This window comes from Callionymus lyra, chromosome 19 (assembly GCF_982586985.1).
Source record: "Callionymus lyra chromosome 19, fCalLyr1.hap1.1, whole genome shotgun sequence".
Taxonomy (NCBI): domain Eukaryota; kingdom Metazoa; phylum Chordata; class Actinopteri; order Syngnathiformes; family Callionymidae; genus Callionymus; species Callionymus lyra.
In genome coordinates, this window is record NC_141836.1 from 13998102 (window position 1) to 14142280 (window position 144179).

General features: G+C 39.3%; 7 protein-coding genes across 8 annotated transcripts; 4 read left to right on the forward strand and 3 right to left on the reverse strand.

Moving 5' to 3' along the window:
* Nucleotides 1–1387: 1387 nt before the first annotated feature.
* On the forward strand, nucleotides 1388–88572 carry LOC148059619 (cadherin-4-like). The gene is made up of 14 exons (XM_087781935.1): nucleotides 1388–1636; nucleotides 9784–9975; nucleotides 38740–38895; nucleotides 44062–44206; nucleotides 48713–48885; nucleotides 51508–51645; nucleotides 57885–58070; nucleotides 63969–64225; nucleotides 71558–71700; nucleotides 78152–78391; nucleotides 79129–79365; nucleotides 81835–81974; nucleotides 82054–82218; nucleotides 85168–88572. Exons 1-14 carry the CDS (start codon nucleotides 1427–1429, stop codon nucleotides 85372–85374), a joined length of 2589 nt encoding a protein of 862 aa, XP_087638061.1. The 5' UTR covers nucleotides 1388–1426; the 3' UTR covers nucleotides 85375–88572.
* Nucleotides 88573–103629: 15057 nt separating this feature from the next.
* Nucleotides 103630–109583, reverse strand: LOC148059620 (transcription initiation factor TFIID subunit 4-like). Its single transcript, XM_087781998.1, has 15 exons — nucleotides 108885–109583; nucleotides 108054–108196; nucleotides 107744–107845; nucleotides 106830–106964; nucleotides 106641–106763; nucleotides 106485–106574; nucleotides 106183–106398; nucleotides 105956–106088; nucleotides 105722–105818; nucleotides 105390–105559; nucleotides 105179–105309; nucleotides 104394–104519; nucleotides 104258–104314; nucleotides 104077–104196; nucleotides 103630–104003 (listed from the first exon to the last, which is right to left on the reverse strand). The coding sequence occupies exons 1-15, from the start codon at nucleotides 109312–109314 to the stop codon at nucleotides 103842–103844; spliced, it is 2235 nt and encodes a 744-aa protein (XP_087638124.1). The 5' UTR covers nucleotides 109315–109583; the 3' UTR covers nucleotides 103630–103841.
* Nucleotides 109584–110995: 1412 nt separating this feature from the next.
* On the forward strand, nucleotides 110996–112691 carry lsm14b (LSM family member 14B). Its single transcript, XM_087781557.1, has 8 exons — nucleotides 110996–111207; nucleotides 111268–111416; nucleotides 111470–111596; nucleotides 111658–111855; nucleotides 111928–112011; nucleotides 112078–112236; nucleotides 112296–112425; nucleotides 112488–112691. The coding sequence occupies exons 1-8, from the start codon at nucleotides 111087–111089 to the stop codon at nucleotides 112639–112641; spliced, it is 1122 nt and encodes a 373-aa protein (XP_087637683.1). The 5' UTR covers nucleotides 110996–111086; the 3' UTR covers nucleotides 112642–112691.
* A 772-nt stretch (nucleotides 112692–113463) lies between these two features.
* On the forward strand, nucleotides 113464–116773 carry LOC148059622 (calcium-responsive transactivator-like). Of its 2 annotated transcripts, none has more exons than XM_087782034.1 (11): nucleotides 113464–113547; nucleotides 113878–113954; nucleotides 114033–114117; nucleotides 114313–114421; nucleotides 114696–114815; nucleotides 114879–114977; nucleotides 115048–115137; nucleotides 115204–115296; nucleotides 115932–116063; nucleotides 116513–116631; nucleotides 116723–116773. In XM_087782034.1, exons 1-11 carry the CDS (start codon nucleotides 113479–113481, stop codon nucleotides 116765–116767), a joined length of 1038 nt encoding a protein of 345 aa, XP_087638160.1. In that variant the 5' UTR covers nucleotides 113464–113478; the 3' UTR covers nucleotides 116768–116773. The 2 variants fall into 2 exon arrangements, with proteins under 2 accessions (XP_087638160.1, XP_087638161.1); XM_087782035.1 differs by having other exon boundaries at nucleotides 115959–116063.
* Nucleotides 116774–117125: 352 nt separating this feature from the next.
* On the forward strand, nucleotides 117126–120136 carry mtg2 (mitochondrial ribosome-associated GTPase 2). The gene is made up of 6 exons (XM_087782033.1): nucleotides 117126–118114; nucleotides 118188–118335; nucleotides 118412–118527; nucleotides 118605–118823; nucleotides 119287–119425; nucleotides 119492–120136. Exons 1-6 carry the CDS (start codon nucleotides 117917–117919, stop codon nucleotides 119887–119889), a joined length of 1218 nt encoding a protein of 405 aa, XP_087638159.1. The 5' UTR covers nucleotides 117126–117916; the 3' UTR covers nucleotides 119890–120136.
* Nucleotides 120137–126529: 6393 nt separating this feature from the next.
* cdh26.1 (cadherin 26, tandem duplicate 1) lies at nucleotides 126530–135570 on the reverse strand. Its single transcript, XM_087781936.1, has 19 exons — nucleotides 134283–135570; nucleotides 133675–133731; nucleotides 133495–133587; nucleotides 133269–133424; nucleotides 133060–133201; nucleotides 132512–132678; nucleotides 132324–132452; nucleotides 132068–132253; nucleotides 131716–131981; nucleotides 131261–131403; nucleotides 130753–130980; nucleotides 130457–130678; nucleotides 130121–130245; nucleotides 129983–130057; nucleotides 129679–129729; nucleotides 129324–129407; nucleotides 129139–129186; nucleotides 128856–128921; nucleotides 126530–127924 (listed from the first exon to the last, which is right to left on the reverse strand). The coding sequence occupies exons 1-19, from the start codon at nucleotides 134307–134309 to the stop codon at nucleotides 127706–127708; spliced, it is 2484 nt and encodes an 827-aa protein (XP_087638062.1). The 5' UTR covers nucleotides 134310–135570; the 3' UTR covers nucleotides 126530–127705.
* A 138-nt stretch (nucleotides 135571–135708) lies between these two features.
* Nucleotides 135709–143182, reverse strand: LOC148059625 (dysbindin-like). Its single transcript, XM_087781937.1, has 4 exons — nucleotides 142940–143182; nucleotides 138502–138636; nucleotides 137278–137427; nucleotides 135709–137166 (listed from the first exon to the last, which is right to left on the reverse strand). The coding sequence occupies exons 1-4, from the start codon at nucleotides 142980–142982 to the stop codon at nucleotides 136874–136876; spliced, it is 621 nt and encodes a 206-aa protein (XP_087638063.1). The 5' UTR covers nucleotides 142983–143182; the 3' UTR covers nucleotides 135709–136873.
* Between the last annotated feature and the right edge of the window lie 997 nt (nucleotides 143183–144179).

A 144179-nucleotide genomic window follows, 5' to 3' on the forward strand; every position in this document is an offset into this window, starting at 1 on the left:
TCCATATGGTCCATCAAGAGTGACTCTCATCTCATCATTCCATAAAACCTTTTTCCATTAAATCTGTCTTCAGATATTTCTTGGCCCAGTGTTGTGTGGCTTTCTTACCTTCGCCATGTCTCTGAGTACTGAACACCTTGTACTTCTGGACACTCCAGGTAGGTTGCAGTTCTGGAATATGACGGCACTGGAGGATAATGGGTTCCTAGTAGCTTCTCGCTTGATTCTCCTCACATGTTTTGCAGTTACTTTGCATCTTGTTTTCTCAACACGTTTCTTGCGTCCTTGTTGGGAATTTGCAACAAAGTGTACAGAGTACTGCATCCCTCTGCAATACATTTTACAATTTTGGACTTTTCAGAGTCTGTGAGATCTTTCTTCTGGCCCATTTTGCCTGAGGAAAAGAAGCTGCTTTCACACCCTCTGTTATTATACAAATTCACTTCACCTGGTGTGCTTCAATCCAATTGGCATTCAAGTTTATACAGATTAGAGCTGGAAAATATATATACAAAGGACAATGTCATCAAAATACTGACTTGCTTAATAATTCTGCACACACTGTAGATAGATAGATAGATAGATAGATAGATAGATAGAAAATTGTGCAAAACCTTGTGCTTGTAACACAGCAGTAACGCGGCAAGATAGAGCCATCTGCTTTCATTTCCTTCTGAAAGTCTTTGTCATATTTCTGCATTGAGCCAGTTCTTTACGCTGCCGTCTCCGACGTCTCACCATTAAGTCATTCATGACGAGCTTACTTGCTACTATTTTTTCACTTTTTGATTAAGGGTTATTGACATCTGGGTTTCGATACATTGCGCCAAATATCATCTTTGCATAATAATTGATGTTTTGGCGTTTTGCATTCCTGCTAGGTCGCCCCCTGTAGCCCTGTAACGCTCTAATAGTTATTAGCTAGATTATTGATTAGGAGTTCAGAACTATGTTGAGAAAAGTTAAGGCTTATAGTCCAGAAGTAATGGTAGTTTTTGAACAAGAAACAAAACTACTAATGAGAAATCAAGCTAATTCAAAACGACCTTTAAATGTATGTTGAAACAAAAGCATTGGCTCAACTCATAAGCAGTTCTAATTTCAATATATTATAGCAGAATATTTCTCTTTTTTTCTTCTGTTTAACTATGATGTTTTAACACATTTTGCGCTAATGACGCTTGTTTTATGTAACATCATCTTGCTAATAACCATTTCATTATCATGGCTGCGATCAGCTCAGCAGAAAGCGTCGTTAAGACCACTTGCAAAATATTTAGAGACGGAAAAAAAACAATTATCGCGTCCTCTGGTGATTAAGTACAAACAATTTCCACATTCTCCAGGATCCATAAAAAACATATTTTATTCATACCGCTGGTTTGTTTTCTGCTCTCTTCCCTCGACAGTGAAGTTTGATGACTGCATGGGGAATGAAGACGTGACGTTCAAGAGCAGCAGCCCAGACTTCAGCGTCCGGACCGATGGTTCCGTCTTTGTCCTGGGAGATGAAGCCGTGTTGGCAGAACCAGTCCAGTTCAAGATCGTAGCCAGTGGGCCGAACACGCATGTCTGGGAGACCGTGGTCCAGCTCGCTGTGTTTGACCAGCCTTCACGGCAGCAAGACGGGAACGAGGTAAGTTTTGAACCAGATTTTTATTTTTTGAAGGACTATAACTATTAACCACTACATGTATATCAATGAATATGTATCAGGAAAAAACATGCAGTAGTGTTATGAGCTCTGATATTGATTGATCGCTAGAGGCGCGAGTTTGTCTCTTAAGGCTAAAACGGAAAAAAAAAGTCCTTTTTGATAAATCAAGTAATATTTAATAATATTCATCCAGTCATTTAGCAAAAACTTCTCGCCCTTAGGCAACCTTCAAATATGAGACACGTGGTTCAGTGGTGGGTCATTCAACTAAATTAAAAATGTAAAAGTAAGTATAAATATATTTGTATTTTATACATTTTAATATAGCAAGGGCGCTCAGTTAGCTTCTAGGCATTTGGATGTTTATCAAATGTGTCTTTTTCTAACTGAGCTCCAGTCGCTACATTAAAATGAACAAACATTTTTGTCTAAAACTCTAAAAAGGAACAAATTAATCTGAAAATAATCCTAAACCCTTAGTTGACATGAGGGTGAGTAGAATATTAGTGAAATTTGAATTATGGGCGAACTATTAGTTGTCAGTTGTTTATTTAATCTCAGGAAATTTATATTAACAATAACCAACTAACATCCATATAAATTGCATAATTTCTCATGTCATTTTAAATAATTAATTTACTAAAAGTATGATTAATTTGGACAATACTATGTTATATTTTTTTGCAGCAGCCAAGGTGTCAATTTTTCCATAAAAAAAGACCAGAGGTGGTTATCAAGGTGACCCGATGGTGCAAAAAGAAATGTGTTTATGGTATCCCTTGTGTCACCGGGTCACCTTGACCCTTAGATAAAACAAGGGTTAAAAAGATTTTAGTGGTCGAACACCAAACAAATGGTTTTGTTAAAATACTTTATGTTCTTGAAGTAACCCTAAGTAGAACTTGAAATATGGACGTTAAGTAGGGAGTTTGTCAGCAAGTACTTTCCTGGCTGAGCAATGCCTTACACATCCATAATCTGACTGGGCTTGAATTTTTTTTTTTGGTTTGTTTGTTTGGTTGTCCGGCGTTATATGCAAGTCTGATCCAGGGACATGGATATGATTAGAGCAGGAATCATACACTCCTCGTTGGAACAAACACGGATCCTGCAGGACTGGAAAGTAGGGCACTGAAACAAAAATGATGTTTCATTATGGAAATGGTGCTTTGTGGAGCTTTTTTTTTTTTTTTTCCTGTTGAATAATAACTTCCAGATGTCTGGGTAGCCAGGGGCTGGCTGATATCAAAGTGTGCAGGGTTTTTGGGAGGCTGTGGAATGGGGAACGACTGGTACCACAGCCAGCTGGCTGAGACTGATGGCATTGGAGAGGGCGGGGGTGGGGGGGTGTGTGTGAGGGTCTCTGCATCTATTTCACACTGCATGACTTCGGCTCGCATAACATCAGCGCACATAAACACAAAGACTTATATGTTCATAGCTTTGGGGGATTTTTTTTGGGGGGGGGCCACGAAGGGCACTTTTTATTAGATTCCCACAACTGTCTACGGTCTGTAAATCATTTTCGAACTGTTCACCGCAATTATTTTGAAGTCACAACAACAAACCAAAATATGTTTATAATATTCCCTCAAACTTATTTTAATTTTTCTTTGTCATTAAATATTCAGCTTTTATCTTTACTTGTGCTTCAATTTCCTTTCTCTGATAAGAAGTGCCGCTTGTAGTTTATTTTCCAGATTAATTTATGCTCTTTTTTTATCTTGATTCTGAACGTGAAAGAAGTCCAGTTTCAAGCGCTATCTCCCGTCCCTCTGCTAGTCCCCCTTAGGTGCTTCCTTTCTACCTGTTAGCGCATGTAGATAAAAAGATCTGAAGCATAACCTAATAAGGAAACAGAAGGGTTGCTGGGTCACATCTGCTTGGCTTCGCCCCTCTTCGCTCCATCCCAGGCATGTCTCACTGCGACTCTGCCTCTTATCGCTCTGGTGGGATGTAGGGCAACCGTTCCCTTCAGTCACCACCGAAAATCTCTTCACTTTTCTCCGAGGAGGAATGAAACATTTTGAGCGGGCCGCGGCTCGCATCTGTCACATCCTGGTGTGCACGGAGGCGTGTTGTGCTCTTCTGAATATGGACAGTGCGCTCAAGGATTCTTGTGTCTCGTGTCAGCAGACGTGTCGCACACCAGAGCGATCACGGCAGCGTTTTAAAGGTAGCTACAATTGTTTGTCTCATGTTTCACCACAGGAAAAACAACAGCCATACAGGTTTGTCTGAAGTTCAAAGTTCTTTGAAAGGAAATGGCTAATCATTTTAAAATGGTATTTTCATGAAAATAAATATTTACTACTACATTGGACGTTGGGGGAGCTGAGTGGACCCTTGTTGCGTCTAGCAAGATATCGGACCTCAAAGTCTATCCCCAGGTTCTCAAACTAGGTCAGCTGGGACAAATGGTGTCAGAGGAAGGATAGGGGAGCAAGAGTAACCAAAAATCGCAACAAAAAAATGTTGTGCCGCAGTTATTTCCCCCCATGTGGCGAACACAACAACTGCAAATCCATCAGAGGACTCGAACGAAAAGTGGCCCCGTCTTCTTTTCCACCGTGTAACGCTTTTTCATCCAGGCAAGAAATCAGTTATAAAAGTAAAATTTGATTGGTGAATTTACAAAATATAACAATGACAGTCTTACTTGACCGTATTGGTTTTATTTCACGAGTCCCCAATTTTGCACAGTCCAGTAAAAGGATTGATGACCTGTTCCAAATCGTGCACTTTTTGCACTTACACACATTTGTGAGTCCCAATGAGCAGTGCGTGAAAACGTAGTGCACAATGAGCACTTAATTGGTCAGAAAATGTAATGTGGATCAATGGACACTGCCATCTTAGAGACGTTGAGGGCGGTAAACGGAAGCTACGTCACTGACGACGCATCTTCGGAGCAGATACCGGCGTAAATGTATCGAGAAAACACTCATTTTACGACAAAACAACACAACAACAATAATAAAACGATGAAACACAACTTAATAACTTATTTCAATAGTGAAAAGCGCTGTGATGGCGATAGGATAGAAGAAGCTATAGAGGCATTTCCAAGTGTGTAGCGGCAGAGTTTGGTTTGAGATAGTACTACCCTGACGAAATTTACAACCCGCTCAAGTAAGTAAACTGTCTTACCCTGTACTGTAAAACAGTACGCTTAGAAAAGCATGTGATTTGAGAGACCGCACAGGAGTACCAGGGAATGACCCGTGAGCCGTGGCACATTTGGATCTATGGATTAGGAGATGTCTGCATCATTAATCAATCATTCTTTTAAACAACAAATCATCTCTTTTGATTGACATCGAGTTGATCTTATGACATCTTTTAGGGCCTTAACTCAAGAGGCATAGCTCACTAACTAGTAGAGGGTTGAGTCAATCAGCAGGACCTTTGCAAACATAGTTATCTAAGACAGTGAAGTGTCAATAAGGTGTTAAAAAATGGCGGTAACAATTGCCACACTGTCCTGCTTGCTAAAAACACATTTTTATAGTATATCTATAATGAATGTTGCCTTTGGTAACCCTCCTCTGACATTTTAATACTTCATCCACCCGAAAACATTTCATTTACAAATCGGCGCGGTTGATGCGATTAAGCATTCCACCTTCACCTCGGCTCGCTGACACCCCGCACCGCCACTGATCCACACAAACACAAACCCACCATATGCTGTGATGCTTGACACTTTTCCATTAAAGCTGCCTCAAAAGAATTTCCTCCTGGGCATCTGTCTAATGAAGTCAGCCTTGAAAGCATTGTTTCTGTTGGCAGATACAAGACAACCCTCTCAGGGACCTCGGCTGTGCATGAACAAACAGTTTTTAAAAGAGAGAGACCAAGAGAAAACCCACTTCTTATCGACTGCAATGCACATAAATGTTTGCATTAAAGTCAGAGGCCACTGACTCACCTTTATTCCCAGTGTATTAAGAAGTCAATCTCACTGTTTTCTCTAATCCTGGGCTATTTACGATGGTTCCATGACATTTTTCTGTGTTTGATACCAAGTCCACAAAGCCTTTTCATCAGTTTCTAAAGCAAATGTATCTCTCTCTGTTCTCTTACCTACGCCATAGACCTTTTAACATATAGTCATAGTTCTCCGACGTCCCCTGTCACCTGGTTTATCACGATTATGAAGCCTTTTTCGTAGCAACAGCAGGGCTGCTTAGATTGTCAGGTTTCTTCTTTTAATTTCTGACATGGCTGTTTCCTCTATAGATCCCTCGCAATACAATCTAATCTTTGTTCTGATTTCCCCAGTTTGCGACTGCGATTTTGTTAAAGGGAAACTAATGTGAAAACCCATATTTTCTGACTTACTCACATGTTCCAAGTCTTTCTCTTCAAGATGCAGTAAGTCCTCCATCATTAGCATGTTTTGAAGTTATTTCTTTATAAAGTTCTCCACAGTCTGAAATCATGGCAAACGAGAGGTTATGAGAGTGGATCCCATTATGACATGAGATCGGGCTTCACTCCTCCTCCAGCCAGCTGTCGTCACAGCCCGCTTTGTTTATATAACGAGACCCTTGCAGGTGGTGACGTGCTGTAACAAACCTTAATACCTGACCAATTATAGCAGAGTGGGTGATTATGAGATTTCATCTCCAGAGAAAAGACGTGTTTTAAGTGGGCGGGGCTAAATCACATTATCTAATGTCTTATATCTAGTGTCCTATCTTATTTAAATGAAAAGAGAGTTTTATACAAACAGACACATACTGATGATACAAAAGAGTCCAACATCTATTTAAGACACACTTAAATCAACAAGTTAGTTGCCCTTTACTGTCTTTTATTTCTGATTTCATCACCGCTCTTTTTTCAAAAACACTTTGTGGCAATTATTGGCGATTATTTTCCCCATTTCCTTGTCTTCATTGGTTTAATGACAATCCAGTAGGAGTGAACAATTTGTAACTTTACCGCTTCTAACTTTTGTTTCTCTCATCAAAGTGATGCACATTATCTGCATTCTCCCTCCAGAGTAAACAATCCCTTTTTTTTTTCTTTTTTTTTTAAAGTGACTTTCTGTGCGGCTGTCTTACCTGCTGGTGCTCCATCACTTGAGTTCAGCGCTTGAGGAATCACGGTTATTGAGACAAGCTGTCAGGATCAACTGACTGGAAGAAAAACAATAACACAGCGAGAGAAGGGCAGGGAAGAGCAAAGAATAGCTCAGGGGAACAGGACCGAAGCAAGCGAGTACAACTGATGCACAGCCTAAGTCATGATGGTCGTGACTGAAATCCTGACATGTTTCCACTGGCCTGAAACAGCCCAGAGTTCCTTGTGTACAACCAAGAATAAATCCCCAGACTGTCAATTTAATATAACCTATACATCACTTACATACAGCGCATCAATTGTGGCCCTGAGGACAGTGTTATAGTGTTGCCAAAAAAGTATGAGCTGAGATAACAAACCTCCCATAACCTTGACACATACGCATTAATATGTGCATTATATTTAAACACAAGGAGCAACACATTATATCAAGCACAGTCTATTGCCTTCTGCAGCCCGGGGTGGTGAATTAAAGCTCTCCTGCTGTATTATAGATGACTCAAGTTTGTTTTCAGAAAATGTGGGATAATGTATACAGCACGGAAACACTATAGGTCCAATTATTACTGATCACAGCATCTCTGGTGGCTGCTGGGCGTGTTAGCGCTCACGCGGAGATGAGGGGGAAAAAAAAGTGGCTTTTTAAGTCCCTCATTCAAACAACTCTCCGGAAGACAGTTTTGTGGGGTCATTTTTTTCCTTTTTCCCCTCCCAGGGGGATCCTGTGAAGGGAAGATACTTTTTGATTGAGGTGCATGTCTGTGAATCAGTTGTCAGGGGGGGCCGCGTAATAAAAGAGGTTGTAAATCTGGCGTTTCTGTTAATAAGCTTTTTATCACTGTGGTAAATGGCAAACTCCGTTGTTTATTGTCGCTGTCACCTTTATGAACATATAACGCACCTGCCGGCATAAACAAACATCGCAGTCCGACCACTCGTCTCCCTCAGAGACGTCGGTGGAGGACACTTGACAATTGACGCTCGTGGCGAATTCACAAAGTGTCTCTTCAGTCAGATTCCACACGGTTTAGATGTATTGAAATGAGATGCAAAGCTTGATGATATTTCAATTAGATTATAGAAAAGTTTCTTAAAAACTACCATGTAGAGCTTCTAATAAAAACTACAGCCGACATCAAGTCCAAAAGCTGGAAAATGTATCTAAAAGAAAAGATTCAACTTGATTTCAAAACACTAAGTGTTTGATAGAAGGAATCCAGAGTAAAGATTTTCTTTTGTTAGTTTAATTGTATGCTGTGTTTTTAAAAAGACAAGAGGAAATGTGGCCTATGGGGGAGGTATGTGCTGCCCCAGTGCTTTTCTAATTCAAAAATAATCTACAAATTATATACAAATCTAAATTATGTCGTTTTTTTGTTTGTTTATAATCGGATTGTACAAATTTAAACATTGAATTGACTTTATTGCTGTTTGTTTATCTCTAAACAAGATGTTTTTTGGACAGTACAACTTTCTTCCTCAGTATCAACTGTGTTGTTAAGGCAAGTTCCATGACTACCACCTGCTTATCGAATTAGCTCGTTCTTATTACACTATAGTTCGTATAAAATCCTACAAAATTAATTTACGTATGCAGCTGAATCAACTCTCATATACACATTTATTTTATTGGCATTGAAAATATAATTGCTAGCATTAAGATAAAGTAGTAGAGTTATAGAATACACACTTCGACCAACTGTAGAAGTGAAGAAGAAACTGTTTTTTTTTTTTAATGAATGTAGGACAACGATGAAGGAAATAGGACAATATAGATCATGGGTGGGAAGTTACATTTCCACAGGGGCCACATTATACACAGGCACTGTTATAAAGGGCCAAAAAAAGAAAGGGGTAAATTAAGAATGAAATATGATGAGAATACTTTTTAAATAAAGCTTAGTGTTTATTTTATTTCATCCTTTCATTCATTTTCTTCCTCTTTATCCCTTGTGGGGGTCGCGGGGAGACTGGAGCCTATCCCAGTTTCATTGTCGAAAGGCGGGGACACCCTGGACAGGATGCCAGTCTTTCGCAGGGCACACAAAGACAGACAACCCTTCACACACACTTATACCTACGGACAATTTCCCCAAGTTCTCAATCAACCTCTGTTTGTTTTTGGACTGTGGGAGTAAACCCACGCAACACGGGGAGAACATACAAATTCCACACAGAAAGGTCACAAGTTGGCTTGGCCTGGAAGCAAACCAGCAACCTTCTTGCTGCGCCACCCTTGCCCCATTTTATTTTATAATATTTAAAAAAAAAAGTTTAAATAATTCTATTTATGTGTTCCAAGGAAAAATAAATAATTCATAAAGTACTATTTAAAAAAAAATACAATTCAAAAGTGTTATGCTACAAAATAAATGATGTAATATGTTATTCTATATACATTTTTTACGATATAAAAACAACTTTTAATGTTTATATTTTATTGAGTATTGTTTTAATTGTTTAGGCGCTTTGTGACTTATGTCTGGAAAGCGCTATTACTTACTTATAAGTAAATTATGAACCAATACCATAAAAAAAGGAATAAAAGAGGGAAAACGGATATGTATTCATTTATATGTAGAGTTGAACTACTAATAAAGTTGTTAATATTATCTTAACTTCTTTTGGGTCGCATAATTTGACATTGCTGCTTGACGGATGTCTCAGGTCTCTGAGTGCTTTTTTCTTTTTATTTATGTTTTTTATATTTGCACCTTGTCATCCTTTGCACTTTGTTCTCTTTATTGCACCTTTTTTCTAGTTCTGTTTTATGAAAATATCGTCTGCCGTGAAGTTAAAACCCAAATTCCTGAAGGTGATCTCCAGAGGGATTAATAGTTTTTGTCGTTTTTCTTTTTCTAGCCACAGTTTAGTTTTGTCGACTAATTTCGTTTTCATTTTATTTGTGTAGCTGTCTCACGGGCCAATATGTGTATATGTTATACTGGCGTTATAAATAGAAGTTGACACAGTAACATGTCTTGATCGCCAACTCAAACACTAGTGAAATATCCCAAAAATGTTTTCCTCCACAGGTCACCAACAAAAATGGAGCAGGAGTCGGAGCGAGCAAGGACACGGTCCGAGCCCCGCCGGCCGTCATCAGGTTCCCCACCTCCGCTCTGAGACCCTCCAAAGGTCTGCGGCGGCAGAAGAGGGATTGGGTCATCCCGCCTATCAACGTGGCGGAAAATTCCAGAGGACCCTTTCCACAGATGCTTGTCAGCGTAAGTGACAGTTTTCATTAGCTGCATCAATGGTTTTGGTGATGGGATTACTGCAGGGATTAGTTTGAAGCACCTCGCGTCTCGTAATCGCCGTGTTTGTGATGAATGGTGATCAATATTTGGGGGAAGATTAATTCAGAGTCGAGTACAGAATCCTGCCTGTAAAAACCCAAGCAGAAGATAAATCTTTTGTACTTGACAGGGCGAGCAATTGTGGTGTTGAACTTCCTGTTTCGACTTCAAAATTAAACCGTTTTCTTTTTTGCATCAAAACAATAAAATCTTGACTTTTATTCGAGGAATGATATAGTGAGATTCCGTTACCGTTTGATACATTCTCGTTATCCGGGATGTCAAGCCTTGTTGCTTTCCTCACTCTCCTAGTTGACCTCCTCTGAAGCATGTTCCAGCGCAAACTTTGCCTGAAGAAATGCTTGAAATAAACTTTCAAAACTCTTCCTTTATAGAAGATTTTTTTTTATTTTATGTTATTGCTGAATTGCCAATATGGCTCTTCCAGCTAGAAAGTTGCACTGTCTTTGAAGTTGCCAGAGCAAAAGAGAAGGGCAAGAGGACAGCCAAAAAAAAATGAAACGAGGGGGGAGAGCATAGTTAAAGGAGCATTTAAAAATATAGCATACAGACACACGATTCACTCGGAGCAGTAAATAGGTCCGTCAGGGGCTGGTGGATCGGTGAAAGTGTTTGGAGCCGCAGAGAAGTGATGCGTGTTGATGCCTCCGTTGGCTTCTCGGGCTCCCGTCTCTCTAATGATGACTGCAGGGCAGGAAAGGCCAGACTGAGAAGTGGAGATTTTAACAAGGAGACATCTCTGTAAAGTGGACGGCATGAGGGGGATTTTGCTATACTTATTGTTTATTTGTTTAGTCCGTGTTGGTTCAACTTTGGGGAATTGAGGCTTTTCCTGTCTCTTGAAATCTTGTGCTCGGCTAATTATTTCCTCCTCACAGCTCTCAACTCTTCAAATCCTATTTTTTGCTTAAAAAAAAATAAAAAGATGTCCGGATTATACACTTCTAAAAAAAGGGACACTTTACGATACTGGCCTCCTTTGATATTAGTTATCAGCGAGTAGTGTTTAAACCGTACGTAGAGTTATTCCTCCCACGCGTGTGAGTGGGTTTACACACTGATCTTTTTTATGGGACTATTTTCAAATCATGACCTGACATATGAGTTAAAATGCGTTGAATTCATTTCTGTGGATATTTATTTTTACGTGCAGAAGTGAAGTAATAAATGAGCACAGGATCTAAACTCTAGATTCAATTATAAGTATCCGCCGATATTGAGGTCGTATATAATCCTTTACATCATTGCTCTTTATTATTTAAAAAAGCATTTTATTTACTCCTATTTAATTCTTTCATTCCTACATAGGACCTTTCTATGTATGCTTTTGAAATTTATAATTTAAAAATAAATAAATATAAATAAATAACAGAAAACAACATTTTGCTTAAAAATTTAAATAAATAAAGTAAAAGTTTCCTATGTATATCTGTGCTATAAATTTTATATTTGTATAGTAACAATATTATTATTATCCTGTCCTTTTATTTCATTTTTTTATTTTTTGTGTATTTAAATAGATAGTATAGTTAATTCATTCAAAATGCTGCCTTTTTTAATTTTAAAATGAGAATTTTGAGTTATCGCATATTTTTAATTTATAATATCATATATTCTATAAATGTCATATAAAAACGTGTTACCTTGCGTTTAATCCTTTTCAAATATATTTTCTGAAAAAGTACGTATTATTAATATTTCTATTCTTCTTGTATTACGAATGCCTGACAAGGTTTTTCTAGTGCAAACCTCACAAACGTGCTTCTCTTATTTTGGTATTTGGATTAAGCTTTTCATGTTTGGTATTCCAAGGCCCTAGATTTTTTTGTTTTTCTAACATTTTTACATATTATTTAAGACATTTAAAGCATTTAAAATAAAGTTAATACACAGTAGGAGTGAAGAAGAAAGAGGTTCTGCTCTCTATACAGACATAAAGCTGATAGCATGAATACTTTTTGTTGTATCTCTTAACATTTCTAGTGTTTTTTATGAAACAAACACATTCCCAGTATATAGCATGACCCTTTGCTGAAATTTCAAGAACTTTTGTTTGTTTTTTATATTAAACATCTCCACAGCGTCAATGTATCAAAGCGGTTTCACAATCTATTCCCCATTTCACATTCACAGTTGGAGCGTTTTTGAAAACGACATTTCCCTATATGAAGTTAGCTGTAAACAGCTCCCGCTGTGCGTCTCTCTTCTCTCCCTCATCTCCCTTCGTGCCATTACTCAGTGTTTTGTGCGCCGAGGCTGTGTGATGCCTCCTCTAATGGTCTGTGAAGTCAGTCCCGTTCCTAATGGGCTTCTCTGTCATCTGGCATGGCACTGAGTGACATGCAAGCAGTGGTCTTCTCGCCCATCACGCCGCCTCCCCCTCCCCTCCTCCTGGACCAAGTGGACGTCATCACGGGTGACAGCGGCCCTCACCTGCAACCCTCCGGTCGGCGGCGCTGTCACTTTGATCAGGCCCGGGGCCCCCGGAATCCGGAGCCGGACCGACTGGCCTCTGAGCTCTTGGCCCTGACACGGCTTCGGGGGGGGGGCGTTGAGATCTGTATTTCAAGCCGCCACAGAGACGGATTTTTATTAATAGCAGCGTCCAAATAATTGCGGCCACGCTTCACCGCACATCAATGGGTTACGAACTCCAGTCAACTTCCCGGCTAAATTCTTGACCTTTCCAAGTCCCAGATCGCTGGCTCTAATTGAATCGAATGTGGCGACAACAGCAACATTTTTTTTTTCACCAGGAGCAAAGTGAAGCTCTAACTAGTCGCGGCAAAGAGAGCAAACCCCCGAAAACCTACCGGAGGAAACGATTGGTAGAGCCTGAACGAAAGAGTGCATGGGATGCGAGAGGGGGTAATTTCTCACAATAAACAGGTGTTCTTTGTCGTTCCCCTTCTTCTGCAGCAATACAGCCATCAATAGCATGTAAGGGACATTGATTTTTCACGGAGGCTTTTTGAAACCTTGCATTGATCCACACTTCTACTGCAGGAGAGTCATTGATTTCTTTTGCTGGGGTAAATAAAGACTCGCACCCCCCACACCCCCCTTTTCTCTCCTCCAATTCGCTTTGCCTATTAGAAATAACCATCTGCAGCAAAAAGGCAGCAAAATTGAGATGAAAAAACACTTCAGTCATGCCTGAAGAAAACCCGTAAATAAACAAAGACTCGGTTTAAAAACCATTTTCATTGCTGTCCGGGTGAGAAAAAGAATCCTTTTGTGCTCCTATGATGCTCTTCAGGTTCTTTCCTTATGCTCTTTTAAATTCAATTAAACCCCCCCCCTTTGTATAGAACTGATATTTATTGACTAGCAATTTTCTTTTCTGCACTTATTTCTCATTGTTGCAATCGATCCGTGGAATTACGAGGAGATGGAAAAATGTTAATAGTTATGTACTTCACTGTATTTGTCCATGTGAGAGTAGCAAAGGTACCTGGAGGTTCAAGAAATATGACACTGAGTACTGCCTAGGACTTTGTTATACAAGATTTTATGAAAACATCATACAAAATATCAATTTCTTGCACACTAGCTGAAAAGACAACGCAGATGTGTCACATTTTAGAGAGTATTTTGCTTTCATCGTGAAACCTACGTCGACCCGAGACTGTGAGGATCTAAGACCAAGACCTAGACCAGGAGTCTCCGACCTTTTTCTACTACTGACAAGTAAAAGTGGCTACAACGCCATAATTTTAGTAAAAATAGTAATAATAATACGAGGGGTAATGACTGATAATTATTAATAATGAATTATTTACAAAGTAATGGTAGGAACAGATGTTAAAAATGGTTAATTTATTTTGGTTTATTAGCTTCAACGTTTAAAAGCAAGGGATCTTATCCGCTTCAAATATCTATAATAATATTTTACTAGTCCTCTTCAGGATCAATATTTCCGCCCACTGCCATAAACCAAGGAACAAGACCATTTGGAGGCTTGTCTAGACTTTTGCGTATGTCCCGGGGCCTCCTCCTATTTGGAAATGCTCAGCAGGACCAAAACCAGGTGACATTTTAACTGACCAAGACCATAGATGTCGGAGATAAGACAATAAAAAAGTGGTCTTAAGAACTAAGTCTCATAAAAAATAAAACACTTTCTCACTTCAGTGAAAGTTTAAATTGTTTAACATACCTGGGCAAGTTAGTGGGAGGTAAAACCTTTAACAAATTTGGTTGGAACATCAAAATATCAAAATTGTAAATCTCGTCTAACCCTGAATAAATGATAAATGTTATTTTTTTAACCATTCTGTAGACATATTAGACACATGGAGTATTAAAGCAGGTGAATAATTCAAATCAATTATCGACACTATCGCATTGAAAGTAGTCAAAATGGAGTAGGTAAAATGGACCTGGACGTCTTCCTGCTGTGCATTTCCAGAAAGGGCAGTTAAGCATCGTGGATCTTTCATTATATTTGTCAAGATCCATGTGACTTGCCTCCATTTTAGAATGCAGTCTCCATTCCAGGAGTCACTCGTGAACTAAACAGACCCTAAACAGCTGATTAATTTCCAAGTTAACGCTCAAGATCTTGTAAAATATCTTGTGGCGAAAGATTGGGTTTCATGGCGATTTCTGATCGACTTCCTCCCGCAACTCCCAACGTGGCTTTTTTTTCCTGTGCCGTGGCTCCTCATCCTCTGGTTTGGACATGAACTCGCAAACACACAATCTTAATCACAAACAAGCAAACATATTCACACACAGGCACAGAGTGGAATGACTTGTCCAACACAGTCGGCAAACAAAAGATCAGCGGCACACGTGCCACATCCCTGATTTGGTGTGTGTTTAATTCAGGGTTTTGTTTGGTTGCATCTCGGCTCCATCCCCGAGCAAAGAGAGGGAAGCTTGGGAAAGCAGGAGCTACTTTTTCGACGTGGTTTTCAGCAGAATGGTTAAGCTGTGTGACAGTTTAAAGACCAGCGTGGAGAATTGTTTCTGGCGTTAACTTATTTTGCGTCCAAAACTTACTCTATTGTATCAACGGATGTATTGTTTGTGGATTAAAGTTGATCTGAACTTTAGATCCTGGCTCTAAAAGTGACCGCCTTACTCACTCCCGGTGCAGAGTCATGAAGGAAAAAGACAAGGGACTACATTGAGAGGGGGGTGAACCTCCCGCAGAGCGTGAACAGGAAGCAACCCGGAGAAGCCGGACCTTGATCGGCTCACAAGGGAGCGCCGGGAATACTCGCGTCAGCATTCCATTCGCTGTTTGTTTTACTCTCAAACACATCTTGGATAGTTTTAAACTCTTACTTCTTTGTTTGATTCCAGGCTCAGAGTATTCGCAAGAGGTATTTTCTTTCCTGGAAGCCCAGCTGCGAGTTTTCCTCCAGAACAAATAAATCTCCATCCGCGGAGACTGTTCAAATATACCTGACGTGCTTTTTCTGGGCGACGCCAGATTGAGTCTGATTGTTTGATTTGCTCCGATTAATCATCTTCTTTCCCAATTTGTATACATGAAATGTCAAGATTGTTTGCATAAGAAGCAGCCTTCAGCGCTTGTTTTTGAAACAGACATGGCAGTCTGGGATATAATTTACTGACCAAATAATTGTTTCATTAAATATTTAATTTATGTTGGCTTTATGTTCCTGCAAAATTATACATGTGTCAAAAAGCATAGGAACCAGAATTAGCTGGGGAACTCATCTTATTCGCTACACCTAATATTTAAAAATATACAATATTAATATAATATACATGAATTATATATCTTAAATGGATCTTGGACCTCTATTGTATCATAAGTGTGTGTCTGTTTGTACAAAATTCTCTTTTCATTGATATATTTACATTAGAAAATGTACACAAGCCCCGCCCACTGAAAAAACTTTTTTTCTGAAGTTGAAATCTTGTTTACCATAACCACACCCACTCTGCTGCCATTGGTCAAGCATCTTCTGTTATCACCACGCGTCATCAATCCTAGAAGAGTCCACTTCCAAAGGACTCGTTGTATAAACAAAGCGTGGGTGATTACAGCTGGCTGGAGGAGGAGTGAAGCCATTATTAAGTCATAATGGACTCCGCTCTTGTAACCTCTCGTTTGCCGAGATTTTAGACGGAGGAGAACTTTATAAAGTAATAAAGTTGGGTTTTCATATTAGTTCCCCTTTAAAAAACAAGGCTGTAAGATGTCAACAATTAGTCTGGAGATGTTAAGAGAAATATTGTGGTCTCTCAAACTCTCTTTTTATAAAGTCATCTGAATACACATTTTTAGTCCTTTATTAAAATCAAACTGAATACTGACTGTATGATGTTGAAGTTGTAAAGTAAAAGAATGTCAAATGGTTTGGAATCCTGTAAATATTCAGGTCCTTGCGTGCCACTGATCTTCACATAAACATTGTTCAACTCAAACTGATATTATACTTGTTGGGCTTATGTCAGTTAGAACAGGTAGAAAAGTAAGAAAGGGAGAAAATGATATAAAGTGTATGAATTAAATGATGAAAAAACCTGGTGAGAATTTTCAGAGCTTTACAATGTTGTATATAATACAATATTTATAAATACACAATTTTTCGAAAGAGAGCCACATTTTGATTGGAGTGAAATCTGAATAAAAATCTTCTGTTATATTTAAAATATTTATTATAAAAATTCTGGAGGTTGAATAATACAGTTTATAGCTGAGGCTTCGAACGTGCTGTGTGTAATATACTGTATATATGTGTGTATATCACTCAAGGATGTAGGTGAAGGTGAAATGAAAAGATGTACGTGCCGTGAACGAGAGCTTCTGGGGATTATATGAGGCCACAGTTCTAAAGCCTAGACTTGGTCCTTCAACAGTGACCCACAACTCCTTTCAAGGATTTATTAAAGCAGAGAAAACATGGTACAAAAGCCCGGCTGAGCCGCCCACTCACTCGGAAAGCAGAGACACATGTTTAAACAATATCCCGCAAACTCTTCATCCTGATCTGACACTTGGATGTGGGCTCCCTTCTGGGCAGACTTGATATTGAATTGAACGAGATATTGTCTAACTGAAAGACAAGTTACGCCCGAGTCAAGGGTAACAGTTCCCTTTAATATAAGATGAGGGGGACTTCATGAAGGAGACAGATAAAAGCTTAACAAACAACCTCTGCCGTTCCCCGAAGGTTAGCTTTAGTGACCCGGCGGGATCGGCGAGATGAAGGAGAGTCAAGATTCTCCATTTCTCTGAAGACATGAAAAAATAATGTGCAGTGAAATTGGAAAAAAAAGATATTCGGATGGGGAATTGGGGAGGCGGGGGACAGTAAATGAAGTGAGGGCAAGAGTGGCAGTGATCGTCGGCGATAGGAGACAAGGTCAGTCAAATCAGAAGAACAGATTGAAAGTAGAGGGAAAGTGGGAAATAATGCAAAGAGATATAGAAGGGAGGAGGAAGAAAGACAGGCAGGCGTCGCGGCCTCACTATCGGGTAATCCCCTCCAAGCACCTCTGCTCAATAATGTCGGTGCATGTGTGTCAGAGAGGCAAACAAACAAAGTAAAATCTGATTTAAAGGAAGGCTACGGCGTTGCAGGCAATGAGAGGAAGAGGAGTAATGACAAGGGGAGAAGTCCTTGAGCATGAGATTAAATTTAATTGGAGCTATTTCAGATGCAAGTCGTGTGTTGTAAATTCCTAATCTTTCTTAATGTGCTTAGATTTTTCCACTTTCTTCTCTGCTGCTGGAGGTAAAGGTAAATCAAGATGGAGGCCTGTGATGTAACGTGTCACACTTTACAACCCAAGTCCACACCAATTTAGTCAAGAGCAACATAAACAGAAGCTCTTCCTTATTCGCGACTCCTACCGCGATACTGCAGGAACAAGGATATATATTTAGTATTTTCAAGTACTTGACTCTGGTGTGACAGAATTTACAGATCACATGACTCTTGAGGAACTCGTAACTGCTTTCATTTGTTTTTAAACCAAAATAAGTCCAAACATAAGCTTTAAAAGCTGCTGGAGTCAACTGTATCCTCTCGTCCTCAGTCATCGCCAGGATCTCGCAGAAGTTCCATTATTTCTTTAGCTGGCGAGGACATAATAGTTTAAAGTTTAATAGCAAAAGAAATGAACAAACATCGTAAATATTTGCATCTTAATGGTAAATAGAAAAAAGGATTGTGAAAAAAATATCGCTGAATCACCCTACACCTCACAAAAAAATAGTTTAATCAAGCATCTTTCATCTCCTAGATAGAAGTTTGAGCTCGCTTCAGATCTCAGAATTCAACCTCTGTTTGAATAATTTCCTCTTTCTCATGTTCAAAGCTGCAAATATTGATTTAAAAAAAACTCTGCTAGGTAGAAAACAAACATGCCTTGTCCAACTCCATTAAACAACGGGCCAAAATGTTGTACTGCAAACTGGAGAAGACTTTTGGCCAACAATTCTTTGAATGCTAATTCAAGCATAAATCGGGGAGCTCGAACTTGGCATTTGCAGCCTGTGAGATGATTTTCTACGGCCCTCGATTTCGGTGTTTGGACTACAGACCTAGTTAGGGAATCCATCTTTGTAAAATGTAAGATGGTTAAGGAATATCATCGCATGAAGTTTGATCATTTATATCGATTTATATAAAGTTAACATGGAACTGATTAATCTAAAATATATATGGACCAAAAACAGGATGAAAAAACTGTTGAAAGACCCTCCAGTCTGGAGCCAAGGCTCAACAGGAAGTGAGTTTGAGAGCCGTGGGATTAAGCATCTCTGTTGTTTTTGTCACAAAACATAAATTGTACTCTCGACTTCATAATAATGATGTTACTTTAGTTCAATTTCCACTTATCCTCTGTGTTATTTTACAATTCCCGATTTAACATTTGTTTGTCTAATTCCTATTAATATATGTAAACAAATTAAAATACAGATTTAATTCCGACCTTCAGTAGAAATATCATTTCTTCTTCAAACTTTAAATTAGGGTTATTTAATCACTTTAAAACAGTTTAGAAAGAAAGAATTATAATTACAGATCAGGTCAGTTTACTTAACCTATGTTTTTGTATCATAACTTAAAATAATTATTCTCAATACAATCTTATTTATAGATGTTTGCTCTATGGAGATTACCAGTTCTAATCACAACTAATTTGAGTCAGCACACAGTGCTCCACAGCGCCATCTACTGGGTCAACACCCAGCCTACCCCTAATGCAGACCCCACTTGTAGTAAAGTGTCTCTCGCTTAAATAACAGAACATGTTTATAGTTAGTTTCACATGACATAAGTCGTAGCAAACGAAAATTCGCTTGCCTTCAACTCTTTGAACAAGTGAAGATTCCTCAAGTGTTGTCTCCTTCAGTTTGCAGAAGAAGAGTTTCCAGGTGGGTTTTTGAGGGCTAATAATAACTCCACATGCATCTTCCTTGAACCCAAAAGTATGAACAAATGTGAGTCTGCGTGTACTGTCTGGTACTAGGTACTTATCGTCTCAAAACAAGCCAGTACTATTGGTTACAAATACACATCAGAGGAGATCTTGGTTATTTTCTCCACTTTAAATGACTCTTGTAACAGGCAGGACGCATAAAACGCTACAGGCCGTATTTGGCCCCCAGGCCTTGACTTTAAGATGTTGTTCCATGTGAGGGCCTTTCATAGCTCACTTTCATGCGTGGTAATCTTTCCGAGGATAAACAACTAGATAAAAAGTTCCAGTGTTTTATCGCTCATCCAATCTTCTCCCTTCTCGCCTTTCCAGCCAATAATCTCTAATGCCACTTTACACATTTTAGTTGCTCTTTTTCTCTCCCGGAGAAAAAGAAAAAAAAAAAGGACATTTCCTCCAAATGCCCAATAAAAGCTTGAGCATCCCACGTTGTTCATAAAACCAGCGTGATGCACTGCTCTCCACACACGGCTTGGCACAGCAGCATACAGAGGACGATGTTATGGTTCATTTGAGGCTTTTTTTATATAACTCTTCTTTATGTAAGGTGATTTGCACCGCTTGCTCTGTATTCAGTATGTTTTCTAAGAACAAGTTTGGACGCCGGGAGAAACAAATGGTCCTCCTTGCTCTTAAGATAACGCCGAGCAACATAGAAACTGACCTTCACTTTATCTGAGGAAATAGAAAGTTGCGAGTATTAAGCCGGTAAACAACACCTGTTTGTCATCGGACGAGACGCTACAGGAACGGCATCAACATTGACACACCGCACATATGCATGGCTGCACAAACATCCGTGTCTCACTCTTCCAAGGTTCATTTGTCAGTATGACAGCTGGACTCGTGCAGAGCCCCGGTTTGCCAGGCTGATTCCTTTTTGCTTGGTTATCTGGAGCCAGAACATCCTGGGAAGCATTCTGACACACACTCGGATGCTGTTTGCGTGTGTGTTTACCAGCTAGTCTGTCTGCATATGTACACCTTGAAAACAAGAAATACAAAGGGGTCGGCACTTGGCAACATTGGTGTGGAACAGACATTTTCGGTTGACATAACCATCGACTTTTGCTTACCTCTCGATGCTAAAAGCTACCCCAGAATGGTGTTATGTAAGCATTGTATTCAAGGACCTTCAAATCAAAATATAAATGGCTAAATAAATAAATTGTGTAATGAAGGTATCCTGGACCTTTTTTTATACCGCGGTCCAGTTGAATGTCAGGATTAAGGACTGAAAAATGCAATAGCATGACATGTGTGAAAAGAACATCTCACCTTAACGTTGAATCAACAAGAACTCTTGACTGTTTATAACAATATTTTGTGTATTTGTATCTATGTATATTTGAGTGTACGCCGACGATGGTGTTCTGTATGTGTGTGTCTCGTAGCTTTTAGAGACTTAAGCCAATAAGTGTGGAATGAAACAAACATGTTTGTTCTAGAGTTCAAGTCAAGAGTCACACAATAATGTTTTCTTTCTATAAAAGTAACTATTTTGAGGCATTTATAATAATTAATCTTTCTGTGTGACCTGTTAACAAATATCTCATGGTTCAGGACCGGTCCCCGGACCAGAGGTTCAGGACCACTTGTATACAGTTTGTGTTTCACTCATTTTCACTAGTTTACAGGTTTATTTTTTTTAGTAAACTTGACTTTAAAAACCTCATATTTATATCATAACAATTCAATGTTATATTATTGTTGAAACATTTAACTTTAGATTTTTAATGTTGTTTTTGTGGCTTGTGCTTGTTTCAGACTTTAGTTCACGGTCTCATGGTAGCAATGCCTCCGAGCTATATTTTTCACTCCTTTGTGTTTCCATGGTGTGTTTGTGGACATTTTGTTCGAAAATGCTTGTCCTTGTTTACCTCTTTTAATTGTTAAACACCACCAAGAGTTCTGCTCTGCTCAACCATAACATCTGTCAGTTTTTTAAGAAACATTATTTTTATTGATAAATCAAAATCACATCGTGTTGGTGTTACTTGCATGTGATACATCTGTCAGACTGATCAAATTTGGATGATGATAAACAGGAAATTGTAGTTTTTCCAATGCAACCTAGAGCATCATCTTGTGCAAAATGCATTTTGAATTGTATACTTTAAGGGAAATAAATAATTGGTATTATCAAGGACGCATATTATGAAAGCAGCTGAATTAATGTAAGACGACAGATATTTTACTAGCACTAATAATTGATGAACATGTTTCCAGAATGATCTAAATTATTTCACGTGATTTTTTAACATTCAGACTTATCTTAAGAAGCAGCCAAGCAACCAATTATATCCTTCACCGAGTCCTGTGATAATCAACTGTTCCTTAAATCCTTTTAGTAACATTAAACTTATGTTGGCTAAAGATGGGGTTCCATCTTGCCTTGTCCTCGGATCAACCACTCTCTTAGTCCACATTAGCAGCGTTGAAATGAAAAACAATCCTGAATAGACCCATCCAAGCATAGAAGAAAGCAACCGTAGAACTGTGAAGGGCTCTTCTTCAGGTGCTTTAGTTGAAGCACCTTCTTCATTTCCGCTATTTTACTTTAAAAAAACATTTGTTTTGTTGTTTATACCATTCTTGTGTCCTTAGTTGACACCAGTATACTTTTTTATTTCATTTTGTTTACAACACGTCACTATAATCGTAGTTTAAAATGGAAAAACTGTAACGTGTACGATGTACACACACTGATGTAAAGGACAAGATTCAAACCAATCGCACAATAATGTTAGATTTCTTCATCATCCTAACAATAATAATGTGGTTAATGTCCGTGTAAAAGCTGCGATGGACTTGGATTTTAAACAAGACGCTGCATTTACAGATAATGGAGAATAGATAAGGAGGTTGAAAAGTGTTCTCAAACAAAAAGCATTCAGCAAAATAATAACGAGAGAGCGAACGGGTTGGACAAAAATAAAGAATAGTGTAAGAAAAGGTCCAGAGGAGACAGAAAACTGCAACAGCAGCGTCTGTTGCTTCCTTTAGACAAGATCTTCTTCTTCTATCAGTTCAACAGATCTCCAGCAGTAATTATTCAGATTGAATTTTCAGGCAGTGGGGAGGTGGGGGGGGGTCAGAAGAGGGGAAAAGTAACAAGGGGCTTTTAAAACGCTCATTGTCAGAGCCTCGGGAGGCTGAAGAAGTCATGAATGCATCCATCAAACTACCCATTTCACAATTTAATCAGACCTTTAATAAAAGGGAAGTTGCATAAAAGCTGGTGGAGGGCAGCATTAGGGGATAACATTGAGATAGTAGCCCTCACGCTCAAGTCAGTGGAGGGGGGTGCGGCGGTTCTTTGTCCACGGCCACAATAGCCGCCTGATTTTAATTCTCTCCTGCTGGAAGAAGAGAGAGTGAGGAGAGCGAGTCATTGTTACCAGCCGGAAGAATAGTAGTTCTAATTTGCTGTAAGTCTGTGCTATTTAAGGTCCATCTTCTTTCAGAACTGTAATAATTGGAAAAGTCATTTACTTCTTAACTGCCGTTCCTTCTGTTATTCTCGCTAATGTAGAGGAAGGTCTTTCAATGGTCCACGTCATCCCTGTTTAACTGACACCCAAGCGTATTGACGGCGTTATCTCTCAATTTCATTTCAGCCATGGCGACTAAATCGGATCAGATTTGCATTTTTCTTTTTTCTTTTTTTTCGCCTTTTGTCCCTTTTTTCACATGATGAGAAAATGCCTCAAATGCAGCAAAGATCTGTCGTGTGTAGGAGATATCGCAGGAAATATCAGTGCGTTTTTGAGGGGTCGTGCAACAGTTTATTTGTTAATTTCTCTGCTGAGTTCCATGAGTATTATTTTTAAATTAAGTCCAGTTCAGCTTCTTCCTATAATGTGGTGCACAGTTTTTAATGAGAGAATCCTGCACTTCCTGGTATTTGACTAATGAAGCCGACTTTAAACCAGAAGATAATGAAGATGCTCTTATCAGAGGTACCTCTGTAACGCATCATGTGACCTCGCGACCTCATCTGTTCCTCCTAGAGAAGCGACTCCTCCTGATACCTGGCTCTTTTTCTATCACAAATCTGAATCATATATATTTAATAAAACCTCATATTAGGTTTTCCATGACCCTCGCACAATGAGAAACTGTCAATGGAAACCTTTGACTGTAGCAAAAAAAAAACTTTTTAAATGGGGCATAAAAGAAAAGGTTTACTGACGTTTTTGATATAAAATATATTTCATAAGTGCAATAGAAACACTTTCTTTTTTTTCCTGCACTTGCAAAACATGTCATAGTTCAATCTGAGAAAACATGACCTTTTAACTGTGAGACTTTTCTTAGTATCATCCTCAAGAAAAGTACTATTTGTGATTCATGAGGCTCCTTTAAAGAAAACGGCTTCAAAGCACAATTGACTTAGTTAAAATAAAACATGTTTAAATATTTGTGAACATTTTGCAATACCTCAACTATTATTTAAAAAGTGCATCTATATATTTAATTATTCAAATACATTGCATTAAATCAAATACATTTACAACATTTACTTCACTTTTCTAACCTTTTCTACAAAATAAATCTTAAATGAAGTCATTAGCTCGACGATATATCTAGTACATCTCCACCCAGGCTAAAGATGTATGGGCTTATTTTTGTATCATAAATATGTGTTCATGCACAGAATGTGATCTGAAAATATGGAACGGTTTCACGTGCGTTCTGATGTCCACACATTCATATTTATGTTTAATATTTGTAACTTGTGTTTTTGTATACATTTGTATTTGTAAATATATCTTTTTAATTCGCAAAACAAAAAATTAATTTCTAAAACTCAAAATGACGTGCGTGAAATGACATATACATGTGGATTAGCTGTATGATGTGTTTACAAATACATCATGCCATGAAAGTAACCCCATAAAAATCATCTTAGGGTACTTGTGTTTTTATTTTTGTGTCATTTTGGAGTGTGCCAGTGTGTATTAGGTCATACACAAGTGTCCAAATCACTTCCAAAACACTCATCTAATGGCTTTTAAGTCCCAATCGTCAATAATTGATCCACTAAATTGGCTTAAGAAAAATAAAGTTTTGCCGTTTTCCGTTTTTGAAGATTGTACATATTTCTTTTTTTTTATAATTTCCAGAACATCAAGCCCGACCTGCTCTTCAAACAGATACAACTCTCTTCATCAAAGTCTCAGCTCGAGTGTGTGTTTTTAAAAATGCCACAAGAAAGCTCTTAATGCTTTGCTTTGCTGACTCTCAGCAAAACACGCAAGCTGTCCTATTTCTTTCTGTGTGCGTCTGACAGATGGAGCGGGTTTGAGATATGCAGCCTCAGAACCGTTCGTCTCGGCGGCTCCTTCTCTTCAGAGATAGGCAGCCCTTTTTTTTTTTTCTTTTTTTTTTCTAGGAGCCCGTTGTCCGACACCTTGGTTTCTTGTCTGATTCACTGTAGCGTGCAGAAGCATATTTCTGATTGTTACCGATTCTTGTTGTATTTGGACTCGGCATGCTTGTTTGATGGGATTCCGAGTCATGAAAGGTCATGTGTTTATGTCTTTAGGGGATTTCTGTCTGAAATTGACAGACTGCTCACACCGCCCTGCTCGCTGAGGCGTTTCTTTTTTTTTCAGACACATCGGGGGAAAAACAGGCTTCATGTTTTTGTCTTATGTGGACTTGGAAATATGAAACGGTCACGTGTCGCGTCTGACACGTCGCCGGCTGGTTTCGACAACACAGTGTCTTTCTTGTGGAATGTTCTGTCACTCGATGCGAGAAACTATGGTCGGTCCAGTGTGAATGAAGTTTAAAGTCTTTTAGCGAATCGGAAAAATGTCTGTAGATGGTCAAAAAATTTGAAGAAGGATAAAATGTTTACCTATTGTTTGGTTTCACATCCGAATTAATCATTTTTATCAGTTATCTTTGCTCAAGTTTAAAGGATAATTCATTTAAACATGTTTTTATTAAAGTATGCCTTTAAGAACTATTGATATTTAAGAAATAAAGTATATCTTTTTAAATATATAACACGGTTTTAACTATTCATAATTAATAAAGTGTTATATATTCCTAAACATGATCATTTACTTGCATCATACGTTTTATTCAAACTGATCCAAAGACACTCTTCTTTATAAAACAATAAGACTGTTGTCAGGTGGGAAGGACATTTTAATTGAAAAGTGTACATGCTAGCTTAGCTCTTTCTGAGGTATGAATAAAATATTTTATAATGCAATTTATATTATATTAATGTCTGTTTCAGGTCAAAATAATTATAAGAAAAAACACGTAACAGGGATGTATGCCTGAGGTCAGAAAATAATCTTCTCTCGGGTCATTTATTTCTTTGAATAAAATGTGTAACTGGAACCGGTTTCATAGGATAACGCAGCACCAAAATATAAAATGACCTTTTTTTATTACATGCAAATAAAACTATATATCCATTAAATTGAAATGTACATTCCTTTTGACGAAAACTCTACATAAAATGCTGCAACACCACTCATGCGACTTGAAATCCATCATCCTGAACTTTAAATTTCACAGCCAATTATTGCCGATGATAAGTAATATATATGGAAATGAACGCAATTCTCTGCATGCTAAAAGGTAGATCACCTTAAAAGTAATTGCTTTTCACTCAAAACGGATAAAAGCATTTGTAACGTGTCACAACATGTGCGCATGATTATGACTTCGGAGGAGCGTAGATTATGTTCTATAGTACAGTGTTGAAAATCTCCCACGCGTTTTGTATAAAAGAGATGTTTTGCAGTCGACTTATTTGAAGTTGTCGCAAAAGTAAACATGAAACATGAAAGAACACATTTTCTAATAAAGTCAAGTGGCAAAATCAACCAATTAATCGACCTTGAATCTTCTATAAACTTTTTCCGTTTTCAATGAGCGATTCTAAACCGTGACTCACGAGGTAACAATTAGCCGCGCACATGCTCAAACACACTTTTACAGTAAACGTTTTTCCATTTACCGTGATCCTGGTGCAAAGTGTGTTAAGATGGATTGATCCATCCAAATTTCGAGGTGATGCACGATTAAAATTATCCCTTAAGAGCCTGTTCTGACTAGTTCCTAAATGCAAGTTAATGGTCTGGATTAAGGAATCGTTCAGAGAGACAGATGGGATGGTAAGTCTGTAAAAATGGTTGTTAACCGTTATCCAAGATTCTTAAGATGTAAGTGCTTGTAGCCGTCAGAGTGGCAACTGATGAAATCCTGAAGGAGCTTGTCAACAACAGGAGTGGATTTAAGAGTTCCCAGGTGGATACAGAAATTATGTATTTTCCATTGAAATCAATTAAAGTCTCTGAAATGAAATATATTTATTTTATGTCTTTCTTGAGGATAGTTTTTTTTTTAGATATTGCAATAAAGTGCAAAACCACTCTGAGAAAACATTACTAAGATTTTTCTTAAAGGGCGACCAAAGTGTTGATTTAAGTGTCCATTAAATAGATGTTGGACTCTATTGTACTCATCAGTATGTGTCCGTTTGTACAAAATTCTCTTTTCATTGAAATATTTACATTAGAAAATGTGCTTAAGCCCCTCCCACTGAAAACACTTGTCTTTCTGGAGATTAAATCTTGTTTAACATAACCACACCCACTCTGCTTTGATTGGTCAAGCATCAAGGTTTGTCATTGCGCGTGTCATCAATCCCGGGAGTCCCCCCTCAAAAGGATTTGTTGTATAAACAAAGCCAGGAGTGATCACAGCTGGCTGGAGGAGAAGTAAAGCCATTATTGCGTCATAATGGAATCCGCTCTTGTAACCTCTTGTTCGCCAAGATAACTTTTTAGTTATAGGTAATAGTAAAAGTAATAAGTTCAAAACATGGTCATGATGAGGGACTTACTGCATCTTGGAGAGGAAGACTTCAACATTTCAAGGCCCTCCTTAGGTCTTTTTTTTTATCTTCCTTGAAGCATCAAAAAGTACCCTCAATATTTTAGCTATGAATGGAAATTAATTATCTTGAAAATGATTTTCTTGAATATTTCAAATGAAACAAATTGTCACAGAAAATATCAAACTTCATAGTGAAGTGTAGTTATACAAAACATGCTTTAATTACTAAATTTTAATTTGACAATGCAGGTAATGAAAACATCCTTTCATAGCTACAGAGGGTAGACATGGTTTTCAATATGCGCAATATTGACTTATTATTGTCATAGTAACCAGCTGATCTATACAAAATAGCAAAACCCACATCAAATTAATTTCTTAATCAACAATATCAATACGTTTTCTTCTAAACTAAGTAGCCGATCATTGTCGACTAGACAAGAGTAGAAGTGCTTTATGTCATCAAAGGAACGGATGAGTACCTGAGGATATAAACAGAGAAAAGAAGAGCAAGATAATCATATTTATTATTTTCGTTCAATAAATTCTCCGCCACTCCGTACTGGGTCAAAGCCAAACCCATTTTAATAATCTCATAAACCGAAGCTATCGACATCGAAGTTCACAGAATTCCGAAATTGACAAGACTTTATCTACACAAAAGACCAAACTTTATGAAGAAAATTCCCGGCTAAGAGCCCAGAAACACTGAGACAGAAAATGTTGGCTGGAGGGTTTTCTTTTGTTGGCTGTAATATCACTAAAAGGAGCCAGCGTTCCAGTTATGTGAGTAATTGTCAAACTGGATGGAGATGATTCATCTCCACTTAAAAGGAAAAGTCCGATCAGAAATACTTAGTAAAGAATGAAAAGAGATTGATTTAATAATTAGTTTGACTCGCCGTCCTGATGTTGGTGGTGAAGTTGGCTTCAAGAATTGATGGAGATCAATTCTGTCGGATTCTTGATATATGGAGCTTTAATTTATTGTTTTGGGTTTGTTTGTTTTTTCCCCAGAAGGCAGAAGAAATACCTTTTTTTATTATTATTATTATTATTATTATCTGGACGGACACTTGGAACTACTCGGCTTGTCATTCATACGCCAGCACACGATGTGTAATGTATTATCTAGCGACCACAATGTTTTTTCAAAAGAAAAGGCGCAGCTTTAAATGTGATGGATGTGCAAAGGAGGATTCAAAAGCGAAGGGGGTCACTCGTTTAAAAATCATTAATCTTACAGGCTCACATTCACCTCGCCATCGATCAGCCCACACTCACACGTGTCAAACCCGTGTGAGGGTTTAGAAACATTTCATCTGCTTTTACATCATTTCTTTCATTTTTCCTTATTTATTATCTTCTATTTATGCAAGCTTTCACTCAGAATTGCGTCATATTTTCCAGTAAATAAATATTCAGCATAAAAGCAACGTGAGATTAATGATCTCCTACATGCAATCTTGCTATCGCAGTTACACTATATAACCACTAGAGGCTTCTGTCTTCATTCAAATGCCTCCGACCTAATCCCATTACAGCAAAGCCCTTCCAGTAGAGACAATATTTATTCTTGTGGAACCACTTAATATAGATTCTAAATTATAGTCTATAGCTTAAATCACAAAACTTAAAATGCCGTATATATGAATCTGACCTTAGACCTATCTTAAAATCTGTCAAATTGTTTGTTGACCACGAGCCGCATCGTAGTACTACTCCGTGAGTCACATTCGTCGCAGTCAAAGTCTCGAAACCTCATTTAAACCAAAGTCTCCCTACTGTCTCTCACATCACATGACCAAAAATTAAACACCTCATTGGTCAACAGCGGTATAAATAAAAGAAAATATCTAATTTAAAGATCATGCAATTTTTGGTTTAATTAGTTAAAAATGTTCTTGATAAAAGTTGCTGATAGTTTAGAGGTTTTTTTTAAAGTTAAGTTTACTTTAAAAACCTCTTTACATGTCAAGAGATACAGGCTAATTTACTTATTTTACTTTTTGTCCAAAGAAAAACGTTAGTAATAATCAATAAAACAGGAATAATTGAAGTAGTTTTTCTTTTTGTGTGGACCGGTAACAAATACCTCACTCATGAACCGGCATAAAATGTTGATATTAAGTGTAAAACAACGTAAAATAATGAGAAATACAATTAAGTTAATGTCCATAAACAGGTTCTGCGTGAACCTTGGGTCTTCTTATCCTCAGCCTAATCTTTTAAGTATACATTAATTTCCCATAATTCCCTAAATGCACACTTACCAGTTAATCAACTAAACATATCTGAGTTTAATTATTTTTCCGTGCCGCTAATGTTCAAACACACGATCACACATCTAAGCGTTTCTTCGAATACGTTCAAACATTCCCATAAATATTAGAGCGATAATTAATTCCTCAACACCCCAGTGGCTGCGATGAGAGAACGCCGCTTCTCTTTCTTACCCTTTCGTCGTCTCTTCCCCGGCTTTTTCCCCGGCAGGCCCCGTGGCACCATCGTTTCACATTCCATACAGTTCTTGCCTGGCAGAAGGCAGCGCAACAATACCATCTTCTTAAGAGGCAGACAAGTTGTCAGTAATGAAGTGAGCAACTTTGATCCGTCAACAAATGGGTCATTAAGACGCGAGTTTCTGATGCTGGGTGTCGCAGTCGCGACTGTCACACTGACTTTTTTTTTTTTTTCCCTTTTGCTGTTCATCATTACTTCTTTTCTTCCACTCTGTAAAACATTAGTGTGAAAAAAGAAAGACATTTGTGAGAGGGAAGAAAATAGATGTTTTTGATTGTTACAGCGCATAAAGATTCAGAACGCTCATGTGTTATGTTCGAGATGAAAGGCAGGACTGTCTGTTCCTTTCATGCTGTGAATTCTTCCACACATTTCCTCAATTCCTCAAGTAAATATGTGGGAATGACAGTGGCGGTACTTGTCACAATATCCCCGATGAATAGAAGACGGTGATGGAAAACGCCACAACAGACAGCTGATTCATCTCCTGCAACAATTCTTCTTGCTTAATTATTTCTCGGGGACTGATGGAAGCGCACACAAACATTAGTCTGGAACCATTAAACAAACACGTGTTGTGTTCGCTGAGATGTTTAACTGCGAACTATGAGCCCATCGAGCAACAACTAGGAGCTGTAGTGGAGCCTCAGAGCTGTTGAATACGAGTCTCTCGCCCTGAGGCGGTATTTCTTCATGTCACGTGAGTGTCATGAGTGTTTAAAGAAAATAACCTGAGCCGCCAAGAGGTGTTTGGAGAGTGGGAAAAGAAGATTTTTGTCTTCTTTAATGGTAGATAAAAGGGATAGAATTTTGCTCCTCTAACTTCAAACTCCCCCCATATACTGTATTGACCTATTTTTTAAACGTGACAGCAGGAAGTTGTTTAGAAACTTAGCAACAAAAGACGCACAAAGTACCATATTTTCAAAAGTTGACATGAGTAGCGACACCACCTTTGTGTGTGAACCGACTCTACATCTAAACAATGCTGGTGGATACTAGGCATGTCTATTGTTAAGAATCTGGATATACAATTTGTATCACGATACAATGTATTGCAATACCGTAGGATATATTTGTAGTACTGCTCGAGTATCTGACTCTGGCCTTTTAGGATTTAGAGACCACATAACTCTTGAGGAAGTTGTAACTGCTTACATTTAAAAAAAACCATCAGGTTTAAAAGCTGCTGGAGTCGACTGTATCCTCCTGTACTTAGTCATCTCCAGGATCTCGCAGGATTTCATTGATCCTGTCACTGTGGAGGATGAAAAAAATGCTCCCATCCAGCGGCCAGAAGTTTAATTGCAACTCAAAAATGAACAAAGGCTGGGAATATTTGTATATTAGTTGTGAATAGAATACTTTGAATTATTTTATTTTAAACACACTTCATTGAAATGTCTGTAACCATTAAATACTTTTAATTGTTTTTTTAAAGGAAAATATTGCGATGTATTATCATATCAACACTCCTAATAGATGCTTCTGTATCATTCCCATCACTGTGTAAACTTTGTTTGATAAGTGATTAACAATCATTTTTGTCTCTTTCACAATTTTTCCCATTCCCAACCAATGATTGGAATCTTAACTCTTTTCTAAATTATTCTTTAAGAGATCCTGCAGTCTGATGTATTTGCTATAACCAGAATATCCAGCATTCCTTGATTTTCTGGAACTCCTGTGTTATCAGTTTTATCTTGATCTTTAAAGTTTATACTTTATTGAATATTGTTTTGATTGTTTAAGCGCTTTGTGACCCTGGTCTAGAAAAGCGCTATATAAATAAGAATTACTTACTTACTTACTTACTTACATTCCATCCATTACCATGTTACATGTTGTGTTTCCTGTTTTTTTCTTTGTTTTATCAGGTGTAATGAATTTCTGGCCCAGAAAACTGGCTTCTAGTGTTGGTGTTGGAACAGAAGCTTGATGCATGTGCTGTGCTGTACCCGGATTATCATGAGTACTCTGACCGACACCAGATATTGTACCTGTATGGGTTTGGTCTCAAGTATACCTTGCAATCTCAAAACTCGCACCAAAAGCCTTTTGAGATAGATCTCACCACAAAAAAAAGCAGTTTCACTTCACTCAGTCACATTATTCTTGTTAAATCTGGCTTTATTTTTGCTATTACGCTTGAACTTTGATATTTTATTCAAGAAAATTTACAACTTTATTGACAGAAAGTCATTTTGGTGGTACAGCCCTCCACTGGTTAGAACCAACAGAAGTTTTGCCCACGAACTGCTGCTTTCGTAGTTTCAAAAACCACTAATAAATTCATAAAATATTCTGATTGGATCACCTGGGACTCCTTTATACCAGTCCGGAACTGGTTTCAAAGAGAATTTCGAGACTCCATGCTATAAAGCTATCATCATCCCTAGTTTATGAGTTTTATAAACTTCTTGAAAAAGAGCTTTTTTTTTTTTTTAATTGACAGAAAATACTTACATTTTACCACTGATTTCCTACCTAAGCTATCTTACCAACATAAAGTCAATCCTATTTTAGTGCCATAGAGCTTTCATTGTATAGATGTGCATTAGTACTAGGGATGCACCAACTTTTATGGTCTGTATACTGATACAAAATATCTGGTCTTTGATTATCAGCCGATACCATTATTAAAATATTAACTTTTTTCCCTATCGATAAATAAAACTTCTCATGCTTGTAATAAAAAGCAAAAAATACTACATATAGAACAACAAAGTGTGTATTTATTCGTAACGTAATGTCAGCACAAATATAGTTATAGTGTTTCGATAGACGTGTGGATCACAGCTTTTATTACCGATACCTGATACGACTTAGAGAGGCTGGATCGGACCAATATTCGATACCAGTATCGTAACATTGTATCCCTAATTATTACTAGCAAAAATACTGCAATGGGTGTGTATCTTTAGTCTTTGCGATGAAGATTCATTTGAGTATCCTTGACCAGACTATACAAGAGTATGGACTGAAACAGAAATTAAAACTTGATACAAGGACTATATTCTCCCAAGATTACACTGAGGTTTCCATCTTTATCCCCTCAATCCATCATGTTTACTCTGCCTCCACCCAGTTTCTTACTCAGTGACATTAAAAAGTTGTGTCCTCGCATAAAGGTCGCTCTAATTAGAGGTTTTTAAAAAAAGCCAAAACCTAGAGATCCGAACAATGCTTCTCGCTCACAAATATTTAGCGGTAACTGATTGGACTGAGGATCCTGGCACTGCCCACTAACAGTTTTAAAAGTGCCTCTGCAAACGTGGTGGGAGGGAAAGCTAATTGGCTGAAATGAGTGTGGAGAAGTGCAGCTGAATCTCTCTTCGCTCGAAGCCAACGGTGAGAAATCGGGGGGGCGGGGGAAACCCAAATGGAATTATAGAGAGCTATCGCTTCCTAACGGGTGAGGATTTATACACCACTGCCAAGGCCAATGGATTGAAGTAATTTTATTTTTTCATGCATGCCTTCAGTCCCCGCCGAGACCTTTGGTGAGATGGCGTGATGAGAGAGAGATGAGAGGAAAGAGGGAGGAGCAGAGTGCAGGGGAGTTAAGAGGAGAAAAAAAAGGGGAGGGCAAAGGAAAAGGCGAGACAAGGAGAGGGGTGGAGAAGGGTTGGAGACAGCTGAGCGTCTAATGATTGTCTTTGCTAATGCGACGGGAGAGGTTGCTGCAGCCAGGCTCAGGCGTCGCCTCGGCCTCCAGCGGCGCGTTTGTTGGATCACCGGTGTGGGTTTAAGTAACGCCAGCGTGTGTCTTTAACTCATTAACCGTCGGAGTCCATCTGCATTCAAAGAGGAAGAATCGAGTGCGGCTCGAGAAGAGCTATCAATTAAAACCGCCCGCGTTGCCAAGACGATGCCGAGGATGTGTCTGTACAGTGAATAAGTGGCGTGTCTGGGAGATAAAGGACAGTGGTAATAGCGGCGGTCTCTGAGAGTGATCTGTTTTTTTGGAGCCTTGCGGAGATGACACCTGTCTAATAAGCTGTGTCCTTGTGTCGCTGCTGTTGTTAGCGGCTTCAACTGTTTTCGCAGCAGGTCTCCAGTGTGTCAAACCGCAGCGTGTCAAAAGTGTGGCTAAATTGGTTCCTGGAAACCCTGAAAGATAGGCAGTACAAAAAAAAAAAGACTTTCTGTGTATCCAAGTCACTGTGCTGAAGATGATTTTGATAGTAATTTTTTAAAAAGAGCCGCTGGTGTTTACAGGTTGTTAGCCAGAGATGAGGACTAGCACTCCGTAATGGCAGCAGTTCTGAGGGAAATGGTGGAAACCAAACCTTAAAAGCAACGTGGATTAGTGTCATTCCTGATGGCATCTTTTTTCTAAAATATGAACAGCATGAGTGCCCCCTCATGCATGCTGTCTGTGGCCTGAAAAATATACTTTATAAGTGACATAACCTCAAAAAATATACTGTCAGAAAGAAATTTAGAGTCTCGTCCGATTTACTAAACAAAGCCCCAAAGATATAACTGACAGAAAGTTACTCACACAAAGTGTATCTCTATTTAAGTAAGTAATTTTTATTTGTATAGTGCTTTTCCAGACCAGGGTCACAAAGCGCTTAAACAATCAAAACAATATTCAATAAAGTATATATTTTAAAGATCAAGATACAACTAAAAACACAGCAGGAGTTCCAGAAAATCAAGGAAAAGCCTGAACAAATAGAAACGTCTTGAGATGTTTCTTGAAGGAGTCAGTAGATCCATCAAGCGCAGAGAGAGAGGAAGATCGTTCCAAAGCTTAGGAGCAACAGCCTGAAAAGATTTCTCTCCTCTGGTCCTGAGTATGTAAACTCATTCAAAGGGAAGACATGTTCAGTATCAATAACGTGTCAACAAAATGTTTAATAAATAACAAGTCCTAAACAATACTAAACAAAGAAAACCAGAGTCCAAAATCTAAAACATCCATCAAACCAGGGAATCAAACTGGAAACAAAAGAAACACAGGGAACGGAAAATTAAAAAAAGGTGGTCAAAACACTTGCTAAACAACAACAAACTCAGGCACATGGGAAAATAGGCAAAAAATTTAAAAAGTCCAGCAAGAATAATCCGAAGGAAGAAATGAGAAACATAACACAATGTTTTAAAAGTATTGTTTTGAGTACATAAAGTGTCCGGGATAAGGATTTTTTTCTTGAGACCTGCCTATTTATGACGTCACACTAAATATTTTTAGAACAATTTCTAACATCTTTTTTCCAAGCTGTTCCATTCCTGGTCTGAAGATACTTTGTGACGGCCCTTGTGACAACATACATTCAAAAACATACAGTATATAGACATATAACTGAAGCTTCCAAATGCAAAATACATTTAACATGTTATATTGCCTTAATAAAAATGATTGTGTCGATATGGAAGGTTGACTACTGTCCACCCCTTTAGGGTGGAAAACACGATCTGGAATTCAAATCTTTCGTTGTTAAGTGTTTTCTGTGGTGCTTAAGTAAGTAAGTAAGTAATATTTATTTATATAGCGCTTTTCCAGACCAGGGTCACAAAGCGCTTTAACAATCAAAACAATACTCAAAAAAGTATATACTTTAAAGATCAAGATAATACTGAGAACAACACAGGAGTTTCAGAAAATCAAGGAAAAGCCTGAACTAATAGAAACGTCTTAAGATGTTTCTTAAAGGAGTCAGTAGATCCATCAAGCGCAAAGAGAGAGGAAGATTGTTCCAAAGCTTAGGAGCAACAGCCTGAAAATATTTCTCTCCTCTGGTCCTGAGCCGTGTGCGAGGAACCATCAGTAGATTCTGCTCCACAGACCTCAGAGCCCGAGCTGGGGTGTAAGGCTGGATCAGATCAGTGATGTAAGGAGGAGCCTGGCAATGAATAGCTCTGAAAGTAAGAACCAGAATTTTAAAGTTGATCCTGAAAGAGTAATATAAGTGTCAATAGAGAAGTGTATACTGATGTGACCTGGCCAGGAAGTGACAAAAAAAGATGTAAATGTTTCATGTGTGGTACATTTGAAGTTTTATTCGAAACCTTTTAAGAATACAATCTCAACTGCAAGTCGTGTCGCCGTCACTATAGCATCGGTCGTCTATATCGTGGGCTCGTGAGACATGAACTGTTTGTTGTGAAAGCTAAGTGATTAATAAATGACTTCACTGATGACTCACCGAGAGAGAGAGAGAGAGAGACTGATGAGACCCCGAACGACTGATGCACTTCACAGCTACATCCACGATCAAATCCCCTCAGTACCCCCTTGAAAACACTGTAAGTACATTAGAGCTCACATTGTTAATCTGCCCTGATATTCTATTATGTCGACGATCTACTTCACACTTTGAAACGACGTAGCTCTTGCTCATTGTTCACGATTTTTAATTAAGTTTATAGCCTCGGAAAATTAACCAAGCCCCTTTTTCTTTCCCTCACTTTCCCCCCATAATGAGTCGCTCCCAGTGATTCCTCCTCCTTAACAATTCATCCCCGGCACCCAATCAATGCAACAGCTCACTTCCTGGGTCGAATAAATCACTTCAGACGACTGTGAATGGTGAGGCCAAGAAAAACAAATACTAGTACGTTTCGCCGCTTGAAAATCGTCTGAGGAAAAAACATGAAGCAGCAGCGGGCGGGGCGGAGGAAAAGAATGCTGCTGAAGCAAAAATCGTTTACTTATGAAACAAATTATGCAGCAGTTTAAATTTATAAAACACCACAGGCCGCATGAAAATATGTAATAACACTTCTTTCTGTGGTCAGACATTCAGGCCCTCCAGGGAGCACGTCTGGTTTCAAGCTCGGCAGAACATTACACCGACTCGCAGTTCATCGTCCACAGATTCAGCAAGTTTGTACAAAGGGGGAAGTGAGCCGCTCTTAAACTTGTCTCAGCACATACTTGTGGTTCTCGTGGGTGCGTGTTAACCTCACCTGCTCCCACATTTCGCTAAATTACCCCCCAAAAAATACTGTCTTGTGCTTCTAACCGTAATGGCTTGAAACAAAGTTTTTTTTTTTGTTTTGTTTTCTTCTTTAAGTTTGTGTTTGTGAAGCTCAACGTGATTTAGGTGCTGCTGGTAATCTTCAGCCGTAATTGTGGTCTGGAAGTAAAATGGACAGGGAGTGTTGTTATATTGTTCTTTATCTATGACAATGAATATTCATATCCATAGTTCTATTGACGAGAACTAGATAAAAATGATCAGACTTTTAAATGTATAAAACATAACTCTACTGAAATACTATGGATGTGACATAACTAAAAAGACAGGCTTCCAAAAGCAACAAAAGTCTTAGTAATATCTTGGTATCAATATACGAAAGTCTTGTTCTTGATACTTTCCAATCTTTTGTAATATCTTGGTACTGATATACAAAGTCTTGTTCTTGATACTTCCCAGTCCTTGTAATATCTTGGTAATGATACATGAAAGTCTTGTTCTAGATACTTCCCAGTCCTTGTAATATCTTGGTAATGATACATGAAAGTCTTGTTCTAGATACTTTCCAGTCCTTGTAATATCTTGGAACTGATACATGAAAGTATTGTTCTTGATACTTTCCAGTCTTTGTAATATCTTGGTTCTGATATACAAAAGTCTTTGTCTTGATACTTTCCAGTCTTTGTAATATATTGGTATTGATATACAAAAGTCTTGTTCTTGATACTTTCCTAGTCTTTGTAATATCTTGGTACTTATATACGAAAGTCTTGTTCTTGATACTTTCCAGTCTTTGTAATATCTTTGTTCTGATATACGAAATTCTTTGCCTTGATACTTTCCAGTCTTTGTAATATCTTGGTATCGATATACGAAAGTTTTGTTCTTTATACTTTCCATGTTTTATAATATCTTGGTACTGATACATGAAAGTCTTGGTCTTGATACTTTCCATGTTTTATAATATCTTGGTACTGATACATGAAATTCTTGTTCTTGCCATATTATGTAGAGTGTAAATAAAATAAAATATATGGATGAAATGGTCATGTTCTGCTTAAAAAAGATGTCATTAGATTATTTTCTCTATATCTGCTCTGAGCATTTCTTACTTTCTTAAAGTCTGCCATGAGTCATGTTTCAAAACCCAGACAGTCTGAGCAGCGATAATGACTGTTGTAACTGTGTCGTGCGGATCATATTTTCGGAGGTTTAGACGGAAACCATCTTTCATAAGTGACAGCTCAGCGCACGTCAGGTTAAGCCATTTCTGACCGGTCGACCTGCGAGTATATATTTCCCTCTAATGGATTATTCAAATAAAAGCCAAATCCGACACACGTAGTTTTTGCAAGCCAAAAAAAAAAAAAAAAAAGTCCCTAAAAAGCTGATCTGGTTTTCAATTGTCTCCACCACTGATATTCTAGTAATATAAAGCAGTCTAACCCTCGACTTCCCATCTCTTACAGATATTAAATAATTCTAATCTCACCAGCCTTTCATGCAGCCTAGAATCCCCGCTCCATGAAACAATTATTATCCCTGTTCGGAATTGCCTCTCTGCAAATGTTGTTATTGTCGCGCAGGCTGCTACGCTAATGCACAACAAGCTCTTGTGATGTCATTTTCAAATTGATTGTCATCCACTTCCTGTTTCACGGCTTTTTATTTTGGCGATAACTTTCAAAATCAGCACCAGGAAGAGTAAAAATATTAAGGTTGTGTCTTTCCTCTGCACAAATTGTTGATTTAAAATTGTTCTTGCTCTGCTTCCTCTGATGTAATCCATGAGTATGAAAACTTGAAATGTGAAGTCTGTCCATAAGTGTATTTCTTGTTAGAAGATTATTGTTTTATATACGTGTTGGTTTGTATTAACACAGGGCTCTGTTTGTCTGTTGTCTCACAGATCCGGTCGGATCAGGACCAGGACATTTCGATTCGATACAGCATCACTGGAGTGGGAGCGGATCAGCCGCCCAATGAAGTGTTCAACATCGATCCAGTGGTTGGCAAAATGTTTGTTACCAAACCCCTGGATCGTGAACATCGCTCGTCCTACCATGTGAGTCTCACACACGCCTTCATTAGAATCTAATGAACTCTTATTATGACTAATAATATATGTATGTAAAGCCAAAATGCTATAATGATTGTTTAATTTTTGTATTTAAAATGTATTTATTGAAACATTCTCCATGACAAATGTTGGAAAACAAAGATAAATTCCATAATCCAAAAATATTTAGAAGGTCATAATTATGAATTGAATTCAAAGGAAAGTCATTAAAATAAAGATGACAATTTACTAAATACACACATTAGAAGATTAATAATGCTAAAATATAAAAAAATAAAAAGGACCAAATACAATATTAATTCAAATAAATAAATCAATTTGATATTTTATAGCATTTTAAATGTTGCTCGTTTAACATACACTGCATTAACAACAGAGAGTGATATATGCTTTAAAACATTCCTGGATCCAGATGGTTATTTGCAACACCAGCAAAACATGGTCTTTGTCCCACTTTATATTTAAGTTTTTATTTGTTATTGTTGAACACATGTTTGCTTTTATTGTTTTAAATATGAAAAAGTGTAGTAAGAAAATAGATGGAAATGGGAAAGAAGAAACTAAAAGGTGCTGAACTATTTAAAACTATTTACTTTATCTATGGTACCTAAGGGATTAAAACTTATTTTGTATTATTTTGGGGTTATTATGCTCTTTTATAGGCGTTGACAATAAAAACATTTATGGGGTCACGTTATATACTGTGTTTATTGTGAGGGGCCCTTAAGCTAACAGCTAAAAAGAATGAGGAGCTGAAATATGGAAAAAAATGTAAAGCCAAATATCAAGTATGAGAAATGATGATAAAATAAGGGTTATATAGGCTGCAATATATATTGTACTTTCCTCAATATACCTTTTTCTAAATGTATATATTTTTCCATCACTTGCACAAAATAGAACAAGGTTGTATTTAGAGTTCAGCTAGTAACACATGAGGAGAATAAGTCAATTGTCAGGTTGGTGTCAGACAACTATTTCCCATATTGTCAGTTGTACACGGACCTCATGAGTCAAAGTGCCACATGCACTTTACCATGTCTATAGACTCGTATATGTCAAAGAATACCAAGATCTAGATCAAATGTTGTGGTGGGCGATGGCTCTATCTTAGCACAAACCCAAATAAAAGAAGTCAAAATGTATTTTTCTCTTCTCCCTTTAAGTGGCATTTTTTTTTTAGGTCCATCACCAGGACTAATGGCAGAAGGTATCTTAAAAAATTGATGCTTTCACTGCGATTGCCGCTTCAACTACAAAGTCAAAGTAGCACAAAGGCATCCGATGCTGTCATGAAAAAGTCCTTGTTATTGCGGAACACAAAAAAAAAATACTGCATCAAGGCTTGTGGAAGTTTTACCACTGCAGTGTTTTTGACATGTGCTCATTTACATTCTCACTCAGGTTGGTTTGGCTATCCACGTGAAAAAAAGTGTATTTCTTTATTTAACTTCAAGCAGGAGGAGACATTCATATTCATTCGGATTTCTCGAGCGTGAACGAAAGTCAACCGGCGTCCGGATTGTGTCGGAAATGAAGGATGCAAATGAGCCTCGGGATCAGACCCGCGATGTTAATCAAGAAGAAAACTGATTACTTTAAATTTTTTATGAGCGATACGCACAAGGTGATGTTCACTTATTTACTACCAAACCGGTGCAAGGACGTTACAAAAAGCTACCGTGAGTGTTTGGGAAGGAACAGGCGTCGTTGAAAACGTAAATACCGGCCGTGAATCAAGCCGCGCATGAGAGCGAAAAACCTTGGCGCGTCGGCCGTTATCTCCATCACGATGACACCTCTTTGCCGATGGCGTGGTCTGTTTTTTCGCCCCCTGCTGCCTTTTAAGATAATGACTTTAATGTGGACGAAGAATGACGCTACGAGTTCTTTAAACATGGAGGTAATCTCCAGCTCCTGCTGTTATTGAATTAACGGGTGGTTGGGACGAAGGGGATGTAGATAAGGGGCGTCCTCACTGCGGCAGTGAACAGATATTGGGTGCGAGACGGATCAGACAATGCGATGGTAGGAAGTAAAGTCAAATTAACCTCCAGGGAGACCTGTAGATGCAAGGTGTAGGATGGAAGAGCGTTTGGGAGAAAGGATGTGGGAGCAGTGGAGTGGATCTCTGAGCGAGGATCCATCCCGGAGAACGTTGCTTATTCCATTTTCTGTCACAATGATCCTGCAGTCTATTTCACTTATCTGGATCCTCAAGGTCCTGGAAGTGGACGGGAACACTTTTCCAATCAGTCAGATGAAATGTTCGATTCTCTCAACAGTGCAGAAAAATGTGCAGTTGGTACACGGTTTCCCAGATTATCGTTTAATTTCATGGAGTTTTAAAAAGGCTTTGATGAAGTGTCCAATAGATTTCTTGTAAGAGACCAAGATGGAAATGATAAATTATGGAGGGGAAACTTTTTAAGGCAGAAACCTCAAGAGAACTAGACTCAGATTAGCAGATAATTTGACAAAAAATCCCCAAAATTGCATTTAAAGAGTAGAAGATTCTGGTTATTTCAAAATGACCGATTATATTAAAATTATTCATCCTATTGAGCAAAATGAAACGGCATAAAGTAAACAAAAAATATGTTATTATAGTAACAAGTTTCATCAGAAAACCTACAAGATATTTATGGGTTTTTAAAAAGGTCACTTCACCTTTTTAAGATAGAATAAATGTAAAAACATGATTCATTCATTAAAAAAAAATTTTTTTTTAATGAAAAGTCAACTGAATGTGTAGATGAAATATCCTCAACTAAGATTAAAAACAAACACCTGGGATATTCATTGATTTGAAGGAGCCGTTCGACACCGTTAACCGCGACATATTAATTACAAAGATGGAATAAGGGGAGCAAGAAGTTGTTTCAATATTACCTACGGTGTCCCACAGGGGTCAGATACTGGCCCTAAATTAATCTTTTTATATAAATCAATGATTCAGCTCCAGGGAACTGTGTGAACTTTAGTGCTGGTTTGACAAAAACAAAGTATGGTTAAACTCAAGTATATCAAAAGTTGTGTTTCCTGGAAGTAGAAAATTGAGGAGAAAAAATGCAATCAAAAATTGAAGATGGAGTCACTAAAGTGGACTAAGGAAGTCATTTTTTTTGTATTCAAAACTCTGCTGGAATCATACATAAAATATTTGAGCTCACTAAGACAAAATACTTATTTCCACACACTCCAATCTTTAACTGAGGAGATGGTCAAAAAAAGAATAGAAACGTAAAATAACCAGATAAAAATATTGAAACGTCATGATTCATTTGTCCTGCTTTTATGTCATTAAAACAGAGAAAAGTAAAATGGACAACAAACGATTTCTACTGAAATCCATGGTTTCAAAATCAATTTGTCTCATCAGCAACTAAACCCAAATATGTCAGAAAAGCACATACTTTGAAATTAAAGTCACAGCTTGACTTCCCGAGTCTCCTCTGGCATCAGATCCTTTCACTCACAAAACCAAAAATCATTTTTCACTCACTTTGTCTATTTGTCAAATTTTACAGTCACGCTTGGTGTGACCATTTTCTTCTTCTTCTTCTATTGACTCCCTGTATTTTCCCTGCTACACATTTTTCAAAAGTTGCCAGAACATATTTTATTCTATTTATTGAATTTAGCGAGTTTATGTCCAGTCCTTGGTAGAATTCCAAGTTTCCGATTTGATTGATCTGAGCACAACCGAGCTGAATTTGTGATGAGCTGACTGTGTTTGAAGACAGCCAAGGCAGAGATTTAAGGACTTTCTATCCACAAGAAAGAGACAAAAGCATCAGAGATTCCCAAGAAATTATACTTTTCTTGTAAAAGCACATGTCTGACTACACAGTCGATGAAAAATAGATTCATACCCCTAAAGAGAATTGCAAGGTGTTGGCGAGTTTCTTAGACTGATTCCAAAATGTTGAAAGTAGTTTTGTTGGCATTGAAGCAGTTGAGGATATTAATTTTAAAAAAAAAGTCACTTTATTACTGTTTCATTGCTTTTTCTTTATCTTCTAATTTGTCCAATTCTTTGACGAGTTCCTGTTGGGAATTCTAAGAAGCTAGACCGAGCTTTCAACTCACTTATTAACTTATTAAACGTATTAAGGTTGAGTACGTTTCATAGTTTTTAATGATGCTCGGCTTAACTCTCGAGTTGTGATTCACGGATTCAACAGAGATGGTTCCATCATTTCGTTAGAGCCTGATAAGAAAATATTAAATCACGTGATCGGGTTTTTGATTTGGGTTTGCAATAGTTGAAGCTCCTCTCGCAAAGTCCTTTGAAACAATGATCTTGGATATTATTGGGTGACTCATTTACAGTTTTCTGAAACCATTAACAAAGTGGTGCCTGAAGAAAATAGTGTCATCTTTTTTCTGAACTCACTAGATTTGTTTCCAAAATAAGGGATTTAATTTTAAAAAATACTTGTCGAAGCCAAAGATTATACAGTAAAAACTAGTTGGCTCTGAAAATGTGTCACTGATTTTAGTTACGAAGCTTCATGAAGCGATTTCTTATCTTTGAAAGCTCTTTAGGTGGCGCCCTGATTTCATCAATAAAAAATGTACGCCTTAAAATATATATGGTGGCATGTGGAGGAGCTTAAATCCACTTATTGTTGTTAAATGGCCAATCTGTATATTTCAATTCTTGTTTCTGGCTCCGCCTAGTGTCTGAATAGTGTAATGGCAATTTTGTACATCTTCTTTTTCCGCAGATAGACATACTGTTGGCAGTACTAGATAGATATTCTTAAAATAGTAGTTCTAATACATGAGTCATGTACACTATTTTATTATTTCAGAATGTAGAACCACGGTTTCTTTTATCTAAGTTATGTATGATCTTTTTTTTCTACTCCTCAAAATATGCAGAGAGGCCAGGAAAGTTTTTTAGCTGCAAGTAAAGTGTGATCAACCTTTTGTCTCGCTTGTCTGCGCCTCACCACAGATATGCTAAATAAACAAAAATCCCTTCTATTTTTCCCTGCATCAAGCAGCAGCTCTGTACAATCGATAGCTGCAGAAGAAAAGGCGTCGTGTCACACAAGACTGGAACTCATCATTATTCTTCTGGTTTTCTGTTTATTGAGTGAATACTTAGGGGTCGTGATGTATTTTTTTTTTGTCTTCCAGCTGCGAGCCCATGCTGTGGACATGAACGGCAACCAAGTGGAAAACCCCATCGATCTGTACATCTTTGTTATCGACATGAACGACAACCGGCCCGAATTCAAAAACCAGGTCTACAACGGCTCCGTGGACGAAGGCTCCAAACCAGGTCTGTCGAGAAAATGTCTTTACAGAAAATCTCCCGGGACTGCCTTTGTTTGGAAGTGTTTCAAGTTTTCCCAGACCGGGCTTTAATTTTACCGTTGACTCCGCCGTCCCTATGTTGTCATTTAAATCACTGCCACGCTGCTGAATCTTTTGGAGCAATAGACGATTTTCCATTCCCCTTGATTTAACAGACAGACAAGAAAATCAGTCTCCAGCAGCGGCTTTTCATTTGCTGGCGTGCAGCAGGGACCATAAAGCAGGGGAGGAGGCTGGAGAGAAGATTGAGGATTAAATGTAGCACACTGTAGCACCACTGGGTCATTTTATCACCCCACCTCAGGGCTGAGGAATCATGGAGATGAGAGTTCTGTCAATTGTGTCTTTATAATGTACATCATTTTATTTTACGGCGAGAACTCCGTTTTATTTATAAGATGTAATTCAAGGAGTTTATTTTTACAACTGGAAATACTGCAGGACGCGCGATTGGAAGCGATTGTGCTCTCGACGTGCAGGTTCAGGATCCTGATGTTTTAATGATACGACTTTGTTTCTTAGCAACTAATGGATTCAAATAGTATTTGAGGAAGATGTTGATCTTCGGATGAAGAAGAGATGATTCACTTTTAGCAGAGATCTAATGACCATCTCAACCCACAATCTCCTTTTGAGGATTCCTCACTTTTCCTCCTCATACTTCTGTCTCTGCCTCCACCATCTCAACCTCTTCCTTCTCCTTTTTTTACCCCTACTCCTTCTACCTTTTTCCTTCTCCTCCTCATCCCCTTTTCCTTCCTCCTACACCACCACATCCTCCTTCTTCTCCTCTTCCTCCTACCCTTTCTGAGCCTCCTCCACCACTACACCGCTCATCCCCTCCTCCTCCTCCTCTGCCACCTCTTCATTCTTCTTCTCCTCCTCTTCTTCCTCCTAGTACTCCTTCTCCATCTTACCCCTCATCCTCCTCCTCTTCCCCTCCACCCCAACTCATCCTCCTCATCTGCCACCTTCACCTTCTTCTCCATCTCACCCGTCATCCTCCTCTGCTTCCTTCTCATCCTTCTTCCCTTCTATCCCCACATCTATCTCCCTCCAATCCTCCTTATTTTAATCTTCCTTCTCATTCGACTTCTCCTCCTACCTTTGCTTCTCCTTCTCATTTTTCTTCTTTTACTCCTCCTGCTTTTTCCATCAACTATTCTTTCTCCTACTTCTCGGTCTTCTTCTTATTTTGAGCTGATTGCTTGTAATGAAGATAATAATAGATGAGTTTAATAAATACATTTAGGGAATGTTTCGTAAATAAAAAGCAGATTGACGGGGGTCAGCACCCCCTGACTGCTTTACCAGGTAAATATCAAGTCTGTATCGTTTGGCTATCAACAGACATCATGGAGTTCTTCTTGTACTGGTGCAGACTGGTTTTTACAACAAATAGACGATTAACGTTTTGACACAACCGTCAACAGAATAGTCTCTTTTTTCCACAAGATGAATAAGTTATTCAATATTTTTATTACAATTGTTGCTAATCCTTGTAATGCTCTTAACATGTCTGTACCTTCTTCACTGGTAACCCTTGAAAAAAACGAATCACCTGTAGTAACTGAATGGTTATATTTTAACAAAGATGTGTGTATTTTTCTACCATTTAGTTTTACTTTACATGGTTTTAAATAATTATTTTCCAAATGTTTTCAACTTACTTTAACCTTAAAATTTAGTTATAAACCTTTAGGTTTTTCTGAAGTTGAAAGCTTGTTAAGCACAATTTTTGGGGACTAAAATAAAATAAAAACGAATAACTTGATACATATATGAGTTTAGAGTAGATGTGCTTGTTAAAAATTGAATTGAATTTAGGTTCACTGAAAAACTACAGAAGGTTTATAGTTGCTTTTTTTAATTTGCCAATTTCACAGTCTTGTATTTCAGCTGACACAAATCCAATGCTATCTTTTAATAATAGTGGCTAGATTTATTTCAAACTGAACAAAAAAAGCAGCGTCACCACGCCATAGATATTCTGATCCCTTGAAGGGGAAACTAAAATACTTGAATGAGTTTTTAATTAAAGCGGACATTGTCCTATTTATGTTGGCGTCATCGTCACATATTATAACATGAACGCTGCCTTGACTTTCAACTTTGCCCTCTCTCTGAGTATGACATGAAATCTCCATAGTTTTTGTCCATTAAAAACTTTAATATACCCAGTTTAAGTTAGACAGAACAAGTGCATCTGCAGCTTGGCTGTATTAACGTCATGTTATGTGAAGTTTTTGGCTAAAGAAGTATCAAAAATGAAATTACCAATACGGCCATTGTGCTCCATTCCCACCGAATCGATTATATTGTTAGGAATCCGGCCATACCTGAAATACTACATCACCTCCCTCCAGAGTCCCTCATGTGTTCTGAGTGTATTGTTCCACAGAGATGGTTTAAGATTTTTTTTCTGTTCAATATATTTTCACATTCTTGTTTAAGTTTGACACCCCTGAGTTTAAGGGTAAACAAAGGATATACAATGGATGGAAGTGTGTCAAAATCTGCTGTGGTCGACATATTTGAGCTTAAATAAGAAAAATGATTTGTTGTATTATAGCTTCCAAATATGGAGTCATACAGCCCTGCAATTTATGTCTTCTGTCCTCCTTCCATCTGCACTGCGCTCGTCTCCCTCTCGCCCAACACTTACAACCCTCAGTGGCATGCATGACATTCAGCCGAACAATAACCATAAAACAGAAGAGTTTCAGAGTTTAGAGCTCCAGTGGTTTCCATGGAAGGCAAATTACAGACTTGAATTAGTTTGCAAATTAAAGAGTCATTTAGGGGACCTAATCCTGTCAGGCACAGCTTAGGACGTCCGTACAAAGGACCCATATTAAACCCCCTAAGAGTGCAGCTTAATGAAATTATCCCGCTGATGTGTGACACGTAGAATTCGTCATATCCTTCTTGCCATCCCGGCTAAATAAAAAAAGTCCGTCCTCTGGTCGTGATCCTCACTGTTTAGATGTGGGTCGGACTGGATGACCACGCCGAAGCTTCCTCTGGTCACCGCGCTAATGAAGTTTGAAACGGGAGCAGCCGTTACAATTAAATCTCGGACAGGCTCCGTCCCGGGGATGATATCACCATCTTCCGCAATTAGAATTGGCCGCGAGACAGACAGCACGGAGAGAAGCACGAGATGAATAGATATCTGACAGGCAGCGATCCAACGTTTGTGAGAGCGTGCACATGAAAACAAAGAGCGACTTAGGGAATCCGAGCCGATGGGAAGCTAAAGAATTTGTGCGTCTTCTCTAATTCTTTTGCTCAAACTTCTAACATTGACAGATGTCTTTTTTTTTCCTCTCCACATTTACTTCTTTCAGGATTCATTATTTTGATTTGAAAATGAAAATGTTTGGCTACAGTGGTAATTAAATTAACTATCTTTTGCCTTGTCTTGCATCTATGTTTTTTCATGAATATACTCTGAATTAAGGCAGAGTTTGGGTTTTACAATTGCCGGAAGGAGCTGAAAGGATGAATTATGGAATTGATCATGGTTTAAAACGTATTTAATATGGAATAAATTGCATTAAAATTTGACATATTTAAATATTTAGCCGCTTCTTCCCATCTTTGCACCACCTTGTTATTCAATAAAGGAGCTGAAATTCTTTAAATCTAACTTTTTGTTTCTAATAAATATGGTTTAAAATTCATTCATTTTCTACTGACCCTCATGTCGACTTAGGGTTTAGATACGTTTTAGAATAATAGACAATAAAGTTTGTTCATTTTAATGTAGTGACTGGAGCTCAGTTGCCCTCCTCTTCGTCCAAAAAGACAAACTTAAAAACATCCAAATACCTCCATACTGCCTGTCCATCTTGTATTGAAGCCTCAACATGAGGAATTGTTCTGAAAAAAGCCAAATAATTCTCTATATTTTAAGTTGATTTGTAATAGAAGATCCCAGTCTCTTAACTCCAACAACATTGTGTATCAAATTCACACACATTAAAAGTGTCTTTGCTCAAGATTTACGTTGATGGCCTAGGAGCTTCCTCTAAAAACAGGCTTAAATTATGGACCTTTTAAAGTTTTTCCAGAACTATTTTTCCTTGTTGAGGATTTCAAAACAAGATTACAGACGAGCAGTATGGAGGTATTTGGATGTTTTTAATTGTGCCTTTTTGGACAAAGATGAAGACGAAGACAACTGAGCTCCAGTCGCTACATTAAAATGAACAAACATTTTAGTGTTTAACTCTGAAAAGGAACAAATTACTCTGAAAATAATCCCAACCCTTAGTTGACATGAGGGAGAGTAGAAAATGGTCAGTGGTCTACAGGCTGATTTTAAAGCTTTTAATGTTTATTTTTCAAGCCGATATGAAGGCATTAATATCAGGTGTGAGACACAGTCAGACATATTTATATACTGTTAAATATATTGATGTAAAATGGTCAAAATTCAACAGCGTCTTGACTCTTTTCTCTCCAGGAACATACGTGATGCACCTTGCAGCCTTCGATGCGGACGACAACACCACAGCCAACGGGATGGTGCGCTACCGAATCCTCTCCCAGACGCCCCACAGCCCCATCCCCAACATGTTCACCATCAACAGCGAGACGGGCGATATCGTGACTGTGGCCCCCGGTCTCGATCGAGAGGTGGGTCTTCCGAGTTTCTCCATGCGTCGCAAACAGACAAGATAATGGCCACTCGCGTGTCCAGTGTGGCCAAATGCTTTGATTATAGAGCTCAATGGCCGACATTGTTCTTCTTGATGACACTCACAATAACTTTAGAGTGCTTTGTTGCAATTTGTCCTCGCACACGTTTTACACTAAAGTGCCTCAATCGGTCACCTTGCTGAGGGCGGCGCTAAAATCTCTGACACAAAATGTCTTGATGCACTCGACGGGATGGGACAGCTATTCAAAAAAATATATTTTATCTTCCTTCTGAGGTGTCATCGCCGACAGACCGATTAAATTGCGCTAAAGTGGTCTCACTTACCTGTTTGGCGTCTAGAAGTGTTTGAGAAGAAATGACCTTTATTTTCCTACAAGTGAAATAAAAAAAAAAAATGTTTAATGGTCTGTACTTAATACACACACTGACTCAATATACAGCAAATGTATACAATTCCTTTTTTTCTTTCAAATTCTCTAAGGGTTTCGCACTTAAGCTAAAAGGTCAAACTAAAATGCTTACCATCACAGAGACGTCGAAAATCCTTTGTAAGCTCCACAGCTGAGCCTCAGCCTTCGCCACCAAATACAAACGTCAATAAAACCCCCAACAAGAAATCTAGTCAAAAATTGACTTCACAAAACTCAATTTCATATTTGAAGTCGAACGAAGCCATAGTCTTACAATAGAAAATGTAGAATAACGTTATGGACACAAACATTTTATGCCTTAAAGATGTATTTTTATTCTATTCTGGAGTTGGTTTGCAGCTTTTTATTATTTTTGTAGAGTTTTTGAGGAAGTATCTCATTGAAAAAGACAAGAAAGACTATAGTTGGCTTCCATTTAAATCCCCCCCTCTAACCACTTTCATCATTTCCGCCCACCCACGTACATAGAACCAAACTGCGACGGATCAATTAGCCTTTCACTCTTATAAAAATATGAATATGAACTCATGACCTTCTCTTTAACGTGGATTAATCATGTCCTGACCAGATAACTTACTAACATCCTGATCAAGACTGTCTGGCAAGATGAATGCAATAGACATAACCTTAAGAATGAAGACACACGCTAAGTGCGACTCTGCGTGGGGAGGGTTTTAAATTGTTGTAATTTTAATAAATAAATAGATAGTTTCTGCTTAATAGACACACCAGAACCATTCATTTTTTATTCAGAAGTTCCAAACATAAGGTAACCAGCGCTAAAGTGGAACTATTGCGACAGCTAAAAGGCGAAAAAGCTCACTTTGTGCCGCATCTTGTCAGTAGAGCCGATGCGAAAATAAACCCACGTCTAATAAATCTTTATGTTGTCAAGTTTTGATATTCATAGCCACATATGCAGCTATTTTTATTCTCTCGCTTCCTTCTGTTGCCGCAAGGATGTCGGTGTACCGCTTTGCTTTTGAATCAGCAAACAGGAATCGCTGTAAGTTGTAATAAAAAAAAAAGTTCTACAAAAATTCACACTTCAACGCTCTCTGGTCTGCACTTTGGACCTCTGAAAGTTTCCCAGTTTACATTCTATTTCTTAGGACCGGAGAGGTTTTTTTTGAAATGTATACAAACAACCAAAAAAAAGAAAATCTATTTTCGGTCGTCTCCCCGCCTCATGCCTGAGTCGCATCCCCTGCTGTCTCACTTCCTCTCATCTGTTCGATGCTTCTGAGACGTCTCTTCCTCGCCTTCATATACTCCCACGCTGATTCTCCTCTAAAGGTTTTTTTCCACTGGTTTTTTTTGCCGTGGACTCTTAAAGCTCTTGTTGACAGTAACAGCCCTCGGTCCTCAAGAGGAAGCTCGGTACGCTGCGCCCGCTTTGGCAATACAGAGAGTTTCTGAGGAGCTCTACATAATTACTCCCTTGTCTAATTAGTGTGAGTGTTGTGTACACGCTGTTCATTGGCTGATGGAATGGCCAAGCTAGCTCTGGTGTGTGTGTGGTGTGTGTGTGTGGCAAGCATGTTGCCTGTCAGTGTTAATGAGGGAGCGTGTACGAGGTTGGAGTTCAGCATCTCGTCCAGCATTCGCGAGGAAACGCTGACGGTGTAATCCACCTTCTGCGGCGTCTTGGCCCTAATTGGGATATTTACTCCGTGATTAGTAGGTGCGAGAGACACCGGGAAATGTAATCGCGAGTCTCACTGACAAGACACATTATCCAGGACTCCCATCCGCACTCCGGCCTATTAGCCGCAGACCCGAGACAGGAGATAGAGGTGGTTACCGCGCCGAGATGTCGTACATGGGGAAAATATAAGTCAAAAGCGTATTCTCAAGTGTCAAACATGGCGTCGTTCAAAAGGAAAAAACGATGTGACATTCCAGTCTTTCCACTGCATAAATAGTCGATTAATCTCCCGCCCGCCTCGATCGCTGTCTGCGAAGATGGCCCCGTAAGTGGCTCCGCGGAAGAGACGCGTTTGATGGCGAAACCCAAGGGGAGGCTCGGTAGCGACGCTTCAGATGATGGGGAGTCTGCATTCAATCCATCTCTTTAGATCAGCGGCGTTTGAACGTTGTTTCAGCGTGCCCGCCCAGATTGATGCCGGCTTAATCGTTTTCCCTTTTTCTTTTTTTTTTTTGTAGAAAGTGTCCCAGTACACCATCATCGTGCAGGCCACCGACATGGAGGGGAACCTGAACTTCGGTCTGTCCAACACCGCCACCGCTATCATCACCGTCACGGACATCAACGACAACCCGCCCATGCTGACCTCCAAATCCGTGAGTTGATCTAAAGCTCGACACTTCAATACCCTCTGATGGAACTGTTACTCTAGCAGGACAGTAGGATGTCGAGGCCAAACGAGTGAAATGATAAAAGAAAGAGAGGCTAAATATGAGGGGAAAACTTTAAAATACATATTTTTTTTAATTCCAAGTGCATGGTGGGGCAGTGGTTATCGCCCCACAGCAGATAACAAATGAAAGAATATTTTTCTTTTTTTTTCATTTTATTAAAAGGGCGACTAATAAGTTGATTTAAGTCTTAAATATATCCTGGACCTCTATTGTACTCATCAGTATGTGGCAAAACTGTCTTTTAAGAAAGATATTTACGTTACAAAATGTACTTAAGCCCCGTCCACTGAAAACATGTCGTTTTTCTTTACCATAACCACGCCCACTCTGCTGTGATTGGTCAAACATAAAGATTTGTCTCTGTGCGTCATCAGTCCCCACATACATGTGACTTGTTTTATAATCAAAGCAGGGCGTGATCACATCTGGTTGAAGGAGGAATGAAGCCATATATTATGTCATAATGGACTCCGTTATAAATCATTTAACCAGAGCCTGCCTTTCACCCAAGAAGCTGGGAATGAGCCTTAGAGAATCATTTAATAATGATAATAATAATATATTTTTTGGGGTATTGCAATTATCATTTGGTCAACAAATCTCAAAGTGCTAAACTTAAAAGAAAAAAAGGATTAAGAAATTAAAAACAATATAAAGACATTAAAAGGAATACATTGCAAAACATCACAAAATCGAAAGGTATAAAAAAGTTAGCCAAGTTTGATATGAAAATGAAATTTTATCTTTATTTCTCACCTAATATTTGCCCTTGCTGCATTAAAATGAAACAGATAATACATGTGTTAGATAGTTAAAAATCTACCAGATTAGTTTAGTTTGATATTTTGCCTCAGACTCCATGATGACCCCATTTTTCAAAGGGTCCTATGTGGCCCCCAGGAATGTAGGAGAATTATCAAGAGAAAAGATTTAGCATTTTCTGGTTTACGATGCTAATGGAGAACTATAAACTAGATCTTTATAAAAAGCATTAAAATAACCTCCTACATGTTCCTCATGAATACAAAAAAAACATATTTTCCTTTCAGGTTTGAAGAATAAATAAACGTAAGCCGTCAATAACGGCGATATTAAAGCTTACTTGTTGCCATGGTGTTTGGAGCAAATGCCACACAGGAAATCCTGCTGTCTGCACGACGACGCTGTGGTAACATCACAGAGGGGGGCACATGAGGAACTGGCACCCCATCATGCACCTTCAAGATGTATCATCTGGTGCCCCGCTGCCCCCCCCCACCTCACCACTCATCGCTGCTCTTCAAGCTGCCAATCAAAGCATCAATTACGTTCTTTAAGCAGCTGTGGTGACGACTCACTTCATGTCTGTATTTTACATCCACTGCTAAGACAGAAAGGCAGTGTGTTATTTATTAATATTGTTCCCAGATTTCCTCTTTATTGACTCGAGCTCCTGACAATTTGATGTTCGTCTCTCGCTCTTAAATAATCGACTGATTCTTGAGGAGGAAAAACGTCAATCACCCCATAAAAAAATCAGTGTCTCAAAGTATTGGATTCAATTCGATCTCTTTGTTTAATTTAATTTAAAAAATGTGATGAATAAATCCCCCACAGGACTCAAGCACCACTATTTTCGTTGGCTTTTATTCATTTATTTGTTTGGTGAAGTTTATTTTCAATAAAAGTAGGGGGGGAAATAATGTGCTGCAATAAGACGCTTTAAGGAGTTGTTTCTTATTACAGTATTTTTAACTTTCAGAATTTTTTTTATTGTTATTTTACACGTGGGAATTTCGGCATTAATCAGATGAAGTTTGGAGTCTGAAGATAATGTTCGGGGGGAAGTCAACATGCTCAAGAGTTTGGTATAATCACCGAAATGTATTTCATTAATTGAATCTATTTAAACAAGGCAAGTCAAATGCAGGGTCCCGTAATGCACTGCAACAATCTACACTCTTTTAACAGATCTGATTGGAAAGTCCTGAGCTAAAGTAGGTTTATCAAATTTACTTAACCATACTTTATTGTTATATCTGTACCGCTTCTGGTATTTTCATCACTACCTGTGTGAGAAAGGAATTTGACAAAAAAAAAAAAAAAACATCTTTGAAGGAGTAAACACAATCTCCGACCTTGAGGATAGTCACTGATAAAAGTTTGTTTTTGAGTAAAATCTTCTGAGTAAGATCTTTAACAGCTTGTGAAACTGCAACAGAGCTATAACAGCGAACTAACAGCTCTGTGCTTCAGAAAGAGTTCAGACATGAAAACTCTGTGTTGTTCTCTCTTACTTATATACAAGTAAAAATGTGTGACTTCAAACCGGATCTGATTTCTGTTCTTTGTCCAATTCAAGTCAGATTGACTCTGTTCAACACTTAAACCTGTTCTTCCTCCTCTTCATTTGTCTTTCAATGAAGCTAAATTTACAAGATTGTATCTCTTGATAGATTCGAGGAGCAAATAATGGCAGCAAAGAGATGAGTTCCCCCGAACGAAGACACATACGGATGTAACTAATCCATATCATCGACTTTCATCAGCAAGAATTGGGAGAGCCAGCAAAGTGTTAATGATTGTTGTCATGATGGTGATATTGTGAATAATGATTACATTACGGAAGGTCGTTATAGGCGGCGGGGAGGGGGTGGGGGGGCGATAATTAAAGGTCTTAGCAATGTGCTGCATGTGATGTATCATATCAGCGCCGAGGCGTGCAGCGACATCACTAAACAGAGAACTGCGGCAGCAGATTTAGCTGAGGAAGAAAAAAAAGAAAAGAAAAGTGTGACGTGAAGACGGGAGCTGCAGGTGTTGGATTATATGTATGTTTGGGAGGAGATCATAGGTTTCGCTTGGTAAGGTTTCTCGGGGCACAATGAGTGAGATGGATGCTGCACCAGCAGCTCCCCCGCAGAGTTTTAAAAACCCAGATGATGACGAGTTAGCTTTTAGTGAGAGCTCATCAGACAGCTGCCTACATGAGGAAATTACACAGGGAAAAAAAAGACAGAAGGAGATCGTGGAAGGAGAAGGTGACCAGCAAAGATGGAGAGAGAGAGTGAGATGACTAATGTAAGGATGGAAAAGTGATGAGCAAATAATGGGGAGATGAGAAAGAATGAAGGATTATTTGTCCTCGGGATCTATTTTCTCCGGCGTCGGTGATAAAGCATAGACGTGCTGTTGTAAATCAGAGGGTTCCTGAAGTCGCCCGCCCGCCGCCCTCTTTACATTAAGTTCCCCGAACTCATGGTAGCATATTGATGATTGCGACCAGAATTAGACGAATACTCTCCAACTCTATCGGGCCTGAAAAAAAAAAAAAAACATAAGTGCATTTCCATCATCGCCACTGAGTTAATGCTAGCACGGATATTAGTGATAAACTAGAGAAGAGCTGAGCCATCTCGTCCGCTCTCTTCATAAATCACTCATTTTAGATTCCAGAAACACGGAGCCACTCGGTCCGGCATGTTGGCTATTATGCTAATATTTGGCGATGGCAATATAGATCTTTTTCCGCGTCCCCAGAACCAAATAAAAAAAGAGAGAGAGTCCAGCAATAATGTTTAAGATTAATATTTTATAGTGACAATGAAAGAGTGTTCGTATTTTCCAATGTTTGCCCGCTGCATTGAAAGGATACTTGGAAAAAAGTATTAGCAATATACTCAGTGTTGTAAACTTTTATTTTGTTGAGGTAGCACTTTATTAAACTTGAACCTACAACTACTGCGACGTACTAATCCTCAATTATTTACTCTTGGATTGTTTATATACACAGTACAGACCAAAAGTTTGGACACACCATACAGGTTTATGGAACTTTTTGGCAATTTTACGGTCTGGCTAGTAAGTAGGGTGGTCACTGGTTTCTCTACATTTAGCTGATTGGTTCTTATGAATAAAAACAGTTGTCCAATAAGTCTGTCGACTGTGTTTATACCTGACTTTAGCAAAACACAAGGCTATTAAAAAAAAGTAACCCAGACAAGACACATAAGATAAAAGTCTGCAAAGCATTGATAACAAAAAGAATGTGGCTGCTATAAGACATGTTTTCAGTTATTTCAAATGTGTTTGTCTAGTATATATATTTCCATACATTTGGGGCCTTCAGTGATAATCTACGATCTAAACCAGAAGTCCCTGAACTTTTCTTAGTTTTTGTAAAAGTGAAAAGTGTGACGTTTGCAGAGGTGCCTAAACAAATAAATGTAACCTCCTCTGGGTTATTTACAGAAAGAAGGAGTCAGGAAAAAAAAACTATTTATTAAATAAATAATAACCCTTCTGGGTTTAAAATTGTAGGCCCTAAGATGTTGTTGTATTTCAAACTACTACTCCTTAGAGATAACAAATAAAGGTATATAACAAAAAAACAACATTGTACTTCTTTTCAGGTACTCCAAGAAATAATTTATCTCCTCAAAATAGGGTGGAGATATATTTTTGTCAAGCACTGGATATGAAAAGAAAGAAAGTTTTAGGGGTCCAAATGGCGAGGCCAGCCATAGTTTGTGGACCACTGATCGAAATGGTCATAAAAATTAAGAAAATACTATGAATGAAAGAGTGTGGCCTGTACTGTATGCATGCTTTTATATATATATACATCAATAATGACACATTGATTTAAAAACCTTTAATAAATTACTCTTAGATTAGATAAAATACACAAAAATGACATAGTTTCTGGTTCCCTTTTATTACCTAATTCAATCTCCCTGAACTATACATTTAAGTAAGTAATTTTTATTTATATAGCACTTTTCCAGACCAGGGTCACAAAGCGCTTAAACAATCAAAACAATATTCAATAAAGTATATACTTTAAAGGGCAAGATAAAACTGACACAACAGGATTAAGCCTTGTGGGTAAATGGATTCAGGGTTCACAGGAGGAGCTGATGAAAAATGGCCTGGCCGAGCAGTGAAGAACATACATGAGAAGATCTAGATGTTTCTAAAATTGCTCAATCCTTAAATCCTGATGATGGTCTGATGAAGCTTCATGAAGCAGTGAGATTATTTTCACTAGATGTCGGTCTCTGCACTATTTTCATTTGTTTTAAACAACTGTTCCAAGGACACATCACATCATTTTTAAACTGATGGCGCCACCTACTGACCTCTAAACAACATGACACTGCTTCATGAAGCTTTATCGATTTAACGATTAAATCCCATTATAACCAGAGAAAACATCACATGACTGGTGATAAACGGGTATCGCCGCTGAGATCAGATCTTTTCTTTGTGACTTGTAACAGAGGAGAAAAAAAAGTCCCTGAAAAATCCCTGATTCCCATCGCTGTAAAGCAATAAGAGGAGAGATTGAAAAACAAGACGAGCTGTGGTGCATCCTTTAAGATTCCGTTAACACCTGCCCTCAGTCACCGCCTCAAGAAAGAAGAGACTCCGGGGGTCTCCGGCAGCCTTTTTATTTCATTGAAGACGGTGGTAATAAAGTGCAAAACACACCCGGCATGACACATGCTTAGAACAGCATGCATTCTTATCCGAGGCTACCAGGAATCAGGACCACCAGGACTTATCTGTTGTCTTAAAAATGTCATCGAGTCTCTTAGCAGCTATCCTTGCACAGCCCCCCTAATCTGCCCACTACTGTCAGCTGTTCTCTGGTGATGTGAGGTTTACCAGGCAGGGTGTTATGACACCTCCGGGTGTTTGGTCTGGGGCTTTGCACTTTGATACTGTACACTCATATAAGCGGCTCAGTCGCTCTTCTATGGCTGTTACTCGCCGTGACATGACGACGATTTCGTTGCTACGTGCTCCCCAGACAGTTTCAAGACATGCCGGTGATGCCAGGGAAGCTCCTCGGATGGAAATCAGGTGTTGTTTTTTTCAGGCTCTTCGTGTGGCTTTTTTTTTGGGATTCATTTGAAGTCCACATCCACTCGGCCTGTCTGACTTTGATAAATCCCTTCCATAACAGACTCTTGACACACATCAACTCACTTGCAGCTTATCAGGACGAGGCACATGTTTGCGCGCCAAAAACCCGACAGCCAGAAGCCACGAGTTTACAATTAAAACAGTTGGACACCAACCATCTCTATATTGTCTCTGAAATAGTAATTGTTTAACTTAAAGGCTTTCAAATCCTGTTTGTAGTCTTCAACGTTGACAATGTTTTTATGGCACAGTTTTCTGGTGAGGTCCCCGAGAACCGGGTGGATGTGGTGGTGACGAACCTGACGGTGATCGATGCCGACCAGCCGCACTCCCCGAACTGGAACGCCATCTACCGGATCATCAGCGGCGATCCCAATGGACACTTCACGATCCGAACAGATCCGGTTTCTAACGATGGAATGATCACCGTGGTCAAGGTAGGACCGGCGATGATACATATTACCTAATGGTTCCCAAATGTGACCCCTTTTGAGTGACCAAAAAGATTTAAGGTGCAGCTAAAATACTTTTCATTTTCAGAAAATAGCAAAAAAACAGATTAAGAGAAACAGTTTAAAGACACCTTGAAAAGAACCAAACAAGCAATGTTATGCTTTGTTTACAAGACAATGATTATGAAGACAATAAGACAATGTTACATGCTACACAAACCGGAGGTACTCTGGGTAAATAAGCACTAACAGTAGACAGTAAGTTAAGGTGATTTGTGAAGCGCCTTTCTAGATCAGGGTTTTGTAGACCAGGGTTTTAACCGTGTATTGCCAAAAGCAACATACAGTTAAAATACATAATTGAGAATTCACAATGCAGAGTTTTAGGGATCAGGGATATGTGAGTTCTCCTACTACGGTGGGTCCGAAATTCTCTCTTTTGTATTAACTGCAGGCGAGACCAATCCTTCTTGTTTATACATGAAAATAAACTGTTACAATAGTCTAAACGAGAAGACAAAAAGGATGGATTATAAACTTTAAATCATTTTCCTTAGTTAAGAGATTTGTCTCAGTTGCAGGAAACAGTTTTTTGTCAGTAGTGGACAGTGGACTGGAAGCATTCGCAATATTTACCTGGTGTACTTCTGGTTTGTGTAACATGCCTTTACTATTCTGCTACAAACAAGCCTAAAATAAAGACTTGCTTACATTTTTCCATGACAATCCCTCTTGTCGAGGCTTCAATACAAGATGGACGTTACAGACGAGCAGTAAGGAGGTTTTTGGACGTTTTGAAGAGTGTCTTCTCGGACGAAGACAACTGAGCTACATTAAAATGAACAAACATTTTGGTCTATAACTCTAAAAATGAAAAGACTACTCCCAATAATCCCAACCCTTAGTCGACATGAGATTGAGTAGAAAATCAAAATTAATTTTGCTTGAACTATCAGTCTAACTGATATTTTCAAAATGTTTCTTGAGTTAATCTTGTTTCTTCATATTCTTGATAAAGGAGATCAAAGGACGTTAGCGCTCTGCTCAAGTTATTTTGTAAAAGAGCCTTGAGCAGCAACGTGTCGAAGGCCGCGTGGAAGTTTATTGCACAAACAAAAGTTTATTTAAAGTCTTCTTTGCTTCCTTCACCCATCGTCGTGACCTTCTCCGAGCCTGAATTGATCAAAAAAGAAACTGAGAATAAGCACTTTTAACAACCGAGTGGAAAACACCATCTTGTTCAATTTTTACCATCGACTTTTGTCAGCAAGAAAACATTAGTTACTTTAGTTTAAGCCATTAATTCAACAACTTTTAATTAAATTCAAAACCAATTTGAGTGGAAGTCAAAGATAAGAATGTTAAATGTGATTGAACTTAAATTAAACTCGCCAAAAATAGGATTTAAGTGAACATCGTGTACTCTGCCGTGGCCTTAACCAAGCTCGAGAGGGACAGATGGGGCTTTTGACTTTCAACTGTACCTTCACGTCCGTTTGAGGGATCGCCGGCACTGCACCCTCTCAGACTAGCACACAAGTAAACTAAATGGCTGGAAACACGGTCTAGCAAATTAGTTATTGATTCCTGAATTACACAGACATGAGTTTTATCTACTTATAATGCCCGCGCTGTGATAGAAGCAGCTTTATCTCCTACAACATTGTTCTCAACCTCTTAGTGGGAGATGGTCCTGCAAATATATCAGCTGTTTACTGATCTGATGGAATTACACGGACAATGACTGACGATGTACACAAGGAACCTTCTATTTAGACGTTTTTTTTATGGTTTTTCCTTGAGCTTTCTATGGAATTTAATTCTGCTAGAGTGTTTAATTCTATATCACAAGTGTTGCAAGCCTACACCCCAATTTATCAACGTGCCTGCGGGAGTAATGTGCTATTCTATTATTACTTTTTTTTTTCACTCAGTAGATGAAGTGGGTTGTCAGGAAACACCAAAAAAATCGCAGCATAAAAGAACATCCTAAATTGAGTGTGACTTCCTGGGGCTTAATAAAGAAAAATAATAATAAATAATACATTTACAAAAAGGTATTCAAGAAAATAAATATGTAAACGTAGATCCATCAAACACAGAGGGAGAAGAAGATCAATCCAAGGCTTAGGAACAACAACCTGGAAGGATTTCTGACCATGAATAGATCTGAAAATAAGAACCATAATTTTAAAGTTGATCCTGAAAGAAACTGCCAGCCAGTGAAGAGATTTAAGGATCGGAGAAATATGAGTTCTTCTACCAGAGCAGGTCAGAATTCTCGCTGCAGAGTTTTGCATGAAGACATGAAAACAAACTGTTACTATGGTCCAGACGAGAATTTAATTTAGTTGAAAATGATTGTTATTTTGTCTTTTCTTTTTCACTCTCCATCCAATCATGTTTGATCAGTTGACAATGGTCAAGTTAAAGATTGTTGGATCACAGGAGATCGGTTATTGAATACGTGTACGATTTATTCAAATGAACGTTGGAAATAAACAAAAAAAATGAATATCTAAAGCAAAATTAATAAACATGGTTGATAAATGGTTCAAATAAATGTTTAGTTCTCTAGTTTCCTTACTGTGAGTTGGAGTTTGACATCGGTTCCTTTTTAAGAGAATAAAGTGCAGAGAATGTATAAATATTTATGATTATTTAATTATTTTAGACACAGGCAGTTTTGTGGTAATAAGTCAAGAGACAAATATTTTGGATTTTTTTAGTAAAATATTATTATTTTTGCACAAAAGTATCCGGTAGCTGAGGCAACCGTGGCCATCGTTGAAAAATTGAAAAACCTCGCTCATGTAAAATTTAGTATCTTATATTTATTCCACCTGTTATCGAGTGTGACAGCGATAGTTGTCTCATGTGAATTTATGAACAGAAACTGTGATTGTGTGTGGCTGTACAGTGACTTTTTTTTCATAAACACAGTTTACTGCTGCCATATGTTGGAGATGATTGGCTGGTGTTGTATTCGTGGGTGAATATTTAAGTGGCTCGATCATTATCTCCGGGGGTGGGGGGGGAAATAATGTCTTGACCCGAAAGACGGCAGCGTTATTCCCAGCTGCCTCCCAATACCATCTTATATATGGTGTGATGATGTTTTATGTCGATAATCTCCTCCATATTCCCACAACAGCTCTAGCAATAAGCATTGGCATTTTTTTTGTTTCTCTTCATTATCTCCAGATGACTGCTTCTTCTAATGCCATCTCCTGAATGTAAGATTCAGCTCTAGCCATACGCTAGCACGGTGACCCCGGGGGAGCGTGAAATACGGGAATGGGACGCCTCCCGGGACGAACGCGTCTCAAATAAACCGACAAGGTCTCCTCGGAATTTTTCACATTAGCCAACGCGGTGGAGTCAGGGAGGCGTTGAAATGTCGTTCAAACCGAGCTCTTAGCGAGCGCGTATAAACTGCCATGTGGGATCTGAGCAAACAAAAGATGGGGTCCTCGCCAGAACATGTTGCACAGTGCACTCCCCGGAGAGTGCACGCTCCTGCCAGACAGTAATAGATTCAGTAGAAGTCAAACAAAGTGTGGATAAACAAAGAAACAGCAGCCCGGTTGAACGACTCATTAGTGGAATCGTGGCGTCACCGACGCAGGCGACGACGGCGGAGGATTGAGACCCCGGGCCGGTAGAGTGGAGACGATATGGACGGCGTCTGGACAAACTAGCTAAAAGGGAGAAATGAGTGAGGCGAAACAGAGGGATTCCAGGAAGGGTCGGCTCATGGGCAAAAGAAAGGAAGATGTGTCATTGACCTCTTAGCCCTTGTTTCCCTTCGGGCTGCATATATGACCGTGCATCTGTGCTTTAGTAAGCCTACAGCAAAAGCTCGAGACCACGGCATGCTCGGAATCCCACTGGCTGTTGATCAAAGAGTCGGGAAGCGTGGTTCGCTTGTAAATAGGCTCCCAAAGCACCACCGGGGTCGCACACGAATGCTCACATATTTCCATCCCTTCGCATCTTCGTATATTTCTAATGCTCATTTTAAACAAAGACAAACAGGAATTTAAATGTCCTGCAGCTAATACATAATACTCTCAGGTCTGTTCAGGGAGTCTTGAACTTTTCTTGAGATCATTTTGTCTTTATGCTTTATGGCTTTTTTTGTCAAAGCCAGAACATGGAAGCGTTACAGGGTGGGATGTAGTACTACAGATTTGGGAAAACTATAAGAAAGTAGCTGAAATACTTTAAGATAAATAACATGGAGAACATAAGGATGATAGACAAATCATTTTTGAAAACCTTATAATAGCAAAACAACTCTTATTATTGGCCAATCTTGTTATACATGCTGCAATGATGATAAATGACTCAAATTCAAAAGAAGCTAAAATTATGTATTAAATATTGTCTTATTGGCATGTGACCTTTCAATTGTCCTTAAGGGTTCTTCTGCCATCTTTCTCTTATCTAAACGGGTGGCCCTCCCCCTAGCAATCTTCATGAGAGATGGTTAGTGTACTGCTTATTTTCAAGACATTTTTTTGACTCTCTCATGTCGACTAAGTGGTTTTTATGTAGCGACTGGAGCTCAGTTGTCTTCGTCTTTATCTTTGTCCAAAAAATACAAATTTAAAAACATCCAAATACCTCCATACTGCTCGTCTGTAACATCCATCTTTGATTGAAGCCTCGACACGAGGAATTGTTCCGTAAAAACCTCAATAAGTCTATATTTTGAGTTTGTTTTGTCAACATGAGGGTGATAAGAAAATAAGTGAAATTGGAATTCTGGGTGAAAGATATTGGCAAGTATTGGTCTCTGTCATGACTAACAAGCCAAGAAATCTTGTACAAAGGAATGAAAAATGTAAATTTTCTCATTCCATTTCTGACAAACTCGCTCTTAAAGTGATGCATAAACAGATCGAATCCCACTCGGATTACTTGAGATGTCATTTAGCAGGCGCAGATCCAAAGCAGATTCGAACTTTGGACCTACAAGACACATGACCCGAGGACTTTTTTTCCATCCAAAGACGAAGATGGATTTAGGTTTAACCAATGCTAGCCCTAACTTGTAACTTATCAGTCTCAAACTTGCAGCCCTTTATTTGAGTGTTAGCAGTGTTGGCGAGGGACTACATTTTTGTACAATGTCAAGGAATTAAAATCATCATGTCAGGTCTGATTGTATAGATAGGATAGAATAGACAAAAATTAATGGCCCTAATTGATATTGATCGAAGATGTACGATAAAAAAAATCTTCTTCAGAAGTAAGTTCAAGACGTCCTGGGAAACGCCAGTGGTGGTTGTTATTGTTTCGGGGCTGTTGAAGCGCTCGCACGATGATACATCGTGATGTCAGCTCTTGATGTGTTTCACATACATCTCAGGTAATAAAGCAACACCCATTGCTAAAAGTTATTACCGTCATGACAGGACAGCGGTGGCAGTAAACATCATTTTGCTAATACAGAAATGAGCGTCAGCAGCGGCAAGAAGCAGATCTTCTTTTCATGTCTCCGCTCGTTGTTGTTGTCATCTCAACCTGATCATGTAGTCATTAGGAGAGCGAGAAACTGTCAGTCTGGTTTAGACTCAACTAGCGAAAAGGCCCCGTAGAGAGTACAAACACACAGACACGCTCATAAATACGCCGACACCAAGGGAAGCAGGTAATCCATATCTTTGACTTTCATCAACACACACACACGTGAAGATTAGGTTTCTGCTTCAGCTGCGAGTGTGTTTGTGATGTCTGTAGCTCATTTAGAGACACAACATGGTTCTGAGGTGTGTTATCTACAGTTGCTTCTGCTGTTTTACATCCTGTTCTTTTCACTTGATGTGGCTTTGTGTCCACAATAATGTGCGTTTTTTTTTTTTTTTTTCGTTTCAGCCCGTGGACTTCGAGATGAACCGGGCCTTCTTGTTCACGGTGGTGGTGTCGAATCAAGCGCACCTGGCCAGCGGGATCCAGTCGTCGCTACAGTCCACGGCCGGCGTCACCATATCGGTGCAGGACGTCAACGAGGCCCCTTACTTCCCGACCAACCCCAAACACATCCGCTTCGAGGAAGGGGTCCCTGCCGGCACCAGCTTGACGACCTTCTCCGCCTCCGACCCGGACCGACTGCAGATGCAGCAAATAATACGGTAGGATGGTGAACGCCGTTTGACAACGTCAGTGATCGAAACCTGGTAGATATACAACAGGGGTTCCCAACCTTTTTGATACCGCAGACCGGTTGAATATCATGATTATAATCACAGGCCGGCGTTCAGATGGAAAAAAGTAAAAATACAATAGCATGACCTGCAAAAAAGTGAATGAAAAAAACACAAATTAATGCTGAATCAGCAAGAGCTCTGGACTAGTTACGACAATAGTGTATTTACATCTACATATTTGATTGTATGCAGACAATGATGGTCTGCTGTATGTTTATATCTCAACCTTTTAGAGACTTTAGCCAAGGTGAAACATAAATTGTGTTCAAGTTTTTTACTCATCAACACTAGAGTCAAGAGTCACATGCTATTGTGATTTTAGAGAAAATCTGTTTTTTTGACAATTTTTAGGCAGTAATAATACAAAGAATAGCTTCTTTTTTTTCTTGGGGACCACTGATGCAACAAAAAACCTTTCTCTCCTATTTATTAAATGCATTTTTTGGAATTGGCGCTTTTTTCCAGTAATGTAGTTAGATCCAGAAATAGGTTTGCCTCGACTGATAGACACATTTCAACCCCTACTGGCTGCACTTTCTAACTTTTAAAAGTCCAGCAAATAAACAGTATCACAGGCTGCTTTCTTGCTAGAATTTGTTCAACACGGGGACCTAACTTTGCATTAACAGTCGCATAAAGTCTTACTGTGCAAAGTTTATTAGCCAGTGAGGGTATGAAGGTTAATAGGAAGTAACAACCCCTCAGGTAATCAGGTGTGTGTGTGGTGTTTTGTTTTAGAAGCACACACAAACCTGTAAATGAGGATGGAAAAGAAAGACCAGCTGGCTGCTGCCCAAACACCTGACACAGCATTATGGCCACCTGCAGTGTTCTTTCATTGTACTCAGCTTCCCTGGATGTTAGGTGTAAACTAACCTTAAAAAGACCAGCAGGCCTTTTGTCCTTCCTGCTGTCAACCGCACACCAAATTAAAGAAAGTTCAGGCTTGAACAAAGGAATATATACACACTTAAATTGGACTTACATTGAAATCCAACCTGCAAACCTCACTTGAATGTGAACTGCCTCGCATGGCTTCACCAGAAATAACACGTCCTCTGTGCAGGAAGCAGCAGGAGGCACCAAAAAATGCAAAAACTCTCTTTATTTTATAGTTATGTCCAACTAGGAAAACACTAAGACTCTCCGAAGGACCTAATTTTCATATGAGCCATTGGATAGCAAAGCATAAAGTAACTTTCGTGACCAAAGAATTTAGTTGGGTTTACATTTTTTTAAAGATTTAATTATTTTTAAAGTGAGTTTTTTAGGTTTTTCACTAGTACTGAATGGTTCTCAGAAGCAATACAATTGGAAATTAAACCTTTGAAGCCATCCTTAAACCAGAGGAAACTGCACAACCCCACTAAATGTTATACAATTCTTGGCAATTTCTTGGAGAGGAGTTTGTATCAAAAACTGCGTATTACAGTATTGATCTGTTATCAGGTAAATAGTGGGCCAGTATCGCTGATACAGATGCCTTCTCCAATTTCCCCACTGTGGCTAATATAAAGGAATATCATATTTAACTAAATGTTAGTAGGACCTTGAGGTGTTTTTAATGGTATTTCAACAATTTTTATTGATAAAACCTTTTGACAGGTGACTACAAAACACTTTAATAGCACAATATTTACATGATAAACAAAGTGGAATACAGTAGATTGAAAATAAATGTATTATCTTAAGAGTAGCAAGGAAATCTACGATAGAAAATAAGCGATCTGGGAGCCTGGGTCACATGTAGGTGAACACAGTTGGGGATCTGCTTGGAGGAAATTAAAGTGAAGTTTTGATCGCAACATGAGAGTGATCCAATACCAAGGGATTATTGGCAATATTGATCCGCACAAAATATCTTGTTATTTACCCACCAATTCCTGATGACAATTCTATAGAGATTCATGCATCACATGCACTTCTCTTAATTAACTTTTCCCTAAACTTTTATCTAAGTCCGTCCCACCTGAACAACACAGATGTTTCCACCTGTGAGCCACTTCACTGAATTCCATCCATTCAAATAAGCACTGAACAATTTGAATGTGATTTATTTTTCCCTGCTTCTCACATTCCTGAAGAGGATGAAAGCTCAGATCAGACAATTTTTTTAATTATTTTTTTTTTATTAAATGGACAAATCCAAATCTCTGTTCACTCTGGAAATAGCAAATCCACCACCTCATTCATTCCCACACATCTGGATCGGATCAGTATCGGGCGTACTGCATGACTCAATTTCCATAAAAGCTATCATCGACGGACTCTGAAGCAGGGACACTAATCACAGCTGTTCGCCTCTATCACTTCAACCTCATTATTGTGGAGGGATACAGACAATTTTTGGGGGGTGTTTCAATTCTTGCCAATCCTTAAGAACCTTCTGCAGATGTGCGACGCTCTGGCTTGTCAGACTTTTTTCAACACAGATGCCTTCAATCGAACGACAAACCGACACATTTGAATGAAAGTTGGGGAAGATATTTCTGTTGACACTTCATATAAAGTGGAATCCATGTCGCTTGTCTTTGCATATCACAGAGAGGAGAAGGTAGAAGAGGGAAAGGGGGGAAGAAATGTAGCAGAAAGAGTGGAAAAGGAAGGTGAGAAAAGCCCTGAGGGATGATGGGAGGAGGCAGTCGGAGCTCGCGGGTCAAGGTTTGAGCTTGACAGGTGCTCATCAAAGAAGCGAGGGATTCAAAAAGTCTTGTTGGTGATTCGAGGGATGTAATGTGGACATGGTCGAGGCGGGAAGTATGGGGGGGGGGGTTTAGGGAGGGGGGCCCTTATGCATCACCTGTCAGGCACCTGACCAGTGAGGTCTGAACACAGAACTGGATATTCTGGCATAAATGATTACCCAAACCACCTTGGCGCAGCAAGAGCCATGCATTTTTCATCCTCAGGGTCGGGGGCTTGAAAAATAAATGTCATGTGTCTCCATGCTGCTTGCTGAGATCACTAACCTGCCAGGACTAATCATACATCCAGCTGTAAGCCGCCCTCGCTCGACTCGCCAGCCTTTTGCCCAGATGACAGGAAAGAGTCTCGGGTACAGAATCAGAAAAGTAATACTGCAGGAGAATTAAATGCGAGGCGGTCGAGTTATGATCTCATCACAGGCGTGTGTGGGTTGATTCAATGCTGAAGAAACAATAATTACTACAGTATGAGGAATCATAGGTACAGTCAGTCAGACATACAGACGTATAGATTTTATTTGCTCTTGCAATATTTACCACAACTATTAATATTTTTCTTCTACATATTTGTCAAATATCCCTAAATCAACTTGATTTTCCGCGTATTTCTTTTTTCTGTCTTTTTTAATCTCGATTTTTTTTCCTATACAGGTTAATCCAAACATGGGTACAGCACTGCTCTGTTGTGGGAATATGTATTGGCAAAGTCTGACGATACGATATAATTACGATACAGGGGCGACGGTACAATATTTTGCGACACTAGGAAAAAGGATATATTTGTAGTATTGTTCGAGTACTTGACTCTGGTGTTGCAGAATTTACAGACCACATGAATCTTGACAAAGTTGTTACTGCTTTTATCTGTTTTGAAACCAAAATATCTCCAAACATCAGCTTTAAAAGCTGCTAGAGTCGACTGCTGTATCCTCTTGTCCTCTGTCACTGCCGGGATCTCGCAAGATTTTAATGTATCTTTAGCTGCAGAGGACGTAATGACTGCTGCCATGTAGTTTAATTGCAACTCAAAAATGAGCACTGCAACATTGTATTAAACTTTTAACAATAAAAGAACCATCATAACACATGGAATATACGTCATAAGAAATCGATACAGTGCTGTCGAATATCAGTACAGTATTGTGGAAAAGAATGTTGTGGTATACCGTCATACAGATATTTTCCAAACCCCACTACTGCGTTGTGTTGGGTTTAATAAGGAACAAACTTTTTGTTTTTGCATTTTTCTAAGAAGAATCAGAAGTTTTATCACTGTATGGCCATTTATAAATTGTGTAAAGCTTTCAACAAGACTGATCTCTCGACATAATAAAATGTATCATAAGTAATTTGTAATCCATGTAGCGAGATTTATAAGTGTTCACCATCAACAAAGAGTATAGATTTATTTAGAGAACATTTCAAACCCTGATAGTAAAATTAATCTAAATAGACATTAATAATAAATTGGTAATAAAAAATGTTTTTCAAAAATTGCTATTACAGGTTAGAAATATGAGTTAATTATCCAAAGGAAGCTTGTGTCTTTTTTGCAACAAAATGGAGGAATTTTCTAATAAAAAGTGGTGCCATTTATTTTCTACCTCAATTTCCCAAACATGGCTTTTAGAGTTCATGAATTGGGCGGAACAACAGAGAGCGTTCCCGGCCGCAGAAGGTTAAGTGGAGTCGTGCAGGTTTGCTGAAAGATATTTTTTAATATCGGAGACTGGACGGAGCGAACCATTAGAGAATGGTTTCTGGAAAAATACATGTTCAGGCTCCAAAAGCAACATTAGTCTAAGAAGAATAAATCTACGGCAGCAAAAACTGAAGATGCTTCCATTCCGACAACAAGGACGCAGGGGATGAGGATTTGCGCCAAAAAAAAGAAGCCACTTTATTATTTTTCATATAAAAATAATAATCCTTAAATGCACTTCTGAAGTCCTTCACTTATCCAACAGACCGCTGCTTATTTACTTCATCGGCTGCCAGCAGATGTAATGGCGCCGGACAGAAGCCTCTCCTCGCTGTGAATACCTGTGTGCTTTCATCCGGAAAGAGACAGACATTTCATGCAGCGTGGCAGGAAATAATGGATTTGCTTGGTATTTCATTGCCTCTTATTGAGGACAGAAGTAATTTCACCCCGTCCCTTTTTTAGGGTCTGTTGAAGCAATGCTGGGAGCAATCTATTTTGATACAGGACAGCAATGGGTATCAATCTATTGTCAGTAGGATTTTACACCACATCACTCAGGGCAGCTGCTGGGTCTGGATGTTGTCTCGCGTTTCCTCCCATCTCCGGGCGACGCGGCTCATCTTTTTATCCAATCTGCTCGCCGCGGTGATCCCGCTAAACTGATTGCGGTGATTTAGTTGCCCACCAGTGGCCGCCGCAAAGCCCTCCGAGTGTGGGAATGTTCTCCTCTGTGATCTTTCTTCCTCGCGCCGTTCTTCCAGCCCGGATCAAGCCCACCTCCTACTGGACACATCCCGTCTCCGTTGCAGCGACGGACGCTTTCATGTTCAGGATTATCTCTTGGCTGCAGGCACACAATTCATGGAAAATGAAATATATCTGTACGATTCTCTGTTGATGAGGAAAAAAAGAAACTAATCAGCTTCTGCAAAGAGGCCTAGACTTACTTCTCCCCAGCTATAAAGTCCTGCTCTTTCCTAGCGGATCCTGAACGCATCACTAGAGCCCAACCACCCAGCCGAAAATAAAACCCTAATATGGGCCACTTGTACCCGCAACCTTGTTCTTTCGGTCACTACTAGGGTTATCACAAGAACCGATTCTTCAACAAGCCAAAAAATTATCGCAGCTTGTTTTTGTACCGTTAGTACCGAATACACTAGTTCTTGGTGGAACCGTCCAGTGAAGTATAGACGAAGAAAAACCTCAAAACAATGGCTTCTGCTATTTTAAGTTTAAAACAAGGCTTGTTGATAAAGTCAGGGTCACATTTGTAAATATGAGATTTGATATTCGAGGCGGATGAATGTTGAGTAATTATAAACCGTTATTGTTTTTTTATTGTTATTATATTATTATTATTATTGTTTATTGTTACCATTAGTGATGTTCTGATGAAGCTTCATGAAACAGTGTCATAATGTTCAGAGTCCACAAGATGGCGGTCTCTGCACTATTTTTTTTAACTGTTCCAATGAAACATCACATTATTTTTAAACTGATGGCACCATCTACTGACCTCTAAACAACATGACACTGTTTCATGAAGCTTCATAAGCCCACCACTACTACAATTTTGAAGTTAAAATGATTGATTGTTTGTTTTACTTAATAAAGTTTTGTTGAGGGTCCTTTTTTTTTTTTAAATCTTGTTATTAAAGTATCGTAAAGATTTTCTTGTATTGGTAACGACTACTGGAATTTTAGCATTACACCTTAGTCGGTACCATCGTTTGTGACCTTAGGTGATTGTAGGGATGTTGATATAAAGCTTTGCCTTTTGGCTCAGCTCTGCTCCACTTGGTAAAGGATCTCAACCCCAACCCAGAAAAGTAACCCCACCTTAATTTCAGATTTCAGGGGTGCATTTTTTCATTCCTGGCGTTTCACAGATGGTTGATATTCGTACATTTTGTTCAAAACATTTCTTGTGTTATTAAACGAAGCATATTAAACTCGCTTTGATGCTGGAATACAAGCTTCAATTATGATACTTTCTATAGAATCTATAGACGACATAATGAAAACGAATCTTATTTGTAACAGTAATTGAATAACTGTAGCGCAATATAGCAAGATACGACTGTAAATATGTAGATCCTGACCTTTGCCATGTTATGATTAAGCTTTTAACTCTACACAAAAACACCTTAGATCGAAAGCTCAACACAATTCAATAAATATGAAAGCCAGGTGGAGGTCACCAATATTTCAATTTGCATGCCACACTGACTTCTGTAGTGAATAGGACGCTGCGTAAAAGGGCGTCGGGGTCACATGTTTAAGGTTGTTGTTGCACATGTCTGAGAGTGAGATCACAGCTCGGAGCGGTGGCAGTTGATGAACTCTATCACAGGAGGGAATGGAAGGAGGATGAGAAGATTCAGACGGGGATAAGAAAATGTATGAATACAAATCACAGCGGGATGAGGTGAGGCCGGGGAGGTTGAGGGAGATCAGATAGAATTGGAAGTGTGGAGGAAGCCAAAGTCGTGGAAAAAACAAGAAGAGTTAAACCAGAGGGAGGTTTTGGATTCAATCCTAGAGATGAACCTCTGGCCCTTTTTTTATCCAGACGAATGCTAGCGCACTGATATAGTCGTGTGTCTGCAGGTGGTTTCCTCCATTAGACAGGGATGCATAATGTTGGCTGTTAAAGCCTTAACAAGAAACATAATTGACTTTCCTCTGACACAAGTGAAAAATGAGGGGGGATTACCTGCAGCCTCAGGCCCCGACAAGTCAATGAAGATTTGAACGCTAAAGGTCAAGACGATTATATAACCACAACTATACAAACCATTCCTGGAGGCACTTTTTTTTTTACTTACTCCTGTTTCTCTTCAGGTACGCCAAGCTGAACGACCCTGCGGACTGGCTGTCAATCAACAGGACGAACGGACAGATCGTGACCACAGCGATCCTGGACCGCGAGTCCTCGTTTGTCAAAAATAATATATATGAAGCAACGTTCCTGGCGTCAGACAGCGGTGAGTCTGATCTTGTTGTCTTGTCTCTGTTGTCCTCTCGTCTCAATGCTTGTGTCGGTCAACGTCAGAGAAATAAGTCTGAGTTATTCAGTCATTTAACCTTATTTTTTTGTATTTCAAAATATTGTCATGGCGATCTCAGTCCACAACTTAGCCCCATGATTATGCTGACAGACCATAACTGAGATAAAGTGCTTTAAAATAGAAACACTGTCTAAGTTATTTCATTATTCAAACTTATGGAGAAAAAAAAACACTGTTGTTTAAATAGTATTCATTTCTTCAAACACCATTAAAGCATTTCTAAATTCACATTTGGAAATGTGGAGTCAATATAACACTGATGGGATACGCATGATCCCCCATCATCCTTTTGAGTCTGTAATTTTGGGATAGATTTGTGTTTTGATCTTTGGTAATAAATATACTAGTGGTGATGCTACAAGTTAAAGCTGTGAGTGTCTTTCTATGTCACTGCAACAGCCCGTTTTTAGGATGTCTTAGAGCCCCTTAAAGTGATAGTTCACCAAAAATCAAACTCATTTTCTACTCACCCTCGTGTCGAGTAATCTGTTCCTCTTAGAGTTATTTGTTCATTTTAATGTAGTGACTGGAGCTCAGTTGTCTTCGTCTTCATCTACGTCCAAAAAGACAATCTTTAAAACGTCCAAATACTTCCATACTGCTCGTCTGTAACGTCCATCTTGAATTGAAGCCTCCATATGTGGAATTGTTCCAGCAAAAACCTAGATAACTCTGTATATTTTAAGTTTTTTGTAGCAGAAGATTCCACTCTTTTAGCTCGTGCTAAAAGTGTATCCTCATTAAAACAAAGTGTTTACGATGATGAGCCGGTAGGTTCCACTAAAACGACCTTAACCCTTGCGTCAGGGGTCAACGTAACCCGAAGGCCTGAAAACAAATACGTGTTAAGTATCCCTTGTGTGTCAAGGTCAGCGACCTCGCTGGCTTCCGGAAATACATTTGCAGTGGTGGAGGTTGTTCACCCTGAGCTAACGCATGGGTTTAAATATAGGTTGTTTTATTATTTTTTTCCGGAACATTTTCTCATGTCAAGGTGAAACAAGATGGACGTTACAGTAGAGCAGTATGGAGGTATTTGGATGTTTTTAATTGTCTTTTTGGATAAAGATGAAGACAACTGAGCTTCAGTCGCTACATTAAAATGAACAAACATTTTTGTCTTTAACTCTAAAAAGAGACAGATGGATCTAAAAAATAAATAAAAGTTTAAAAACAAGTAACAATGAACCACTATAAAAACTAAAAGCACATTTTCAGTCGCTCGAGTGATAAATTGGATTCCCAGTTAAACAACAAAGCACACGTCAACATTTCTTGAAGAATTTTGAAGGTTATAATCATTTGTTTTGATCCCAACAGAGAACACAAAAGCAAAGAAAAATGCTCGTAATGTTCAAACTAACCTGAATATAGTTGTTTCAATGTCCCAAAAAGTCTTAAAATCATCTAAAGTGACAATTTTTCACAAAGAATATTCCTCATAAATATGTATTTATCGATGGACTGCATAAACGATTGAACCCAAGTAAACACAGCGGCTCTTCCAACTCCATTGACAAGTTCATAAAATCTAATCCGCGTCGCGCGGAGTGGCTGTCAATCAGCTTAAAAGATCCCTGAAAGCAAACAACCCGGGCTTTAAGTGTCTCCGTGCAGATGTTTTTGTCGACAGCTGAATGTGATTATTGTGTTCACACCTGCCCAAACAAATTGCACCAAGGGGGAAACAAATCAGAAATGGATTTAATTGGATTAAAAATGTGCTCGTTTGAAAACAGCGCTGATCCTCAAAGCTTCTGGCTGGAAAGGGAAAGCACATTAGAGGCTGCATACACTTAAATTTCATTACGCTCAAAGTGTGTCCTTGAGTGGGACAGCTCTTTTTTACAGGGCCGATTGCAGCGAGTGATGCTGATGTGTGTTTGTATGTTACTGACTTGAGTTACTAAGAAGTGACCCAACCCCTTTTTTCTCTATATGTTCTCTAACAGTCATGACTCATGTAGTAGTAGTACTTTTTTTGACACTAGGGAAACTAGAAACGTTGTTTTGACTCCACAGATTGGGCCTTTCAGAAACGGAAAATATTGAACAAAGTTTAACCAAAAATAAACTTTGATTTCAAAATTCGATTTCACACACAGATGTTAGGAGGTACTGCCTGTATCAATGTTTGTCACCGCATGTCATCCATCCTGGAAGTCTCCACCTCCAAGGGACTCGTTGTATAAACAAAGCGGGTGAGATTACAGTTGGTTGGAGGTGAAGATCATTATTACGTGATAATGGACTCCGCTTTTGTAACCTCTCGTTCGCCGGGATGTCAGACGGGGGAGAACTTTATAAAGTAATAAGTTAAAAACATGGTCATGATGAGAGACTTACTGCTTCTTGGAGAAGAAGACTTCAGGGACAACATTTGAAACATGTGAGTGAGTCAGGAGAGTCGTGGTTCCACATTAGTTGCCTTTTAATGTTCATAACTGATCAGTTTAGTCACTAGATGACATCGTTCGTTGTTTTTGTTGACATGAGGACAGACTGTCTTGAGAGGATAAGTTCTAACTATTTATTTGTTTATTATTATTTAATTCCTTGATGATTGAGAGACCAGAAGTAGACCAATATACCCACAGAATCTGCTGTCAAACTAACATTTACTAACATCCACCTGTAACCAAGGCCTGTTAACTGATCATCAATAAAGTTAATGAATTCCTCTACGTCTGAATATCGTTGTTGGCAAATTTGCTTTTAGGATCCTGATTTTGGTTTTCATCATTCATTAATCACTATTCAAAAAAAGACATCCATGTCACCTCCAGGACTCTTTGGTACCGGGTAGTTAGAGCAGAAGGAGGCCTCTTTACTAGTGTCAAAAAAAGTTTTAACCAGAAAGACGATGTCTATGAAACATTTATTAAAGAGTTAATATGATTGTTATTGACTTTTAATTACTAGAGGCTTGCTTTAGTATCAATATTTGTCATCTTTCATAGTCTTTAGTTAAAAAAACGTCAACCAACAATACGTCCTAAAACCACACAGAAATACTGATTTGTCCTCACTTTACTTCATCAAAGTCTGGTGGCTTAATTTTGAGATAATCTTTGAAGGTTTTATTGAAACAAATGGAAAAAAACGCCTTCGTCATCGCGCTGCCTTCGCTTGCATCTCTATTACAATAACCCCTAGATTTGGCTCCGTGTTCTCGTGCGATCGTGCCAAGAAAACCAGAAGCCAGCCATTTCTCCATGCGTGTTTATGTTTGTGTTGCAATCTGACGATGTGGGTGGCGCTGGAGTGCCAGCTGTCATCGCGCGAGGAGGATTATGTTAAGAAGCGGCGTGACTCAGAAAGTGCAGTCGCTGACAGGCGAGCGTCGCCAGAACATCCTCGTGTCGACACTTAACCGCGACATCAGACCCTCCCGACACGTCCATTGTCTCCTGTCACACCTTCGCCATTGTCCGCGTGTTCCTCTGTCGCTTGTTCTTTGACTGCGCCTCACATCTCTAATCCCTCCCCCAAGAAATGAAATATTTAATACAAATCCTTTGTGAGGAATTTGGACAGATAATTATTTATTTAGCGGGTTTAAGCTCACATAATTCTGCTATCAACAAGGACAAGCTGCTTCCACATGTCCTCCGTACATGTTGGGATTAACAACAAAGCAGACAAGAGTGTCTTTGCTTTTACAAGTGTGAAGACTGGGGTTTTTTTAAAATGGCGTATTAGTGAGATTTGTCTCTCATCTCGCAACAACAGATCTAAAGACCGCTCGTGACGGAGAGAGTGTAGATATTCATCTCGTGTCCTTCTCTGCGAGTTTGAGGGTCATTACCACGACCTTCTACCTCTTCTTTGCACGATGAATACCGGAAAACCTTTAAAAGCAATGTTCATGTTTTCTCGTGAACTTGTCTGGATTTAAATTCTAAAAGAGGGATCGCGTCAAAGCCTGTTCGACACGTGCTGCTATCAAGACCGTCCAATGTCTGCGGGGAAAAAAAATCCCCTCCAGCTTTTCCAGATGATGCGGTTCCATTCACTCCAGCTTTCTCTCCGTCACTGGGAAGATTCACACCAGAGGGAAGTGTCTAGGATGAGGATCAGCTCCTCTAAGTGTATTTATTGCCAATATTAGTGCAAGGTTCCACCAATTGGGAATTTTCCTAGGTCCATATGTGCAACAATAAACATAAGAAAATAACATCTTCAAAGATAGAGGTTGGAATGCGTCATCTTTCTAGTCGATGCAATGATCATTTAATCATTTTATTATTAAAAAATGTTATAACACTCAATTTAAAAGTTAACGTTCATGCTAATCGTCAATAATATGGACACGCTTTGGTTAGTAATTGTAGATACAAGTAGAGTTTCTCCTGTGCCTATGTAAATTATGTGTAGTAGAGTCACCGAATGACAGCAGAAACGCCAAACTAGACAAGGTCCAAGACTCTTTTCTCCAAGAAATGAATCCAAACGCGTCTCTTTCTCAAACTAAAATCCCATTTAAAAAAACAAGCGGGTGTAGAAGACAGGAGGGAGCAAGGTGCAAAATCCTGGGTGCAAAATCTGAGAACTAACACAGGAGGGAGCAAATTCAAATCCATAACTCAAGAAAAGAACCTAGCAAAATATTCTTGATCAAAAAATATTTTGTCAGGCGGGTAGAGCAAAGCAAAGTAAGACTGTACCAGGTAGTTCCTAAAATGTGCTGACAACGACCCCCGTCCCGTCTTCCACCATCTGGAACTATAACATCGAGATGTGTAATGTCAAAAATCGGATGATTTTATTCAATTGGTATCGGAATAAGTATCGTTCAGCAACCGATATCTGACTGAAGGTATCGAAAATCTTCTATCGAAACCCAGCTCTAATGTCAATAATGAAATTAGTGTTTAAAACACTATACAAAAATGTTTTAAACCAGGAAGTAGATATGTGTTTTATTACCGTTAATGTCCGCAACTTTTTTTGACTTTCCGGATTTGCCACAAACTATGTCAAGACAACTGACCAAACCTTTGTCCCTGGTAGAGACCTTCCTACTTTCTCTGTGGTATAATTGCGGTGGTCCTTAACCCCCCGGTCTGGGGACCAGTACCGGTCCCTGAGGCATTTGGTTTTGGGCCCCACAGAAAGTCAAAATGATACATATAATTTCTGTCACTACTGTCTTTAAGATGTTTTTTCAAGATGGTATTTTCCCGGAAGTAACATTAGTCTAACTCTTGACACGTGTAAACGATTGTTTCACTCGATTTAAACTAGTGAAAATGATTGAAACACAAACTTTATATGATTTATTTTTACTGTTTCTATCTCAATGTTCTTCGGTAAAGAAAATACAGACATGAAAGCGGTCTGCGGTGATAAATAGGTTGGTACAATGAATTCAAACTCCCGTCTCTATTTCATCGTCATTGAACCTCAAACTGTGGGCGAATAATAACCATCTAGTACATTGATAAATGGTCAAATTATCACGTTAAATTAAAATGGCTGTGTTGGCGTCTTGAATAAACAAGCGAAATGGGAAACAATTTGTCTCACCTACAGCTAAATCCATTCATAACAAGCGGCTCCTATTACACTATAACTACAACCTTTGTTTATCTATTTGAAGAGGAAAAAAAAGTCGTCCACTTGGCACTGTTGCAAATAACCTCACGCACAAGGTTCCCTTTTTCTAGCTCAAATTAATTGTGGATTTCCCAGCTTAGCATAAATCTCTGTAAATGACACTGTCTTGTTATTTTTTCTGCGGTTGGCCCCTGAGGGCCAGACGATTATAAAAGTCTCAGCCAGTTCACCGGGCTCAAGATCGTACTTGCCAAGAGTCGACAGACACTCAATAAACAAGCTTTTTTAAACAATGAAGCGACAAAACCTGACACTGTATGTACATTTTATTTATTTTATTTGACCTTGTATTACAGTGAGGCATGCAATCGATAACTGACAGATAAATGAATTCAAGTAACAATCTTTGTTAAGTTGTTGTTTGCGTCACGATAATGTAGAGACACGCGCTCGTCTGATTGTGTTACCCTCATGCTCCCCGAGATCCTCCCTGGGTGTTTGGGTGATGCTCCGGATTCGTCTGCATGGCTAAAAGAGGAGCCCGAGAGCACAACTGTCAAACCTATTTCAGTCTGGGACAGAAAAATCCCACCTCAGCTCCGCCGCTGCCGTGTCTATAATATCACTATTGCGGATAAACAATGTATCTCCCGCTCTTTTACCGTGTCTCCACATATTATTTTTCATTATTTCCCTCTGCTGCCTTCAACTCCTCTTTTCCCCTCAATCGTCCCTTTTACCGCTCGCATCTCCTCCTGTCATCTTTCCCTCCCGTCACAATGTTATTTTCTCCTCTCTCTGCTCCCAGGCTCCCCGCCAGCCAGTGGCACCGGCACACTGCAGATATATCTAATAGATATTAATGACAACCCACCGGCGCTCGTGCCCAAGGAGTCGCAGATCTGTGAGCAGATGAACAAGAACGCCAACGGTGTCAATATCACCGCGGCGGACGCCGACACGGACCCCAACGCCGGACCCTTTGTCTTCGAGCTGCCCAACTTCCCCACCAGCATCCGCCGCAACTGGACGATATCTCGGATCAACGGTGAGGGGGAGGCGCGTCGAGAAAAGTAACAGTTGTTACCCGATTAATATAAGAATTGTATTAATACAAAACTCTGCAGCAAGAATTCTGACCTGCTCTAGTAGAAGAACTCACATTTCTCAGATCCTTAAAACTCTGATTCTGGCTGCCAGTTTCTTTCAGGATCAGATTTAAAATTCTGGTTCTTACTTTCAGAGCTATTCATGGTCAGGCTCTTACTTCCATCATTGATCTGATCCAGACTTGCACCCCAGCTCGGGCTCTGAGGTCTGTGGATCAGAATCTACTGATGGTTCCTGAACACACTTCTGGACCAGAGGAGAGAAATCCTTCCAGGCTGTTGCTCCTAAGCTTTGGAATGATCTTCCTCTGCCTCTGTCTTTGATGGATCTACTTCAAGAAAACATAAACATCTTTTTCATACAGTTTCTACATTTAATAAACAGCAATTACTAACAAAAAAAATGAAAAATGTAATTTTGTACAGTCATTTTCTACCACTTTTTCTCTTAATCGGGGGTTCGCCGGATGCTATCCCAGCTGCTTAGGGCGACAGGAGAGGGACACCCTGGACATGTTGCCAGCCTATAACAGGGAACATGGAGACAAACCTCAAATTACTCAATTTAACTCAGTTTTTTTGGACTGTGGGAGGAAACTGGAGTGCATAGAGTAAACCATACAAGGGATGTAAAAATAATATTGCACTTGTTTTATTGTCTCTCTTACTTCTACAGGCAACTATGCTCGTCTGAGTCTGCGCTACCAAATATACCTGGAACCCGGCGTCTACGAAGTCCCCATATTCGTGTCGGACTCCGGCAACCCACCGCTCTCCAACAGATCCGTCATCAAGGTCAAAGTGTGCCCGTGCGACCACAACGGCGACTGCACCACGGTCGGGGCGGTGGCGGCCGCCAGCCTGGGCACCGGCGCCATCATCTCCATCCTGATCTGCATCATCATCCTGCTGTGTAAGAGTTCCATCCACCATACAAGCGTCCGGAGGGCGGACAGAGATTAGATTCATGAGCCAAGTAAACTCATCAAACCCTGACAAGTTTACGTCTCAACAACCGGAGCAAGAGTTTGTATAATAGATGAGCGGGTCGAGTGAAAAAGTTTCTCTTTTGTCTGCAGGGGGAAGCTTTTAACTCGTGATCTATAGAGGGAGATGTTGTTTTTCGACATCAATAAACTTTCCTAAAGAGCAGAAATCTTGTTTAAATGTTGAAATCGAGGCCATAAAACCCTGAATATAGCTCATTCTTTTTAGTGTTTCTTTGCCACCAGAATATATCTCGCTTCAAATTGACTTTAAATCGCATATCTCAGTCCTCGTTTTTGACCAACTCAAGGTTCCGGCTGCAGCTTCGTTTTACTGAGCAGAATAAAAAAACATTGTTGTTTATTTAAATGCGACGTGTAATAACTGCGTCGTGATAATGGTCACACCTGTCTCACCGTGGACAATCGATTAACTCCGCCGCAGTCAAAACAGCCAGACCTCCATGTTTTTGTCAGAAAAACAATTATCGCCCAGTTACCTGGAAAATTGCCTAAAAACGGTCGGGAGAAAAAAAACAAAACACAATCTTCTCTCACAACAACAACAATTTATCTGTTTTGTGTTTCATTGCAGAACATGACTGAAGTGTAACTCGAGTCATCATTCTTTCTTATGATTTGAGCATCACATGAAGGGAATAATTAAATAAGGAGAAGGACAAGGACATCTGCTCTGAAACACACTTCAGCATTAAATTAAAATTTCTCCGTATTAGATGGGTGTTAAAGAATCAGTTCTATTAATGGATGTTTTTCATCAAATGTTCTTATGGGCCACTCGGCTCCTTTTAAGCCTCCCGGTCGGTACATAAGGCTGTGATCGCCCTTTTAATGGCACCGTCAGTCAACTCCTCTCTGACCAATAACATGAAGGTGTTATCAAGTTCTTGGTTTCTCCTTAAGAGTTTCAGAACTTTTTTTGACCATATTTGAGGAAAATGACATCATAGCGAGAGATATCTCAATCCGAAATTCAAAATATTAAGCTTTCTTTCTTCAGTGTTTAGGTAACTTTATTCGCAAGCTCAATAGGTTACTCAGTTTAAAGCCCATTAGATACTGAACATCATAGAAAGTTCTTTATGAATAAGAACCATTTTACTATTCGTCATAATAGGGCGTACCTGCTGGCCCATATGAATGGGGTGTATTTACGATTAACAATTTGAATGGAGCGATAACAGCCCCCTGGTGTACACCGCAGATCAATTTACAAATAATCTGGATTACCCAGGGAGAAAAAAAGGAATGATTTTGCCTCTGCTATCTGCAATTTACTTCAACAAACAATAGAAATTAGATATGGTATAAACCATTGGGCCCCAACCTACTACAAAATATAGGACCACCATTTTTTTGGAGTAGCTAAATAAAAGATGTATGTTTTCTGTTGTTATATCCTACACTTTTTTTTTAAGTATGGTTTGAAAGATATCAACATTTTGGGGACTAAAATTATATTTCATTCATTTTATGTACCGCTTTATCCCTATTTGGGGTCGCGGGGAGACTGGAGCCTATCCCAGTTTCATTGGGCGAGAGGCAGGGGACACCCTGGACAGGACGCCAGTCTGACTCAGGGCACACAAAGACTCATACCTATGGACAATTTCCCCAAGTTCTCAATCAACCTCTGTATGTTTTTGAACTGTGGGAGGAAACTGGAGTGCCAGGAGTAAACCCACGAACATACAAACCCCACACAGAAAGGTCACAAGTTGGCTTTGCCTAGAAGCGAACCAGCAACCTTTTTGCTGTAAGGCGACCACCGCGCTAACCACTGCGCCACCATGCGCCCAAATTATATTTTATACAATCCGCAAATCACTAGTTATTTGGTTAAGTGTTGCTTACTGGAAAACAATACAGCTTTAAGTTTAGTCACCCGTCTGATCGTCCCATTTTTTTTGGGCTACAAACTTCAGAGAAGGCAAAAGTTATGTGGACCTTACAGAAAAAAAGTTTGGTTTAATCCCACCCTTTACTTCAGGGGTGGGCAAACTCGGTCCTCAAGGGCCGCAGGGTGTGCAGGTTTTTGTTCCAACCGATCGAGCATGCACATTTTAACCAATGAGGTTTCAGCTGAAACAAGCAACACCTGACTGACAATCAACTGATTACACTCCTTAGACACCTGATTGGTCAAAATGTGTCCTCTTGATCGGTTGGAACAAAAACCTGGTAACCCTGCGGCCCTCGAGGACCGAGTTTGCCCACCCCTGCTTTACTTGTATACAAGTAAGAAAGAAGAACAATACAGAATTTACATGTCTGAAGCACAGAGCTGTTAGTTCGCTGTTATCCCTTCTATTCCATTTACTTTAGCTCAGAACTTTCCCATTATTCTCACAATCGATGCACCTTTTCTTCCACAGGTATGGTGCTGCTGTTTGTCGTGTGGATCAAGCGCCGAGAGAAGGAGCGTCAAACCAAACAGCTCCTGATCGACCCCGAAGACGACGTCAGGGACAACATCCTCAAGTATGACGAAGAGGGAGGCGGAGAAGAGGACCAGGTGAGATCCCTGTGCGCACATGAACACACACACACATGTGTGAGGTTGTGTTCACATCTGTATTCCTGTGCCGGAGCAGGACTATGACCTCAGCCAGCTGCAGCAGCCCGACTCCCTGGAGCACATCATCAGCAAACCTCCCGGAGTCCGCCGGGTGGATGAACGACCCATCATCCCGGAGTCTCAGTATCCAATTAGACCTGTTGTTCCTCACCCTGGAGACATCGGGGACTTCATCCATGAGGTGAATCTCTACTTCCTGATCACTGGAACAAAGTTTCAATTATTGTTACAGCTCACTCACTGTGCAGTTTATATTCACTCGCACACACACACACACACTTGGCACGCTGAGGCGAGGAAATACTGATTGACAGACTTGTGACAACGCGTTCACACTCCAGAGCTGCTGGCAGCTGTTCGGCTTTGGTCCACCCAACCTTGACACACACACACACACACTCTCACACATACACACTGGTTCTCCACGAAACATGCACTCACCTAATCGCGCTTCAGCAGTCTGGTAAAACACATACAAAACAAACATTTGGAGCTTTTCCTCCCACCGTACCCCTGAGGGTTCCGACATTTCCGATTTCTCTCAGCAGCTTCTCTTTGTATTCCAGTCAAGTGGATGAAGTCCGTTTTCATCCAACGCCTCACCTGCAAGTCCGTGGGCCTCGTTTTGTCTCAGAGAAACAAGTGCTCTGCTAAAAAACATCACAAGATTCATCTTTTTTTAGGCGCACTGATGCTAAATATTGATGGAAGCGTGTCAGGAACGGAAGATTTTTTGACCTGCAATCTTTTTTTCCGAGTGTTTTGACTGGATGTCCTTGTTTTTTAATTAGTTTTCGTTTTCTTAGGGTTTTGTCAAAGTAGCTGATCAATGAGCCTTTTAAAGAAGCTTGTGTCTTTTCTATTAGAGCTCACACATTTTACTAGGAAGGATCCAAAATTCTTCACTTTTTTTTTCTTCTTGGATATCTTTTATTTATTGTTTTAAAGGGAAATGTACATTAATTTTCTGAAGACTGATTTCCTAATGTCCTTTTTCGTCAAACGCAACGTACATGTAGACTAAATTTCATAAAATAACAAAAACACAATGAATACACTCAAAGAAGAGAAGGAAAACCAGAATCCAAAATCTATAATTGTCCATTTGGGAATTAAACAGGAAAAAAACAATACAACAAGGGAACCTGGAAAACATAAAAGAATATACGGTGGTCAAAAAACTTGCGAATCAACAAGAATAAACCTAAAAACTAACAGGAACATCTAAAGAGAGATTTGAGAAAAACTTTACAAAAGCTAATTTTGATCTGGGCTGGTAAAAATACGGACCATGGTTTCTGATGAGCTAATAGTCACCTCAGGGGAAATAGGAAAGGACCGATGAGGAAGTGAAAGAAGAAAATAAAACCAAAATAAAAGTGGAACGTGATCCACCAATGAATTTTGTTGAAAATATGAATTTGATCTATTTTTCTTTTTTTGTATATCGATGTTTCGGTCAAGTACCTAACATATTCCTCCCTTTTTTAAATCACATCTTTCATTTGTTTATTATTTATTTATTTCATTGTTTTTAAATGATGCAATCTTCTTCAATATTATTTATTAAATTTGTAAAAACACAAAAAGTCAGATATGAGCCTCAATCTGAAAACAAAAAAAGAAAACAAAAAGTACTTGTACATGCCGTTTATATAGTTGCTTTGATTGCTTATTCTTTATTTCCTGTTATTTACGACCAATACTAGTTTTAAGTATTTAAATTTTTCAATAAAATTAGAAGTATTTCATGAAAATCGTTCACATATCAGCTGATGGCATCACTCTGACCGTACAATATTTCATATTTGTACTTATGTATATAATATTAATTTGCACTGTGTTTTAATAAAGACAATTATTTATTTTTTCATTATTATGATCCATATTCGTCCTGATTAACACCAACAAGATGACGTGTCAGCAGAGGCTAATCCGTGTGTCCATGGTCCTTAACATGCAGCCGTGTTATCGCCTCCCATGTCGCTGCCACTCGTCGCACCTGTAGCGAGGCTACAACGTGCCGATAGTGATACTTGCTGACTCGTGCGCTGTAGCCACGTCCTGTGAGTGACGCTGTCAGGAAGCTGTCTCTGCATTGTTTCGTGGGCCTCGGCTCAGCAAGACCTCTTTCCGTCAATCCAGGAGACGGGTCTCATGGTGTTCTTTTTTTTTTTTTCTTTCTTTCTCGCGGGCAGCATGAGGAAAGTGAACTCAAACTGCGACACAACAGAGATGATGACTGAGAAGAAGCCAAGTTGTGATAAATTCCTTCTATCGACGCTCAATTATCACAAAGGTTTTTAAAGGTCACACGATGATTGGCGTTTCTTGGGGTATTTTCCCGACTTAATCGTGATTAATTGCTTCACTCTTGTTCTCTTGTGGCAGAAAGTGTTGAAGAACTAACGTACTGGACTTTCATTTGATATGATGGGGTTTTTTTAAACACAGGAAAATGGTTACAGTAAGACTTTTGTGAGCGTTTTAAATCCTCCACTGCTAGTTTAACCTTGTACCTTTTTATTACCAAAAATAAAAAATAGCTGTACAAGATTCAGACTTCATAAAAGAGTCTGATGAATCGCAGTTTGAACAAAAGAGCTTCACTTCATCAGCGAAAAAGGGGTTGCAGCTCAGAGAAAAGTCAAAGAAAATGAGAAAGACATTTAATTTTTTACTTGTGGTGACTTTTATGTACAAACCTGCCTTAAAAAAAGCCTTTATTTTATTTTATTTAATTACACTCACTCTTATTTGAAGGGCAACTTATATAAAAAATCCAACTTTCCCGACTGACTCACATGTATTGATGCTATTACTTTATAAAAGTCGTGTGAATCGTCTGAAATCTCGGCGAACGAGAGGTTACGAGAGCAGAGTCCATAATGACCTAAAAATGGGCTTCACTCCTCCTCCAACTAGCTGTAATCACGCCCCGCTTTATTTATACAACGAGTCCCTCGGAGGTGGAGACTTCCGGGATTGATGACGCTCAGTGACAAACCTTGATGCTTGACCAATCACAGCAGAATGGGTGTGCTTATTAAATATCTGCTATGTTGAAAATAATGACGATTCGGTAGTTGACTCTTTTCTACGTGATCCTGATGAGTATTTCCTCCTCCAGGGTTTGCGAGCGGCCGACAACGACCCGACGGCGCCGCCGTACGACTCCCTGCTGGTGTTCGACTACGAGGGCAGCGGCTCCACCGCCGGCTCCGTCAGCTCCCTCAACTCGTCCAGCACGGGGGACCAGGACTACGACTACCTCAACGATTGGGGTCCCCGTTTCAAAAAGCTGGCCGACATGTACGGAGGAGGGAGCGACGACTAGATGGAACCCCCCCGCCCCCCGCCCCCCCGGCGGGTGAACTGATGGCCCCGTCGGCCAGCCTGCCACGCTCCGTCCGTCAGAACAGGGAGCTGAACATTGAATATATATTGAAGACACTGAACCACGATCGACTCGCCGCCGAGCGACACCAGTCGGTCGTGGGCGCTCTTTAGCCGGGCTCTGACTGACACAGACGCTCTGAGCTGCAGGCTTTTTTTTCTTATTGTTCATTTTTCTGTTACATGTGAGCCGCTGTGAACTTTGTCTGATGTTTCCATCTCCTCTTTTCTCGCCTTTCTTTACAGTGAAGGTTTTTTTTTCTTTTATCGTCACCCCCTCTGCCTCCTAACTGAAGCTTTAGCTTGCTTTGTTTGAGTGGAACAAAAGTGGAAAACAGAGGATGGAGATTGAAGAGTCGGCCCTGCATGGAGGTTACTGGCTTTTTCTTCGTTGAACTTGAATTACTTAGAACAGAAGCACTGTTGTCGAAAAAAGAAAAGTGCCTTCAGTGGTGCGTATTTTAAGTGGCTGCCGCTATCTCAGGATTGGTTGGCGTCCTCTGGCCTCCGGCGCTCCTAACATGACCCCTGACCCTTTAATTCAGACGTTTTCTTCGCGCCTGCAGGACAAAGGAAACACAAAGTATTCGAAAGCCGGTTCACCTGCAGTCGATGAGAAAAGAAGAAGCGTGGATCCGTCACCGTGGATGCATTTGCAGCTGTGTTTGTTTCGAATCAAATAGTTTAACCGGCCGCGCAAGTTGGCGCCGTGACCCGCGGTTACGCGCTTGACATCCAAAAGCTGGAATCAAAAACCGCTGTTCGACTCAGATTTTCTTATTGTTAGAAATTGTTATTGTTAGTCTACAGCTGAAATTCTCTATTATGGTGTTCAAATGGTCAAAAATAACACGATAAATCCCATAATGCACTGCAACAAAACCAAGAGTTAATCCTGTTGGCGCATTGGCGAAAACATGTCTTTTTAAAATATGGAATTCCATGTTTTTGAATCGTGGTTCGTTCCCTATTTGCCAGGTGTCTCTAAACGCAGCACATTAAAAGGAAGTATATTGATTTATTGAGAATATATATTTAGTGGGGAAAGCCTGCCAGAAATTAACACAGCTGTTTAAGATTTTCTTTTTATTCATTTTGTCATTCCATCAGTCATTCGGTGTCTATTTGTTTTGAAACTGAAAGCCATTCAAAAGCCGACTATTTGAGAGCGTACAGCCATACTGTCAATGTTCCAAGTTTAACCTCCTCATTTTCTGCAACGACACCATCTCGCGCGGTGTTTGACGACTTTTGCAGTGGTTCAGGTTCAAGTGCTTCCAGCATCAGTTAGGAGGAGGGAAATATCGCAAAGGACTTAGACGGACCCCTGCAGAACTCCCGAAATGAAAGCCCTGTTAGCAAAATAACTGAATTATTCTCTTTGCTATATTTGCATATGAGAGATACAGTTTAAGCTTTAGGCTAGCACCTACTATAACATGATACCATGGCACAAATTATATTATTAAATTATTTCCCTAAATTCCTTATAATAGTAAATAAAATAATGTTGGTGCTAATGTTGAGATGAATTGAGTCAATTGTTTCTCAATTGAAGAGAATTATTCTGTTATCTTGTTCCCAATAAAGATGCTATTTGTTTTAATTAATGAATACATTCTGAAGAAATTGCAAGAGTACGAAAAAATATACGTTTAAAAAATACTTTTAAATGCAAATGAAAGGGGATCTTAATATTAAATTGTCAAAAGTAATTTAAAAATGACTTTGTATTTTTTGCCTTTAATTCTGATATATTATTATTCTTATTCGGTTTTTGTTTCCAATAAATAAACAAACAAAGGTTTTGGTTTGAATTGATAAATTAATTTTAAAGAAATTGCCAAATAATAATACTTTGAAATGAAGTAAAGGGAACGTAATAATAAATCTTAAATAGTAATTATGTTTTGAATTCTGATTTTATTATCATTTTATTTTATTTTTCTTGATAGACCATAAAATTGACTTACCTTTCAAGTCATTGAATCAGAATTTGATCATATATCTGGTACTTTAACATTCCTATTTCATCATTTTCTCTGCAGATATTCTGTGCTATGTTGCAAAACGAGCGATTTATTTGAAACCGAGCAGCGAAGATTGAAGAAAAACTGATGCTGGTTGCGCACGAACCACGATTTCACCACCTCTGGTCAAACGTTGTCAACACGCCAAGCGAGACCTGTACAGTCGATTCTAGCACACGCCTCTAGGCCTTACTGTATATTTACACGCTGTACATAACCGGGTGTTCCTTTTGAAATCGGGTGTCGCTCCACTTCAGTGGCCCCCAGTTCTGAGACTTCAAGATCCCCGCAGACGTTCAGTGCCAAACACAGAGTCTTGTGTATTCGGAAAAAGAAGCGCCGGTGCCATTACAATATTGAATGTTATCAATGACTTACTATGACAAACTGCTACGGCTCATCTGTGTCCTCCATTAAAGGCCATTTGTGAGGAGAAATGAGAGATTTCTGGTGACAGATGTGGTCCATTTGTCTTTTCGATGTTCTTTCGCTAAGGCGAGGGAGGGGGGGGAGGGAGGGAGGGGTCGGCGAATGATTGAACGAAGAGAGACATATCTCTGCAGTAGACGGTGGCTGACGTGACTCAAAATGTACATAATGTAAAATCTGCTTGAAGCTAATCGGACCAAGTTAGGGCGAAACTTGCATTGTACAATTGAAGCTTTTTTGCATGTGTCTATTTTATAACAAGCAGGCGAGTTCTATTACAACCAGTATGAAAAGATCTTAAAGGTTTCCCTGTGACCCGCATGACCGGGGTCCCAGTTCCAGAGGTTAGTCTGGGTGTACCATAGATACCAAGTTGCAAACGACAAAAAAAAAAAAGAAGAAAAAAAAATTGCACAGTTATGAAGCCTAAAGATTTCTTTTGTAAATTGTTGACAGCACAAATATTTTGTATTGTTGTTTGTACGGTTTTGTAAGAAAAAATATGGCGAAAAAGAAGAAGAAAAAAACTAAAAGGTGAGTTTGTTTCGAGCGTGTTTATAGTGCCACAACAATCTTGGTTTCCAAATACTGTCCATGCCTTGCAGATGAACCTTGTAAAGTAGAGACGCTGAGGTGGTGACTCGGCATCATGTGTTCAAAATAAAAATGTCCCCTTCCTTCTACGACTTCTGTCTTCGATGATGAGGTGGATGTGGAGACTTCCTCGATTGATGACCCATGGTGACAAACCTTAATGCTTGAGCTGAATCTCTGAATAGGTACAAAAAACGACACTTCCCAAAGTTCACCGGAGCTGTGTCTCAAATCGCATACTTGCGTACTTAAACTTAGTATTTTTAGTGTATAAGTGCATCTCAATTCTTAGTATGAGAATTGTAGTGCGCCATGCACACTAAATTAGCGTACTAAAACGCCCACAAAACTGAGTATGGATCATGGACACTTTCTACCCTAAACGCCCGCCATCTTACAGACGTTGACGTTCTAAACTGAAGTTACGTCACTACCACTGAAATGGAGCCGACAAGAGAAAATGTAAGTTTTTCCATTTCATATTTTTCGTTTCTCATATTTCTTGATCCAAACTTGCAAACGTGCTGCCAGCAGGTGTCGTTGATAGTGTTTCTACAGCTGGTTGTATCGTTAAATAGTAGTAGAAGAAGAAGCTGTCGCGTCATTTCCTGTAAGTTTGTAGCGGCAGTGTTTGATTTGTGACATAATATCTGTCGAGAATTTGAGCACTACACTATCCTGATGCATACTAACCACCAGTGCACTAAGAGAAGTGTGCAATTTGAGACACAGTCGTTGATTTTGGAGCAGCTGTGATTCAGGCAAACATTCTTCAGAGAGAAGACACCGGTTCAGTCCAAAGACGCCAATGGTCGGTGAAGTATTTAATTTACTTTCATTCTGTCCGAAATGCTGTTTAATATGTTCACGTTTATGTGTAGATTAAGGGTGTGTTCCAAATCGCGCACTGACACTTTTGAGTGCACAAGTGCGTCCGATGACCAGTGTGTGAAAATGTAGTGTGCAATGTGCACTAAAAGGGTCAGAAAATTGAGTGTGGATCGAAGGACACTTTCCACCCTTAATGGTCGCCACCTTAGTGACGCAGATGACACTAAACGGAAGCTTTGTCCCTGACGACGCGTCTTTGAGCAGATACTGGCGTAAATGTCTCGAGAAAACACTAATTTTACCACAAAACAACACAACAACAAAAATAACACGATGAAAAACAACTTGTTTCAATTGGCGAAAAGCGCTGTAAAGTGTCGACGGTAGGGTTTCAAGGGACGATTGCAATCAACGTTAAAAAGTAGTAGAAGAAGAAGCTGTCGAGTGTGTAGTGTGCAGTGTTTAATTCTAGACAGTATTACCTGTACTACCCTATCTTACAGTGTACTGCAAAGCAGTATACTTAGATATATTGGAGTTGTCCTTGTGACCTTTGGATTTTGAATAAGAGCAGAACTTTGCACTGTTTGACCAATCACAGCAGAGTGGGTGTGGTCATGGTAAACAAGATGTTATCTTCAGAAAAACAAAGCGTTTTCAGTGGGCATGGTTTAAGCAGTTTTCTAATATAAATATTTCAATGAAAAGAGAGTTTTGTTACAAACACACACATACTGATGAGTACAATAGAGTCCAACATCTATTTAAGACACACTTAAATCAACACAAAACAACGATGGTAGTTGGTGGATGAGCTGAAATACTGTTTTTCATCGCAGCAGGACGGAGAGGCAACACAGATACCTTCAGATTGATTGACCTGTCGGAGCACATCAATACACATACATGTTGAAAGAACCCGCTTAAAATGTCTCTTTCAAACAGGGAAGCATCCAACCGTCGAAAGATTCTGGCTCCCGCCCACCTGCTGGGTAACCTGCAGACTTGACAGGCCAGGTCGGAATAGATTAGTGCCGGTAACAATCATATGATTAGCCAAACTGCCCCATGCTGGCATTCAACTTGGTATGGATTTTGATGTGGATGGGTTTTCTGCTGATATTGACTTTCTCCAGCATGGGATTTGACTGGAGGAAAAGTATATTTCTTGATGTTTGTTGAGGTGTTGTTTACCGGGGTTTATGCAGTAAAGATAGAGGCCATTTTGAAGATGGTAAAACACATGATTACTTGACAAAACGAAGGAAAAAAACAGTTTGTCTCGGTAAGTTATGTTTTACTGTTTTTTAATTTCCAAAACATGTTATTTCGCCATGGACTTATATATTTAACTAGCTTTTGTTTTGCCTGATAGCATTAGAATTGACAAAAAGAGCAGACATTATGGAAATTGTGCTTAATTGGTATCGGATTCATTTGAATTGAACCTATTGAAACATTTTTAGGGGTTTCTTTTGCCTCATTGCATTTGGCGAAAGGAGCTGAAATTCAAGAAATCTCACTAACTAAATAATTCAAACATACAGTTTAGAATTTACTATAGATTAAACATGTTTGAATGTTTGTGCGGTTCCTCTTCACCTGATACCACCCCTCCTAAAATTAGGTCAGAAGTCTACACTGTAAAACATTTAAAGTCAGTTAAACTTGCAGATAAAAGTTAACCTAGGGCCTTAAAAACACACGTCAACTCAACTGGTATTGTTTTGAATTGAAGGAATTTGTGTCTTTTTGAGGAATTTAAATGAGCAAGGATTGTTTTTGCTAGAGCTGTTAGAGCCACTTTTCTTCTTTTTTTTCCCAATTAATAGCTTTATGAGGCAAGAGAAATCAACAAGACTAAATATTAAATTACTAAAGACAATTTATACATTTTAGTCCAACCTAGAAAAAAACTATATATCATATTTTCTACATTTTGACTACGGGTTGAGATTCTTTTTAAAGTAGTTTGTTCCTTTTTAGAGTTATAGACAAAAATGTTAGTTCATTTTAATAGTAGTAACTGGAGCTCAGTTGTCTTCATCGTGTCCAATAAAACAAACTTAAAACCATCCAAATACCTCCATACTGCTCGTCTGTAACGTCCATCTTGTATTGAAGCCTCGACATGAGGAATTGCTCCGAAAAAAATGAAATAATTCTCTATATTTTTAGGCCCGTTTTAAGTGGAACATCACAGGCCAATACACGTGCACACTGACACTTGCAATGTGTTTCGATTAGGATACACCTGTAGCTGAAGTTGAGAGACTGAAGTCAAGGCTTCTATACAAGATGGACGTTACAGACGAGTAGTCTGGAGGTATTTTGATGTTTTTAAGTTTGTCTTTTTGGACGAAGACAACTGAGCTCCAGTCGCTACATTAAAATGAACAAACATTTTTGTCTATAACTCTAAAAATGAACAGATGCCTCCAGACTAATAACTAACTAAATAATCCAAACTATTTTTAAAGATCCATGAACAAAAAAATGTATATAAAAAATGTAGTGGAAACAAACAGTGAATCTCCACATCATATATTGTTTCTTCGGGTTTTCCATCAACAGTTTTCGTTTTATATCTGATGGCCTGAGGGCGAGAGCGGAAGAGAATAGCTGAATACTCTGATTGGGTCTCCATCTAATGGCTGTTTTAGTGGAAACGCCTCTGGACCCAGACATAGCAGGCGAGCTGTGAGACAAAGATGGTGGCGGAAATATGTTTTGTGAGTCATGGCGCGGTAATGCATTTAGTCTAAATGTAGCCGTGAATCACCATACTCAGAATAAACAAATGATGGCACTAGATTTGCTTTTCGGTCTAACATTAATGCTGATTTATTCTCAGCAGTGGGGCGAGCGGCCCCACGGTGAACTCCACGTCTAATCCCTCATCCGTATGGCAGGAGCTGGTTCTTCAGGAATCAGGGGGTTGAACGGTCAAAGGAATCACTGAATGAGCAAACTGGGCCGAGACCTCCTGGTCTCCAAAACCAACAAAAACAAAAGTGTATCCGATTTAACCGCCTCTCTTGAAGAAGCGCCGGAGACAGGCGGTGGCGCTGAAAGTGTAATAATCTGATTAGAGTCTTTTCAAAAAGGCATCTAAAAGCTGAGATTGGAGGAGATAATGTTTCCTCTTGGGTCAGGGAAACCACAGCCAAGAGAGCCGCGCCGCCGCTGACCACATTACGGCTGGCGAGGGACAGAGATAAAGGACTGAAGCTCTGGGCCCATCGTAGCGTCTGAAATCAGGTTTAGATTCCATTCTTGTGTCAGAATCGTATTACGCTCCGCGGCGAGTCGCGGAGAAGCGATCTATCACTCAAATACGCACACTGTCGACATGATCTGACCATCTGCCGCTACTTACCTGCCTGGGACGTACTGCTGACGGAGGGGCGTCATTATCTTTTGTTTTATCGTCTTCTGCTGCGTTCTAATGTCTGAGCCGAAGGATGAAAACGACCCGGCAGCCGTGATCCCACGATTAACGCTCGGCAATAACCCAGATATTCAGGAGAGAACTTGGTTCTTCGGCACCAGTTTAACGGTGGGGAAGATCCTTAAAATGTATTCATTTGGACAACAGGAACAGGGGTTTAACTAGGGATGTACGATTTCAATCCTGATTTCGAGTCTCTTCCTGACTCAGTGGAGCCATTCTAGTTGGCATAACACTATGTTTTGCGTTTAGGAAACACGCTGGCGCCTGTAAGATCAAATGGTAAATGGCTCTTCAGCGAAAATTTTGACCTGCTCTAGTAGGAGAACTCACATTTCTCCGATCATTAAGACTCTTCACTGGCTTCCAGTTTCTTTCAGGATAAAGTTTAAAATTCTGGTTCTTACTTTCAGATCTATTCATGGTCAGGCTCCTCCTTACATCAGTGATCTGATCCAGCCTTACACCCAAGCTCGGGCTCTGAGGTCTGTGGATCAGAATCTACTGATGGTTCCTGAACATGCTTATGGACCAGAGGAGAGAAATCCTTCCAGGCTGTTGGAACAATCTTCCTCTCTCTCTTCGTTTGATGGATCTACTGACTCCTTCAAGAAACATCTTAAAACGTTTTTATTTGTTCAGGCTTTTCCTTGATTTTCTGGAACTCCTGTTGTGTTATCAGTTTTATCTTGACCTTTAAAGTATATACTTTATTGAATATTGTTTTGATTGTTTAAGCGCTTTGTGACCCTGGTCTGGAAAAGCGCTATACAAATAAACCTGCAACTAGTCAAGTAAATACTTTGTTTATTTACTTGTGTTTGAGTGTCGTTGAAAGCAACAGCCTTAACTATCCAGCAGGTGTCGGTATTGAGTAATTTTGACTGTATCCGCACAGTATCAACCCATTTTGAACTTTATTTGAATGACCAAACAGTCGCATAAAGTTCGTAAATCAAAGTATTCCTCGATACGATACAAGATGTAAGTGGTGCTAATTGACAGTGAAATCCCGCGGGAGTTTGGCGATAAATAAGGACGAGAGGATACAGTCGCTACAGCGGCTTTTTAAGGCTACAGTTTGGACTTATTTTGGTTTCAAAACCCATTAAAACATTTATAAATTCTTCGAGAGCAACACCAGAGTCAAGTATTCGACAATGCTACAGATATATCCGAGTTCCTGTAGTATCACAATATATTGCAATATACACACCCCTAGTAAATACTATCAAGGACTCCTTGAACGCTGAATTACGCTACTAAAGTAGTCACTTATCATGTCCACGGCCTGGAGGCGATTCTTCTTCCTGAAACCCACAGACGAAACTAAATGTAAGAGTAGAAATCATCAAACCCAAAGGCTGATTTAAATGATTTCTCAATACTTAACAACAGACTTGAATCTGCTCGTTCATGGCTCTCAGTGTACTTGTTACCAAAGAACACGTGTGACTTGATAATCACGGAACGGCAGGAGAGCTCGATCTTCTCTCTGAACTGTGTGTACAATCACTCGGGCGGAAATCATGAATAACTCAGTAGCGACTTATCCACGCGTTTCTTTGTTCTGCGGTTCGTATCTGTGCTGCCAACATCACGATGCAAAGTGTTTTCACAAACATTACGACGGCATTAACTCCATCATCTATCACAGTGGTAGTCAAGACGGATGATACATGTGTTTTGAACGATATTATGTCACATCGCGGATACTTTACACCCGACCACGCATGATTAAGTCGCGGGCTAAGTGAACTTAATTTACCGCGACTTCAAACGGCGTAAGTGATGGCGCTCCGTCTTTCTGTCTACTTCATTAAATGTTTTTGATCCGATCATTTGATGTTTTTATTCATCTTTAATTATGACCATCCATTATCGCACTGCAGAGTGATTGATGGGTTTTAAACACAAAAGTTTCAATCATTCGACCCTACTGGGCAGAGAAGCTGATTTTAATCATTCCTTAAATCCACTTCAAGCCGTGGAAATGTAGTTAGTTTTTTCATTGGGTTTAAAGTTCGTTTTTTTGGAATATTTTTTTATCTTAATTTAGCCATTTTCTTTAAAATTGTGTTATCTCTGGGTCAACACAAGGGATACCTCAAACACATTTGTTTTCTGGCCTCTCTGTCCTCTTGACAACAGTGACTGCACAAATGGTTAAAGTCTATGCTGTCATCCATAGTTTTTGTATTAACATTTTTGTCATTGCTACAAAACTCAACAATTCTCAGCGTTCTACTTCATTGGTGTTCTGCCCTCTAGCGACTTAGCAATGGCTTACTACACTGAGCTGATCGGAAAGATGTTGGAGGGCGCTGACACATTTGTTGATGGGATCTTTTTTTGTTTTTTCAAAATAGGCTCAGGCCTCAGGGCGGTAACAAATAGCAAAGCCATTAGATGGCGTCGTAGGGGTGTCTGTAAATATTTGCAAACATTGAGAATAGCTTCCAGCTAACCTTTTGCTTCATTCTTGCGATAAAGGTTTTAAAGCAAATCCAAGGTTTTGGCCATTTTGAAAATGCAGTCTTCCGGTTTGAGTACCTTTACGGCTCCGCCCTTCTAGTTCGGTTCAGGAACATCCTACGTGATTAAGTCACACTTTTTAAAATATTTAATTTTGACTGAATAACTTCACCTGAGCAATTGAAGGACACTTTCTATCGCACATTTCATATTTATATAAACAAAATTAAAATCTTTGTCAATCGTCAGTCCGTCCGTCACTTCCTGTTATGATGACACGTGACTTCACCCCAACGGTCCATCAATGGCATCATCACATGTAGCCCGGACACATTTTGTTGGGGTGAAAGTCACTTGAGTCATCATAACAGGAATTGAAAGGCGGTCGGACACACGTTTTTGTTAATATATAAATGTTTTAGGCGTTGTTATCGTATTAATAGCTCATATTCAATTTTAGTTATAAAAAGTTTTTTAAAACACAACAGCGCTTACGAAATGTGATGTCTGAGTGCCCGGACTGAAACAGTAGGGCGGACTTGAAAGTACACCGGTTTAACCAGACTCAGTTAGGAGGTAGAGTTTGGGCAGAAATATGATTGGGCGATGAAACAACACATACTTAACACTAGTTTATTTGTCAACCAGAAGTATCAAAAACAGCTTAGGAGTCTGTTTTTGGACTGATAGAAAGACTTAAAGTCTTTCTTTCTGCCAGCCTCAAGTGGACACTTCAGGAACTGCAGATTTTTCATCACATTTACTTGAAACTGCGAAATGCTATTAAGATGTTTAACGCAAACTATACTTGGCTATTGAACATGGCAGCTGTAGCAACGCAATGTGGGGACTCCTATTTTGTTTTTCTGTACCACCACTAGTGGGCGTTGTGTACCTATGCTTCGCCGGTTGAGAGGCATCGCCTTGAGCACCCGGACGTGTCGTTTTTGTTTAAGTTGTTGAGAAGCGGTAAAGCGACTGTTCAGAAGGCTAGTACCACGACAATTTTTAGGGAATTCAGACCTAAATTAAGGCGTCAAATTTTCAGTCCATCATTTTTCTCCTACTGGCTTTAAGCTTCAACATAATAAGATAAATCCACAGGTCAAAACTGTGCTTTGATATGGACTATACGAGCTATAGAACATGTTTCATTAGAGTCAAAAGGATGAAAGGAGTTGCGCCCTGGTTCCGAGTGGTTGATTCAGGGCAGAAGCCCGGCGTCTGGTCGAGCTCCGGGTCAAACCAGGATCATGTACTTCCGACAAAACGAGCGCGCCCTTGATCTCGGTTAAAGAGCGTTTGGCCTCCGACTCGCATCTGAAGTCCTTCCCCTTCCCCAAAGGAGAGCGGTTTAACAAAGTCGAAAAGCAAGCCGAGTGGACAGGCCAGCGGCGGACCGCGGCCCGTAATTGATGAACACTTGGCAACGCTCCGCGTGGCCGCGGCGATTTGCAGAATCCATAAAAAGAGATGTTGAGGTAATTATGTTTGTCATGATGTATTGAACGCAGGAATCGGTGAGCTAATCCTGCGCGGGCTGACAGATGCAGCATACAGATGCTATCAGACCTCTTGTCCGCGGCCATAAAATTACAGCAGGTCATTGTAACAGGTAACAGCTGCTCGCTACTAATTCGTTCAATTAAGCGCGGAGGATGCGGGCGGTGGTTGATTCCGAGCCTCCGGGGAGCCCCGCTGCTCGGCCCGCCTCCACCCCTATCTGAGCTGAATAATGGGATCCATAACTTTGCATATGGTCGGACACAGATTGTAGCGTGTTTGTTTCTGTCGAAGTCGGTTCACTGATGCAAGTCTAGTTTTTTTTTATTTCCTCTCGCCATTTGTAAAAGTGGTCATAATGTGCTGCGTCGCCGATCCTTCAAGCAGCACCGCCAGCCCCCCCGCACAGACGGGTTGGTGTGTAAGACAGTTATCACTCAGAGAAAGAGCTGTTGCTGACAGGCTGTCACTTTATTAATATCTCCAGGTGACCTCTGAGGTCGCGCTGAATTTTAAAAACTGTTTTAATTAGACGTTATTAAAATACTGAAGATTATTTGAAGTGTTAAGATGTGGCATTGAGAAGTTTTTCAATTCTTTTTTTTGAGCTGTTAAATGGGAGAGGATGGTGATTTTTAGATAGATATGGTGATATATCGGGATATTCTTTCCAAAGATACTTTATTGGGTTGTTTTTTTCACTTTTGGCTTTCAAATCATATTCTATGTTACTTTAGCTTCTTAACTATTTGCAGTATTCATATTTTCTTTTACCTTACCTTACTTTACCTAAGTAAAATAAAGTGTGTATAATATAAAGCGTTCTAAAGGAACATTGAAATTCCGGACTGAGGATGAGAGGATACAGTCGACTCCTGCAGCTTTTAAAGCTGATGTTTGGACATATTTTGGTTTCCAAACAAAAGAAAGCAGTTACGTCAAGAGTCATGTGGTCTGTATATTCTGCAACACCAGAGTCAAGTACTCGATAATAATACACATATATACTTGTTACTACAGTATCACAATATATCGTATTTTTGCCCTTTTATCGTGATACGCATCATATCGCCAGATTATTGCCAATACACACCCATATGTTATCACCTGTCTATTTATATCTACCAAACTCACGTATAAAATAAAGCCTCCAACTTTTTTAGTGTTTTTCTTGTCATGTTTTACTTAAAATCTGATCTGAAAATGTGTTCCTTGTTAGTGTTTGTTTTTGTATATAACAAGCATGACTTATTGGAAACAATTCTTGAGACAATTCTAGTATCTCTTTTAGGCTAAAATAATTGTTTTTTTTCTTAAATATTTATTCCGACTTTTTGTCTTTAGGATATGAACATTTTTACTATCAAAATTGAGGGTTATTTTTAATTCTAGTTAGTTGACTCAATTCTTATTATTTTTTAAATTAAAGCAAATTGTTCCATATATTCTCTTTAATCAAGTTATTATTTGTTGTGATCATCATGAAATACAGTTTCATATACAGTGAGTTTTCCCCAAATCACTCAAGGTTATGCAGGTCATTTATTTCAATCCAATTCATCTGTATAATTCAACACACACACATGGACACACATACACCTACACACACACCTACAGAAAGACACTAATGTCTTTCTAAAGAGCACAGATAGCAGAAGAAAACGTTTTAGTAGCTGGAGCTTTTTTTTTCTTTTCTTTTTTTTCAATGTAATCCTACACACACCGTTATGGTCTGATAGCTGGAGAATGTCAAGACAGTCTGGATTTCCTCCGCCACTGATTTATTAACTCTGAAATCAATCTGGCGTCTTTGATGCGGCGAGATAATGTATAATCTTGACACGATCTGTTCATTTTCAACGCTCCGACGTCCAAATTCAATTTCAGATATGATTTTTTCTCTTCATCTTTTTTTTTTTTTTTTTTTTGTCAGGCAGCCATCACACTTTCTTTGAAATCAAACCTTGGGTAAGTAAACCTCTCAGCGCTCGGCTCTCGTCGCACAGATTTGACCTCATTTTCAGTGGAGAGCTGCTCCAGCGTGGTCTACTTCACCTGGACACATTAGTCGACTCCAGCTGAGCAATTACAAGACGCTTCTTGCGCCGTGTAGAAAACATGGAGTGCAAGTCTGGCTGGCTGCGTCAGACATCTCAACTTTCAATATTTAAAAAGCCTTCTCTCCACCTTTTCCAACTTGTGCTTTTCACGGTTGGATTGCAGAGGCAGCAGAAAAGTCTCAAAATGCTGCTGCTGTTGTTCCTGTAATGTACGGGAAAAAAGAAATGCCTTTTTCTTTTTTAGTTAAAAATCCTGATTAATACCTGACCAACGGTCTTGATAACGCCTGTTTTTTAACAATCACTGAGAGAACATTACATCACTCAAACCCTTGCGGGAGCCAAGGTCTCAAGCAGGCAAGTTCCAGCATAAACAAAAATACAAGATTCATATCCTAATGTTACATTAATTCATTTTTAAACTACTGTTGTGCTTCATGATTAGAGTATAAGCCACAGTTATTGATAGTTATCATAAAAATAACCATGAGGATTATTGTTATTATCATTATTATTATTTATTTATTTATTTTTACCCAATGCCTTTGAAATGGTGCCATAAATGTTGCATAAATAATGAACCCAAAAACATAAACAAAAGGGTTTATGTTGTTTTGAGTAATACAATAACTTTTAATTTTTTATACACTTTGTCTGAGTTATGTTCTGTTAATTTTGGGGCTTATTTGTTTGGCGAGTGGCGGGTTTTCGCAAAAACCACTGTCATGACGTTACCAGAAAATCTTTAATTTTGGACAAAACGTCAAAAAATAAAACCGAAAGATGGCGATGAAATCTGGGTTGTATTCTCAGTGTGATTTAATAACTATTATCATGACATGCTGTTTCATATACGCAGTGTCCCAAAAGAAATGACACCACAGTCACTTTAAATCAATTTAATTTAAGTGTTAAAGCATAAACAAGGGTATCTCTTAACAGTTTATCAAGATATTTTCTTGAAGGCACCAAAACAGAAATTAGGCACTGAAATCTGTTTTATTTCCATCTGGTTTTTGCAAAACATTTTCTATCTCTGTTTATTTTTGCAATTGGAATCTAAATTTGTTAAATATCTTACTAAATAACAAACCTTCTGTTGCAAAAACATCAAATTTAAGAATGTATTATATCAGAAACTACATATGGTTTTGAAATATTTTGAAGGACACGTGCATCCCATAAAAAAATATCATGTTCATATAATATTTAATGTCATTTGATTGTTTTTAAAAACGTTCCGTTTTAAGTGTTTAAAATGTATCACGGAGCAGATATTTAGGAATGTGTTCTGTCTAAAACTTTCTTTGATAGTTACCAAAGTCATTGCTTCAAAAAAAAAAAAAAATCAAGGAGGATCCAAGTTTAACTTTTCTCCTCCATATTTGAAAAGTAACCAAAAAAAAGTTGAGCTGTCAATCAAGGACATTATCCTGAGAGCAGCAGGCTGCTCCTTATTATGCAAAATCAAACAAGACTGCGGAATTGAGTTTGGTGTCCCCGAGAAACAAAAGCAAATATAGGCTCGAGACTCTGTATTGAAGAAGACTTTTCAAAGTTTGCCCGATAAAACAGACAACGGTTTAGTACGTGCACGAGAATCCAAAGCGTAAAGCAGAGCAAACACTTTTTTTTTTCTCTCCATCTTCTAATCCCGAGAATCTCCAGAAACTCGCAGAGAGATGCTGAACGAAGATCTCCATCTGCGCGCTTTTTTGTGTCAATATTCCCCAAAAAAAAAGAGTCAGATCCGAGTGATACAAACAGCGAAACACAATAAAGCCTTTCTTTTAAATACAAAAAATACCTGTATTTTAATGATATACCTTTTCTAACGTTAATGGTAGAGGGTCATCTTAAGATGGTGCGACAGAGACCTCTAGTGGAGAGATGGTGTAAGACGCTGATGAGGACACAACTGTCCACTTCACAAACACAATCATAGGCAAAACAACAATACACTTCCAATACAAATACAAATGAACACACACACAGGGCTGCGACATGTTGATAAACAGACAAAAGTGTGTGTTTTTTTTTTATTTTGGAGCCAACGCTCGGTGAGTTATATTCCAGTGTGGCGACACTGCCAGGAAGACATAAAGTAGTCCGGCTTCCACGCCGCAAATCACTCCAGAATTCCCCCCATAAAACACAAGTGGAGGGAGTGAATAATGATAATGGAATTGTGTAACTATTGTGCCATGAACAGCTTCATCCTCTTCAGCGAAAGCAGAGGTCCTTATATTTCGGTGCTCATTACACGACAAGATGAATTAAGAGATCAGGCACTTCTTAAAAGACTTAATAATAGACACCTGTGCTGTAAATCATATTTGAAAGGTGGTGTAAGTGTGTAATAAATCACACAGTTTAATCTGCATTATCAGGATCTTCAGAAGTTTATTTGAATGTGTCGATATAACTACAACATTTTCTTAAGTAAGTGAATTCAAAATATACGTCCTCCCAGTTTATAATGGGCCGATGAAGCTTCATTTTCACATCCCACTAGAGGGCGCTCTTGCTTTGAGAATCTATTTGAATAGCGCCATCTACTGAGCTCTTAAAATAATGACAATTCTTCGTGAAGCTTCATCAGAACCCTTGTGATGGTCTGATGAAGCTTCATGAAACGGTGTCATTATTTTCAGAGTCCACTAGATGGCGGTCTCTGCACTATTTTCCTTTGTTTTGAACAACTGTTCTAGTGAAATATCAGATCATTGTTAAACTGATGGCGCCACCTACTGACCACTAAACAAGGACACTGTTCATGAAGCTTCATCAACCAAGAAAATATTGTTTTTGTCTGTTTTTTGTATGTGTGTTGATATTCAAAAGAAGAAATACGAACTTAGGCATTTGTTTTTGTCATGTACCATTTTTATTTTGGTTTTATTTTGTATTTTCGCCTCCTTTTCTCTCCTCTTCCCATGTTCCCGAACCAACTAATGGCACACAGCTGGACCTCAACAACATCCCTCTACTTCAACCTCCTGAGTCCGGACCTGTACACGGGATCAAAGATTTCCCTGCACTGGTGTAGTAGTTGTTCTCTTGTCTCTCTGTTCTATATTCCTATTGGACCTTTTTTTTTTTATTTCTGCCTTCGTGCCTTAGTTTATTCTGGTCTATTCACAGGTGTTTTGACCCTCTGTGTGTTCCAGGTTCCCTGTTATGTTCTTTCTTTTACTGTTTATTTCCCCGGTTTGGTGGACACTTTTTGGACTCGTAGAGATTTTGGACTCTTGTTTTGTTTATTTGGACGATGAGCTTGCTTTTTGGCCATTGATTACATTTGGTTTTAATATATAAAGAAATGCTAAAAACAGTTTTGTTTTAATGGCCTTTTCTTATGTTTCATTATGTTGAATTACATTTTGCGGTCTTATTCTGACTTACACTTAGTGATGGTCTGATGAAGCTTCATGAAGCAGTGACATTATTTTCAGAGTCCACTAGATGGCGGTCTCTGCACTATTTTCTTTTGTTTTGAACTATTCTAATGAAACGTCGCATCATTTTTAAACTGATGGCGCCACCTACTGACCTCTAAACAGCATGACACTGTTTCATGAAGCTTCATCAGCTCGTGATGGTTTTGATGAACCTTCATGAAGCATTGCCCTCATCAGAGACCACTAGATGTCACTCTTTGCTGTGTCATCTTTGGTTTTAAGAGATTATTAATAAATTAAAAACTAAATTTTTAATCAGAAAATCGATTCAGCCCTGATAACGGTGAAAGCTTCATCCAGCTATGAACAAAATATTGTAAATTTCAGATTATTTTTACGTAGCAACATGCAGAAGTACATTTCAGAATACTTTCCTTTTTATTTTTATTCATTTTATTGACCTAAACATGTATATAAAAAAAAACAACACAAAAAAACAATACATTCAAATCTTTCCATGTCTTTTCAAAATAGGAATTTCATATTTCTAATCAAGTATTAACATATAAACAAATGCAAAATATACAAAGTATTGCTGTATGTTTGACAAAATTGTGCGGAAACATCCTTTTCACAAACGCCAGGTATTTACAGTAGAAGGTATAAAATAAAACGTTTTTTTTTTCACCATTCAAAGTCGCAAGCAGATCATGAAAAGTGCCGTTAGAAAAACTGAATTAAACATTAAAAACATTTAAAAAATACAGATCACGTCCTTCACGCTCACCTGGAATCACCTGTAGCCTCTTAATGTAACAATAGCTTAAATACACTTAAAATAATTAAATAATTCTACTACATTCATTTGTTCACAGAGAGGGTTACCTTGACGACGAGTGGCTCCGTTTAAAAGTCGGATCATTTGGATTTAAAGACTTTTTTTTTTTTTAGTGGTAAACTCAGAATATTAAACGATAATTGATGCTCGTCTTTATCTATTTGTATTTTTAAAATAACGTAACAATGCTCTTTTGGTATCAAGTGAATGAGAAAATATAATTTCTGCTCTTGGATGAACTATAGAAGAAGAAGTGGATCATTGGTCGTGAGTGAACGATGATCTGAACATTCTGCTCCATATGGCTTCATTTGTTAAGAAGGCAACTCAGCAACAAAAAAAAGCGGGAATATTAGTCCTAGAAATATAAAAGGCATTTCATTTATGTATAAAAAGTGATCAATTATAATATCCGCTGTGAACCTCGGTGAAATATATTGCGGTCGTTTGGGTCCCACAGCTGCCATGTTCTTAAGCTGAAGGACGACTCGAAACATGGAATCACTTCACTGGGATTCTGCTGCTCGACTCTTTTGCGATGACACTGAGGTGTCTTTTTTTTTTTCTTCTTCCTCTAGATGTGAAGCACTCAGTCGAGTTAAAGACATTTTTCTTGAGTGCAGGTGAAGTGTGTCTGGGTGCCAGTGAGCTGAAGGGCATGTTCAAAAATCAGGCTCCGCTAATGATATTTGCTCCATTTCTGCAACGAAAATTAAAAAAAAAAGGGCTGAGAAGAGAGAGCTTTGGAGAAAAAAGAGAGTGGTGGTGACGACCAGCTATGGGGGACATTAGAGTGCTATTTGAGGAAGCCTTTGTAAAGCAGGTGCGAGTGGCGGGTCACGCGCTCGTTCTCCAGACAGAACAGAAGGTCCTTCAGGTTGACTCGAGTGATGCGCTGTCGCATGAACTGTCTGGAGCCTCCTGGGCTGTCGCGCCGGCCGGGGCTCGACGCCGCGCCCTGCGGACCCCGAAAAAACACAAGGCGGCATTTTAGCTTTTGCAGAATCTTTCGCACATCCACGTGAACGCACCTCTGCACCGAAGCCTCTTAAAGGGGAATCCATCAGCCTCTTCTTCCTCGGACCGATGGCCGCCAGCGCCGTCTGGTTCGCCTCCCGCTGCTGAATCTGGGCCTGCTCCTGCTGCTGCATCTGTTTCAAAGAAAGGTGTCTAAGAAAAAGAAAAACTCTTTTCTTTCCACTTTTCTTGTACCTCTCTGGCCTTCTGCTTCAGTCGGAGCTGCTCCGGGTCCTCCTGTCTTGAGCGAGACTGAAGCAAAATGTGAGGTTCTCGTTAAATATATCCATTTAAACAACACGTCTCTGTAACACTATAGTACTATTGTTACCTTGGCAACCTTCAGGAGGATCTCTCGCTCCTGATCCTCCTTCTGTTGCTTCTCCATCTGATCCAGCTGCTCAAAGAACTTCAGCTGAGCTCGGACGTCACTGCTCTGCTGGTGCAGGTCGTCCTCCTGAAGAAGGGTAAATGGATTGTCCACCTTAGACTTCATGTGTAGATTTAAGTGCATCTTAAATCGATCTTGGACTCTATTGAACTAATCAGTGTCTGTTTGTACAAAACTCTCTTTTCATTGAAATATTGACATTAGAAAATGACCTTAAGCCCCGCCCACTGAACACGCTGTTTTTCTGGAGATTAAATCTTGTTTACCATAACCACACCCACTCTGCTGTGATTGGTCGAGCATTTGTTTGTCACTGCTTGTCATTCAATTCTGGAAGTCTCCCCCTCCAAGGGACTGGTTGCGTTTCAATGAGTTGTATATCCCCCATAATGCACTGCTTTCGTTGCATGATAAACGCATCCATGTGGTGGCGGGAATGGACCACAGATTTCTGTTTCCCACTAAAAAAAAAATCTAATTTAAATTAATATTGATTTTATTTGGATGAAAATTAATCCGATTAATTTATATATAAACGTAAAAAATCACTAGAATAAATCCACTATGAAGAAGGGGGAGAACTTTATAAAGTAATAAGTTAAAAACATGATCATGATGAGGGACCTACTGCATCTTGGAGAGGAAGACTTCAACATTTGAAACATGCGAGCGAGTCAGGAGAGTTGGGAGTTTCACTTTACTTGACCTTTAAAACTAAAACTCACCTTAAAGGTTACGTTTCTCTGCTGAGCCACAAAAGACACCGTCTCCAGCAGGTTTTGGAGTCTCTGCTGTGCGCCGAGAGAGATGAAGTTCATCACGTCCGAGCCGAACTCGCTGACGCCGAACCGTTTTCCTTAAAGAGCGAATCGAAAAAAAAAAGGTAAAGCACGGAGGTGACGCTCTCTTTCACTTAAAGGGGAGCCGGAGTCTCACCGATCTCCTGGACCTTGCGCGTGAGGAGGGACGGGGACAGGAAGGCCTCGTCCTTACAGGATCTTGTCACGGCGCCGACGTTCACGCTGTTGGATGCTAGGATACGGGCGTTCTCCTCCAACAAGTTGACTCCGGCCATGGAGGCCACGTCATTGATGTCGTCATCCTCCCTGGTGGTAGATATACTCATTAATTTCTTATGGAATTCTTGATCATTTAGAATGATGTTCACTGCAAACTCAACTTTGAATTACTCATTTTAACTTCAAAATGTTCTTAATTTTAACCTTTAGTTCGAACTTTATTGACGTAAATATTTGAAAAGGACACACTTGTATGCTGCCGGATCTTTTGGCTTGACCCCGGAGAGTCCTTGGCCGATGAGATGGACCCCCCTGGGTCCGTAAGTGGACTTCATGGCTGGAACGACTGGACACAAACCAGTAAGACAATTATTTAAATATAGACGAACCTGCATGTATAATCCACTAGATGGCAGCACCTCCATTAGCTTCGATTTCAGACATTCCTGTGACACCAAGGGAATAAATAAAGGGTGGACGCACCTGAATGCAACTGTTTGACAGCTGGCTGTTGACCCAAGATGACCCGACTGTGAGGTGGCCCTCTGTTCAACATGGGGGACCGAGTCAGCGGTACCTGCGGCCTCAGCATGGCTCCAGGTGGCGGCGCTACAATCTACGCCCAGATGGAGAGATCGGAAGAGTTGTAGTCGAAAGAGTGCAGGGCTCAATCTAGCAGCAACGAACAAGCGGGGGGAAAAAAAAATCACCAATCCGGCTTTATTGTGCGAGTTCTGCGTGAGCCTGATGACGGTGGCTTTGCCCGGCGGGGGGTTGGCGGCGTTGGCGAGCGGCGGCCGCAGCACGGCGGCGGTGTGCGGCGACAAAGTCGCGGCAGGGGGGTGAGTGCCGCTCTGAGGCATCAGGCTCTGATGGATGAAGGCCTCCGAGTCGGGGGTCATCTGGCGCAGGGCCGGCAGGCTTCTCTGGTCGACCGGGGAATCAAGAGTTTCTCTTTAAATCGTCTTTTGGAAATGAGTATGAATACCGGGGGGGGGGGGCGTGGTCTCACCTTTAGAAAAGGCACAAGGTACGGTTTTGGTAGCGAGTTGAGCTTCTTGTACAGACTGCTGGTGAATTCTTCCGGCTCCATCTTCGACTCCTGGCGTTCATTGACACATAGATTCTTAATAAAAGGCTAAAAAAAACAAGGGTTTAATGGAATTACCAGCAGGTTCTTGACCAGCTCCTTGACGTTAGCGATGGTCTCAGGAGACTGTTTCTCGCTCGACGCCAGCTTGATCAGTGTGGACAGAAAGTTTCGGCACTTTTTAACGTTTTCCAGCGTCTCCTGCAAAACACGTGAGACACTTATTAGCTCTTTTGGATCGATAACATGCCGGTGTGTCTCTCTTACAGCGGAGATTGGTATCGGTGGAGCAGATCCAACCCTCTGCGCTACAGGTGATCCTGCAGACCCCGGCTGGGCGGTCGGGAAGGACCCCGGTAGCTGTCTGGGGGACGGTGACGATCCTCCCATCATGACGGTGTTCTATAGAAATGTGACACATCGGTTATTTTAGTATTTCAAGGCTTCAATACAAGATGGACGTTACAGACGAGCAGTATGGAGGTATTTAGACGTTTTTAAGTTTATCATTTTGGATGAAGATGAAGAAAACTGAGCTTTAGTCGCTACATTAAAATGAACATACATTTGTGTCTGTCACTCTTAAAATGAACAGATTACTTGGAAAATAATCCCAACCTTTGGTCGACAGGAGGGTGAGTAGAATCGCTTTAATACAGTTTAATTTAGTACAGAGCCAACACTTAAAGAGCAGAGAACGCCATCTAGTGGCCACAGTATGATACTGTATCATTAGACCTCGTTAAAAGTTTCATGTCACCATCGCTATCACACAGTAAACAAAAAGGCACATGTATTTTGAAATGATTAAAAAGCTTCAACTTAATCTGATCTAAACATGCCATTTATAAAATAAGTTGGATCAGGCTCAAGGATTCTAAAAGAACTGCACTTACATGCAGGTTGTGCTTGTACAATACTTGTAAATTAATATTCAATTTCAGTTTATAGACAATAAAATGAAGTACTTCATGTTTTGTCAAAAATTACAAATAACTATTTGAAGAAACAAAAATGAACATCATTTTTAAGATTAAAATTATTTTTTTAATTATATATTTTACTAGAATTAAATAAATCTGCGTCATTGTTCCTAAATGCATCATGAATATGTATGAATTAATATTATTTTATATGCGTTTATCCGGTGAGGCCATTGAAATGACTTTAGCACATCATACCTGAAGTATAGGCGGCCTCTGCAGCGTGGTGGCGGTCGGTGCTGTGGAGCCTTGTTTCATGATCGCAGTCATGGGGTGAACTAACGGTGATAAATTAGGGGCCTGGATCAGGACAAAAAAACATCAAATGGTTATTTTATACTTTTTTCTAGGCAATAGAAATTCAACAAAAATGTCAATAGAATTAAAAGTCACCATCTGTATCAGAATATATGGGATCAACCACAACAAATTAAATGTTTAGTTGATAATTCAAAAAAGAATATCGATGCATGGATTGCAACTCGGACATTTATGGATTGTTTTGTACCTGTAGGGAGGTGATCTGGGTCATGCTGGTGGGAGCAACAGGTCGAGGAGTCATGGCGCCAGGAGATTGTGCCTGAATCTGAGCCAAAGCCTGATGATGAATCATCAGCAGTTGTCCATTTTCATTACGAACCAACACCATGCCTGCGACACAAACAACACCCAGCTTAAAACGGTCTCTTTCTCATTATCTATCCAGGTCCAGATAATATAATATTACAGCGGGACAAATTGATTTAAACCGTTTAAAAATAATATTAAGTCGTTTCCTTTTGTATTTCACCACAACATTTTTTTTTTTTTTTTTTAGTTAAGAATTTGAAAATAAGTGATAAAAATGTGGTCATTAATTCATCACTCAAGTAAACCTGAAGGACCTTCTGTTCAGTCAAGAAATCTACTTTATTTTAAAGCATTCATTTTTGAAAACCTTTTCTTCTCAAAAACAAATTTAAAACATTAAAACCCTAAAATACTCAACATGAATTAAATTCAGTTATTTTGTGTTTTTCATTTAAGGTCATATTTAACAATAGTTTTTTCTATATTACAGTTTAATCCATTGATAATCCTAAAGACGTTTCTATTTGTTCAGGCTTTTCCTTGATTTTCTGGAACTCCTGTTGTGTTATCAGTTTTATCTTGATCTTTAAAATATATACTTTATTGAATATTGTTTTGATTGTTTAAGCGCTTTGTGACCCTGGTCTGGAAAAGAGCTATACAAATAAAAATTACTTAAAGGTATTTTTGTATAATTTAATTCTAATGTAGAAAATACAACTATTTATCAGCAGATCTTATTCATTTTTAATTTATAATAAGACATTACCTGGAGGCAGCTGGATGCTTGCAGGGTTCCGCTGTGCATGGGTCGGACTCGGCACCAGGTTCTGAGGGGCGAACGCTCTCATCCCAGCGACGGAACCAGCTGAAGTCCTCAGGTTCTGAACGACACTTGGACTCCTCGTCCCCATGACAACGCCGGCGGGCACAACAGCGTGCACCGGGGGTCTCACCAGAGCCACGGTCGGTACCGGCTTCATGATGTGCTGCGGCGAACTGCTCTCCAAAGTTCTCGGAGCGGAACCGGGGGTGAAGTTCTCCAGGCCCACGGAACCGTTGCTGAGGACGAACCGCTGCGGGGTGTTGTTGTTGTGGTGGTGCTGCTGGTGGTTGTTGTTGTTGTTGTCACCGGAAACGTGGCCATTCAACGGGTTGTCACTCGTCACCTGGGTCGCCGTCATGTTCGGTCCATCCATGCTCGAACCATGAGTCCCGGTTCGGTAGAAGCGACGCGACAAGTTGCGTTGGTCATGTGACAGCGAGTCTTACCTGGACCTTTTATTTTCAAACTGTTTCCTCACGCTTTGAACGTCGCAAAGACCAAAGGCGGCTCCCTTTGTGACCCGGCTCGGACTAGAACCCGCTTCCTTTGAGCTGACGTGACCCGCGCGCTGGCGAGCTTGCATCATAAAGCACTTTTCGGTCGCTGTGCTGCGAGGAGAACATCCTTAGCGAAATCGGATGGTGCCGCCATCTTTGACTAGCTACGCTGGGTCGCCGGACGCATGCGCCGATTGGATGCGCTCGCCGTGACGCGTTGCCGGGGAGCGCGCTGATTGGTTCCCGGGGAGGATATAAACCTGAGCGAATGTTTTGGTCCTGCTGAGACTCTTCATGCGCAACAAACTCAAATCAGGAAACTCAGATATATATATAGAAATAAAATTGAAACAAATTAAAAAATATATAAATTAAATATAAAATGGACATTACTCTAAAATGGAATTAAATAAATAAATAAACGCGTGCAATACATGACTGTAAATTATTATTTACTTAATGGTTGCTTCTTATATAGAGCACAGTTTAAAAATATAAAATAATAACTTTATTCTTACCACATTGGGTGGATTTGAGATGTGCAGTGGGTAAGTTCTTTCAGGATCAACTTTAAAATTCTGGTTCCCACTTTAATGGTCAGGCTCCTTCTTACATCAGTGATCTGATCCAGCCTTACACCCCAGCTCGGGCTCTGAGGTCTCTGGATCAGAATCTACTGATGGTTCCTCGTACACGGTTTAGGACCAGAGGAGAGAAATCTTTGAAATCAGCTTTAAAATGATCTTCCTCTCTGTTTAAGCTTGAAGGATCTACTGACTCCTTAACAAACATCTTAAGACTTTCTTATTCGTTCAGGCTTTTCCCCGATTTTCTGGGAATTTTTCTCTGTGTTATCTTGATCTTTTTGGTATATATTTTTTGAGTATTTTTTGTTTAAGCGCTTTGTGACCCTGGTCTAAAAAAAGCGCTCTATAATTATAAATTACTGACTTACTTGCTTACTTGTAAAATAGTTATTTAGTTACATCTCTAGTTACTTCTTTCAAAAGTAACTCATTTACTTTAACTTACTCGTTACTTTTCAAGGTAACTGGTTACTAGGGGAAGTCACTTTTTTGTAACAGAGGGATAGAGGCAAATTTGCCAAAAAGAAAAAAAGGTAACAACCTCAGATTTAATAAAGAAAAACAAATAAAAGTAAGTAAGAAACAACAATAATAAAACGAAATAAATCATCGTAATGTTTGTTGCCAATAAAGATTTAGAGTCTCTTAAACACACAAAAGCAACTTTTTATTATATTCCTATTGATCACGCAAACCCATTAAATAAAAACGATAAAATGCAACAACGTTGTATTTAAATCTCACAACATTTAAAGAAAAATAACACAAATCTTAAATGAAACATGACTTGAAAAATAAATCAGGTTACAGTAAACTAATAAAACCCACAATGTAAACTTTTTACTGTGTGTTACTATTTAAAAAAAATGTGATACAGTGTTTACTAAAAAGACGTGTAACTTAATAACATGTCACTCCGATGTGCGACCCATTTGATTGGCTGTCACTTTATCAACAGGTGTGTTGAGTGGGCGTGTCCCGCCCACACCTGTTGAACTTAAACTCATCAGCGACCCCCTCATCTCCTCAGCGAGTCTCACCGGACAACGAAACCCTCTGCCATGAGTTCGGGAATGCCGTACATAGGCTGTAAAATCCGCTTGATCTCCAAAGCTCAGAATCGCTACGAGGGTGTTTTGTACACGATCGACAAAGTCAACTCCACGGTGGTGCTCGCCAAAGGTGAGTGTGCGGCGGAAAAGCGACCGTTCGAGTAACTGAAACCCTTGTTCCTCCTTGGAGTGAAATGTTTTGGCACAGAGGGGCGTCCCACCAACATCCCCACACCACCTAAAGATGAGGTGTACGAGTACATCACCTTCCGGGGAAGTGATATCACAGATATTGCGTTGTGCGACCACAACCTTCCTGTCGATCCAGCCATCATTCAGGTGAAGGGGGAACCAACCTCAAACTTTGATGTTCTATTAACCCTTTCTATTAGTCCTCTGGAGTAGCGTCGTCCTGCGTCGACTCGCGTTACGGGTCATTTTCACCCCTAAGAATGACCCCATACAACCAGCTAGCAGCTCTTCTCAATCAGCAGTACGCTGCAGCCGCCTTCGGCCTCGGTAAAAAAAAAAAAAATGCTAACCAATTTTTCAGGGTGTCTAGCTATGGTGTTTTTTCCAGGCATGCAAGTGAGGCGGGGCCCGATGGTGGAGAAGGCCGTCCAGACGGCTCCGGCTGTTCAGGTGGACCGGACTTGGCAGCGGCGAGGCATGACCATGCAAGAGGAGCTCAGGGACCGGAGACCCCAGTATCCACGGCGAGAGACGTTTCCACCGCTGCGCCCCAGGATGGAAACCATGCCGCTAAGAAGCGCCAGAGGTCAGAGTAAGCAACAATAGGGGAGACGATTTAAGTACTTCTTTGGGGACCAGTTTGCATCTTCCTTTTAAGCGAGAGCAGGTTCTGTAGGCGTGTCTCACCGAGAACCTCCGAGAGAGCAAAGTGATGAGAACAGACCGCCTACTGCAAGACAAGGTTCCCCATCACTGTTGCTGTTGATTCCTTTTTATTCTGTCGCCCTTATTTCTGACCGACTTTCAGGGGCGCGGCGGCGCAGGAGCCACAAGGGACAACTGATGGCCCCGAACGTTTCTTCGGCAACACTCAAGTTTGACACGGATTTTGACTTTGATTCTTCAAACGCAAAGTTCAACAAAGAGGAGTTGAATTTGCTTGAAAAGATTGACCTGGATACAAAAGGTTAGAATGATTGACGGATTCAAACTGCTTTGGATTCGACCAATGATTCTCTTTTCTAGATGATAACGCCGACTTGATGGAAGATCCTCGGAATGAAGCCGACGCAGAGTTTGACATCCTGGGACCAAAGTGCTACTACGACAAGGCAAAGTCGTTCTATGACAAAATCTCATCCGACCATAAAATCAGGTAAAACCTCATTTTTAAAAACCGATGAATCAACGCAGACTTTAATGTTACCGTCGCTTCAGGTTGACGTGGGCCGAGGAGCGAAAGCGCAATTTGGAGACCTTTGGGGTTCCTGGACGATTTGTGAGGAGCCAGATCTTCAGGGGAGGATATAGTGGACGTAGAGGATCGGGAGCTTCCCGGATTACTCAAAGAACTAGAAATGGTCTTCTGTAAAGATCTGGCTTGATCTAGAAGTTGTGTAAATAGTTTCCAAATGTTAACAATAATGATACTGAAACCATTTGTTTTTTGAAGGAAACTGGGACGAATGAATAAATAGAAAATTGCCAATGTTGTCACAAGTGTGTGTGGATTTATACTTGTTAAATAAACTGAATTTTGTCTTCAGATTCCCTTTTTTTTTAATTCGGAATATTGTAAAGGGCTGCTTCTTACTCACAGTGTGGTTACATTTTCGTAATGCATCTTTATCTAATAGAAAATGGATTTAGACATTTTATATGCTTTAAAACGACTGACAGTTCATGTCTTCAAGCTGAAACAAAAGGTTTTCATTTTGCACCGACTATAATTTTTGATTTTTAAACGTTTCTTTTGTTCAGATTTACACAAAATAATGCAAATGATTTGACATTAACTGATAATTCTAGCGACCATTTTTAGCCTTTGTACGTTTATCACTTTACAGTGTGAGGGCGAAACCAAGACTGCAGCTTTTGAACATGTATATCCTTGCCTAATTCTAACATCAATAAGATATTTTAACTTTAATGTTGGTGCTTGACTCAAAGGTGGACTGTACCACTTCCCCATATGGGGGTGACGTTTCCCGTCTTCGCTCTTACGTTTAAAAAACGACAACTTTCATTTAGAACGAATCTATTGAGTCTATTTAATCTTTTTTTTTTAAATTAAAATGCAAATTCTCGTTTGTAAATATTTTTTCTAATTCATCACCCGTTTTTGTTAATGGATTCGCCGTATAGAACGCAAACGGCTTAAAAAAAAACTTTATAAAGCGAAGGGTTGCTTTATTACCCTCATGTCAACATGTCAGGGTCGCTGTCTCCTGCTGGTCCGAAAAGAAAAGCGAATGTTTCACCTCAGATGATGCAAGAGGTACATTTGTTTGTTTTTCTAAGGTGCGCATGTGGAGTGATGGATGTCAGTTTATAAGTGTATGACTCGCAACGTTTTGTTGTTTACTTCTGCTTATATATATATATATTTTTCTTCTGTAAGTGTCAAATCACTCTGTCATAGTTTGTTTTGTCAAATGTGTGCAGCATCATTTTTTAATTAATTTAAGGTGATTAAAATAGTTGCTCTAGTTCAACACAAAGTAAAAAATAGTTGATCCAGAGAAAAAAAAGAAAAAAAAAAAGATCAGACGAGATGAAGCTTCATGAGAATCCAGGGCATCACGTTGATAGGTGTGCTTTCCTACAGATGCTGAATGAAAATCGGTATTTAATAGAGACCATCACGGATCTCCAGAGCAAAGGCAGGACTGCTGAGTGTCCACAGTAAGTACCAAGTTTGTGTGCGTAAAGAAAATGCCCCTGGATAACTTTTGTTTTGTTGTTTCCCACTTCTTTCTGCAGATATATGTTCCTCTTGGAACAAAATCTTGTGTACTTGGCTTCAGCGGCGGATTCCAATGTGAACATACAATCACCTCTGCCTGAGGTGAGTCGGTCACGTGCCGCTGGGGGGGGGGGGGCGATTTAAACCCTTAGAAAACCTCTGTGTCTCTGCTGAAAAACCTGGTCACGACTGCAAAATCAGAGTCAAAGGGGAACATTTCAATGCATATAGTGGCACAGTACGTGATGATGATTGACTGAATTGAGGTGAAAAATTGTCCATATTTTGTTCTAAAAGGCCCAGCCTCCTCCTATGAACGTGTTGATGGGTGAAGGTTTCGCTGCCAGCAACATGACTGACAACGTGGCAGGTGCACCCCCCACATCCACGAGTCAGTTGATCAATGGTAAATTGGAATAACACATTACCTGGTCACCACATTTGCCTTTTGTTTTTAACCGTTTTGCTTTGAAAAGTGCATTTAAAGTTACTTTTTTTTTAAAAGGAATTAGGTGTTTAAATCAACATGCATTCGTTGCAGAAGCCCAGTGGAATATACAGACATTAGTTCAATTCTGTTTCTCCTCCACTTCTTAAATGAAATATTTAGATTTTAACATATTCCCCACTTGATTAAAGTCATCTCACACTTCATTTCTCTCACCTCGATTGCTCTTTAGTCCCGGTGTTGCACCAGCAACCGTCTGGTCCAAGCCGTTCAGCCGCTCAGGCAGGAGGCGTCTATCCAGGATCGTCCATGATGGAATACATGAACAAAGGGCCTTCCCGCTTCACACAGGGTGAGCCAGTTGTTAACGGGTTTAGAAGCGTTTAAACGCTTGTGGTTCTGCTGGTTCTTGTAGGTTCTGGTTTGCTGTACTTGGGGTATGAGGAGCTCTTGGGAGGCCAGTATGGATCCAGCAAAAGCTCTGAGCCTGTTACTCAGCAGTTTAATCCAGACGGTAACACGGCGTAAGATTTCATCCTCACCGTGCTCCAGGGTCAACCTCTGTATCATTTTATTTTTTAAAGCTCAGAGCGTCTTTTCATACCAACACACCTCGTACGGGGAGCAGAGCCACAACCGTCCCCATGGCGAGTCTTCACATTACTACAAAGAAGGTAAAGGAATCTGTACATTTTTTCTAGATTCAATTTGGCATCATCTCATGGAGGTTTTGACCTCAGGTAACCCCCAGTTCAGCCAGCCTCCGTATCAAGCGTCCAGCCAGCAGCCCTTCGCCGCACAGCAAGGCTACAGTGGACAGTCTCGGGGATACGGTAGGAGCTGCTTTTCTTCAGCTAGACCTTGAGGTTTTACACTGTATTCATAGATAGGTGGTCGATGTTAACTTTATAAAATGAATGTTCTGAGGGTGAATCTTATTTTGAGCGAAGCAAATATAAACTATTGCATGGCAAAATAATTTAATCATTGTAGCTAGATCTAACTTATAGTTATTATTTATTGTAGGACACATTACTGTAAGACATATCTGGAGCAAATATTCACAATAAAAAAAAATATATCATCTGCTGACGAGAACATTGTATTATTAAGGGAAACCTCTCTGTCAGCACATATACCTGACCATTGTTTACATATTTCAATGTATTCTTTTGGCCATTTATTGGCCTATATTCTTATGTTTTATTATTATTATTTGATAAACATTCATCAAGTAAAAAGAACTTGTAATCTATTGAGTCGATTAATATGGAAAATTCACAATCACGAACATAATCTGGATTTTTAAACCTGCTTATTGTCAACTAATTTGCACTAAATGCTGTGATATATTTACACATAACAGAGCGCAATACAATAATAATAATAATAATAAATGTTTTTATTTAAAAGCACCTTCCCAACACCATCTGTTTCCTGAGACGACCGTAATATTTTGTGTCGTAAGATTTCTCTCACCGGGATTGCTCTTTAGTCCCGATGTTGAACCAGCAACCGTCTGGTCCACACCGTTCAGCCGCTCAGGCAGGAGGAGTCTCTCCAGGATCGTCCATGATGGCGTCTTACCGCTCCACACAGGGTGAGCCATTCTAGTCCAGTTTCTAATTTTAAATGTTGGGTTTTTTGTCTTGATTCTTTAAATGCCCTTTGTGTGTCTATACTTTAAGACAGTGGTCATGAAGAAGAAAAAACGATTTATTTCTTATTTTGTTACACTGTAATAAACTTGATATGGAACATTAAAGTAACATTTTGACAATAGTCAGATTTTAATTATAAATACAATAACGAACATTGTTGCTATTTCTACATTCATAAAAAAAAAATAGATTTTTATTTAATCTTATTTGTTCGGTAGGCATTGTACTAAGAAGCCTGTGTTTTCTCAGTTCTTCTACTCTAATAACAATTATATTTGGGTTCTCTGCTTTAAGATGACATTATCTAGATGGGAATAACCTTCAAAAGTTACCAAAGTTTTTAGTGTGCATGTCAAATCCTCATACAAGTCGTCATATTCTGCTGTAGGACCAGGCCCAAGAGGAGCTCAGCAGTACTCTCACCATCAGTCCAGCCAAAACCAACAGCAACGAGCCTCCCAAGCTCGAGGTTCTGGACCACTGACGCGAAGATCTTACAAAAATAAGGTAAATGCTTAACACATGCAAATGAAGCTATGATCGGGAATCTTAAAAATGTATATTCTTTATATACTTTTTCTTCATGTTTGTGTTGCAGGGTCCCTTTCAGCACGATCAGAAAAAATGCAATAAAGATGATTAGCTTCGATTGGACTGTATACTCACTGGAATATGTTCTTAAAAATGTTTATGATGTTCAGTTCTTGATCACATATTTGACCATAACATCAATACTCCTTTTATGACATAGGTTAAGCCTTACAAATATGTCTCTGTACTTATTTTTTCTGATGTTTACTTTTACTCGTGTTAAGCTAAATGGCCTTGATTGACAACAGTGTGTTCACTGTCAGGCTGACTCCAACTCAACTATTAACAAAAATATATAAATGGACAATCGTCTGTTTTTTGAGCACGTTTTTTACTTTATTTATCTTGAAAATAATTTCAGAGTAGAGGACATGTACAGCAGGTATACAAATATACTTCATAACATTATTAAGCACATGTGTGGGCTTGAAACACTAATATTATTGAAATGTTTTGCTTCTTGAAGACACTAACACAGATAGAAGGACAGAAAGACAGACAATATCATCCAGAGCTAGGATTGAACCCGCAACCTCTCAGGCCACAAGCCAACCACTCAACAACCTGAGCTATGACACCCCTGTGCTCCATTCCATTAGCTCCAGAGAAAAAAATAGGATGTTGTAAAAGCATTTTTTAACGTAATAATACTTACATTTAGTAGTTTTTATGATTATCCATTCTCATACTTGCCACATTTCAGATTTCAGTAATATCCTTATTAAAATAAACCAAATTTTGTCATTAATTGTTTTTTTTATGTAAGATTATTAAAGGTAACATTATAAAATAAATAGGGATTTATTTGCTTGTCAAATGTGTCTTGGATAAAGTAAATGGTGTTTAAAATGAATCAACAATTTAACAGTCACATTTTGCTAGTAAAATACATAGAACAAAATATTTTATGTTTTGTTATATATATTTTTTAAGCGAGAATTAAATGCAAGAATCTCAAGAATCAAATTCCTCTACCGGTAGCCTTACGTACACCAGACCGAGAGGTGGCAGCAGAGGGCAACTCTACCTACAATTGTCCCTCCAGGCTTCCTGTAGTGTTGTCATGAAGCTCGTAAGGGTTTGAAGCCGCACATGTCGGACAAGGGCACATTTAAAGTAAGCGAGACATTTAAAAAAATAACCATTAAGTGAAGACGGAACGTTAATGCATACTTTTGTATAAAAATTCGGAACCGCCACAATGTTTACGTCCTTGTCGGGAGTCACGTGTCATCGCTGGCTGCCACCAGACCCGGTTGTGGGACAAATGTTTCTCGTGTTAAAAAGGAAATGCGTTAGTTTCTGGGTGGGAGACCGGGTCAGACCCATCAGCACCTCAACAGGTCTTGGAGCCAAAAGCCGGAAACTCCAGAAGGAGCAAATGTCAGAGAAGCAGCTGGTATGACGTCACTGTTGTTCTCCCTCTTTATATATACTGTATATTTACCTTAAAAAAAAAACTTTTCCAATAGACCCGTCACTTTATAGATCACCGTCGCGTGAAGTTGGTGGCTGGTTCCGGCGGTAGAGGAGCCATTGGTTTCCACAGTGAACCCCGCAAAGAATGGGGGGGACCTGATGGTGGCAATGGCGGGGATGGAGGGAGCGTCATCATACAAGGTGAGTTGGAAATGAATCTTCGGTAAAAGATGTGATTCTTCGGGTGACTTTGTTGTTGTTTTTTTTGCCCTCACAGCTTGCCGGGTCGTCAAGTCCTTGGCCCAAATAGGTCCCATTTACAAAGGAGAAGACGGGGAGTCAGGAGGGAACAAGAACTGTTACGGGAAGAACGGCAGCATGAGTTATATCAAAGTGAGTTGATAAAAAAAATGGAATTCTAAAGTTTGTCTGTCATGCCATTTACTTAAAATAGATGAATCACTTTCAAGGTTCCTGTAGGCACGATGGTGAAGGAGGAGGGCGCGACTGTCGTGGATCTCTTGGAAAATGGACAAGAGTATGTCGCGGTATATGGAGGCGCCGGAGGAAAAGGGAACCGATTCTTTTTGTCCAATGAGAACCGGGCCCCGGTGACGTCGACCCCGGGACAGCCCGGCCAGGAGCGGGTCCTGCAGCTAGAACTGCGTACCATGGCTCACGCGGGACTGGTGAGATGTTCTTCTTGATTCACTTAAAGCAGGGGATTATAATTCTTCCAAGGGCCACATTAAATTCTGTGAATGTTGTTAGGGGCCGTCAAGCAAAAAGAAAGACAAGATAATCCCTTGGAAAAAAAAGGACATTTGTCATTAGTCCTTGACATTTATTAAGCTAAATAAACGCAATTTTATTCTTGTATTTATGAGTGTTTTTCAAAAACATTCTTAAACTATTAAAAACTATTTTGAGGGATTAATATATACTCACAAATTACACACAAAAAGGAGGGAAAAAGTAAATAAGTGTTGTGTGAAAATGTAATTAAATAGTAAATGCAAAATACACTTTTTAATACATTAGAACCATTTATACATGATTGAACTTTGACATTACGAGGGCCGCATAAATACAGTCAACTTTGCCCAGGTCTGACTTAAAGCGTCTTTAACGTCCATTTTTTTTCTGTGTTAGGTTGGATTTCCAAACGCAGGCAAGTCCTCACTGCTCAGAGCCATTTCTAAAGCCAGGCCTGCTGTGGCCGCATACCCGTTCACCACACTCAACCCTCACGTTGGGATTGTGCAGTACAGGGATCACGAGCAAGTAGCAGGTAATCCAAGTACTTTAATATCCAAGACTCGCTTTTATTTAAACACTTTTTTCATGCTTTCCTCAGTCGCCGACATCCCGGGAATCATCCAAGGTGCTCATCTGAACCACGGCTTAGGAATCTCCTTCCTCCGCCACATCGAACGTTGCAGATTCCTCCTTTTCGTCCTGGACCTGTCGGCGCCGGAACCCTGGACTCGTCTGGATCAACTGCGCTACGAGCTGGACCAGTACGAGCCCGGTCTGTCTCAGAGGCCTCAGGCCATCATCGCCAACAAAATGGACCTGCCAGAGGCCAGGGACAAGTTGCAGACTCTGAAGAGCAGGGTCACTCAACGGGTCATACCCGTGTCGGCGCTCACGGGTCAGAACACGGAAGAGCTTATCCTTCACCTCAGAGAGCTGTATGACGGCTACCTTCAGGGAGAAGGTGCGAGTGGCAAAAACAAACTCACAAGGTGGTAAAAAATATATTAAACCGTTGCAGTTGGGAGCTAAATTATTACTTTAAGGTTGAAATGCTTAACCTCTTTGAATGATATTCAATATAAATGGCACACATTTAATTATATTTTTAATTATCTCTATGAAACGCATCGAATGAAATGGCTTTTCGACCTTGGTTTTGCAGTGACTCTTATTCTCCACATGATGGCACCAGATTGCTGATCGGATTCAATTCAATTATTAATAAATAAATCATCGTAATTCCCCTTGTATTCAAAATTGTTTTTTATTCCATCACCACTATATACATCAATACTGAAAACAAATGTTCATCGAGTTTCTTAATGACACCAACCTTTTAAAATGGGTTAAATTTAAAGAAATTTATTTTGAAAGTTGGATTTAAAAAAAAGGTAATTGATTCCTATTGACTTATAGAATTAACTAAGTTGACTAGAAAATAGATTGTTTTTTTTACCGGTTTTAATAATCCATAACTTTATTAATATTTATAAAAAGATAATCACTTGCTTTACTGATAATCTTTCATCTTCATCTTAGAAGTGTTTAGAATCACTGAACCATTATACTTGCATAAATGACTTGAGGCGTTTACCTTAATGTTCATACTATAAAAATCGTTTTGAACTTTGCATTTTGGCATTCGAAGACGTCTCTGCGATAGATCTCTCTGCTTGCCAAGGCCCTGTGATCACGTAAGTTTGTCTCTGACTTTTGCATATTTGACTAAACGAGCATTTACTCTTAAACTCATTCCTGTGTATGTTTTCTTTCTTACCACCACCATGTATCGAACTGGGGAGGGGCTGGTTCATCGGAACAAAACCCCAACAACTTGGTGCCGTGACCCTTGGCGTGGGACTGATGGTTTAAAGGCCTATTTGATTCTGAGACGAACTCTGAGCTGATTGTTCTCCAGGCAACCAGAGGCCTCACTGTATCTTACTTCAGGAATCAGGTGAGAACGTTTTTTGCTTATTTTTAAATAGTGTAGTGGTTAGAGTTATTACGGGTGTTGAAATAGGTGGAATAGTTGAAGGGTCTCCTATCGCCCACAGGGTCTTGGAAGCATATTGAGTGACCGAGGGGTCTCTCCTTAATATTTGCTTCGACACTTTAGATACAATTTTGTAAAATACAGTTGACGTCTAGTTGAGGGTCTTTTTTTTATATTGTTTGAGTCTGTATATTTAGAATTTTTCAAAGACTTAAAAAGAGCTTCTCTAAAAATAGAGAAACAATGCTAGTTTTGAGGGTCCTATCATAGCTCCCCATTGGCCACTGGTTGGGGTGCATGGGTGTGGCAGGAGAAGAGGACGTAGGGATGGAAACAAACCAGGAACTTTTATCCAGTTTATCAGGTGGTGACACCTCCAGCTGCAGCAAATATTCTGAGCTGTACAAACAAGATCTCAACCTCGCCCCAACTCTCAACCAAGGATGAACTTCTGCCAGCACCAGAGGGGGTGGCACCTGTGCACCTGTTTAACGTGATTGAACCAGCTGGTGGTTTTTCGGAAACTTGAAAATACTTTTTAAACCCGGAAAAAAGTGGATTATAGAGCTTCGTTCCTATGATACACCTGTGGATCCGTCACACTGCAACTATGAACTATGTCTGGGATGATGATGAACCTGTTTATGACGACGAATGGCACGATCTGGTCGCAAACATGAACTTGACTCTTGTCTGCGGTGACATTTTTTTGTAGATTGTTATGATGGTGTGGCTGTTGGAGTTGAAACGAACAATTGATATTGTTAGTTCTTTAGGGGTTGAAGAGCCTTTAAGTCACACCGCCTGAACCTTAGAAGCCACAACTGCAGCATCTATGAAATAAGAAAAATAAATATGACATCCTTCTCAAATCAAATGAACTATTTCGTTCATAAAACACATTTGAACACACAGAACACTTTCAGACATTCACAGAGATCTTACAAACAACACACTGAGCTCAGAGATAAAAAAAAAAAGTGTCACTGCCTCAACCTTGTGTGTGTGTGTGTGTGTGTGTGTGTGTGTGTGTGTGTGTGTGTGTGTGTGTGTGTGTGTGTGTGTGTGTGTGTGTGTGTGTGTGTGTGTGTGTGTGTGTGTGTGTGTGTGTGTGTGTGTGTGTGTGTGTGTGTGTGTGTGTGTGTGTGTGTGTGTGTGTGTGTGAGAGAAAGAATTCCCACGAACCCCCACCTGTGTTTCTCTCTTCTCCATGAAGTCAAAACATACTAATAATTTGAAAACTTCAAGATTTATTCATATTAAACACATGAAAATGAACACAAAAATGAACAGACATCCACAGACCTACATGGTTTGGAATACACAACTCATGACACACACACACAACGTCCTCATCACCACCTGAATAGATTCATAACTGACCTTCTCATACCTTCTGATCCACCTGTGGTGTGTAGAGGTGGTTTTGAGAAGCCCCCCAGTGAGGGAGAAATAAGAAGCCACTGTCCACTGCAGACTGTTAAATGTATCAAAGTATCTCCTTGTTAGAAGGTGAACAAGAAACATGAGCCAACATGTGTGAAGCTAAAAACTTAACTAGCAGACTTTTAAATGTATGTATGAAAAAATGTAGTTTCATAGAAACTTATATACGCATTGGAAAATACTAGTCTTTCATCCACATGACAACATGGTTTGATTAAAGTCTTAAAGCAAAGTAAACTTAAAGTAAATACCAATTTGAAATACTAGAGTTCAACAGTTCTTGGAGGTAGTAATGGAAAATAAGGTTCTCAAAAATGCTTTGATGGAGTTTTATATCTAATAAAGGACAAGAAAAGAAAAGAAAAATAGCATAATGGTTATAGTTATAATTGGAAAAATATTTCTTTATTTTTTCTTAGTCTTTTATTAATTGGTTAAACTTAGGTCGCGAAATGCAACAAAATAATAATACTAACATAATTAAAACAAATAAACAGCTGCAGAAATGGTTGATCCCTTTTTTTTCTATTGATATTATCCATTTACTTCAGCAATAGACAAACCAAATCTAAGAAGAATAAACATGATTCAACTGAGCTTAGAATATCTTTGTAACCGATGAAATTCAGCTAAATGCTAACGCTAACCTTTCACTGATTGGTCGATCAGCCGACACCTGTTGCATTCAGGTCGACCGAGGGAAACGCATGTTGCGTCTGAAGAGATAAATACATTTTTTAGAAGTTTATCAATATATCTATTTATTATCAATGAACACGGGGGGGAAAAGTAATTTATATATTTGGCAACTTTATCAAATATTTTCAACAAAGACCTTTTTGCAGAAACATTCAAAGATGGAAGTTGCCAGTGTCTTAGCCGTAGCTAACCTCAAACCGGTGACTCTGGTGAGTTTGAATCATTTTAAATGTTTAATAATGTAGCGTAAATACTGTAAAATTTGACATACATTTGGCACATAATTACAGTTTCTTCAAGATTCACTTCAAGGATGAGTCACTTGTTTTTTTTCCGCTACCTATCTGAGGTCTGCGTGTGCGTGCGTGCCCGCTTAAGGATAAACGTAAGAGTTGAACTTATTTCAAGGTAAACGTTGTGTTATTCAAAACACACCCTTCCCTCATGTTGCGATAAGATCCAGCTATCAAGTGGTTTGTCAAAGTGCCTGAAGGTGCAGCTCACTCCTCCAGAAACCATTTTCCTGTCATACTAATTGTTGAGTTTACTTATGTTTAAAGCGCTGATCTGAGTTTTTCACAAATATTACTCCATACAGGCGCCAAACAAAGTATTGCTGAAGACCAAAAAAACTCACCTGTTTCCTGCATGCAAAACACAAGAATCTAAAACAGTTATAGTTTGTATTTAAGTATAACCCGACTCATAATCCTGCTGTGACCAGCTGGCAGGGATATAGCTATACAACGTTTAAATAAATGTGTGAACACATTTTTTACATTTCATTATTTATGTATTTTGATAGTTCAACATTTATTTTTTTATGTACTTATAAATGTCATCTTTTATTTAATAAAAAAAAAAGACAAATGTATAAACACATGTTGAAATAAAAATGCATAAATAACTAAATGTAAAAATAGATAAAACTCAAAATGTATAAATATACAGTATATCTATACACATATATACAACAAAAATAAAAGCAGAAGCCTTCACATTTTGATATTTATACTCCATACAGGCGACAAACAGTATTGCTGAAGTCCAAAAAACTTGCCTGTTTCCTGCATGTTTTAAAACACAAGAATCTAAAACAGTTATAGTTTGTATTTAAGTACATTGATATACTTGACAAGCTGAAATGCCCGGCGTTGTCCGAGTATATAAAAAAACATGGCTACTGTAATGTTGCATCGTGTGTGTGTGGGGGTGTGTGTGTGTGTGTGTGAATACTTCCTTTAACGGGCAGAAACCTTGAGCATAACCCGACTCATCTCTTGACCAGCTGGCAGGGATATAGCTATACAACGTTTAAATAAATGTGTGAACACATTTTGTACATTTCATTATTTATGTATTTTGATAGTTCATCATTTATTTATTTATGTACTTATAAATGTCATCTTTTATTTAATAAAAAAAAAGACAAATGTATAAACACATGTTGAAATGAAAATGCATAAATAACTAAATTTAAAAATAGATAAAACTCAAAATGTATAAATATAAATCTATACACATATATACAACAAAAATAAAAGCAGAAGCCTTCACATTTTGATATTTATACTCCATACAGGCGACAAACAAAGTATTGCTGAAGTCCAAAAAAATCACCTGTTTCCTGCATGTTCTAAAACACAAGAATCTAAAACAGTTATAGTTTGTATTTAAGTACATTGATATACTTGACAAGCTGTGAAATGCCTGGCGTTGTCCGAGTATATAAAAAAACATGGCTACCGTAATGTTGCTGTGTGTGTGTGTGTGTGTGTGTGTGTGTGTGTGTGTGTGTGTGTGTGTGGGTGTGGGTGTGTGTGTGTAAATACTTCCTTTAACGGCCAGAAACCTTGAGCATAACCCGACTCATCTCTTGACCAGCTGGCAGGGATATAGCTATACAACGTTTAAACAAATGTGTGAACACATTTTTTACATTTCATTATTTATGTATTTTGATCGTTCATCATTTATTCATTTATGTACTTATAAATGTCATCTTTTATTTAATTAAAGAAAAACACAAATGTATAAACACATGTTGAAATAAAAATGCAAAAATAACTAAATGTAAAAATAGATAAAACTCAAAATGTATAAATATACAGTATATCTATACACATACAGTATATACAACAAAAATAAAAGCAGAAGCCTTCACATTTTGATATTTATACTCCATACAGGCGACAAACAAAGTATTGCTGAAGTCCAAAAAAATCACCTGTTTCCTGCATGTTCTAAAACACAAGAATCTAAAACAGTTATAGTTTGTATTTAAGTACATTGATATACTTTTCAAGCTGTGAAATGCCTGGCGTTGTCCGAGTATACAAAAAAACATGGCTACCGTAATGTTGCATCACGTGTGGGTGTGTGGGTGTGGGTGTGGGTGTGGGTGTGTGTGTGGGTGTGGGGGTGTGTGTGTGTGTGTGTAAATACTTCCTTTAACGGGCAGAAACCTTGAGCATAACCCGACTCATCTCTTGACCAGCTGGCAGGGATATAGCTATACAACGTTTAAACAAATGTGTGAACACATTTTGTACATTTCATTATTTATGTATTTTGATAGTTCATCATTTATTCATTTATGTACTTATAAATGTCATCTTTTATTTAATTAAAGAAAAACACAAATGTATAAACACATGTTGAAATAAAAATGCAAAAATAACTAAATGTAAAAATAGATAAAACTCAAAATGTATAAATAAATATAATAATGTTTTTACTATATATATATAAAACAAAAATAAACGCAGAAGCCTTCACATTTTGATATTTATTCTCACATTTATTTCTATAATAACACATGTATTTTTTTTTAAATAATTATAAATAAATGAATTTACATCATTTATTGTCCTTCATACCTGCCTGTGTGTGCATGCATGCTTGATTATGACTCAAAGGATGAGTCATATTTATTATTATCATTATTGCCAAGTGAAACTGAATTGAATACCTGGTGTACAGCCCAGTTCTCGAGAAACTATTTGCATAAATACGACTTGTTAGGGTGTGCCACGTTTTATTTACTCAAACATTTAATTATAGGGTAGCTCAGTTCTCGAGAAATTATTTGCATAAATACAACTTGTTAGGGTGTGCCAGGTTTTATTTACTCAAACATTTAATTATAAGAGTAGCTCAATTCTCGAGAAATTATTTGCATAAATACAACTTGTTAGGGTGTGCCAGATTTTATTAATTTAATTTTAAGGGCAGAATATAATATATAAATAATAATATATAATATAAAATAATACATATTTTTCCTGTTTATCTTTCATCACCGTGACATAATCATATGATTGCTTGCGAAACTGCACTTTTCTCTGCACAAACACAGATCAAGTTGTTGTTGTTTCTCGTTCTTATCAATTATTATCCTGAGTCTATTACTCCAAACAGGCGACAAAGTAGTGTACTTGACAAAAAAAAACGAACCCGTTTCCTCTCTAAAAAAAAACAAACAAGAATCTTAAATTGTAATAGAGGATGTTTTTTATTGAGTGCAAATGATTGAAAAGGAGGCAGTGGCGTGGGAGACGTGGGGGTCCAGAGAGGATCATGGGCGGAAATCTTGATCCGTGAACATCAATGGAGAAGCAACGCAGATTAAAAAAGAAACGGAACCAAAATATTCGTTCTACTTTTTTGTTTTTAAAATTATATACATTTTTGAATAAAAAAAAATTGTACAATGATTTCACTCATTCTCAGAAGAGATTATTCTTGAGGTGAGATGAGGGGAAAAAAATAATGAAGTTAGTGCAAATGTTCAAATAGTAAAGATCTGATTGATTCCTTTGACTGTTACTGTCAATCTGATTGATTAATTTGACTGTTACCGTCAGTGAGCAAGGCGGCCTCAGGCTCTCTCTCGAAGAAGCCAACTCTGAATTTGATCAACGATGATTGTCGACTGATAAAATGCAGTTACGATAACCCTCAAGTATGGACACGTCTAAGGAGTCGGGACTTGGACTTAAAAATATTAACACAAAATAATCCACAAACCTTTGAAAACATGATCGACACCACCACACATACGAACGCATTACTTAAGACAGTAATATTCAAAAATATATACATATAAACAATCTCTACCAGCTGTCAAGTGCAGATGTCATTCTAAGTGCTCGTGTATCGTGAAATTATTGAAGAGTAGCGACAAACGAGTCTTGACAGTTCACCGTTTTTCACAGGGGATGTCTTCTCTTCTGTATGTACACATCAGGCAGCTGTCAACATCAACATACACACCCTTTGTAATTATAGAGTATGAAATCCAGTTTTTTGATTTGCACCACCTTCTGACATCTATCACATGCAAACTTCAACTTGTCACCACTCCCTCCGCTGCAAGCTATACCCACATTTTAGCCCCAATGCGATAAAGGGTCCATTTTAACAGCAGTTGCTGTATGCTTGAAAAAGGAGATTGTCACATGCTTTGTAAAGACCATGCTTGTTTTCCAAATAATACTGAACGATCGTCATGATGTCCACACCCCTGTTTTGTCATCTCTGCATACGTTAGAAAATCAATCGGAGCATGAATGTTTGCACAGTGCGTCGGTTAAACTAAGTAAGATAAACAAAAACATTCCAACACTTCTATTCATTAAAAAAAACGAGGCCGGCCTGCCAGAACATTCTTTAGAGTTTGATTTTCTTCTCTTCAATGTGCTGCTGAGTGATATCGCCCAAGGTCTTAAAACTGGGCCCGAGGTCATCGATGAATGTCAAGTCATTCCCAAGGTCACTCATTGATAGTTGATCCAGAGAGTGGGACTTGCTCCCCTGTCCTTCGTCGTTGAACTTGCTAGTCTGGTACGTGGAATAGTCATCAATGTGTCCGTCAACTGTGGAGAGCCTCTGGAGACGAAAACAGTTGGAAAGTTACAGCCTCTCACTCACAAAATATTGTCTCATCTTTCTATTTGCAAGTACAAAAGATAACCGATGAGTAGTAATGTATAACCACCCGTCTTGGGTATTTCATACTGGGCCATTGAGAAAGAGATTATCAGTGAATAAATGTATTTATTTTGCAACAATTATAATAGTCTTGACTCCTTCAAGAAGCATCTAAAGACATTTTTGGTCTGTGCAACTTTTTTTCTCAATTTTCTTGGGGCTGTTTTGTTTCTCTCTATATTATCTTGACATTTTAAAGTATGTCTTTTAACCGTGTGTTGTTTTGGATTGCTTAAGCGCTTTGTGACCCTGGTCTGAGAAAGACGCTTTACCAATAACAATGACTTACTTACGTAAATACGTTTGCTATTTGTTTAAAAGCAAAAACAAACTCTGTATGGGATGATCTTAATGTAGAGAAACCAGCCAAGGGCTCTCGCTGACTCAGTGTTATGGTGAGAAATTTATGCACTAGAAGGTAATTGCATGTCGTAACTTGTAATTATTTTGTCTTGTTTCTCGGTTGTTGATATAGGAACACTGTCTCTGACTCACCACTGTACATTTTAGTACCCTAATAAATCTTAAGACATTCCAGTTCTCAAGAGTTGCGGATCTTGATACCGACTTGTCACTGATGCTTCCACTATTGCCATATATTGCTACATTTCTGAGACTCATTTTGGCCCAAGCTCTGACTGACAGAAACCATTTTCACATAAGTTTAAGGCCTCTAGCTAGGATTCGCTTGGCATGTAAGTAGCTGCGTAAGTAAATGTTATTTGTAAAGCGTCTTTCATTTTTGAATTCCCTAGTGCAGTTCAGTTTGAGTTGCATATTCTAGATAAGTATAATGCTATATTTCAAGAAACATGAGGATTCAACTTACACGACTTAACTGTTCTGAAATACGTTGGTTGTTGAGTGTGTTGTTCCATGGAGACCCTCCCTGTTCCTAACAAAAGCAGTAATATTCGTTAGACATTACAACTTCACATTGGAGTGAAATGCATCCGCGTTTGAAAATGCAAAAGATGTTTTCACAATGACTCATCAACGGTGAGAGATGGTTGGATGTAGTAGAGCAGGATAGACTATAGAGGATTGGCAAGATGGGTTAAGCAGGGGTTCTTAAGGTTGAAAAAAGCCAGGAAGTCATGAAACTTACTTACGTGGTTCCGATTTACTTGTAAGGAGTTTTGTCTGCTGGCACCCAATTCCTGGAGTTTAAATGTATATAAATGAAAACATATTAAAAAAATTATATTATTTACATCCTGATATCTGATAGTTAAACATAGACATATATAATAAATGTATATACAAATATTTCAAAGATTCTTGTTATTTAACTGACCATACTGTGTCCTCTGTAGCTCTTCCTACTCTCACGGGAGGTCTGTCTGTAAACAGACGTGTTTGACTGCAGTGAGTTGTATTCCTGTTGCAACAGAACATGAAGCATAAACAAATGAGAGCCTGTCATTAACTTTTCATACACAATCCAGGATTTTTTTTTTTTTTTACAGCATTGGTGATATATCGTCATTTGTATTTCTACTGCAAAAGCCTTAAACCATATTAAGAGTAAAAAAAAAGGTCATTTAAAAATGATGAATTTCTCCAGTTGTCGCACTCCAATTTTTCGACCTTGGATATTGACCATTTGTTTTAAAAGTGATAAAAGTCAGTCACTTAAACCCTTGACTCACCTTCTTATACAGTGACGTTTGGTAATTCGTCGGTGGCGGAGACTGTACTTTCTATGACGGCAAACACACAAAGTGACTTTAAGCCATTGATCTGAACACATCCAGAGCAAACGTGGCTAATGACAATTCTTGAACAAGTCTATCTACTCCTAAGAAGTCTCAAATAGTACATCTAAATAAATTAAATGGCAAATAAGAGAAACCTGTGGCCATATTTCTAGAGATTCTGAGAAGGTATTTACTTTGTTTCCTTTATGGCCTGTATTTTAAATGTATTTATATATTTAAAAAAAAGTAATGTTACCTTAGCGCTGCCCAGTTTTACTCCATCTGTAAGGGTGGCACCATTTGAAGGAGGCCCGTAAACAAAAGTATCATCCTACCGAACAGAAAATGCAGAAGTAGATACACGTCTTAACCCTCCTTGACATGGAAAGCGTACCTTGATCGCCGAATTTCCTCCTTCTTGGTTGTACTTGATGAAGGTCTGTTGGCTCTCGTCTTGTGCAAAGGGAATGTGCTTGAAAGCCTTCCGACCGCACACACACATAAACACGAGTAGCAAGACTGTAGGAGATAGATGGGTGGATGTCAGTCGTTTAAGTCACATCTTAAATGACCAGAATAGTGTTGAAAACTCAATCGTTTCTAATACGTTTTTGGACATAAAACCACATACAAGGGATTCTAAAGTTGCATAATAAAATGCTGTGGCATAAAAGTGCCTTTTCCACTTTAAGTGATGTTGGAATATGTTGAATAATTAAATTGTACTTACGCAAAAATGCAAGTAATGCTAAGAAGATTATTCCGATGGCAGCGGGTCCAAGCGAGCCTTTTTTGGCTATTCTGCCACGGCACACTTCCTTATCCTGACAGTCGCACACCTGCACTGTCAAAGTTTCCTTTGCAATACTGCCTTGCTGATCCTGGATCTCCAAAGGCAAAGAGTAGTTTCCATATGGCAGTGACCTCAGACTGATCAGGCCGCCCTCCTCTCCTGAATGACAATGAAGTGTTGGTGGATGGGTGGATAGGGTCCGGTTTAAAGCAAGAGGTTAGGAAAGAGCTGACCTGTTGATGGGTCAAGTTTCCATTGTTGCTTATGGTTCCCATCGTCTTCTGCAATAGAGAAAGTGAAGGGCCCGCTGAAAGGTTCCTTGTCTGAGTCGTTTGCCGCGACCATGACCTTGTTGTTCTTGTTTGCACACAATGTGACGTTTTTAGTCAGTTTTGGCTTGTTGTCATTGATATCCATCAGGCGAATCAGGACGGTACCAGTTCCCGTAGCTGGTGGCAGACCTTACAAAAGATGGATCAATCCGTAAAGAGTTATTCAAGTCACATGAACGAAGGATTGGTGTCAGCATTATAATAATAATAATAATAATCTCTATTTATATAGCGCCTTTCTAGACCAGGGTCACAAAGCGCTTTGACAGCCATTCACACATACTGATGGGAGTAGGCTGCACCACATGGCGCCGAATCTCCCATCAGGAGCAATCAGGGTAAAGTGTCTTGCTCAGGGACACAACGACACAAGCTTGTCTGGAGCTGGGATTGGTAACTGTGGTCCTACCTGTATCCACGGCTGCAACCAGGACTTTGTAAATGTCGTTCTCAACAAATGACGCCTCCCTGTCCATCTTCTCGGTTGCTTTGAGTTCCCCTGTTTTCTTATCAATCTTCATCCATTTAGCGGGATCATGGAGGACGCTAAATCTGAACAAAGTGCAATAATTGAAACACTGTTCTTTTCAAAATAGCACAATGTTAAATCAGCACTACGAAAATTAAACAGTTTTGTTTTGGCTGCCCTCATTGTTCAACTGTACTTGAATTTAAGTGAAAGCATTTTTATTGTCTGCAAAATGAAACGTTTTTTTTAGGTCAGCTTTTTTCTTGCATGAAATTTGCAGCAAGTGATGCTTTAAGTGTAAATAATAATGTTTACTAGTATGAATAGTAAGACAAAGGTTTTTTTTTAGCTAGATTCTCACAAATGTTAAAATTTCCTAATTTTAATTAAATCACCTGATTTTTTCAATGTCGGAATCGTCTTTAATCTTTGGAGTGTAAAGCACCTTCCCAGGCTCTTCTTCTTCTTTTTGATACACATAACTCAAAGCGGGGATAAACTCTGGTGCGTCATTCGCATTAAGGACTTCTATTGTGACTTTGATGATGTCATCAAAGGGAATGTTTTCGCTAGGTGACTTTTTCCCACAAACAAACAAAGTCTCCTCATTTTTCACCCCAATTTCCAATACATGTGTTTCTAAACTTTCAAAATCCACTCCCTGCAACAAAGAAAAACACACATAAAAAACACATTTTCACAATTTAGTTGGATTTTTTAAATGCAGGTTTAATATACGAAAGTTACCTTGGATAGACCCAAAATACCCTCGTTGTTTTCGGGATCCGTTGCAATTTTGTATTGGTTCTTGTCGTTCCCTTTAATGATGGCGTATACGGCCTGCCAGCCAGGTGTTTTAGGTGTGTCTTTGTCATCAACTCCAACTCGCAAAATCTCCTCCTTGATGATCCCTTCCAACACAGTTCCTCTGTACTGAACCCACAAAACAGTCCTTTTCAGTACAACACATTTCAATGACGGATAATGATTTGCAAACACTTGCCTCTCTTTTTTTAAACACGGGCCGGTGCGTGTTGGTGTCTTTGATGTTGAGTGTGATAACAGCAGTGGATGATAGGGAGGGGGTTCCGTGATCTTTGGCCTGAACTATAACTTCATATTTTTTTATTTTCTGCAGTGAAAGTGGTGTTAAAAAGACGGACTCGTAAAAAGCAGATTGTCAAGCCTTACGTCATAATCAAAGCAACCGGTAAAAGTCAGTTGACCCTTTAGGTCGTTGAATTGCTTCAGGCCTATCTTTGGTTCTTTTGGCTCCTGATGAAGTAGTGTCAGGGTTACTGTGCCGTTGATCCCATTATCGGGGTCTTTAAAATTTAATGCTGCTGGCAGGTTTTCACCTTTCAGAGGGTAAAAGCAACCAAAGTTAAAATACCAAACAAAGATGCAAAAGATAAAAGTATCTGGGGAAACTAAGGAAGTCTTTCATAACACATTAAGCACAGACTTGCACTGGAATATTGGATACTTCATCTAAGTCGTGTATAGTTCCGTATCTTAAATATACGTGTGACGGATGACTCGTCTTGGGCTAACCGCCAGAAATACCGACATTTTCTGGACAATGAAAAAGCATTTTTAACTCTGGGTGTTTTTAGTCCTTGTGTTATTTTAGGGTCAAAAGGACCCAAAGGCCCCAAACCAGATGAAAACAAACACGATAGTTTTCGGGTCACCTTGACCTGAGATAACACAAGTTTAATAAGTACAAATCAACTCACCTTCTTTATGGTTCTCATTCACGTCTACAGTTATTTTCGCAGGCATGAATTTAGGTGCATTATCATTGAGGTCCTTTACTTTAACGTCAAATGCCAATTCATCATCAATTTTTGAAAGTCCATCCAAGACGTCAAACTTGATCTGTAAGGGGTCAAAACTTTACTGTTTATGTCCATGAACCCTAGAATCGTGTTCCGGTCCTACTCACGTGGAATTGGGAGTTTTTTTCTCTGTCAATAGGTTTAAGGGCGAAGACTTCCCCAGTCTTCCCATCAATTCTAAAAACTCCCAGCGGTTCATCCGTCACTCCATTTCCTCTCAACTGATACTGATGTTTGCCAGGATCCCTCTTGTCATTATGCATCTAATGTAAAAAACGGAGGTTTATACAGTAAGCTCCTGTGTGTGCCATTTTGTGTGCCAATCAATGTCACCGTAGTGATCTTTAATGGATAAGGGCCCGGGTGTTCTTCCACAACTTCAATTGTAGACAAAACCCATCTTCTTTTGGACCGCGAAAGAGTCTCCTGAATGGACATTAAACAAATGAAGTGCCTTACCTTAAAATTAAACATAAAGTCATGAGTTTGCAGATTTAAAAGTCATAACGTTACCCGCTTGGATCGGCTGTAGAGGCTGCCATGGGATTCTACATTCAAAAATAAATAAAACTGCAGGAAAAGAAAAAGGAAACGGATTATAATAAGGTCGGTGCAGATTCAGTTCTCAACTGAATCGACACATTTACAGACAACACAAAATGTGTACCTTTTGTGTGACTTGCATACATATGTTTCAGAGTTAGACAACTTAAGAAGAAAGAGGTCAAAGGTCATTGTCAGGTTCAGTCCTGTTTATATTCCTTCTTAAAGCTTTTATCTTTTTGAATTTTTTTTTTTTCTCCAACCTCTCACCATCGATTTGTTGAAGCCGAGATCACGATTTGACTGTTTGAGTAAAACTAAACAAACACCTTCTTCTCTGGGGAGGCTGATTGCCGTAGAAGTATTCACGCCATTTGTAAGAGTTAAAATTGGTATAAATAGTAGCGGCTGAGACTCTTGAAATTACAGTATTTCACTTATTATATGGATTTAATGATCTTAAAATATGTGTTGCTTTTACAGTGACTTTTAAAGTAAAAAATATATGCTAAAACTTCAAAGTTAAGATACCATATTGTTTTGAATAATGTAAAACGATTTGAATTAAAGGTGCTTACCAAAAGAAGCATGGAAATAGTCCCCATCCTGGCTCTCGTTACTCCATCAACTCAGTGGAATGTTCCTTGAGTTCTGAGCAGCTTTATCTCACTGAAGGACAGCCCACAATACCTACCTGTCTTATTTGCATCTTACAAAGCTTTTTTTTCTTTTTTTTAAATGAACTAGTCAGATGGGAGTTTTCCATGTGTTGAATATGATTCTTGCAAAGACCTGAGGCATAATATATCAGGTTACAATGTTAAATATAAACACTGCTGACATCACAAAGAAGGAGAGGTTACATTTCAACTTGATTATTCCTGGGTAAAGGCGTTTAAAACTAGCAAGATTTACAAGCAACCTGAGATCCCTAAAACACCTTAACCTTATCCTTGGGTTATTAGCCTGGATTAACTTGATTCATTTAACAAGTTACTCTTTTTTTTTTATAGCCCTTTTCAAACATCGTGTTTAAAGCAGCTTAATGCGATTTTTAAGTCAAGCAACGCCAGTGGACTAAAGTGGTAGTGTTTAGCCCAACGGGAGACCACATTTCCCATGAGCACTCGCTTAATGTTGCAAAAGTTGCCATGTCCCGGTTTGCAGCAGTTGGACGAAATTTGTGTTTCCAGACTTCCATTGACTGTATGAAGGATGGATATCGATGAGGTAATGAATCAGATTGTGGATAATGAGATATGATATGCGTTATGATGGCTTTGTAAATAAAATAACTTTAACTTTGTTTTTGTATCGTAATTCACCCCCCTCCCCCCCACCTCACCACACCCAGCGCGATATGTAGCATGTTCACACCATCCCCAATAACTTTTACAGTGAAAAAAAAAAAACCCCACAAAACACCTCAGGCACAATATGTGAGTCATTCAACTAGTTTTAAATTGATGTGTCATCACAAGTTATTCGAGTACAAAAATATTAAGGTACCCAAAACTACCCAGTGCTGCTTAAATAATCATTATCATCATCACATTTCGACAGTAGTACTGTCGCATGTTTTCTACTCACCCTCATGTCGACCAAGGGTCGGGATTGTTTTCAGAGTAATCTGTTCCTTTTTAGAGTAATAGACAAAAATGTTGTCGTCATCTTCGTCCAAGACGCTTTAAAACATCCCAATATCTCCATACTGCTCGTCTGCAGTGAAGAGATCTGCGTTGCTACCTCCTGGTTCTCAACCCTGACTTTGTTAAACTGCTTATATAGTCACCCTGAACGCTTGTTGTTGTTTTTTTTACATTGATGCTTTTACGACCGTGTTTCATCAGAGGCAGGTCTCCTGGAGTTTCATCTATCCCACTGCTTTCCTTTATATGGGCGGCCAACTGCCCCCTGTTGGGAGGCATTTGATCTTTCTCAGCTACAAGTCTCAAGGCGTTTCATATCGACAGCCTGTGGGGTGGGGGGGGCATCGCACAGATTTATAGAACCGGTTATATAGATAACCTGGGGTATATAATGGCGGTTAGATGTGTGTGATTGAACACACTTTAACCCTTTTATGTTTTTTTTTTCATTTTATTTTACCTTATTGTATACATTCAATGAAAACTCTTTTTTTTTCAAAGCATACATGAATCTCCCCTGTACTGTTCATAACCCTGGTGATCAATCAACCTAAAGACTTCCAATAACAAAAGGGTGATTCAGAAGGGTTGGGTTGCATAGTCGTTTATTCATAAATCACACACTATAACAACTTCCAGTAACAACAGGGGTTTTTCTTCTTGACCCTATGTAAATACGTCCTTCAAGCAGGAAGGCATCTGAGATCTCCTTCTTATCTTCAGTCCTCGTCACACACACACACACACACACACACACACACACACGCAAGCACAGTTGATTGGCACCATTGAATCACAACATAACATTTCGGTGGATAATTACTATCTAAAATCACCTTGTCTCTAAAATAACATGATGTGTTTGGTTGATATGTACTGTGTTTTGATTATATCTGTAGTTAAAGGTGGAAGGGAACGCTGAGAATCAGTTTAAGCTTGCGTATAAATGTCAAAGGTTGAAAACGTGACAACTTTCTTTCAAGATGATTTTTCTGGTTCCTAAGAAAGTTCGGTCACGCAAACATCCCATCATTGAATAGTTTCTTTTAAATCAAACGGCTTATTGTTGTTCAAGAACGCTTTAATGACACTTCAAATCCTGATTAATTTCCAACGAAGGACGGCTTCCAGGGAAAGTTCTTAAAATGTTGGATCCAAACCAAGCTGACTCATCCACTCACGCTCACTTTGAGATACAGTACATGTGACAATTTGAAAGCTTGTATGATTGACGCCTTTGACCTTTTGCTGTTTAAAGCTGTCGGGTGGTTATTTGTCTTATTTTCACACGATACCTTTTGGGTTCTCCCGCCAGCTGTCAGGATGAACATGACTCGGACTTACTCACGTGCATGTGTGAAGGATCTTCAACGCCCCTTGCCATTGAATGAACCCTAACTATTTCTTTCACGTTCCTTTCAGACGCCGATTGTAAACACACACATTGAACAGCAAGTCACAGACAGACCATGCTGGGGTATCTTGGAGAGACAAACTCTGCCAAAGTAAAACTCAAGTCTTTAGGATTTTGGGACGAGGCATCTCTCTTCATCGTCCTCATCCTCCGTGTCTTCATCCCTAGCCTGGGGGACGGTGGTCAGGAGCAGAGTATCGGCGTGGACCTCCTCTTCGTCCGACTGGATCACCGGGGTGTCGGGGCCCCCCGCGCTGATGTCACTGGAACCAGACGACGTGGACGATATGCGGGACTTATTGGCAAGTTGAACTTCATTTTGTCTGTTAGCAGGTTCACACTTCCTGTAGACAACCTCAGCAGCTTCATCCTCCTCCTCCTCCTCCTCCTCCTCTGCAACTTTTGACAGAAATTAAATTCAAGGATTTTTATTATATTGAGAACAATTGCATACAGCGTGTTCAAGAGGCAAATTGTAAACTGAATGGTTGTCACTCATGAGCCTCAGACCTGATATGGAAGAGTTCAGTGCTCCCTCATCGGTTCCGGAGCCGGAGTTGAGGAACACATCCAGGGCTTCTTGGTCTGAGATGTCCATGAGGTCCATCTGCTCCAGCACGTCCACGTTCACCTCCATGGACGATATGCTCCCCATAGGAGCTGCGGATACAAAAATCAATCTTAGAATATTGTTTTGTTAAACTTCACATATTTAACTTTTATCTTTTAAGTCATTCTACCAAACCTGTGCTCGTTGTGATCCACTTCACAAGTTCACGAAGATGTGTCAAAACCTTCGATTGACACTTTAAGGAACACGTGAATACTTTCTCCAAAAGTCGCAGTTTCTAGCTAGTACAATAACATTTACGTGGTGACATCACCGGCAGCATTACATGAGCCAAGGTCTCAAACAAGAACCCAAACAATTTATTTTTGGATAGGTCCGTTAAGCTTAACACTTAGTTCACCCAAAATTAATAATTCACCTTTTTTCTACACACCCTCATGACGACTAAGTAAGTGAGTAATCTGTTCCTTTTTACAGTTGCAGACAAAAATGTATAGCCGTGCTAGTGTAGCGACTGGTGTTCAATTGTCTTCGTCCAAAAAGACAAACTTAAAAACATTAAAATATCTCCATACTGCTCGCCTGTAACGTCCATATTGTATTAGAGCTACAACAATAAGAGTTATTCATATGGAGGTATTTGGATTTTGGAAGTGTGTTTTTTTTGGACCAAGATGAAGAAAACTGATCTCCAGTTGCTACATTAAAATTATTTTTACAGACACTTGATCTACAACTATTAGTCGACATGAGGGTGAGTAGAAAACGAGTAGAATTAGAATCTTGGATGAACTATCACTTTAACCATCACATCACGTATAAAAGATTATAATACCCGTATGATTCCAACTATTGTTTCTGTCGTCTCCTCGTGGCAGAAACCTGTAACTACAATGCTTTAAAATCTCAGATGTGACATCATTTGTTAAAGATAAAGGTTTTTGTTTTTTAAATTCCTAGCCACTTGAAAGGGTCTCTCTAATTACTTCAGTCATATGAAAACACTGTTTATGGGATATCATGACTAATACAAATGAAACCAGTATATAATTGTGAAGGGAAAAAAACAGTGTTAAAATACAGTGTTCTGTTGCTTTAATGCCTTTGGAGGGGAAATATTTATGCGGTTTATTTGTGTTTATTCTTGTGTTCGATTGACTCACGCTTCCTGCTGTCAATCTGCAGGTGAGTGGAGGGAAGGTAGTTGTCCACGTCATGCTGGTAGACTTCTTCAAAGAAGCGCTGTCTCTCTTTCAACTTCAGGTGCTCGTTGTCCAACACTCTCTGATCGGTCTCGGCTGGACAGTAGAAAAAGAAAAACATTTATTATTAAACGGCAGCTTGTTTAATTGATCCTAAAGATGTTCCAAACGCGATGTTGCCCAGAAAATGTATTTTCATATCCACTTATTTCCTCACTGTGCTCTGTCCTTCATGTGCCCTCGAGCTTCAAGATGACTTGTTTTGTTGTGTAACCTCCCCTGAACACAACACACACACACACACACACACACCCCACTGGGCTGCAGCAGCTGACACTTTGACTCTCGTCACGGCTTGTTTGTGCTCCTACATGAAATTCACTTTCATTTCATGCGTTTGTCCGTGATGCAAATGGAAGGTTTGTGTTTTGATGAGACGTGCATTTTACCATCAACACAGACCATGAAATGTCGTTTCATAAGAACGTGAGCATCAAGGGATCAGAAGTCGGTTGCTATGAAGATCACTATCAACACTTTTGCCTTCCACTGAAAAAAGGTGCCGCAATCTTCCCACGTGAATTTGTCGCCGCGGACCGTTGCATTTCTAAAGAAGCGTCCATCATGACTCTGATAAGCAGGGATATTGAGAAATGTTGTCTTTTGCCTGCAGTTATTTTAATAACTGATGTTCACCTGAGGTAAACTTAAAATGATACAGAATTCAAATTTCACTTATTTTCTACTCGCCCTCATGTCGACTAAGGGTTATTTCGGAACAATTGTCGAGGCTTCGATACACGATGGACGTTACAGACGAGCAGTATTGAAGTATTCAGATGTTTTTAAATTTGTCTTTTTGGATGAAGATGAAGACATCCGATCTTCAGTCACTACATTAAAATTAACAGTTTTGTCTATGAATCTAAAAAGGATTACTCTGAAAACACTCCCAACGTTTAGTTGACATGAGGGTGGAAAATGTGTAAAATTTGAATTTGTTGGTGAGCTATCACTATCGAAAAATACAACGTGTTGCTTTAAAATATGGTGGAACTTTATAGGGAACCGAGGTCACGTTCGTTGAAATAATTGCTACAGAAATACTCTTAAATGTCTTTAAGAATTTTTGATTAAATAGAACGGCGTGCCGCGCTTATCCATTTTATTATTGTTAATTTAAGATCGAATTTTAGTGACTCCTTCAGCAGAAGAAATTTAGTGCCACCTGCCAGGGTCAGTCATTATTTTCCTTTTTTTTTTTTGGTTTGAAGGAGCGATGACACTTCTGCTGATCAACACAGTTTAAAGTAAACTTAACTTTTCCCGCCGGCCTTCATGTGTGATTTTCAACCCTCCACCCCTCGATCTCAACCCTCCCCTTTTTTGATATCCAACTCCACTCGCCAGTGGACTCGCGTCGTCCCACGCTTCGACTCGGATCTCCATCTGTCGACTCCGGGCGTAGGAGAAGCAACATGCATGTAAATCGCTGACTCATCTCGGTAACCTCTGATTTCTCTACGATGCAGCTGTGAAGGATGTGTAGGAGGACTCCATGAAAATTAGAAGCGCTTATGCTAGCGTGCGCCAGACCCCGATTGCACTCATAATCTCCAAGGGAAATCCCTTTCTTTCATCAGAAGTGCTTCAGTTCGATCCAGAGGCTGGAAAAACAAACTTTAGAAAAAGCTTCCGAGACAGAGTGTGAGACAGAATTATCTGGACTCATAGAATGGGTTTAACTAAGCGACGATTTCCGATCTTAATCGTGGGTATGTTTTACTCAAGGAGCCTGTTGTGATGTGTGAGAGGACCTACAAATCCCTGCTGTTTTTGACTCTCACTCAGTCATAATTACCTGAGGCTTACGCTTACATAACTCTGGAACAATCCACTGCACACACCACAGTAGAAGTGCAGGGACATACTTGGAGGACGCAAGACGTGAAATAAGTTATGCAATCTCCGTGCATTTTCGACTGTGATTGTTGACTCGGCTAATTCTCTCACGGAAAGACAGGCTTTGCCTTTTTCTCACACACGGTGATGCCCTCGATGACTCTTCAGTGTGACTCCCCTGCAGACATTCTCACCTTCCCGTTCCAAAGTGGAACTCATGATGCAGAGGCTGAGCCGAGGCACATGATCGTTTCTGCACGTCTTACCCTGCTTTCATCTACAGACAGCTCTGTTAAATAATCCACACTCAAAGAGAGCCTTTGTGCTCCAGAGGACTCTGAATGGCTTGACTTCATCCGAAAACCCTATGATGGAGGAGTGGTACCTCCCTGCTGTCCCCGCCACTTAATCAACCGGAGGGATCCGGCACTGAGCACATGTGTCATGAGCAGCTCTGTCATTTTGTTGCTTTGTTACACAACGCGAAACCTCGAGCTGCAGCTTACGCTGGAGGTCGGCGACCACTGCAATGGCTCTGGCCTTGCGTTACAACTAGACTGCTTATTTAGTAGTATATACATTTTTGCAAAATTAAATTATATTCAGAGACTTTTTACAGAAAAATGGCCTTTGAACATATTTCATTGTAAGATGTTGTTGATATAACTTCTTAAATAGCAACTAATGTGTTGATTTAAGTGTCTCTTAATCTGTTGTAATCATCAGTATGTGTCTGTTTGTACAAAACTCTCTTTTCGTCGAAATATTTACATTAGAAAATATGCTTAAGCCCCCCCCACTGAAAACACCTCGGCTGTGATTGGCCAAACATCAAGGTTCGTCACCACGTCAATTTCCGGACGTCTCCACTCCGGACTCGTTGTATAAACAAAGCGGGCCAAGATTACATTATTATGTCATAATGTGTCTCATAACCTTTTGTTGGCCAAGATTTTTAGACGGAGGAGAACTTTACATAGTAATAACATGGTCATGATGAGGGACTTACTGCATATTGGAGAGAGAAACATTTGAAACTTGTGACTCCAGTTATTTCCGTCTCAGGACTTCTAGTGATGGATCTCAGTTCCCGGGGCTAGTCTTGTGTCCCCTTTAACACAATGATGTAACGCAATGATGTGGCGCTAGTTCCTTGACAGTTCTAAAGATGGCAGAGTCACTGGTGTTATTGCTACTCCATTTATGGCTAATTATCACTCCTGGTTTCAAGTGAAAGTGGAAGCGCTGCACCATCGCGTGCCTTTCTTCCCCACACCAGCTCTCACTTGATCACGCAAGAGTTGCAACATCGCTGTTGTGTTAGATGGAGACAGAAGTGACAAACCTTTTTTCAAGCCCATTTGCTTGACTGGTTGGATCAATAACCTGCACCAACCGCTCTAAGGTTGGCCATTTGGCCAAACTACGTCCATGACTCCGGTACTTGCTCCTCGATTCCATGGGTTTACTGCTCGGCAGTACACGGATGTCCAGTCTAATCGTTTTTTTCTGGAACGGAAATAGAGACACCATATGGTACCGACTACTGGTAACCCTTCCCTTCCTAAAACTAGGACAGCGACTGCTTAGATAATGTGAGGAACGGATCTTTTTTAAAAGGTTTCACAGAAACATTGGACTGCTCTGCAGGAATAATGTTCCATGGAGAACCCGTAAAATTAGAGATAACAAATGTCCTTACCGTACCCTCACATGTCCTGGTTCCTCAATAGCCTTAAGGGTAAAAACTCACAATGATTGTTCTGTTTTCGTGGAATAGACTGTAAGAGGAAAAAGCTGTGAAAGTGGAGAGCCATGTGACTAGCTCTTTATAGGCATCACTGCTTTTATTTACCACCTCATCACCTCCTGTGCTTAGGAAGCCACAGCATTAAACATAAATCATGGATGAGTGAGATCACTGCGCCACAACAGCCCCCCCCCCTCCCCCTCAAAGCTATCAACACCCCTCACCTTAAACATATACGTGTACTTTGATGAGAACTTTCCACTTCCTTCCAGTCCATCGGATGTGTGAAGGTTTCGTCATCTCAATGCCGTGATTTCATCTTGACCACCTGCTCTCTCTAACCATGTGATTAGATTTTTCCAATTCCCAAGTCGTTCCCACGTCCATTCCGCGAGCCATTAAAGCACTTCACTGGCAGCTCGCTGCTAAGATGACCCCCATAGCTGGACCCCCCCTTTTTTATGTCGAGCAGCACGACAGCACTCCTCGCTACATCCTCCAACGTTGACCGGAATCAAGATGTTTGGACTTTTACAAAGTATTTAAACCAAATATGGAATTCAACTTTCAATCTACTATCTGTAGTGCAGATTTCTTTAAAGGCAAGTCAATGATGTCCTCACCAGACAACAACACAACATGTTTAAAATGCAATGTATTTAAAGTTGTAATGTACATCAATCTAAAGTATTTCGTCACCGATTTGTTACATAATGAAGCTTCTATTCACACGCTCGGGTTACTCACATGCCAGGCGCTTGTTGTGCTTGCTTGACCCGGTGGACGACATGATCCAGTGTCGTTGGGGGCCGAAGACCGGTTTTATTTTAAGTGTGTATCAGTTAGTCTCGCCGCCGCCCCCCCCTCCGCCTCCTCCTCCCAGACAGGACGCTGGTGTGTTTACTGGTCGCTCATCTCGTCATCGCATCTCCTGACCTCCACACAGTCAAAACATGAGCCTCTTTCCTCTTCCTGTGCTGTTTACTACTGCCCTTTTCTTGCTGTGTTCGCTGACTTCCTTCCTTCCTTCCCCCCCCACACTTCTCTGTTTCCCTCTCTCTCCCTGGTTCTCTCTCTCGCTCACACATAAACACTATTAGAGAGGCTGAGTAGGGTTAGTGGGAGCTGTGCAGCTTAGGGATGGGGGTGAGTGATGGCGGCTGGAGCAGCCTGTACCAACTGGTGACAGAACAGGGGTCACTGCCAGGAGTCAAGAATTAGCTGTACTATGATAATATAACTGTACATGAGGAGTGTTATTTTCAATTGTATTTATATTATATGATATTTATTTGCACCGTTTTTGTTTATAAATCTCACAAAAATGTAAATACATTTGACATGACAATTCATCTTGTTGACATTGATCCTCTTTAATGAAACAATCAAAAAGACAGACACACCATAGGGGTTTGCTCTCGGCTCACTCTGTTCCTCAGTAAGACACTTAACAATCTGATGAAGGGGAAAAAATGCTCTGTGAGCTGAAGTGAAGGTAATCCTCTCCCCACTAATCACTGACTTTCTTGAGCAGAATGAGCTCCAGCAGAGCCACTGAAGACATTATACAACTCCTTTTCTCGCCTCCAGCAGAGGCTCGGCGAATACATTCCGGTTTAAACCTTTCATAGTAGCATTTTCTATTCATCTGTCACACGATTTCAAAAGAAAGCTTGACAAAAAATGTGTTCATATCTCCAGCATAAACCTTTAATCGTAGTGTTTTGATATTTATTTGTCACTCAATTTTAAATTAAAGGCTTGACAGAAATATGTTCCTATACATGTATATGTTAAGTTATTATTTATTTGTAACCTTTTCCCACAAACCTTGACATTATACAGTTTGTTCATGTCTCCAGCATAAACCTTTGATAGTAGGATTTTTATATTTATTTGTCATTCAATTTTAAATTAACGGCTTGACAAAAATGTGTACTTATACATGTATACGTTTAATCTTATTAATTTCATTTGTAATCCTCTT

Excerpts from the sequence above, each read along its gene's own strand:
- LOC148059622 (XM_087782034.1), top strand. The coding sequence starts at position 113,479 with ATGTCAGGGTCGCTGTCTCCTGCTGGTCCGAAAAGAAAAGCGAATGTT. Across the intron at positions 113,955-114,032 it reads AGGACTGCTGAGTGTCCACA|ATATATGTTCCTCTTGGAAC; the intron begins GTAAGTACCAAG and ends TTCTTTCTGCAG. Across the intron at positions 116,632-116,722 it reads GAAGATCTTACAAAAATAAG|GGTCCCTTTCAGCACGATCA; the intron begins GTAAATGCTTAA and ends TTTGTGTTGCAG.
- mtg2 (XM_087782033.1), top strand. The coding sequence starts at position 117,917 with ATGTTTACGTCCTTGTCGGGAGTCACGTGTCATCGCTGGCTGCCACCA. Across the intron at positions 118,115-118,187 it reads AAATGTCAGAGAAGCAGCTG|ACCCGTCACTTTATAGATCA; the intron begins GTATGACGTCAC and ends CTTTTCCAATAG. Across the intron at positions 119,426-119,491 it reads GGATCACGAGCAAGTAGCAG|TCGCCGACATCCCGGGAATC; the intron begins GTAATCCAAGTA and ends TGCTTTCCTCAG.
- LOC148059625 (XM_087781937.1), bottom strand. The coding sequence starts at position 142,982 with ATGTCGTCCACCGGGTCAAGCAAGCACAACAAGCGCCTGGCAT. Across the intron at positions 138,637-142,939 it reads GCACAACAAGCGCCTGGCAT|CCGAGACCGATCAGAGAGTG; the intron begins GTGAGTAACCCG and ends TCTACTGTCCAG. Across the intron at positions 137,167-137,277 it reads ACTGAACTCTTCCATATCAG|TTGCAGAGGAGGAGGAGGAG; the intron begins GTCTGAGGCTCA and ends TTCTGTCAAAAG.
- lsm14b (XM_087781557.1), top strand. The coding sequence starts at position 111,087 with ATGAGTTCGGGAATGCCGTACATAGGCTGTAAAATCCGCTTGATCTCC. Across the intron at positions 112,237-112,295 it reads GATTGACCTGGATACAAAAG|ATGATAACGCCGACTTGATG; the intron begins GTTAGAATGATT and ends TCTCTTTTCTAG. Across the intron at positions 112,426-112,487 it reads TCATCCGACCATAAAATCAG|GTTGACGTGGGCCGAGGAGC; the intron begins GTAAAACCTCAT and ends CCGTCGCTTCAG.
- cdh26.1 (XM_087781936.1), bottom strand. The coding sequence starts at position 134,309 with ATGGGGACTATTTCCATGCTTCTTTTG. Across the intron at positions 133,425-133,494 it reads ATCCATTAAAGATCACTACG|ATGCATAATGACAAGAGGGA; the intron begins GTGACATTGATT and ends TTTTTACATTAG. Across the intron at positions 130,981-131,260 it reads GGTTGCAGCCGTGGATACAG|GTCTGCCACCAGCTACGGGA; the intron begins GTAGGACCACAG and ends ATCTTTTGTAAG.
- LOC148059619 (XM_087781935.1), top strand. The coding sequence starts at position 1,427 with ATGGGGAATGAAGACGTGACGTTCAAGAGCAGCAGCCCAGACTTCAGC. Across the intron at positions 9,976-38,739 it reads TTCCACAGATGCTTGTCAGC|ATCCGGTCGGATCAGGACCA; the intron begins GTAAGTGACAGT and ends GTTGTCTCACAG. Across the intron at positions 79,366-81,834 it reads CTGCATCATCATCCTGCTGT|GTATGGTGCTGCTGTTTGTC; the intron begins GTAAGAGTTCCA and ends TTTCTTCCACAG.
- LOC148059620 (XM_087781998.1), bottom strand. The coding sequence starts at position 109,314 with ATGGATGGACCGAACATGACGGCGACCCAGGTGACGAGTGACAACCCG. Across the intron at positions 108,197-108,884 it reads AAGCATCCAGCTGCCTCCAG|GCATGGTGTTGGTTCGTAAT; the intron begins GTAATGTCTTAT and ends TTTGTGTCGCAG. Across the intron at positions 107,846-108,053 it reads CCCAGATCACCTCCCTACAG|GCCCCTAATTTATCACCGTT; the intron begins GTACAAAACAAT and ends GTCCTGATCCAG.